Source organism: Ranitomeya variabilis, chromosome 2, assembly GCF_051348905.1.
Source record: "Ranitomeya variabilis isolate aRanVar5 chromosome 2, aRanVar5.hap1, whole genome shotgun sequence".
NCBI classification, from domain to species: domain Eukaryota; kingdom Metazoa; phylum Chordata; class Amphibia; order Anura; family Dendrobatidae; genus Ranitomeya; species Ranitomeya variabilis.
This window is the reverse complement of record NC_135233.1, coordinates 25,688,374-25,832,552: the sequence shown is the minus strand read 5'-3', so window position 1 is coordinate 25,832,552 and position 144,179 is coordinate 25,688,374. Positions and strand designations below refer to the sequence as shown.

General features: G+C 45.7%; 2 protein-coding genes across 5 annotated transcripts; one reads left to right on the top strand and one right to left on the bottom strand.

Annotated features, from left to right (window-relative positions):
* Window positions 1–23,950: 23,950 nt before the first annotated feature.
* XDH (xanthine dehydrogenase) lies at window positions 23,951–114,363 on the top strand. 3 transcript variants are annotated; one of them, XM_077282137.1, is made up of 37 exons: window positions 23,951–24,094; window positions 57,105–57,162; window positions 59,955–60,051; window positions 60,393–60,501; window positions 61,771–61,897; window positions 62,539–62,600; window positions 65,546–65,608; window positions 65,853–65,915; window positions 67,028–67,114; window positions 67,972–68,113; window positions 68,658–68,750; window positions 68,825–68,976; window positions 69,336–69,429; window positions 71,420–71,529; window positions 73,984–74,168; window positions 75,285–75,459; window positions 76,311–76,400; window positions 78,133–78,302; window positions 78,555–78,678; window positions 78,971–79,090; window positions 79,195–79,291; window positions 81,474–81,598; window positions 81,744–81,877; window positions 81,964–82,051; window positions 83,448–83,534; window positions 83,754–83,945; window positions 84,367–84,512; window positions 84,899–84,980; window positions 85,057–85,152; window positions 85,690–85,818; window positions 87,734–87,808; window positions 90,275–90,327; window positions 90,446–90,560; window positions 108,962–109,027; window positions 111,608–111,796; window positions 112,589–112,756; window positions 113,964–114,363. In XM_077282137.1, exons 1-37 carry the CDS (start codon window positions 24,020–24,022, stop codon window positions 114,012–114,014), a joined length of 4,089 nt encoding a protein of 1,362 aa, XP_077138252.1. In that variant the 5' UTR covers window positions 23,951–24,019; the 3' UTR covers window positions 114,015–114,363. The 3 variants fall into 3 exon arrangements, with proteins under 3 accessions (XP_077138252.1, XP_077138253.1, XP_077138254.1); XM_077282138.1 differs by lacking the exon at window positions 83,448–83,534 and having other exon boundaries at window positions 23,964–24,094; XM_077282139.1 differs by lacking the exons at window positions 90,446–90,560; window positions 108,962–109,027; window positions 111,608–111,796; window positions 112,589–112,756; window positions 113,964–114,363 and adding an exon at window positions 89,601–89,670 and having other exon boundaries at window positions 23,964–24,094.
* Window positions 114,364–119,060: 4,697 nt separating this feature from the next.
* Window positions 119,061–138,315, bottom strand: LOC143809040 (carbohydrate sulfotransferase 14-like). Of its 2 annotated transcripts, none has more exons than XM_077292206.1 (2): window positions 138,150–138,315; window positions 119,061–120,223 (listed from the first exon to the last, which is right to left on the bottom strand). In XM_077292206.1, exons 1-2 carry the CDS (start codon window positions 138,259–138,261, stop codon window positions 119,427–119,429), a joined length of 909 nt encoding a protein of 302 aa, XP_077148321.1. In that variant the 5' UTR covers window positions 138,262–138,315; the 3' UTR covers window positions 119,061–119,426. The 2 variants fall into 2 exon arrangements, with proteins under 2 accessions (XP_077148321.1, XP_077148320.1); XM_077292205.1 differs by having other exon boundaries at window positions 119,061–120,226; window positions 138,150–138,309.
* Window positions 138,316–144,179: the final 5,864 nt, after the last annotated feature.

Below are 144,179 nucleotides of genomic sequence, written 5' to 3'. Positions count from 1 at the left end.
TAAAAACGTCAGCTCGTCAATCAAAAAATAAACCCTAACCCAACCCGAGATCACGAAAAATGGAGACGCTACGAGTATTGGAAAATTGCACTTTTTTTTTTTTAACAAAGTTTGGAAGTTTGGACCTGGAGAATCATAATGACAGGTCAGTTTTAGCATTTAGTGAACCTAGTAAAAAAAAGCCAAGCGAAAAACAAGTGTTGGATTGCACTTTTTTTGCAATTTCACCCCACTTGGTATTTTTCTCCCGTTTTCTAGCACACGACATAGGAAAACCAATTGTGTCGTTCAAAAGTAAAACTCGTCCCGCAAAAAACAAGCCCTCACATGGCCATATTGACGGAAAAATTAAAAAGTTATGGCTCTGGGAAGAAGGGGAGCGAAAAGCGAAAACGTAAAACCGAAAAAAGCTTCAAGGGTTAAGGGGTTAAACATCATCCATCTTGAATATCCGAGTAGCAACCACCAAGACAGGGAACTCCTAGAAATTTCACAAAACTGCATAGGCGTCCCCATTTATGCAGGTATCACAACACTGTACACGGACGTATAAGTACAGGTACACAACTTCTGCTTCAGTCCTAGTCATGTTTCTCAGGCTTTATATAGTGATTTGCACTATGTGATAAGCCTGGTTCAGCCTCGTCCTCCAGTGGCCAGCCTTTGGAATAAGATGAATCAGAGATACAAGGCAAACATCAGACAGTGGGCAATAAACCCACACAATTCAAAAGCTCCCAAGAATCACATATATCCACAGCAGACAGAGGTTAAATAAACCTCCATGTTTTACAATAACAAACAATAAACATAGAACTATTTGGGAGGTAAAAATCTTCAGACAATTGGAGTAAACAGTTCTCAAGATTATGTCACTATGAGTAATGCTGCTCTGTCATATTTTTAATACATTCTGTATATTTCAATATGGACTCAAAATATCAATTTTTATGTTCACACTACACCTCCCCCTCACTTCATCATTTGCAGTCCCCTGTCCCCCCTCACTTCATCATTTGCAGTCCCCTGTCCCCCCTCACTTCATCATTTGCAGTCCCCCCTCACTTCATCATTTGCAGTCCCCTGCTCCACTCCCCATTTCATCATTCACAGTCCTCCCCCCTCACCCATTTTATTAACTTTATAAAGAAAAAAAAGGTTTTTCATAAAGGTTTTTCATACCTCATCAACAATCCCCTACAGGGGCAGCTCCGCTTCTGGTGTCCTGGCAATGGCCAGTGGCGCTAGTACATGCCGGCGAGTATGCGATGACAACATGGGATGGCATGGCATGCGCGCCATCACCAGACATCCAGAAAAGGTGGAAGGAGCTGCAGCTGCGCAGCTGTTCAGGTTTGCCAGGCCGTGAAGCTTCGGGAAAGCTCCCAGTGCTGAGGTGTGCTCTGCTGCGCACAGCACTTTATTACACCCTGGGGCCAGGTGAGCAGAAGCACAAGAGGGGGGCCCAGACTTGGACCAGGCCCCCTTTTTACTTCTGCTCTCCAGGCGCCATACAGAAGTAAGGGCAGTAGTACCCGATGGCGGCTCTGTAAAAGGTTGTCGATGTGAAGCCAGTGCTGCAGACAATAATAATCACCAGGTGGAGATTCAGTTATGGACCGAGGGAGGGCCAGTAAATCATGGTTTGTTTTTTTAAACTGTTGTACATGGCAGTCATAGTTTGCACTATTTTTTGGGGGTGGGTCTCCGATTCCTTCCTTTACCGTTGTGTTTAGTAACAGTTATATATAGTCTGTGGCATTTTTCAGTTCTTCACACTCTTCTAATATCCAAATCAGAGCAGAAAAATGTGATGAAAGTCCCGATAGTGGTCACAATGAGCCGACTAGATGCCAGGCAACAATTGAAAACATATTATATAAAGCTGGTGAATATTATGTGGCTTAGACAGACAGCAGACTTCGGTAAATCGCATACTAACTAGTAAAACAATGGCTGTATTAGTGGATAGTAAACTTATCTTTAGTGCCCAGTGCCAGGCAGCTGCTGCCAAGCCAACTAAAATGATGAGTGTCATAGAAAGAGGCAGATATAATAATGAAGGGTCCATACAAGTCACTAATGAGGTCACATGTAGACTACTGTGTACAGTGCTGTGTACCTGTATGTAAGAAGGACATGGCTGAACTGGAGCGGGTGCAGAGAACAGTGATCAAGGTTATTAAAGGAATGAGTGACTGCAGAAGACGGGTTATCAGACCGGGAGTTATTCAGTTTTGAAAATCGAAGGCTTAGGGGCAATTTTATTACGATGCACAAATCTATGAGGAGACAGTGCAGAGATCTGTATAATGAACTTTTTACGTTAAGGTCTGCAAGAGTGAGAAAGGAGCGTCCTCTATATCTACAGGAAAGGTCAATCGTAAGCACTGACGGTGATTCTTTACTGTAAGAGCAGTGACACTGTGCATTATTTACTGTAAGAGCAGTGAGATTATGGATTCTTTACTGTAAGAGCAGTGACACTGTGCATTATTTACTGTAAGAGCAGTGAGATTATGGATTCTTTACTGTAAGAGCAGTGACACTATGGAGCACTCTGTCACTCAATGTTGTAATAGTCAATTCATTACACAAGTTTCAGAAGTACATGGATGCCTTTTTAGAAAGATATAATATATGTTATTGGTTCTAGATTCTGTTATGGGAATTTGATCCATTGAACTCGTCTGATTGCCATGCATGAAGTCAGGGAGGAATGTTTACCCCAAAATTGGGCTCTTAGCATCTGCCTAATGGGGTTTTTTGTCTTCCTCTAGATCAACATGTCAGGATGCAGGTTGAACTTGATGGACTTTTGTCTCTTTTTAACCTTATAACTGGTGTAACTGGGTTGTGGAGACACAGGGGTCGGTGGGCGCCCAGGCCAACTAGCCGAAACCGCATTGACCAGGTATCGCCCGCTTTTTTTAACGTAGGCATAATGCTACTCAGACAACACAGGATGAGGGTAGCACAATGTGGCAATGCTTTATTGAACCACGAAACAGGCAGATAACACGTAGAACAGTCCCAGCAAAATACCCCAAGATGGCGCACATTACTGAGTCTCACCCTTCCGCTAACTCGCCAGGATAATGGCAGCTGTTACTTCCAGGGTTGGCTACTCCACCTGTGGTAGGCACAGAGAGGAGGTAACAAGAAGCTTCGAAAGATATCAGTCCATTGAGGTACAAGGCCAGTTGACCCAAGGGTCACAACCTGGCTTCTCCGAACATCTCCGAACATCTCCATGGAGCCAGGCGACCGGTAAGTCCCAATCCTGGCTTTCTCCAAACATATCCATGGTCCAGTGATGGTCAATCGAGCAGATCTGTATTCTTCCAACTGAGGCCAAGGTCCCCTAGGTTGTTTCCTGTAGAATGATAGATCCGTGTCCCTCGTGTCTCCTGGATGTTTGGATGTCTTGGCAGAATCTCTAGCTGTCTCTCTCTGTCTTAGTCAGACTATAAAAAGGCATGTAACCTATTTTTATACTTAACAAGTGTCCTTCATTTAGTATTGACATAAAGGGTAAGAATGGAGATGAGATCAAGTAGCATTACTTGATTATTTAATCTATTTGCATAGTTTTTCCTCCTCTGTTTTCAAAGTCAACAAACTATCTGGCCTGCACAATGCATAATTAGCATATCAGTATTCCTCAGTAGTCATCAAGGATAAGGGCACAATATGTTACATGAAATGTCAACTTACAAGACAATATTACAGTCTTAGGGTATGTGCACACGTCAGGATTTCTTGCAGAAAATTCCTGAAGAAAACCGGACATTTTCTGCAAGAAATCCGCATGCGTTTTTTTGTGTTTTCGACGGGTTTTTCTCGCGTTTTTGACTTGTTTTTTGTGCGTTTTTTTCGTGTTTTTTTCCGGAGCTTCCCAATGCATTAAATAGTGGGAAAAACGCAAAAAAATCCGCAAAATTAATGAACATGATGCGTTTTTTACCGCGATGCGGTTTTTTTTGCGGAAAAAAAACGCATCATGTGCACAAAAATTGCAGAATGCATTCTAATTGATGAGATGCATATGTATGCGTTTTTTAAGCATTTTATCGCGTTTTATAGTGAAAAAACGCAACGTGTGCACACAGCCTTACACAAACAAAAGTCTGTTTGCTTGACCAGCCAGAAAGAAATGCTTAAATTCAAAAGTCAACATATAGATCACAGTCTATTCTTTTTGGTTTGCTAAAATAGATGTCTGGTTAATTAAGATACAATGCTGTGTCTTCACATGGGTGTTAACTGTGGACCTGGAATTTTACTAATGCATCAATGTATATACACACTATATGAATAAAAAGTATTTGCCCCCTCCACATTCACCTTTAGGAGCTTTTCTGATCTCCCATTCTTCATCCATATACTTTAATATGGAGTAGGCAGATATTTTGGCTCCCCCTCTTCTGGGAAAGATTTCTATAAGACTTTGGAGACATCTGTGGGAATTTTGCCCCCTTCATCCAGAAGGGCATTTGTAGGGTCAGACCCTGATGTTGGGGGGAGGCCGGGCTCACTATTTCCATTATAGGTGTTGGATGGGGCTGAGGCCGCTCGCGTTCTTCCCTCCATGTCTGTCCAGTGATGGCAACTTTACACCACTCCATCCAAAGCTCAACATTGTGCTTGGTGATGTACAGCCATGAAGCTCCCTGTGGGGCGCAGTGTTTGTGCTGATAGTTGAGGAGGTCTGGACTCTGCAGTTATGGGGTCAGCGGTGCGGTGGTGACTTTTCTGCCCTCCGCTCCTCAGCACTCTGTATTGTTACTGTCACAATGAGATTTTGTCAAACATCGCCAGCTGTCATGGCGGCGACAGGGTCTGTGAATTCCACAGATTTAGATAATCCTCCTTTTGAATCCATAGATTGCTATGGCCAGCAAAGAGTGACTCAGACATCGACTTCTAGAGCTGCAGCTCCCAGCCAGGTTAGAAGGAATTAAATCTTTGCTGCACTCAGATTGTTGATTTCCTGTGGTCACTTGCTACTGGAGAACCAGTCATGTCCACTCTTTTCCTATGTAAGCTGACTCCACAGATCAGGGGATGCCAGCAATAGTTTTCCCTATACAGGTCTAGGAGAGGTGGACGTTCTGGTTATTAGTGGTTATTTCCATAGTTGTTGTGAGCCGTGTTTGCTTAATCATTTCCTTTTTCCTTAGTTGTCCTTATATTACTTTGTTGACACTCAAGCTTTACACTCTATGTTCTTTTGTGTGTGTTGTGTGATTGTGCTCCACTTCAGACTAGTGCTACTCAGGAGCATAGTAAGGAATGAGACTCAGGCATCTCCACCTTCAAGAGTACTCCCGGGTGCAGGGATAGCTAGGAACCCCTCGCCTGAGTCAACATAGGAGCACACTTACCATTTCGTGGTCACACCGTGACAGTTACGGGGTCTCCTCTTTGTGGCTGAGTTGCTGCGCTTCCTTCCACTCCTCAATAATATCACTCATAGCTGATAGGGGAGATTCAGATGGAAAAATGTCATGGACGGACTTGTCACCCCGGTGTGTTGTGAATTTGGATTCTGGGCTCCCCCGGTGGCTACTGGTGGAATTGAACTTGTGACATCATCTTCCCTGTTCACCTGTTCTGATTAGATCTGGGTGTCGCTATATAACCTGGCTTCTCTGTTAGATGCTTGCCGGTCAACAATGTTATCAGAAGCCTCTCTGTGCTTGTTCCTGCTCCCAGACATCTACTAGATAAGTTGGACATTCGTCCATGTTTTGTTTTTGTATTTTGGTTCCAGTTCACAGCTGCAGTTTCGTTACTGTGTCTGGAAAGCTCTTGTTGATCAGGAATTGCCACTCTGGTATTATGAGTTAATGCCAGAGTCCTAAAGTAATTTCTGGATGTGTTTTGTTAGGGTTTTCTACTGACCATGAAAGTATGCTTTCTGTCTTCTGCTATCTAGAAAGCGGACCTCAAATTTGCTAAAACTATTTTCCTGCTGCGTTTGTTATTTCTTCTAAAATCACCGCCAATATATGTGGGGGGCCTCTGTCTCCTTTTTGGGCATTTCTCTAGAGGTGAGTCAGGTCTTATATTTCCCTCTGCTAGCATTATTTAGTTCTCCGGCCGGCGCTGGGCATATAGGGATAAAAAGTAGGACATGCTACCTGGCTACTTCTAGATGATGCGGTAGGTTTAGTTCATGGTCAGTACAGTTACATCTTCCAAGAGCTTGTTCCTATAGAGGCTTATGCTAGTTCTCTGGCCATGGAGATCATGACAGTTTGACCGGCCCACTAAAGGGTTAAAATCCTTGGCTGAGAAAGGAGAGAAATAAGAAGTCTGCTGAGAGTTTTTTTTTTTTTTTTTTTTCTCTGTGCTCTTAATTGGATCACTTGCCAGTCTGTCTATGCTGCAGTCTTTCTTTTTTTTTTCTCTCTCCTTATAATCTTTGAATGGCTTTGTGTTCACCTGTTAATAATGGATCTTCAGAGTGTAACTGCAGGTTTGAATAATCTCACCACGAAAGTACAAAATTTGCAAGATTTTATTATTCATGCTCCGGTATCTGAGCCGAGAATTCCTTTGCCGGAATTCTTCTCAGGGAATAGATCTAGCTTTCAGAATTTTAGAAATAATTGTAAGCTATTTTTGTCCCTGAAATCTCGTTCTGCTGGAGACCCTGCACAGCAGGTTGGGATTGTGATTTCCTTGCTCCGCGGCGACCCTCAAGACTGGGCTTTTGCATTGGCACCAGGGGATCCTGCGTTGCGCAATGTGGATGCGTTTTTTTTGGCCTTGGGCTTGCTGTATGAGGAACCTCATTTGGAACTTCAGGCAGAAAAAACTTTGATGTCCCTATCGCAGGGGCAAGATGAAGCTGAAATTTACTGCCAAAGATTCCGTAAATGGTCTGTGCTTACTCAGTGGAATGAGTGTGCCTTGGCGGCTACTTTCAGAGAGGGTCTCTCTGATGCCATTAAGGATGTTATGGTGGGGTTCCCTGTGCCTGCGGGTCTGAATGAGTCCATGACAATGGCCATTCAGATCGATAGGCGTCTGCGGGAGCGCAAACCAGTGCACCATCTGGCGGTGTCCACTGAGAAGACGCCAGAAAGCATGCAGTGTGATAGAATTCTGTCCAGAAGCGAGCGGCAGAATTTTAGACGGAAAAATGGGTTGTGTTTCTATTGTGGGGATTCTACTCATGTTATATCAGCATGCTCTAAACGTACTAAAAAGCTTGATAAATCTGTTTCCATTGGCACTTTACAGTCTAAATTTATTTTGTCTGTGACCCTGATTTGCTCTTTGTCATCTATTACTACTGACGCCTATATCGACTCTGGCGCTGCTTTGAGTCTTATGGATTGGTCCTTTGCCAATCGTTGTGGGTATGATTTAGAGCCTTTGGAAACTCTTATTCCTCTGAAGGGGATTGACTCCACCCCATTGGCTAATAATAAACCACAATACTGGACACAAGTGACTATGTGTATTAATCCGGATCACCAGGAGATTATTCGTTTTCTAGTGCTGTATAACCTACATGAGGATTTGGTGCTGGGATTGCCATGGCTGCAGTCTCACAACCCAGTCCTTGACTGGAGAGCTATGTCTGTGTTGAGCTGGGGATGTAAGGGGACTCATGGGGACGTACCTTTGGTGTCCATTTCATCATCTATCCCCTCTGAAATCCCTGAGTTCCTGTCTGACTATCGTGACGTCTTTGAAGAACCCAAGCTTGGTTCACTACCTCCGCACCGTGAGTGCGATTGTGCTATAGATTTAATTCCGGGTAGTAAATACCCAAAGGGTCGTTTATTTAATCTGTCTGTGCCTGAACATACTGCTATGCGAGAATATATAAAGGAGTCCTTGGAAAAGGGACATATTCGTCCATCGTCATCTCCCTTAGGAGCCGGTTTTTTCTTTGTGTCAAAAAAAGACGGCTCTTTGAGACCATGTATTGATTATCGGCTTTTGAATAAAATCACGGTTAAATATCAATACCCATTGCCGTTGCTGACTGATTTGTTTGCTCGCATAAAGGGGGCCAAGTGGTTCTCTAAGATTGATCTCCGTGGGGCGTATAATTTGGTGCGGATCAGGCAGGGGGATGAGTGGAAAACCGCATTTAATACGCCCGAGGGCCACTTTGAGTATTTGGTGATGCCTTTTGGTCTTTCTAATGCCCCTTCAGTCTTCCAGTCCTTTATGCATGATATTTTCCGCGATTTTTTGGATAAATTTATGATAGTGTATCTGGATGATATTCTGATTTTTTCGGATGACTGGGACTCTCATGTCCGGCAAGTTAAGAGGGTTTTTCAGGTTTTGCGGTCTAATTCTCTGTGTGTCAAGGGTTCTAAGTGCGTTTTTGGGGTTCAGAGAATTTCCTTTTTGGGATATATTTTTTCTCCCTCTTCCATTGAGATGGATCCTGTCAAGGTTCAAGCTATTTGTGATTGGACGCAGCCCTCTTCTCTTAAAAGTCTTCAGAAATTTTTGGGCTTTGCCAACTTTTATCGTCGATTTATTTCTGGTTTTTCGGATGTCGTTAAGCCATTGACCGATTTGACTAGACAGTGTGCTGATGTTGCTAATTGGTCCCCTGATGCTGTGGAGGCCTTTCAGGAGCTTAAGCGCTGTTTTTCTTCTGCCCCTGTGTTGCGTCAGCCTGATGTGACTCTTCCTTTTCAGGTTGAGGTCGACGCTTCTGAGATCGGAGCTGGGGCAGTGTTGTCGCAGAAAAGTTCTGACTGCGCCGTGATGAGGCCTTGTGCCTTCTTTTCCCGTAAATTTTCGCCCGCTGAGCGGAATTATGATGTTGGGAATCGGGAGCTTTTGGCCATGAAGTGGGCGTTTGAGGAGTGGCGCCATTGGCTCGAGGGGGCCAGACATCAGGTGGTGGTATTGACTGACCACAAAAATTTGATTTATCTTGAGACCGCCAGGCGCCTGAATCCTAGACAGGCGCGCTGGTCATTATTTTTTTCTCGGTTTAATTTTGTGGTATCGTACCTACCAGGTTCTAAGAATGTTAAGGCGGATGCCCTTTCTAGGAGTTTTGAGCCTGATTCACCTGGCAACTCTGACCCCACAGGTATTCTTAAGGAGGGAGTTATCTTGTCAGCCGTTTCTCCAGACCTGCGGCGGGCCTTGCAGGAGTTTCAGGCGGATAGACCGGATCGTTGTCCGCCTGATAGGCTGTTTGTTCCTGATGATTGGACCAGTAAAGTCATCTCTGAGGTGCATTCTTCTGCGTTGGCAGGTCATCCTGGAATTTTTGGTACCAGGGATTTGGTGGCAAGATCCTTCTGGTGGCCTTCCCTGTCACGAGATGTGCGAGGCTTTGTGCAGTCTTGTGACGTTTGTGCTCGGGCCAAGCCTTGTTGTTCTCGGGCTAGTGGATTATTGTTGCCCTTGCCTATTCCTAAGAGGCCTTGGACACACATCTCGATGGATTTTATTTCAGATCTGCCTGTTTCTCAGAAGATGTCTGTCATCTGGGTGGTGTGTGACCGTTTTTCTAAGATGGTTCATTTGGTTCCCCTGCCCAAATTGCCTTCTTCTTCCGAGTTGGTGCCCCTGTTTTTTCAAAATGTTGTTCGTTTGCATGGTATTCCTGAGAATATCGTTTCTGACAGAGGAACCCAATTTGTGTCTAGATTTTGGCGGGCATTTTGTGCTAGGATGGGCATAGATTTGTCTTTTTCGTCTGCTTTTCACCCTCAGACTAATGGCCAGACCGAGCGGACTAATCAGACCCTGGAGACATATCTGAGGTGTTTTGTGTCTGCTGACCAGGATGATTGGGTTGCTTTTTTGCCATTGGCGGAGTTCGCCCTCAATAATCGGGCCAGCTCTGCCACCTTGGTTTCCCCGTTTTTCTGTAATTCGGGGTTCCATCCTCGATTTTCCTCCGGTCAGATGGAATCCTCGGATTGTCCTGGAGTGGATGCGGTGGTGGAGAGATTGCATCATATCTGGGGGCAGGTGATGGACAATTTAAAGTTGTCCCAGGAGAAGACTCAGCTTTTTGCCAACCGTCACCGTCGTGTTGGTCCTCGGCTTTGTGTTGGAGATTTGGTGTGGTTGTCTTCTCGTTTTGTCCCTATGAGGGTCTCATCTCCTAAGTTTAAGCCTCGGTTCATCGGTCCGTATAAAATATTGGAGATTCTTAACCCTGTTTCCTTCCGTTTGGACCTCCCTGCATCCTTTTCTATTCATAACGTTTTTCATCGGTCGTTATTGCGCAGGTATGAGGCACCGGTTGTGCCTTCCGTTGAGCCTCCTGCTCCGGTGTTGGTTGAGGGTGAGTTGGAGTACGTTGTGGAAAAAATCCTAGACTCCCGTGTTTCCAGACGGAGACTCCAGTATCTGGTCAAGTGGAAGGGATATGGCCAGGAGGATAATTCTTGGGTCACTGCATCTGATGTTCATGCCTCTGATCTGGTTCGTGCCTTTCATAGGGCCCATCCTGATCGCCCTGGTGGTTCTGGTGAGGGTTCGGTGCCCCCTCCTTGAGGGGGGGGTACTGTTGTGAATTTGGATTCTGGGCTCCCCCGGTGGCTACTGGTGGAATTGAACTTGTGACATCATCTTCCCTGTTCACCTGTTCTGATTAGATCTGGGTGTCGCTATATAACCTGGCTTCTCTGTTAGATGCTTGCCGGTCAACAATGTTATCAGAAGCCTCTCTGTGCTTGTTCCTGCTCCCAGACATCTACTAGATAAGTTGGACATTCGTCCATGTTTTGTTTTTGTATTTTGGTTCCAGTTCACAGCTGCAGTTTCGTTACTGTGTCTGGAAAGCTCTTGTTGATCAGGAATTGCCACTCTGGTATTATGAGTTAATGCCAGAGTCCTAAAGTAATTTCTGGATGTGTTTTGTTAGGGTTTTCTACTGACCATGAAAGTATGCTTTCTGTCTTCTGCTATCTAGAAAGCGGACCTCAAATTTGCTAAAACTATTTTCCTGCTGCGTTTGTTATTTCTTCTAAAATCACCGCCAATATATGTGGGGGGCCTCTGTCTCCTTTTTGGGCATTTCTCTAGAGGTGAGTCAGGTCTTATATTTCCCTCTGCTAGCATTATTTAGTTCTCCGGCCGGCGCTGGGCATATAGGGATAAAAAGTAGGACATGCTACCTGGCTACTTCTAGATGATGCGGTAGGTTTAGTTCATGGTCAGTACAGTTACATCTTCCAAGAGCTTGTTCCTATAGAGGCTTATGCTAGTTCTCTGGCCATGGAGATCATGACACCGGTGGCTCCTATTGCAGGACCACGCTGGTATCAGTGAGCTCTGCACCACCAGCTGCTGTGTCACATGGTTATAAAGGCAGATAGCATGGTGGGGACCAGAGATTATACACCGGGACCGGGGGGCTGCATATTATATACCAAGGGCAATGCCGCTGAAGGGAAAACCTGAAGTCAGTGATTAAGACATATGGCCCAATACTTTTCTCCATAAAATAAACATATTTTTGTAATAGCTATTTTAAATCACTGTTCATTCACTTTAGAGTTCCTAATTTAATGATGTCTGGTCCCATCTCTATGACTTGCCTTTTATCATCACTATCTATAAATCAGTGTGACATCCTGTGATACGAACTGATGCTGACAGGATGATGACTCCGTGAACACCACACATCAGCTTCTTCTTTAGATACAATGTGAATGATACACATCTTGCCATCACTGCAGAACAAACCATCCATTCATGATTATTCTAGTGCATTTATTCAACCTTTTATTACTTTCATTCTGCAGATATGTCTAAATATGCATGAAAATGGCTGAAATGTGCAAAACTCGTCACAGTTCAATGCAGAGGTGATATAAGGCTGTGCCCATAACACAGATCTAGAAAATGCTTCTTGAAAACATAAGATTCTGAACACTTACACAAATCTGTACAATAATGGAGTTAGCTACATTGTAAAAGTTTAGTGTCCTGCTTGGTACATTGATGATGTCCTAATGATACAGTGGGGAAATAATTATTTGATACACTGACGATTTTGTAATTTTTTCACCATCTACAAAGAATGGAGAGGTCTGTAATTTTTATGGTAGGTTCACTTCACCTGTGAGAGACAGAATCTAAAAAAAAAATCCAGAAAATCACATTGTAGGATGTTTACATAATTAATTTGTATTTTGTTGCATGAAATAAGTAATCACCGACCAACCAGCAAGAATTCTGGCTGTCACAGAGCTGCTAGTTTTTCTTTAAGAAGCCTCCTACTCTGCACTCAGTACATACAGTGGAGGAAATAAGTATTTGATCCCTTGGTGATGAACTTACAGGCACGTCTGGAGAAGCAAAATGGTAGAATTTTTTTCTTAATGTAAACTATGTGGAAAGTTTCACAACTTTTTATTTAGGAAGCAAATTGGCGAAACAATTTTTTTGTGAAGGTTTGCATATTTAGTCTTCAAAGTTACTTTTGTACCAAAGTCCAAGCTATATTCTAAAATGTGCACTTGTCATTCCTTCTTCCATTGTTATCCAGCAGACATTACTCGTCCAGGAGGGAGGCAACAATGAAGGACGCTTTTATGGAACTGTGTGAAAGGGAAAAGGAAAACGAAGTTGGCATAAAGTAAGAGGTATTGGATGGCCAAGGAAAAGCTGAGTTACTGAGTGATCAGTGTTTTCCACGCTTTGCGTCTCCTTCTGAGAATAATATGTTTTTTTGTTATTTAACGTGATTAATACTAACCTGTTCGGTTCATTGTGTCCTCCTCAGCTTTACTGTATCAAATTATTAACCTGCGGGTCAACGGTTCAAGGAGTCAAAGTGAATGAGATTTCTGAAATCTCTCCTGCTGCATATTTTATTCTTGCGGATTTGCATCATCAAAACGTTTTTGCATCACGTCAATTATTTTAGCTTTTTCCTACATTTTTTTCACCAATTCAAATGATTATGGAAAATAACGTATGCAAAACATTTCAAATAGACGCGTATTTTATGAAGCATTTTTCCTGCCAACACTTTGGTTTTTGTAGCTGAAAAATCTGCCACAAATACTCACTTTGTGCAAATAACCGGACTTGCTCCATACTGTATAACGGCCACACATGATGTTCCATACTGTATAATGGCCACACATGATGCTCCATACTGCAGAGGTGTCAAACTGCATTCCTCGAGGGCCGCCAACAGGTCATGTTTTCAGGATTTTCTTTAGCATTCCACTAGGTGCTGGAATCATTCTGTGCAGGTGATTAAATTATCACCTGTGCAATACAAGGAAATCCTGAAAACATGACCTGTTGGCGGCCCTCGAGGAATGCAGTTTGACACCTCTGCCATACTGTATAACGGCCACACATGATGCTCCATACTGTATAACGGCCACACATGATGCTCAATACTGTATAATGGCCACACACAGTTCTCCATACTGTATAATGATCCCACATGATGCTCAATACTGTATAATGACCCCCCTCCTGTATGCATGGCTCATCTCCCTCCCATCCCATATGCATGGCTCATATCCCCCCACTCCTGTATGCATGGCTCATATCCCCCCACTCCTGTATGCATGGCTCATATTCCCCCTCCTGTTTGCATGGCTCATATTCCCCCTCCTGTATGCATGGCTCATATCCCCCCCTGTATGCATGGCTCATATTCCCCCTCCTGTTTGCATGGCTCATATTCCCCCCTGTATGCATGGCTCATATTCCCCCACTGTATGCATGGCTCATATTCCCCCTCCTGTATGCATGGCTCATATGCCCCCCTGTATGCATGGCTCATATCCCCCCCCTGTATGCATGGCTCATATCCCCCCCTGTATGCATGGCTCATATTCCCCCCCTGTAAGAATGGCTCATATTCCACCCCCCCCCCCCTCCTGTATGCATGGCTCATATTCCCCCTTATGCATGGCTCATATTCCCACCCCTGTATGCATGGCTCATATTCCCCCCCTGCATGCATGGCTCATATTCCCCCCCCTGTATACATGGCTCATATTCCACCCCCCCTCCTGTATGCATGGCTCATATTCCCCCCCTATGCATGGCTCATATTACCCCCCTGTGTGCATGGCTCATCTCTCCACCCCCCTGCTCCCATCTTGCATGGTGCGGCTTACCGTCCTCCTTCATCCCCCCGTCCCCTGTCCCCCCGTCCCTCATACTTGCCTGTCCCATGCCGCCCGGCCACGCTGACATCCCTCTGGCTCTGTCCCGACTCCCGGCGCAGCACCTTCTTCCTGCGTGAGCGGTCATGTGATACCGCTCATTAAGGTCATGAATATGCACATATTTATGACCTTAATGAGTGGTACCACGTGACAGCTCATTCAGGACAAGCTGCAGACGCCGAGACCAGGCATCGCTGGAGCAGGGTGAGTATCGTCTTCAAGGAGGGTGGGTGGGAGGCGGGCGGCCGTGGGGGGCAGGGGGGCGGTTGGTCGGGAGGTGACCCAGGACTTATAAAAAAAACCTTGCTCAGGTGCCGCCCCCTGCATTGTCCCGCCCTAGGCACGTGCCCTCAAGTGCCTAGTGGCAAATACGGCCCTGTATATATGTATCCTTTATTTACTACAGCAGTTATGGAGTGGAGCCAGTAGATAGTGGTGTTGTCTGAGTGCATGCAGAGTTCGCAGAGCTGGGCTACATTAAAATGTGTGTGCAGGATCTGTGAGGCAGCAGTATGGACAGCGACAGGTGGTGAAATCTTTGCCTGCATTGTAAGCAGAGCTTCTAAGACACATCTACAGCCCTGACTGTCCACTGGCATCATCATGTGGGGCCATTATACAGTATGGAGCATCATGTGGGGCTGTTATACAGTATGGAGCACTGTGTGGCCATTATACAGTATTGAGCATCATGTGGGGCCATTATACAGTATGGAGCATCATGTGGGGCTATTATACAGTATGGAGCACTGTGTGGCCATTATACAGTATGGAGCCTCCTGTGTGGCCATTATACTGTATGCGGCATCATGTGGGGCCATTATACAGTATGGAGCACTGTGTGGCCATTATACAGCATGAAGCATCATGTAGGGCCATTATACAGTATGGAGCACTGTGTAGCCATTATACAGTATTGAGCATCATGTGTGGCAATTACACAGTATGGAGCACTGTGTGACCATTATGCAGTATTGAGCATCATCTGTGGCCATTATACAGTATGGAGCACTGTGTAGCCGTTATACAGTATTGAGCATCATGTGGGGCCATTATACAGTATGGAGCACTGTGTGGCCACTATACAGTATGGAGCATCATGTGTGGCCATTATACTGTACACAGCATCATGTGGGACCATTATACAGTATGGAGCACTGTATGGCCATTATACAGGATGGAGCACCATGCAGGGCCATTATACTGTACGCAGCATCATGTGTGGCCATTACACAGTATGGAGCACTGTGTGACCATTATGCAGTATTGAGCATCATCTGTGGCCTTTATACAGTATGGAGCATCATGTAGGGCCATTATACAGTATTGAGCATCATGTGGGGACATTATACAGTATGGAGCATCATGTGTGGCCATTATACAGTATAGAGCATCATGTGGGGCCATTATACAGTATGGAGCACTGTGTGGCTATTATACAGTATGGAGCACTGTGTGGCCATTATACAGTATTGAGCATCATGTGCGGCCATTATACTGTATGGAGCACTGTGTGGCCATTATACAGTATTGAGCATCATGTGGGGCCATTATACAGTATGGAGCACTGTGTGGCCCTTATACAGTATGGAGCACCATGTAGGGCCATTATACTGTACGCAGCATCATGTGTGGCCATTACACAGTATGGAGCACTGTTTGGCCATTATACAGTATTGAGCATCATGTGTGGCCATTATGCAGTATTGAGCATCATGTGGGGCCATTATACAGTATTGAGCATCATGTGTGGCCATTATACAGCATGGAACATCCTGTGGGGCCATTATACAGTATGGAGCACTGTGTTTGCCATTATACAGTATGGAGCACTGTGTAGCCATTATACAGTATTGAGCATCATGTGTGGCCATTATACTGTATGGAGCATCATGTGTAGCCATTATACAGTATGGAGCATAATGTAGGGCCATTATACTGTACGCAGCATCATGTGGGGCCATTATAACGTATGGAGCACTTTGTGGCCATTATACTGTATGGAGCACTGTGTGGCCATTATACAGTATTGAGCATCATGTGTGGCCATTATACAGTATGGAGCACTGTGTGGCCATATTTTTTTCTGTTTATAATTATTGTTTATGAAACAGTGTGATCAGCAGTGCTAAATGGGTGTGGTTGGGGCATGGATATGGGTGTGACCAGTTGTGAAATGGGTGTGGTCAGGGCATGGCCTAAAATTTGCCGCTGCGCGCACCGCTACCTTTGTCCCTCTTTGTCTTCTTCAAAAGTTGGGAGGTATGGGTAAAGCGCAAGTCCTCAGTGCGCTCTCAATCTACAAATAACACTGGGCAGAGCGGCATGTGGCAGGAGCATGCAGGAGAGAAGGGGCAGAGATGCATTTATCTCCCTGTGTCTTGTCGTGCTGCCAACCAGCACAACATACAGTCTGTGGGCCTCATGCAGCCTGCCAAAAGATGTCGTCTGGCCCGCAGAGAACCAAGAGACTCTGGTTCTCATCTTCCTGCACTCAGCTCTTTTCATGTCTTTCAGATGCGAATAGAGTTGGGCACTTTGGCGCCAGGACAGTAGCAGAGCAGAGGACGTCTTGTCAGTCTCCGTCCTGACGTGCAGCTGCACGATGTGGTCATCAAGCATTGATGCAACAGGAAACAGTAAGCACTCCAGGAGGAGCCGAAGATTAAATACGGGTGGAGGAGTCGGTGTTAGTGTTACTTTTAATTTGAGGGCATCGGGAGGAAGGGGGCACAGTATGCAGAGAGGCAAGGTGGGAGATATTTTGGAGAGGGATTATGTGTGGGAGACATTGTGGATAGGATCAGTTTTGGGGAGACATTATGGAAAGAGGTAGTGTGGGGGACATAATAGAGAGAGGCAGTGTGGGGGGCACATTTTGGAGAGCGGCACTGTGGAGAGATATTATGGAGAACAGCAGATTGAGGGGACATTCTGGAGAGAAGTAGTGTGGGGGCCATTGCTGGGAGACATGGCTAGTAACAGTGGGGGGGAGTTTATTGAGAGAAGCAGAGCAGGTGACATTAAGGATAGGGGCGGTGTGGAGGGATGTAGAGATGGAGAGAGGCAGCGTGATGGGGCATTAAGGAAAGACAGTGGGGAGGAGACATAATGGATTGGAGCAGTGGTGATGTATTAATGTACTGATGATGGTTCTGGACTGTATTCATGTAATTACCCCTTTAAATTTTTTTGTGGTCATTCGGATTGGTTCAGTATGCAAAACATGTTGTGTACTGTCCAGTACAGGCACAAGAAGCAGAGAGATAAGCACAGCACATCCACATTTTTGTAGCTACATTGTGGTGGCAAAGGTCAAGAGAGCAGCACTGCTCACCTCTCACCTCTGCTCTGTCTCTTCTGCTGTGTGGGAGCCAGCAACCCATATTGACAACCTTATATTTAAACTGTGTCCTGACAGCTGCTGATCAATGTCAGGACATAACGTACACAATATGTATCTATAGTTATCACACATGGCTATTTATTCCTTTGCATAGTTTAATACTGTCATCAGCAAAATGTTACTATTCTGCTGGGGCGTAACGATCGCAGTCGCAGAGGGTGCGACCGGGCCCATGCTGGAGTGGGGGCCTTGTAACACCAATGCCTACTTCAGCTGGATGTGCGTCAGAGGACCAACCCCCAGCTGTATGCTTTAGCTTAGCTGGATGTCGAAAATGGGGGGACACCAGGCTGTTTTTTAAATTATTTATTTAAATAATTAAAAGAAACAGCGTGGGGACCTTTCTATTCTTGGTGACCAGCCATGATAACTTGACAGCTAAGGGTTGCAGCCCTTGGCCGTCAGCTTTGCCTGTGCTGGTTATCAAAAATAGAACAGACCCCATGTCACTTTTTTTAACATTTATTTATAGTGCAGGCGCCGGCTTATGAACACTCCCATCAGCCGCACCTGCTCTCACTGTTATCAGCGACAGCAGGCATAGATTGATGGGAGTAGTACTCACATCAGCCAATTCCTCTGTGACCGGCTGTAAACTTTTTACTGCCAGTCACAGCTGCTGGCTTACACTGTCATCTGACAGCGTGGGAATTCCACCTCTCTGACCGGTGGTGATCTTACCGCTGATCAGAGGCAGTGTTTGCAGCATTGTCACACAGATAACAATGGATGTTCAGGCCTCGCATTCATCTGAACCTGTTCTCACATTTCCTAGCAGCTCAGTGTGTTATTAGGTTGATTCCTAAGTGAAAAGTCACCAGTTCAAATCAAGGAGCAGCCATGAAGAAAGTTTCCTAAGGAAAGAGAAACGGCATCATCCAGCTCATCGATAGTAATCTCTCAGCCAAGAAAATGGCCAAACTGCATCATGTGAGCGCAATGACAATTTGAAAAATATTAAATGAAGTCCATCCATTCAAGAGCCAAGAGGTGGATGTCTAGGCAAAATATCGGAGTCAACAAGTCATCACAAGATCCATCAGTTCTAGCGTGACAGTGGAGGAGGCTCGTATGCTTTGTAACAGTGAGATCATAGATGTCCATGCAAGCACAGTGCGATGCATGTTACAAAAGTCTGGAATGGTGGCCTGAAAAAAGTTGAAGAAGCCTCAACTTCAATATCGTCATAAGAAGCGTCGACTCGAGTTTGCAAAAAAGTATGAAAAGTGGACAGTAGATGATTAGAAATAAGTGATTTGGAGTGATGAGATGACAGTCAATAGACTAGGCTCTGATGGGTGCAAATGGGTCAGGAAGGAACAAGGGAAAAAGGGGCTAATGGATTGAGAAATTGAAGGAACTGTCAAGTTCGGAGGAAGAAGCCTGATGATATGGGGTTGTTTTACAGCCAAAGACGTTGGATACTTGACCAGAATCGATGGTGGTCTCAATGCTGAGCTATATGTGAGTATCGTACAAGATGAGTCACTCGAGTACTATCAGTATGAAAAGAACAACATTGTATTCCACCTGGACAACGACCCGAAGCATACGTCAAGATAGGCGAAGAAATGGTTTCATGACAATGAAGTAGAGGTGTTGGCACATAAACACTAGGATGGGGGACATCTGTACCAGGATGGAGAACATCTATACCAGTATTGGACAATCTATACCAGGATGAGGGACATGTATATCAAGATCGGGTACATGTATACCAGGTAGGGGCTCACATGGGGGACATATATAATAGGATGGGGCACATCTACAGTATACCAGGATGGGGGACATTTAAACGAGGATGGGGGACATCTATACCAGGATGGAGAGAATCTATACCAGGATGGGGCACATCTATACCAGGAAGGGAGATGTATGTGCGGCGCCCCAGTGTCCTGGTCATCGCAGTGATGTCATTATCCTTTCAGGGGAGAAGTGATGTCATGTCTGAAGGCAATGAAAGACAACCACATTCAGGTATTACACGCATGCAACATGTTCACACTCCAGACCAGAAGGGGGAGCTCTAAGCCTGTTTAGGGTGAACTCCCCTATTTACATCCTGATCTGGAGGAAAAGGAGTTCAGTTCCTGTCAGGCAGACAGAAGAAGTGGAGCTCTGCTGGCCTGAAGTGCTGCATCTCCTGGAAAAAGACACAAAAAGGTGGACATACTGCAGAGAGTGTGCAGGAAAGCAGAGCACAGGAGAGGAATATCAGAGGGAGATCAGCCAGGAACAAGCTGCTCCTTTCTGAGGCGCAGAAGCCGGTAGCCAGGAACACCGAGGGAGCATCTGTCTCTAAGCCTTGCTCCAGAGACCGGCAGGACAGTCAATTCCAAGTTGGCTGCCCGACCTTAATACCTAAGAAGACACGGTGGCAAATTGTGGGGGTCGGGGCGTCTCTAGGGTCCCTACAAACAAGCCCCAGGCTATCCCAGTCATACGGGTTGTCCTATCCATACCATCTGGGGGACAGAGAGGAAGAAATAACAACATCTAGAACATCTACAGGAGTTGTGAGGACCTTACCGAGAAGCTCAGCAGGGAGGTACTACAACACACAGGCGCTAGTAGGAAGGCTACTGATTTCCACCTGGATAGGGGGACTCTGGAATTCCCTTCAGACCGACCGGACTCTGCCTGCCCTGTCATCTAGCGCTCCGGGCTGAGGATACCATCTGAAGTCTTCAGTAAACAAGGTAAAAGACTGCAAACCTGTCTCCTCGTTCTTTATTGTACCTTGCCCATATATAAACTCTTTTACTGGACACCCCTGAGGGCCACGGACCGGGTCAGCCACCGTGACATCCCCCGATCCGCAGGACCCGGTACCGAGTACCCCATTGCCCTACACTGGGGGCGATCCATATTCAAAGATGGGGTACTTGTATACCAGGAAAGGGCTAAAAGTGGGGGACATATATATTTAGGTACCACAGTGGTATTGCCTTGCTGTACATGCAACATATTCTGACTCCAGGCCAGAAGGGGGGGCTCTAAACCCGGTTTAAGGGGAACTTCCCTATATACATTCTGGTCTGGAGGAGGAGTTAGTCTGGTGCAGACAAGGAACAGTGAAGGAGCACAGGAGAGCTAAAGAGCTGGAAGGGAGCCGTAACTGGGCTCCTTCCAGGCTGAGGTGCAGGAACCGGGCACCAGGAGCCTGAGGCTGTATGGAACTACAAGTCCCATGACTGAACCGGAGGGCAGGAAACTAAAAGGGACTTGCCCACATTACACCTGAGGTACAGCAACATCCAGAGCCCGGAGTCACCATGTATAGAGACCCCAAAGAAATGGATTGAGTTGCCTACCATGCAGGTACTGTCCCAGGACAGAGAGTAAAGAAGACCTTGTCAGGAAACCACTGGCAGCAGGGGACCATTAATCAGCGCATAGTGGAAGGCTCCCAATCTGACCTGGCAAAGGGAATCCCACTTGTCTTCAGGCTGCCTGGACCTCATTGACACCTGTTGCTGGTACCCTGGACTGTGGCTTGCATCAACCAGTAAACCAGGTAAACCCATTGCAACTCTGTGTCCTTCATTTATTCTGGCACCACACCACTCTGGCCAAACACAACGGGAGCCCTGGGGACCCAGCTTCACCTGTGGGAAGCGACACCAACTTGGCTGCCGTAACATCACCCCCAGAGGACCACTTTAAGCAGCGTCAGTCACCTCTGACCGAGTGCCACAGGTGGCATCATGAACTTTTATTATTTTCTTACAATCCCTTTAAAAACTATCCCTTTTACTTGGGCGCCAAGGGCCATGGACCGGGTCGCCACCACGTGACCACCCCTTTAACGACGACCGGACCCGGTACCGAGTATCCCCAGGCCCTGGCAGGTGTTTCACATCTATACCAGGATAGGACACATTTACTCCAGGATGTATATGTCCAACCCCCTGCTCAATGCAGGAGTCACTAAACCATCTGAGACAGATGTCTGTCAGTGACTGACACTGTCCCCCCTGTGTGCCCCCGCCCAGGCCATCATTGTGCTGTATGTCTACGGCCGCAGGAAGATGTCGGGCAACCGCAGACATTCAGCAATGTTTTATTCAAAGTGTGCCCCCATTGGGTAGGCAGGAGGTGGCACCCGAGGCAGATGCCTACCCTGCCTACACCTTGTCCCAGCCCTGATAATGTGGGTGAAGTACTTGGGGCCCCACTTATATTTTGTTGCCTAGGCCCCTACTTTATCTTGAACCAGCTCTGATCCTCAGGCCCACCTAGGCGCTGACGTTTCTCTGGTGGCGGTCGTCTTGAGCGTAAATACCTCTGACATGCACCTGCTTGTGTTGCTTGATCCCTAGCTGTTGATGGGAGTGAGCCACCCCAATCTGCATAGGCTCTTCAGTACAGAAAATAGGCACACAAGGCTTAGCTGGAGGTGCATCATCAGAAGTGCGTTCGTGCCTGCCTTCTCCAAGAGAGTCAGAAGAAGAGAACTGACTGATGTCCTTAATGTGGTCAGAGAGTCCAGAGCAAAACTGATGGTGAAGGGCCTGGTCATTCCACTGTGAGTCAGTGGCCCAATGATGAATCTCTGGACGTGAATTCTCGGCAGGATCGAGTGCAGTTAATTTACTTTCAGCGAAAGCTAGTCGGTTAGGGTTATCATATAGGAAACCTAAGGCCTCAAAAAACGAGCCTACAATGGAGAGTTCTGGATCATCTGGGGTAATGAGAAAGCCCAAGCCTGGGGGTCTCCCTGCAGCAGAGAAATGATGAGGCCTACACGCTGTAACTCAGAATTAGATATATGTGGGTAAAGCCTGAAATAAAGAGGACAGGTTTCCCTAAAGGGAAAAAAAAACATTATGATCATCTGAAAATCGGTCAGACAGGTTAATTTTGGGTTCAGAGTAGGTCAAAGGAGGTGATTCAGGGGTTTTGGCCTGAGCTGCTTCATGATGCAACTGCTCTGCAAGATCCTGGACCTACTGGGTCAGTCAGGTCTTGCATTCAATGCATCACTGATTGGAGGGGATCCATAACTTGTTTGGCCAGATACTGTATAATGTAATGTGGCTCTGTCAGTGGTCACCCTCTGGATAGGTGGTAAGTTTCCAATCACTGGTGATCCAACCTCTGTGACCACCCACAGTCCAGAGAACAGGAGCTCTAATGATCGGGTTCTGAAGCGCTCTCAACATCTGAAACTAAACTGAGAACGCAGAACTGCTATTATCAATATAGAATCTGCTGCAAAGTTGTGGCCCGTAGGGGAGAGGGTCCTTTGGCAATTGTCAAGTTTGTAGGCCCTGAACACTGGTAACGCCGCCTTTTATTTGAAATAAAATTTGTCGGCAGATTCTCATGCAGATCAGTGTCATGTCTATAGCCCTGAAAATCTCATTTACATGTAAGAAAAACATGGATATCTCTGGAATAAAACATTGGATCGCAGATATCCATGTATCATTTTATTCGATTCCCTGTGACCTACATGTCCATATAAGTGGCTTAGGAGATTTGACACTACTGATAGATTCCCCTTAAGAAACTGTGTTTTTGTTTGCCCTGTAGCACCCCCGCAGGATAAATGAAGCATTACAGAATTGCCATAGATATTAGAGTAATGCATAGACATGCTGAGTCCTCCAGATGAAAATTCACTTTTCTGACACTCTCTGCTCCAACTAATAGATGAGCGTCTTGAATTAGCCAAAAATTCTGTGGAAGTGATATATGTAGGACGCAAGTTAACAAGAAAGGAAGAGTCCTTGATGAATGGCTTTTCTGTAGAAGCCTTTGCTCATCTTAGACAGTATCAAAGATGCTTTCCATTTGCCAAAATTAACACTTCTATGTTTGGTTGCCAAGAAAATAACGATAGAGAACTTGGATTTGTGAGTGGCTATTTTTCATTTTTGGGAAGGTTATTGAGGAGGTTTTTTTTTAACTGCTTGCTCTCCAACTTTAGGGACAAGTCAGTTCTTGTCTATCCAGTTACAGAACTGAAATGTGTTAATGCACCATGATACAAAACTAAGAAGGTCGATCAGCTGATGGCTTGGCCATGACCAGACTTGAAAAATCAACAAATAATATATTTCCAGGGCCACTCTTTGATGTTATTTATACTTGCTTTCAGAAAAGATTATTGATTTGATGGTTCTTTATTTTAATCCGGATTTCACATTGGCCAGAAAACTGATCCACTCCGGTGGAGCTCCCAGGAAAATGAACTGTGCCGCCATAGCGAGGAGCCTCTCCAATCATATGAGCCAGTTGGTAGAACTAGGGCTCGCTCCTGCCAATGTACTTTGTCATGTATGTCTGATCATTGGTTGTCAGCATGGGCCGGTCGGCTCCTCCCGAGTAAAATCACATTCAGACACTATAAAGAGTAGTATCTGCTAGTTCACCTGTTATGCACTGTCTGTGCCTGAGGACTCGGGTGTACTGCTGATCTGTATGGGATTATACGTCTGCTGCAGTGATGGTAAAAAAGCAGGAAACACCAGGTCCAAACAATCTGCCAGATGAACTGATATTTTTTGTGAATGGGAAAAAGGTAAAAAAATATAACCCACATTTTTTTGTTTTGCTTTTTACTTTAATTAAGTTGGATTTTTAATAACTTTTTCATTAGTAATTAAAATATTCTCTTTGAACGTAAAGTTAAAAAGAAGGAATCGATTAAAAAAAAAAAAAAAAAAAAAAGCTTTTGATTTCTCTTTTTAGTTTAAATTCAATTGGTATTTTTTTTACTTTATTTTTTTTATGTAAGTTGATAACATGGTACTGCAATAAAACAATCAATATTCATTCCAACAGGGCATAAAATGCGACAGATTTTCTATCTGTACAGTAGCAGCGCTATGCACACACGATGCAAAAAAATATATTTGCAGGGTAAATTGATAAGTTCTGTGAATTTCGGATCCGCAGCTTGTTAGTTTATACTGTGATTACCAGAGTCCATAGTTTACCTTCTGCAATGCGCTGGGTGAATTGACAGCTGTTCTGCACAAATTTTCAAAGCAATATCTGCAGCATTTCAATTATAATCTACGTTTGCACAATGAGTTTTTGGTGAGTTTTTATGCTGCATATTTTTTTTTTTAAATGCCAGTAACCTATTTTACTTAATGCGTGCAGAAAATCTGTCACATCAAACGTTCAACATGGGAACATAGCCTGATAAACATTAACTGCAGGTCTGCAATGAAAATACATGTGTGAAGGTAATAATTATGAAGTGATACTTTTATCAATTGAAAAAATGTAAAAAAACACATTTTTCTAATTTTTTAATATTTAATTGCATTTCGAATTCTGAAACATTATTCTGCATGAAAAAAAGTTATTTTGATTGATATAAACTAAAATGTAATTGCATTTGATGGGAATATGATATTGCATTAAGCAGAGATTTATATTTTGTGATACAAATGGTCATACATTGAGAGATGTGATACTTTTATAAATTGTAAAAATGTAAAAAACACATTTTTCAAATTTTTTTTATATTTAATTGCATTTCGAAATATAATTTTAATATTTTCATATATTTTTTTTTATAATTTTAATATATTCATTCACTTTTATTGCAATTTTAATTAACCTGACATTGCAATAAATTATTTTGACACTGTCACAATTTTGAAACATTATTCTGCATGAAAAAAAGTTCTTTTGATTGTTATGAACTAAAATGTAATTGCATTTGATGGGAATATTATATTGCATTAACCCCTTCCCGACCTTTGACGCCACGTAGGCGTCATGAAAGTCGGTGCCAATCCGACCCATGACGCCTATGTGGCGTCATGGAATGATCGCGTCCCTGCAGATCGGGTGAAAGGGTTAACTCCTATTTCACCCGATCTGCAGGGAGAGGGGGAGTTGTACTTCAGCCCAGGGGGGGTGGCTTTGCCCCCACGTGGCTACGATCGCTCTGATTGGCTGTTGAAAGTGCAACAGCCAATCAGAGCAATTTGCAATATTTCACCTATGAAAATGGTGAAATATTGCAATCCAGCCATGGCCGATGCTGCAATAGCATCTGCCATGGCTGGAAATTATGTTCTGCCCCCCCCACCGCCACCGATCTCCTCCCCAGTCCTCCGTTCTGTCCGGTACCCCCTCCGTCCCCCTGTCCGCTCCCCCATGATCCTGTCCGCTCCCCCCGTCCTCCGATCCCCCCCCTGTGCTCCGATCCACCCCCTCATACTTACCGAGCCTCCCGAAGTCGGTCCGTCTTCTCCCTGGGCGCCGCCATCTTCCAAAATGGCGGGCGCATGCGCAGTGCGCCCGCCGAATCTGCCGGCCGGCAGATTCATTACAAAGTACATTTTGATCGCTGTGGTAGGTTCTATCACAGCGATCAAAATAAAAAAATAATAAATAACCCCCCCCCCCTTTATCACCCCCATAGGTAGAGACAATAATAAAATAAAGAAAATATTTTTTTTTCTTTTTCCACTAGGGTTAGGGTTAGAACTAGGGTTAGAACTAGGGGTAGGGTTAGGGTTAGGGGTAGGGTTAGGGTTATGGCATGTGCACACAGTGCGGATTTGGCCGCGGATCCGCAGCGGATTGGCCGCGGATCCGCAGCGGATTGGCCGCGGATCCGCAGCGGATTGGCCGCTGCAAATTCGTAGCAGTTTTCCATCAGGTTTACAGTACTATGTACACCTATGGAAAACCAAATCCGCTGTGCCCATGGTGCGGAAAATTCCGTGCAGAAATGATGCGTTGTATTTTCCGCAGCATGTCAATTCTTTGTGACGATTCCGCAGCGTTTTACACCTGTTCCTCAATAGGAATCCGCAGGTGAAATCCGCACAAAAAAACACTGGAAATCTGCTGTAAATCCGCAGGTAAAACGCAGTGCCTTTTACCTGTAGATTTTTCAAAAATCGTGCGGAAAAATCTCACACGAATCCGCAACATGGGCACATAGCCTTAGGGTTAGGGTTGGAATTAGAGTTAGGGTTGGAATTAGGGCTAGAGTTGGAAATAGGGTTAAGATTAGGCTTGTGGTTAGGGTTACGGATAGGGTTAGGGGTGTGTTGGGGTTACAGTTGTGGTTAGGGTTGGGATTAGGGTAAGGGTTGGGATTAGGGTTAGGATTAGGGTTAGGGTTGGAATTAGGGTTACGGGTGTGTTGGGGTTAGGGTTGTGGTTAGGGGTGTGTTGGGGTTAGGGTTGTGATTAGGGTTATGGCTACAGTTGGGATTAGGATTAGGGGTGTGTTGGGGTTAGTGCTGAAGTTAGAATTGAGGGGTTTCCACTGTTTAGGCACATCAGGGGTCTCCAAACGCAACATGGCGCCACCATTGATTCCAGCCAATCTTGCGTTCAAAAAGTCAAATGGTGCTCCCTCCCTTCCAAGCCCCGACGTGCGCCCAAACAGTGGTGTACCCCCACATTTGGGGTACCAGCGTACTCAGGACAAACTGGGCAACAACTGTTGGGGTCCAATTTCTCCTGTTACCCTTGCAAAAATAAAAAATTACTTACTAAAACATAATTTTTGAGGAAAGAACAATTATTTTTTATTTTCACGGCTCTGCGTTAACTTCTGTGAAGCACTTGGGGGTTGAAAGTGCTCACCACACATCTAGATAAGTTCCTTCGGGGGTCTAGTTTCCAAAATGGGGTCACTTGTGGGGTGTTTCTACTATTTAGGCACATCAGGGGCTCTGCAAATGCATCGTGATGCCCGCAGACCATTCCATCAAAGTCTGCATTTCAAATGTCACTACTTCCCTTCCGAGCCCTGACGTGCGCCCAAACAGTGGTTTACCCCCACATATGGGGTACTGTTGTGATTTTGCTTTTTGCTCCCTCTAGTGGTCATTAGTGATTTGACTCTGGAGCGTCTGTCTTTTCCTATATCCTCACCTGGGCCGTTAGTTCAGGGGCGTTGCTATATAAGCTCCCTGGACCTTCAGTTCAATGCCTGGCATCGTTGAAATCAGAGCTAATCTGTTGTGCTCTTGTCCTCTGATCCTGGTTCCTGTTTTTCAAGCTAAGTCTGCTTCCTTGCTTTTTGCTTTTGTTTTGTTTGGTATTTTTGTCCAGCTTGTTCCTATCTGTATCCTGACCTTTGCTGGAAGCTCTAGGGGGCTGGTGTTCTCCCCCCGGACCGTTAGACGGTTCGGGGGTTCTTGAATCTCCAGCGTGGATTTTTATAGGGTTTTTGTTGACCAGATAAGTTATCTTGCTATATTCTGCTATTAGTAAGCTGGCCTCTCTTTGCTGAACCTGGTTCATTTCTGTGTTTGTCATTTCCTCTTACCTCACCGTTATTATTTGTGGGGGGCTTGTATCTTGCTTTGGGGTCCCTTTCTCTGGAGGCAAGAGAGGTCTTTGTTTTCTTCTCCTAGGGGTAGTTAGATTCTCCGGCTGGCGCGAGTCATCTAGCGATCACCGTAGGCATGATCCCCGGCTACTTCTAGTGTTGGCGTTAGGAGTAGCTATTTGGTCAACCCAGTTACCACAGCCCTATGAGCTGGATTTTTGTATCTTGCAGACTTACACGTTCCTCTGAGACCCTGTCCACTGGGGTCATATCAGTATGCCAGGCCAGTATTAAATGTTTAATGCATTGCAGAAGTGGGATTATAAGAAAGAAAATTTTGAGTTTTTTTTTCCCTCTCTCATTTTTTTTTTTCTTTTCCCCTTTACCTCAGAGTGGCTTAAGCTTGCTGCAGACATGAATGTCCAGACCTTGATTACAAGTGTGGACCAGCTTGCCGCTCGTGTGCAGGGTATACAAGATTATGTTACCAGAAATCCTAGGTCTGAACCCAAGATTCCGATTCCTGAACTGTTTTCAGGAGACCGATTTAAGTTTAGGAATTTCAGGAATAATTGTAAATTATTTTTGTCCCTGAAACCTTGTTCGTCTGGAGACTCTGCTCAACAAGTAAAAATTGTTATTTCATTCTTACGGGGTGACCCTCAGGATTGGGCTTTTTCGTTGGCGCCAGGAGATCCGGCATTGGCTGATATTGATGCGTTTTTTCTGGCGCTCGGTTTACTTTATGAGGAACCCAATCTTGAGATTCAGGCAGAGAAAGCCTTGCTGGCTATGTCTCAGGGCCAGGACGAGGCTGAGGTGTATTGCCAAAAATGTCGGAAATGGTCCGTGCTGACACATTGGAACGAGTGTGCACTGGCCGCTAATTTTAGAAATGGCCTTTCTGAGGCCATTAAGAATGTTATGGTGGGTTTTCCCATTCCCACAGGTCTGAATGATACCATGTCCCTGGCTATTCAAATTGACCGGTGGTTGCGGGAGCGCAAAACCGCAAATTCCCTCATGTTGTTGTCTGAACAGACACCTGATGTGATGCAATGTGATAGAAAAACCGCAAATTCCCTCATGGTGTTGTCTGAACGGACACCTGATTTGATGCAATGTGATAGAATCCTGACTAGAAATGAGAGGAAAATTCATAGACGCCGGAATGGCTTGTGCTACTACTGTGGTGATTCTACACATGTTATCTCAGCATGCTCTAAACGTATATCTAAGGTTGTTAGTCCTGTCACCGTTGGTAATTTGCATCCTAAGTTTATTCTGTCTGTAACTTTGATTTGCTCACTGTCATCTTATCCTGTCATGGCGTTTGTAGATTCAGGTGCTGCCCTGGGTCTTATGGATCTCTCATTTGCTAAGCGCTGTGGTTTTATTCTTGAACCATTAGAAAATCCTATCCCTCTTACGGGTATTGATGCTACGCCATTGGCAGAAAATAAGCCGCAGTATTGGACACAGGTTACCATGTGCATGACTCCTGAACACCGCGAGGTGATACGTTTTCTCGTTCTACATAAAATGCATGATTTGGTTGTTTTGGGGCTGCCATGGTTACAGACCCATAATCCAGTCCTTGACTGGAAGGCTATGTCAGTGTCTAGTTGGGGCTGTCGTGGTATTCATGAGGATTCCCTGCCTGTGTCTATTGCTTCTTCTACGCCTTCGGAAGTTCCGGAGTACTTGTCTGATTATCAGGATGTCTTTAGCGAGTCCAGGTCCAGTGCACTGCCTCCTCATAGGGAATGTGACTGTGCAATAGATTTGATTCCAGGCAGTAAATTTCCTAAGGGAAGACTGTTTAATCTGTCGATACCTGAACATACCGCTATGCGTTCATATATCAAGGAGTCTCTGGAGAAAGGACACATCCGTCCGTCTTCTTCCCCTCTTGGTGCGGGATTCTTTTTTGTGGCTAAAAAGGACGGATCTTTGAGGCCTTGTATTGACTATCGGCTTTTAAATAAGATCACTGTCAAATTTCAGTATCCTTTGCCGCTGTTGTCTGACTTGTTTGCCCGGATTAAAGGTGCCAAGTGGTTTACCAAGATAGACCTTCGTGGTGCGTACAACCTTGTGCGCATTAAGCAAGGGGATGAATGGAAAACCGCATTCAATACGCCCGAAGGTCATTTTGAGTACTTGGTGATGCCTTTTGGGCTCTCTAATGCCCCTCCAGTTTTTCAGTCCTTTATGCATGACATTTTCCGGAACTATCTGGATAAATTTCTGATCGTTTATCTGGATGATATTCTGGTTTTTTCTGATAATTGGGACTCGCATGTGGAGCAGGTCAGGATGGTCTTTAAAATTTTGCGTGAAAATTCTTTGTTTGTCAAGGGCTCAAAGTGTCTTTTTGGTGTACAGAAGGTTCCCTTTTTGGGGTTCATTTTTTCCCCTTCTGCTGTGGAGATGGACCCAGTCAAGGTCCGAGCTATTCTTGATTGGACTCAGCCCTCGTCAGTTAAGAGTCTTCAGAAGTTCTTGGGTTTCGCTAACTTCTACCGTCGTTTTATCGCTAACTTTTCTAGCATTGTGAAACCTTTGACGGATATGACCAAGAAGGGCTCCGATGTGGTTAATTGGGCTCCTGCTGCCGTGGAGGCTTTCCAGGAGTTGAAACGTCGGTTTACTTCGGCGCCTGTTTTGAGCCAGCCTGATGTCTCGCTTCCCTTTCAAGTTGAGGTGGATGCTTCAGAGATTGGAGCAGGGGCCGTTTTGTCGCAGAGAGGCCCTGGTTGCTCTGTTATGAGACCTTGCGCCTTTTTCTCTAGGAAGTTTTCGCCTGCGGAGCGAAATTATGATGTGGGCAATCGGGAGTTGTTGGCCATGAAATGGGCATTTGAGGAGTGGCGTCATTGGCTCGAGGGTGCTAAGCATCGTGTGGTGGTCTTGACTGATCACAAAAATCTGATGTATCTCGAGTCTGCTAAACGCCTGAATCCTAGACAGGCCCGCTGGTCATTGTTTTTCTCCCGTTTTGACTTTGTTGTCTCGTATTTACCAGGTTCAAAGAATGTGAAGGCCGATGCTCTTTCCAGGAGCTTTGTGCCTGATGCTCCTGGAGTCGCTGAACCTGTTGGTATTCTTAAGGATGGTATTATCTTGTCAGCTATTTCTCCAGATCTGCGACGTGTGTTGCAGAGATTTCAGGCTGATAGGCCTGACTCTTGTCCACCTGACAGACTGTTTGTGCCTGATAAGTGGACCAGCAGAGTCATTTCCGAGGTTCATTCCTCGGTGTTGGCAGGTCACCCAGGAATTTTTGGCACCAGAGATCTGGTGGCCAGATCCTTTTGGTGGCCTTCCTTGTCTAGGGATGTGCGGTCATTTGTACAGTCCTGTGGGACTTGTGCTCGAGCTAAGCCTTGCTGTTCTCGTGCCAGCGGGTTGCTCTTGCCCTTGCCTGTCCCTAAGAGGCCTTGGACACACATCTCCATGGATTTCATTTCTGATCTTCCGGTGTCTCAGGGCATGTCTGTTATCTGGGTGATATGTGATCGCTTCTCCAAGATGGTCCATTTGGTTCCTTTGCCTAAACTGCCTTCCTCTTCCGATCTGGTTCCTGTATTTTTCCAGAACGTGGTTCGTTTGCACGGCATCCCTGAGAACAGGGGCGTAACGACCGCGGTCGCAGCGGTCGCCATTGCGACCGGGCCCCGCAGGTCAGGGGCCCCGGGCCGGCAGGTCAGGGCAGGGCCGGACATCGGGCACTTCTGGCAAATGCCAGAAGAGCCGATGCCAGTAGTGGGCCGCTGCACTGTTCCTCCCGCCGCCGCCGCCGCCGCCGCCGCCGCCGCCGCATTTAACTATACCGGCGTCTATGACACCGGTATAGTTCAATGCAATGATGGAGGAGAGCGTCACCTGACGCTCCCTCTCCCATCATTCCCCGCTCTGCCTCTGACAGTACACTGCGGGTGCGCGATGACGTCATATCATCGCGCACCTGCAGTGTCCTGGGCAGACTGCAGCCACCAGGAGCAGCGCGGGCAAAAGGAAAGGTGAGGAGAGGTTTTTTTTTTCTTTTTCACCGGACTGTGGGGCCATTATCGGGGGGGGGGGAGATGAGATGCGGGCTGTGCTCTATATACCCCTGTGCTGGCTGTGCTCTATATACCCCTGTGCTGGCTGTGCTGCATATACCCCTGTGCGGGCTCTGCTGTATATATCCCTGTGCGGGCTGTGCTGTATATATCCCTGTGCGGGCTGTGCTGTATATATCCCTGTGCTGGCTGTGCTCTATATACCCCTGTGCTGGCTGTGCTCTATATACCCCTGTGCTGGCTGTGCTCTATATACCCCTGTGCTGCATATACCCCTGTGCGGGCTCTGCTGTATATACCCCTGTGTGGGCTCTGCTGTATATATCCCTGTGCGGGCTGTGCTCTATATACCCCTGTGCTGGCTGTGCTGTATATACCCCTGTGCGGGCTCTGCTGTATATACCCCTGTGCGGGCTGTGCTCTATATACCCCTGTGCGGGCTGTGCTCTATATACCCCTGTGCGGGCTCTGCTGTATATACCCCTGTGCGGGCTCTGCTGTATATACCCCTGTGCGGGCTGTGCTGTATATACCCCTGTGCGGGCTCTGCTGTATATACCCCTGTGCGGGCTCTGCTGTATATATCCCTGTGCGGGCTGTGCTGTATATATCCCTGTGCGGGCTCTGCTGTATATACCCCTGTGCGGGCTGTGCTCTATATACCCCTGTGCGGGCTGTGCTCTATATACCCCTGTGCGGGCTGTGCTGTATATACCCCTGTGCGGGCTGTGCTCTATATACCCCTGTGCGGGCTGTGCTCTATATACCCCTGTGCCGGCTGTGCTCTATATACCCCTGTGCCGGCTGTGCTCTATATACCCCTGTGCTGGCTGTGCTCTATATACCCCTGTGCTGGCTGTGCTGCATATACCCCTGTGCGGGCTCTGCTGTATATACCCCTGTGTGGGCTCTGCTGTATATACCCCTGTGCGGGCTGTGCTGTATATACCCCTGTGCGGGCTGTGCTGTATATACCCCTGTGCGGGCTGTGCTGTATATACCCCTGTGCGGGCTGTGCTGTATATACCCCTGTGCGGGCTCTGCTGTATATACCCCTGTGCGGGCTCTGCTGTATATACCCCTGTGCGGGCTCTGCTGTATATACCCCTGTGCGGGCTGTGCTCTATATACCCCTGTGCGGGCTGTGCTCTATATACCCCTGTGCGGGCTGTGCTCTATATACCCCTGTGCGGGCTGTGCTCTATATACGGCTGTGCTCTATATACCCCTGTGCCGGCTGTGCTGTATATACCCCTGTGCTGGCTGTGCTGTATATACCCCTGTGCGGGCTTTGCTGTACATACCACTGTGCGGGCTGTGCTGTATATACCACTGTGCGGGCTGTGCTGGATATACCACTGTGCGGGCTGTGCTGGATATACCACTGTGCGGGCTGTGCTGGATATACCACTGTGCGGGCTGTGCTGGATATACCACTGTGCGGGCTGTGCTGGATATACCACTGTGCGGGCTGTGCTGGATATTCCACTGTGCGGGCTGTGCTGGATATACCACTGTGCGGGCTGTGCTGGATATACCACTGTGCGGGCTGTGCTGGCACCCAACACCATGTTGCAGTGCAGGAGATTCCTGCAACAGTCCGAGGCGTATCTAGGGGAAGGGGGTGGGGGGGCGTCACGGAGGTAGGGGGGGGGGCCCCATTTGGAAGTTCGCACCGGGGCCCATAACTTTGTAGTTACGCCACTGCCTGAGAATATTGTGTCAGACAGAGGATCCCAGTTCGTTTCCAGATTCTGGCGATCCTTTTGTAATAGGATGGGCATTGACTTGTCGTTTTCGTCTGCTTTCCATCCTCAGACTAATGGACAGACGGAGTGAACTAATCAGACTTTGGAGGCTTATTTGAGGTGTTTTGTCTCTGCTGATCAGGACGATTGGGTGACCTTCTTGCCGTTAGCTGAGTTTGCCCTTAATAATCGGGCTAGTTCCGCCACCTTGGTTTCGCCGTTTTTCTGCAACTCTGGTTTCCACCCTCGTTTTTCTTCGGGTCATGTGGAACCTTCTGACTGCCCTGGGGTGGATTCTGTGGTGGATAGGTTGCAGCGGATCTGGAATCTTGTGGTGGACAACTTGAAGTTGTCACAGGAGAGGGCTCAGCGCTTTGCCAACCGCCGCCGCGGTGTGGGTCCCCGACTACGTGTTGGGGATTTGGTGTGGCTTTCTTCCCGCTTTGTTCCTATGAAGGTTTCCTCTCCCAAATTTAAACCTCGTTTTATTGGTCCTTACAAGATATTGGAAATTCTTAATCCTGTATCCTTTCGCCTGGATCTTCCTGTGTCGTTTGCTATCCACAACGTGTTTCATAGGTCCTTGTTGCGGTGGTACGTTGTGCCTGTGGTTCCTTCTGCTGAGCCTCCTGCTCCGGTGTTGGTTGAGGGCGAGTTGGAGTACGTGGTGGAGAAGATCTTGGATTCTCGTCTCTCCAGGCGGAGGCTTCAGTACCTGAAAGTGGAAGGGCTATGGTCAGGAAGATAATTCCTGGGTGGTCGCCTCTGATGTTCATGCGGCCGATTTAGTTCGTGCCTTTCACGCCGCTCATCCTGATCGCCCTGGTGGTCGTGGTGAGGGTTCGGTGACCCCTCACTAAGGGGGGGGGTACTGTTGTGATTTTGCTTTTTGCTCCCTCTAGTGGTCATTAGTGATTTGACTCTGGAGCGTCTGTCTTTAGGGGTGTGTTGGGGTTAGGGTTGTGATTAGGGTTATGGCTACAGTTGGGATTAGGATTAGGGGTGTGTTGGGGTTAGTGCTGAAGTTAGAATTGAGGGGTTTCCACTGTTTAGGCACATCAGGGGTCTCCAAACGCAACATGGCGCCACCATTGATTCCAGCCAATCTTGCGTTCAAAAAGTCAAATGGTGCTCCCTCCCTTCCAAGCCCCGATGTGCGCCCAAACAGTGGTGTACCCCCACATTTGGGGTACCAGCGTACTCAGGACAAACTGGGCAACAACTGTTGGGGTCCAATTTCTCCTGTTACCCTTGCAAAAATAAAAAATTACTTACTAAAACATAATTTTTGAGGAAAGAACAATTATTTTTTATTTTCACGGCTCTGCGTTAACTTCTGTGAAGCACTTGGGGGTTGAAAGTGCTCACCACACATCTAGATAAGTTCCTTCGGGGGTCTAGTTTCCAAAATGGGGTCACTTGTGGGGTGTTTCTACTATTTAGGCACATCAGGGGCTCTGCAAATGCATCGTGATGCCCGCAGACCATTCCATCAAAGTCTGCATTTCAAATGTCACTACTTCCCTTCCGAGCCCTGACGTGCGCCCAAACAGTGGTTTACCCCCACATATGGGGTACTGTTGTGATTTTGCTTTTTGCTCCCTCTAGTGGTCATTAGTGATTTGACTCTGGAGCGTCTGTCTTTTCCTATATCCTCACCTGGGCCGTTAGTTCAGGGGCGTTGCTATATAAGCTCCCTGGACCTTCAGTTCAATGCCTGGCATCGTTGAAATCAGAGCTAATCTGTTGTGCTCTTGTCCTCTGATCCTGGTTCCTGTTTTTCAAGCTAAGTCTGCTTCCTTGCTTTTTGCTTTTGTTTTGTTTGGTATTTTTGTCCAGCTTGTTCCTATCTGTATCCTGACCTTTGCTGGAAGCTCTAGGGGGCTGGTGTTCTCCCCCCGGACCGTTAGACGGTTCGGGGGTTCTTGAATCTCCAGCGTGGATTTTTATAGGGTTTTTGTTGACCAGATAAGTTATCTTGCTATATTCTGCTATTAGTAAGCTGGCCTCTCTTTGCTGAACCTGGTTCATTTCTGTGTTTGTCATTTCCTCTTACCTCACCGTTATTATTTGTGGGGGGCTTGTATCTTGCTTTGGGGTCCCTTTCTCTGGAGGCAAGAGAGGTCTTTGTTTTCTTCTCCTAGGGGTAGTTAGATTCTCCGGCTGGCGCGAGTCATCTAGCGATCACCGTAGGCATGATCCCCGGCTACTTCTAGTGTTGGCGTTAGGAGTAGCTATTTGGTCAACCCAGTTACCACAGCCCTATGAGCTGGATTTTTGTATCTTGCAGACTTACACGTTCCTCTGAGACCCTGTCCACTGGGGTCATATCAGGGTACCAGCACACTCACAACAAACTGGGCAACAAATATTGGGGCCCAATTTCTCCTGTTACCCTTGTGAAAATAAAAAATTGCTTGCTAAAACATCTTTTTTGAGGAAAGAAAAATTTTTTTTTATTTTCACGGCCCTGCGTTGTAAACTTCTGTGAAGCTCTTGGGGGTTGAACGTGCTCAGCACACATCTAGATAAGTTCCTTGGGGGGTCTAGTTTCCAAAATGGGGTCACTTGTGGGGGGTTTCTACTGTTTAGGCATATCAGGGGCTCTGCAAACGTAACATGATGCCCGCAGACCATTCCATCAAAGTCTGCATTCCAAAACGTCACTACTTCCCTTCCGAGCCCCGGCATGTGCCCAAACAGTGGTTTACCCCCACATATGGGGTATCAGCGTACTCAGGAGAAACTGGACAACAACTTTTGGGGTCAAATTTCTCCTGTTACCCTTGCAAAAATAAAAAATTCTGGGCTAAAAAAATATTTTTGAGGAAAGGAAACACATTTATTATTTTCACGGCTCTGCGTTATAAACTTCTGTGAAGCACTTGGGGGTTCAAAGTGCTCACCACACATCTAGATAAGTTCCCTTGGGGGTCTAGTTTCCAAAATGGAGTCACTTGTGGGGAGTTCCTACTGTTTAGGCACATCAGGGGCTCTGCAAACGCAACCTGACGCCCGCAGAGCATTCCATCAAAGTCTGCATTTCAAAACGTCACTACTTCCCTTCCAAACCCCGACGTGTGCAAAAACAGTGGTTTACCCCCACATATGGGGTATCAGCGTACTCAGGAGAAACTGGACAACAACTTTTGGGGTCCAATTTCTCCTGTTACCCTTGGGAAAAAAAAAATTGTGGGCTAAAAAATCATTTTTGAGAAAAGAAAAATTATTTTTTATTTTCATGGCTCTGCGTTATAAACTCCTGTGAAGCACTTGGGGGTTCAAAGTGCTCACTATGCTCTAGATAAGTTCCTTGGGGGTTCTAGTTTCCAAAATGGGGTCACTTGTGCGGGAGCTCCAATGTTTAGGCACACAGGGGCTCTCCAAACGCGACATGGTGTCCGCTAATGATTGGAGCTAATTTTCCATTCAAAAAGCCAAATGGCGTGCCTTCCCTTCCGAGCCCTGCGGTGCGCCCAAACAGTGGTTTACCCCCACATATGGGGTATCATCGTACTCAGAACAAACTGGACAACAACATTTGGGGTCCAATTTCTCCTATTACCCTTGGGAAAATAAAAAATTCTGGGCTAAAAATCATTTTTGAGGAAAGAAAAATTATTTTTTATTTTGACGGCTCTGCGTTATAAACTTCTGTGAAGCACCTGGGGGTTATAAGTGCTCACTATGCATCTAGATAAGTTCCTTGGGGGGTCTAATTTCCAAAATGGGGTCACTTGTAGGGGAGCTCCAATGTTTAGGCACACAGGGGCTCTCCAAACGCGACATGGTGTCCGCTAACGATTGGAGCTAATTTTCCATTCAAAAAGTCAAATGGCACGCCTCCCCTTCCGAGCCTTGCCGTGCACCCAAACAGTGGTTTACCCCCACATATGAGGTATCGGCGTACTCAGGAGAAATTGCCCAACAAATTTTAGGATCCATTTTATCCTGCTGCCCATGTAAAAATGAAAAAACTGAGGCTAAAATAATTTTTTTGTGAAAAAAAAGTACTGTTTAATTTTTACGGATCAATTTGTGAAGCACCTGGGGGATTAAAGTGCTCAGTATGCTTCTAGATAAGTTCCTTGGGGGGTCTAGTTTCCAAAATGGGGTCACTTGTGGGGGAGCTCCAATGTTTAGGCACACGGGGGCTCTCCAAACGCGACATGGTGTCCGCTAAAGATTGGAGCCAATTTTTCATTGAAAAAGTCAAATGGCGCTCCTTCCCTTCCGAGCCCTGCCGTGCGCCCAAACAGTTGTTTACCCCCACATATGAGGTATCATCGTACTCAGGACAAATTGGACAACAACGTTCGTGGTCCAGTTTCTCCTTTTACCCTTGGGAAAATAAAAAAATTTCGCTAAAATTCATTTTTGTGACTAAAAAGTTAAATGTTCATTTTTTACTTCCATGTTGCTTCTGCTGCTGTGAAACACCTGAAGGGTTAATAAACTTCTTGAATGTGGTTTTGAGCACCTTGAGGGTTGCAGTTTTTAGAATGGTGTCACTTTTGGGTATTTTCATCCATATAGAACCCTCAAACTGACTTCAAATGTGATGTGGTCCCTAAAAAAAATGGTTTTGTAAAAATGAGAAATCACTGGTCAAATTTTAACCCTTATAACTTCCTAGCAAAAAAAAAATTTGTTTCCAAAATTGTGCTGATGTAAAGTAGACATGTGGGAAATGTTATTTATTAACTATTTTGTATCGCATAACTCTCTGGTTTAACAGAATAAAAATTCAAAATGTGAAAATTGCGAAATTTTCAAAATTTTTGCCAAATTTCCGTTTTTTTCACAAATAAACTCAGAAATTATCGACCTAAGTTTACCACTAACATGAAGCCCAATATGTCACGAAAAAACAATCTCAGAATCGCTAGGATCCGTTGAAGCGTTCCTGAGTTATTACCTCATAAAGGGACACTGGTCAGAATTGCAAAAAACGGCAAGGTCATTAAGGCCAAAATAGGCTGGGTCATGAAGGGGTTAAGCAGAGATTTATATGTTGTGATACATATGGTCATACATTGAGAGAAGTCTCTTACTTTTGACTCTGACTCCATTGGATCCCCGAGTAAAAATTGTTCAGAAAAAAAACATATATGCAGTAGCATGTAAAAGTTTGGGCACCCCTTGTGAAAATTACTGTTATTGTGAACAGTTAAGCAAGTTGAAGTTGCGCTCCAGATGTCCAAGAAATCCCAGGTTTCCAGCTTCATAAAAACCCAGCCTCCTCTAACCTTGTGCCAAAAACAGCAGCCATAGGATCTTCTAAGCAGCTGCCGAGCACTCTGAGAATTAAAATGATGTAGGCCACAAAGCAAACGAAGGCTATAAGAAGATGGCAAAGTGTTTTCAAGTTTCCCTTTCCTCAGTTCCAAATATAATTAAGAAATGGCAGTTACCAGGAACAGTGGAGATCAAGATATGGTCTGGAAGACCAAGCAAAATTTCAATGAGGGCTGCTTGTAAGATTGTTAGAGAGGCAAATCAGAAGCCCCGCTTGACTGCCAAAGACCTTCAGAAAGATATAGCAGACTCTGGAGTTGTGGTACATTATTCTAGTGTTCAGAGACACTTGTACAAATATGGCCTTCATGGAAGAGTCATCAGAAGAAAACTTCTCCTGCGTCCTCAACATAAAATTCAGCATCAGAAGTCTGCAGAAGTACATCTAAACAAGCCTGGTGCATTCTGGAAACAAGTGCTGTGGACTGATGAGGCTAAAACAGAAATCTTTGGTAACAATCCTTAAAGGTATGTGTGGAGAAAAATAGGGCACAGAATTTCACAAAAAACAACATCTTGCCAACCATTAAGCATGGGGGTGGATCAATGATGCTTTGTGGTTGTGTTGCAGCCAATGGCACAGGGAACATTTCACGGGTAGAGGGAAGAATGGATTCAATGAAATTTCAACACATTCTTGATGCAAACATAATACCATCTGTAAAAAAGCTGAAGGTGAAAAGAGGAAGAGGATGGCTTCTACAAATGGATAATGATCGTAAACACACAGCAAAATCCACAATAGACGACCTCAAAAGCTGCAAGCTGAAGGTTTTACAATGGCCCTCACAGTCCCCTGATCTGAACATCATTGAAAATCTGTGTCTAGACCTCAAAATAGCAGAGGAAGCAAGACGCCTCAGGAATCTCACAGAACTGGAAGAATTCTCCAAGGAAGAATGGAGGAAAATCCCTCAACAAGAAGTGAAAGACTCTTGTCTGGGTACAAAAAGCGTTTACAAGCTGTGATACCTACTAGGTACTAACCATGCAGAGTTCCCAAGCTTTTGCATTGGCCAATTTTCCTTTTTGTAATTTTTAAAATGTAAAAGATTACACTGTATCAGAAAAAAAAAAAATACTCTTTTTTTGCCTAAAATAGAAAGGAAATGTGTCGTCTTTAACTTTAGCCCATTTATAGATTATTTAATCTTCAACTTGCTGAACTGTTCACAATAAGGGTACATTTCCACTGGCGAGGAAAACGGACGAGTGCAATCCGATAAAAAATCGGATTGCACTCGGACCAATGTTATTCAATAGGTGTCTTTTCATTTGCGATTTTTTTCTCGGCCGAAATCGGACTGAGAAAAAAATCGCAGCTTGCTGCGATTTGCTGCGAGTCTCGGACGAGACTCGCCAATGCCAGTCAATGGGTGCGAGAAAAAAATCGCACAGCACTCGCACCATGCGAGTTCTGTCCGATTTTTACGCACCGGTGTCCTTTGAAAAGCCGGCAATTCAGCGCGGTGTACAGTAAAATCACACTGACAGGTTAGAATAGACTAGATATATACACATAGAATGTGTATATATACATATATATATGTCAGTGAGACACCTATATATGTATATTTATATTTAATGCAGCGCTAGATAGCATAAAAGCCGCTAATTCAATTGCCGGCTTTTTCCTTCTCCTTCACAAACCCGACATGATATGAGACATGATTACATACAGTAAACCATCTCATATCCCCTTTTTTTTTTGCATATTCCACACTACTAATGTTAGTAGTGTGTATGTGCAAAATTTGGCCGCTGTAGCTGCTCAAATAAAGGGTTAAATGGCGGAAAAAATTGGCGTGGGCTCCCGCGCAATTTTCTCCGCCAGAGTGGTAAAGCCAGTGACTGAGGGCAGATATTAATAGCCTAGAGAGGGTCCATGGTTATTGGCCCCCCCCTGGCTACAAACATCTGCCCCCAGCCACCCCAGAAAAGGCACATCTGGAAGATGCGCCTATTCTGGCACTTGGCCACTCTCTTCCCACTCCCTGTAGCGGTGGGATATGGGGTAATGAAGGGTTAATGCCACCTTGCTATTGTAAGGTGACATTAAGCCAGATTACTAATGGAGAGGCGTCAATTATGACACCTATCCATTATTAATCCAATTGTTTGAAAGGGTTAAAACACACACACACACACATGATTTAAAAGTATTTTAATGAAATAAACACAGCGGTTGTTTTAATATTTTATTGCTCTCTCAATCCATTTGCAGACCCTCGCTTGGCAAAACAATAAACACACAATATACATACCTTCTGCTGACCCGTCACGTCCCACGAAGTAATCCATCTGAAGGGGTTAAAATAATTTACAAGCAGGAGCCCTGCAAATGCAGCTGTGTGCTCGTGCTTGTAATTCCCCGGCGAATGAAGGAAATGTAGGTCATTGACCTACATTTCCTTCAGTCGCGGTGATGCGCCCCCTGGTGGATGTCCTCATATGACCTGGAGCGTGGGAAAAAGTTCCCAGGCTGCAGTTCATGAGAACATCCACCAGAGGGCGCCTCACCGCGACTCAATGTAAGTACAGATCCAGCTTTCCTTTCAGCACCCGGGGATTACAGGCACGAGCGAGTGGTTTATCGCAGCTCGTGCCTGTAATATTAGTTAACCCCTTCAGATGGATTACCTCGTGGGACGTGACAGTTCATCAGAGAGGGTATGTATATTGTGTGTTTATTGTTTTGCCAAGCGAGGGTGTTCCTGATGGATTGAGAGAGCAATAAAATACTAAAACAACCTGTTTGTTTCTTTCATTAAAATACTTTTAAATCGTGTGTGTGTGTTTTTTAACCCTTTCATACAATTGGATTAATAATGGATAAGTGTCATAATTGACGCCTCTCCATTATTAATCTGGCTTAATGTCACCTTACAATAGCAAGGTGGCATTAACCCTTCATTACCCCATATCCCACTGCTACAGGGAGTGGGAAGAGAGTGGCCAAGTGCCAGAATTGGCGCATCTTCCAGATGTGCCTTTTCTGGGGTGGCTGGGGGCAGATGTTTTTAGCCACGGGGGGGGGGGGGGGGGGGGCCAATAACCATGGACCCTCTCCTGGCTATTAATATCTGCCCTCAGTCACTGGCTTTACCACTCTGGCGGAGAAAATTGCGCGGGAGCCCACGCCAATTTTTCCCACCATTTAACCCTTTATTTGAGCAGCTACAGCGGCCAAATTTTGCACATACACACTACTAACATTAGTAGTGTGGAATATGCAAAAAAAAAGGGGATATGAGATGGTTTACTGTATGTAAACCATGTCTCATATCATGTCGGGTTTGTGAAGGAGAAATGAAAAGCCGGCAATTGAATTAGCGGCTTTTATGCTATCTAGCGCTGCATTAATTATAAATATACATATATAGGTGTCTCACTGACATATATATATATATATATGTATATACACACATTCTATGTGCATATATCTACTCTATTCTAACCTGTCAGTGTGATTTTACTGTACACGGCGCTGATTTGCCGGCTTTTCAAAGGACACTGGTGCGTAAAAATCGGACAGCAATACGGATGTCATACTGATGTCATACGGATGATGCGATTAAAAATCGCATTGCACTCGCATGACACTCGCATACGTTACATCCGTTTTTTCGGTCCAGATTACGGACCGATTTGTCTCTCGGCAGTGGAAATGTACCCTAACAATAATTTTTACCAGGGTGCCCAAACTTTTACATACCACTGTAAACACATACTGGGCCAGGCATGTGCCACAGGGACTCTCTGTTGAGCCCATTGGGTCAGTGAGATTCTATGTATGCACTTTCTAGATACAAGTGCTGAGCAAACCTCTGTAAACAGATTGCACTGAATGTGAAACTATTTTATGTGGTTGCAATTCTTTATTCCCTGTAAGTTTATAGAAGTTTTTGCAATTTGTTTTAAAGGGGTTGTCCACCTCTGCAAACATTTTTTTTACTTTAATGCGTGTATTTGGGGATGAAACACATTATTATTAATTGGATTTCATCAACAATTTGTACCATTTGTTTTTCTAGCCTCAGTGTTTGATTACTGCAGAATAGTATTTTAGAGTATGTGCATGAGGTTGTTCTGAAGGTTTGATGGGAGAGTTTGTAACTCTGTCTTTTTCTGACCAGTTCAAAGCTAATGTGACCACAAACCACATGAAAGTTAAAAGTGCACAGAAAACTAATCAGAGCACCACATGAAGACCCCCCACAGGCCACCCCAGAGCACGAGCATATCATTAACTCAAAACTGAAAATAAAGATAAATATAGATTATTAAGTTATATTACACCACTAAATGGTGTCAATAACATTTTTTTTTTTAAAGTTATCCAGCAAAAAACAAAAGCCCAACCAAAATGCCAAGAACAATGGTGCAGTTTGTGGCTGTTCCCAAACCCCCAGTAAACAAAACAAAATGTATACAAATTTTGCAATACATTATAATGTTTACCCCATAGACACTGCGTCCCATAAAAAAAATTGCCCAAATATGTCAAAGTAGACATTAAATAAGAAAACAGAATAGACTTTCTAAATATGGAGATGAAAATTGAATGAAATGACTGTGTCCTTAAGGGCTAATATTCTAATTTCTGAATTGTAGAATAGGAAAATGTTGTTACTTTATGTAACGTTTGAGTTTAGAGGGAATCTAGGGACCAATTCTTGGAAATCCCTACATTCAGCACCAGTGATGTATCTCGGTACAATGTAGATAAACAGAGGAACAGTACAAATGTGTCCCGTCCTGCACTGGCTCCAGAAATGAGTAGTTTTAGGTTTATCCAGGTCTTCAGCCTCTAATGTCAATATTACATGTTCCAAATTCACTGAAAGCAAACAGAGACCTTGGCCAGGGAGGGATCGATAGAGAAAGTACACTAGAAAGTTATCACAAATACCATGGGTAGGCGTAGTATTAAGAAATCTCTTCTGTGTTTGGAAAGGGCAGTTGCAGGAAGGGCTCTTATATCTGATGGATAGGGCTCAGGCAAACGGCTGTCGGACCACGGTGCTCTCCCGACCCGAGCGTGACAACTGCATAGAAACACATGGAGCTGTCGCGCTTGGGTCGGCCGGTCAGCCAGTCCGATCTCAGTCCAATTTATATGGTCATCTGACTGCGTCCTTAGACTGTGCAGAACCCTCTTGATCCTCAGGAGTGGCTACAAACAGAAAAGGGTCACCATGTAAGAACAAGGTTTGGACCCCTTGCAGTCCACTAGAGCATCATAATGCACAATATCACCTGTTTTGGAGCAGAAGTGGGCCCCCTTACCTTTGGGGCCCTTGTGCGGCTGCCCGGGTTGCACATATGGCATGTCTGTCTATGTTGAACCATTGAGGATGGGAGGTGGTAGTGTCACTCTGCTAGAATACAAGTAGCTTTTTTGGGGGCCAGTAGATGACTTCAGGTAACAGATGCCACTATGTCTCAAGGAAGCTACAAAAATAAATACATCTATGTTTTGACGAGACAGTTTGCCATTTGACTTCAGAAAGATATTTTGCACTGACAAGTTCTATTTTAATTGTGCACTTAATGAAAGTGTTTGTCCAGTACCTATATACTATGGGTCTTCAGTATCAGTTTGGTGGGACTTGATCCCCCACCGATCGGCTTTTATCTGGTCTTGCTGCAGCCAGATGTACACAGATCAGCACAGCGCCATTCTCTGGGTAGTGGCTGTTCTCAGTACTGCAGCTTAGCCCCTATAGAAGTGAATGTGATCTGAGCTGCAGTGTATACAGTGTCGGGAGCTGCTCTTTTTCTGGCTTTGTACAGTGTGACTGTATGGCTGCAGTGGGAACGGTAAACTCCAATCTGAGGATAGACCATCAATGTATAACACCTCTGAAATTCAGAATTTATTGATTTTACATAGATGTTACTGAAATTTGCAGTTAAAAAGGGTGGAACAAGAACAACATTCTGCGGGCAATGAAACCTGGGCCAAGCGTGTTTACCGATGTCAAGTTTAATACGTGCATCTTCTTGAGGTCGTTATTTAATATGTTACACATTGTACAATTCCTCTTACAAAACATCTTTTAAGTTTGTTTTTTTAAGAATTTCACCTTGAATGCCTTCTGCTCTAGTCACATCCAGAGCTGCATTTAGTGTTCTGCGGTCGTATCTTAGTGATGCACCTTGCTGGTTCAGTATCTGGTGGATTGTGGGAGTTGTAGTGCTTGCGCTATTTTCTATACATGAATCACGGCCGGCTGGACAGAGTTTCTTTTCCATGTGGCAACCTTTGCTTTGCTGGAGGGTTTATCTCAATGTCATGTCCAGTGTCTAATGGACTTGTATATATTTACTTGATCGATTTGAACCATGAGTCTTTTTTTCTGTCAATCAGCAACAACTATGTACTGTACATATAATCCGTGCAAAAGAATTTAACCCTTTTTGAGTTAGTGCAATATTTGTAATATTAATATTGCTTTATTTAATGAATTTATTTGGAATCTCTTAGAAACTTTTCCATTATGTGTTAAAACTGGTGTATTATAGTACAAAAAATGTTATTATGACGGTGATAATTTCTTTTTCTCTTCTTAGGGAATCTGTCAGTATATTGTAGCATGTCAAAAACTGTATAGTGACAAACCATTATACCAGTTAGATTCTGCAAACTGGTCCTATATGTATCACAAATCCATATAACCTGTTATGATCCTTAGTGGCTGAGGATCACAGATAGGACTAGCTAAGTTACTGAACATAGAACAAGCTCTAGGGAGGTGGTAACTGGACTGACCGCAAAACCTGATCCTAACCAAACACACTAAAGGTAGCCGGTGAACGTGCCTAAATTCCTGGACGTCTCGACGCAGCCTGAGAAACTTGCTACCCCTATAGAGAAAGTAAGACCTCACTTGCCTCAGAGAAATGACCCCAAAGATATAGGAAGCCCCCAACAAATAATAACGGTGAGGTAAGGGGAAAATACAAAACGTAGAAATGAAAACAGATTCAGCAAATGAGGCCCACTAATACTAGATAGCAAAAGACAGGCAGGAACTGTGCGGTCAGTAAAAAACCCTATACAAAATATCCATGCTGAGAGTTCAAGAACCCCCACACCAACTAACGGTGTGAGGGGAGAAACTCAGCCCCCTAGAGCTACCAGCAAGCAAGGAAATCACATATTAGCAAGCTGGACAAGAACAAATAAATAACCAAGAAACATATTGAACACTGATGAGCAAAAAATAACCAAACAGAAACTGAGCTTCTCTTGGCGAGACTGATAACGAAGGAATTCAGGACAGATCAAAATAGCACTAAATACATCGACAGCAGGCAACAACTGATAGTCCAGGTGAGCTAAATAGGAAACCAGCTACATAACGAGACAGCTGATCCAGCCTCAGACCTGCAGAATGACACAAAGAGCTACCAGAGGGAGCCCAAAGCCAGCACTCACACAGTACCACTTGTGACCACAAGAGGGAGCCCCAAAACAGAGTTCACAACAGTACCCCCCCCTTGAGGAGGGGTCACCGAACCCTCAACAAAAACCCCAGGGCGATCAGGATGAGCCACATGGAAGGCATGAACCAAATCGGCCGCATGAACATCAGAGGCGACAACCCAGGAATTATCCTCCTGACCATAGCCCTTCCACTTAACCAAATACTGAAGCCTCCGTCTAGAAATACAAGAATCCAAGATCTTCTCCACCACGTACTCCAATTCGCCCTCAACCAGCACCGGGGCAGGGGGCTCAACAGAAGGAACCACAGTAAAAGCACAACCCATTTTGACGTCTATGATTTTGTCAATTCTGGTCAGAATTCGGTCACATTGCATAGACTCAGGTCTGTGTTCAGAAAACACCGCCAGATGGTGTGCAGATTTGCGCTCCCGCAAACGCCGATCAATCTGAATGGCCAAAGCCATTGAGTCATTCAGACTTGCAGGCGTGGGGAACCTGTTATGATCCCAAGTGGCGGAGGATCACAAATAGATCAGCAAGTGATAAAACTAAGGACGAGCTCTAGGGAGATGGTAACTGGACTGATCGCAAATCTGAACCTATCCAAAACAACTAGAGGTAGCCGGTGAACGTGCCTAAAAAATTCATAGACGTCTCGAGCCAGCCTGAGGAACTAGCTACCCCTAAAGAGAAAGAAAGACCTCGCTTGCCTCCAGAGAAATAATCCCCAAAGATATAGAAGCCCCCAACAAATATTAACGGTGAAGTAAGAAGAAGGCACATACATAGGGATGAAATCAGATTCAGCAAAAGAGGCCCACTAGTACTAGAAAGCAGAAAATAGAGCAGGGGTCTATGCGATCAATAAAAAACCCTTACAAAATATCCATCCTGAGATTTCAAGAACCCACACACCAACTAACGGTGTGTGGGGAGAAACTCAGCCCACTAGAGCAACCAGCAAGCGAGGGAATTACATTTTAGCAAGCTGGAACAGAAAAGATGATAAACACTGCTGATCAAAAAATGAGCAAACAAAACTTAGCTTATCCTGGATGGACTGGGAGCAAGGTAGTCAGAAGGAATCTGAGTAGCACTGATTACATCGACAGCCGGCAACAAGTGAAAGTAAAACAGAGCTATATAGGAACCTCCCAGAGGATAATGAACCAGCTGATAGCCAGAGACCAGCAGGATAACAAACAAAGCCACCAGGGGGAGCCCAAAGCAAAAGTCACACCATACCACCAGTGACCACAAGAGGGAGCCCGAAAACAGAGTTCACAACAGTACCCCCCCCTTAAGGAGGGGTCACCGAACCCTCATGAAAACCCCCAGGGCGATCAGGATGAGCCACATGGAAGGCACGAACCAAATCGGCCGCATGAACATCAGAGGCGACAACCTAAGAATTATCCTCCTGACCATAGCCCTTCCACTTGACCAAATACTGGAGCCTCCGCCTAGAAACACGAGAATCCAAGATCTTCTCCACCACGTATTCCAATTCTCCCTCAACCAGCACCGGGGCAGGAGGCTCAACCGGAGGAACCACAGGTACCACATACCTCCGCAACAACGAGCGATGGAACACATTATGAATAGCAAATGATGCCGGGAGGTCCAGACGGAATGACACAGGACCAAGGACTTCCAGAATCTTATAAGGACCGATAAACCGAGGCTTGAACTTAGGAGAGGAGACCTTCATAGGAACGAAGCGAGAAGACAACCACACCAAGTCCCCAACGCGAAGTCGGGGACCCACACAGCGACGGCGGTTGGCAAAGAGCTGAGCCTTCTCTTGTGACAACTTCAAATTGTCCACCACATGATTCCAAATCTGATGCAACCTATCCACCACAACATCCACTCCAGGACAGTCAGAAGTCTCCACCTGACCCGAGGAAAAACGAGGATGAAACCCCGAATTACAAAAAAAAGGAGAAACCAAAGTAGCAGAACTAGCCCGATTATTAAGAGCAAACTCGGCCAACGGTAAAAAAGTAACCCAGTCGTCCTGGTCAGCAGAAACAAAACATCTTAAATAAGTCTCCAAGGTATGATTAGTTCGCTCAGTTTGGCCATTCGTCTGAGGATGGAAGGCCGACGAAAAAGACAATTCAATGCCCAACTTAGCACAAAAGGTCCGCCAAAATCTAGACACAAACTGGGATCCTCTGTCAGAAACAATGTTCTCAGGAATCCCGTGCAAACGAACCACATTTTGAAAAAACAGTGGAACCAACTCGGAGGAGGAAGGCAACTTAGGCAAGGGCACCAAATGGACCATCTTAGAAAAACGATCACACACCACCCAGATGACAGACATTCTCTGAGAGACAGGGAGATCTGAAATAAAATCCATGGAAATGTGCCTCCAAGGCCTCTTCGGGACAGGCAAAGGTAACAGCAAACCACTGGCACGAGAGCAGCAAGGCTTCGCCCGAGCACAAATTCCACAAGACTGCACAAAGGAACGCACATCCCGCGACAAGGAAGGCCACCAAAAAGACCTGGCCACCAAGTCTCTGGTACCAAATATTCCAGGATGGCCCGCCAACACCGAAGAATGAACCTCGGAGATGACTCTGTTGGTCCATCTATCCGGCACAAACAGTCTCTCCGGTGGACAGCGGTCAGGTCTATCCGCCTGAAACTCTTGCAGCACACGTCGCAAATCTGGGGAGATGGCAGACAAAATCACCCCTTCTCTAAGGATACCAGCTGGCTCTGAATCTCCAGGAGAGTCAGGCACAAAACTCCTAGAAAGAGCATCAGCTTTCACATTCTTCGAACCCGGCAGGTACGAGACCATGAAATCAAAACGAGAGAAAAACAACGACCAACGAGCCTTTCTGGGATTCAGCCGCTTGGCCGACTCGAGATAAATCAAATTCTTGTGGTCAGTCAAGACCACCACACGATGTTTAGCTCCCTCGAGCCAATGTCGCCACTCCTCAAATGCCCACTTCATAGCCAACAGCTCCCGATTACCGACATCATAATTCCGCTCGGCAGGCGAAAACTTTCTTGAAAAGAAAGCACATGGCTTCATCACAGAGCCATCGGGGCTTTTCTGCGACAAAACAGCCCCCGCTCCAATCTCGGAAGCATCAACCTCCACCTGGAAGGGAAGTGAGACATCTGGCTGACATAAGACCGGAGCCGAAGAAAACCGACGCTTCAGCTCCCGAAAGGCCTCCACAGCCGCAGAAGACCAATTAGTCACATCAGAACCCTTCTTGGTCAAATCCGTCAAAGGCTTAACAACGCCAGAATAATTAGCTATGAAGCGACGGTAAAAATTAGCAAAACCCAAGAACTTCTGAAGACTCTTAACAGATGTAGGCTGCGTCCAGTTATGAATAGCCTGAACCTTGACTGGGTCCATCTCAATAGAAGGAGAAAAAATGAAACCCAAAAAAGAAATCTTCTGGACTCCAAAAAGACATTTTGAGCCCTTCACAAATAAAGCATTGTCACGTAGGACCTGAAAGACCATCCTGACCTGCTTAACATGAGACTCCCAATCATCCGAAAAAAACAGAATATCATCCAGATATACAATCATAAACTTATCCAGATATTCACGGAAGATATCATGCATAAAGGACTGAAAGATTGAAGGAGCATTAGAAAGTCCAAAAGGCATCACCAAGTACTCAAAATGGCCTTCAGGCGTATTAAATGCAGTTTTCCATTCATCACCCTGTTTTATACGCACAAGGTTATACGCACCACGAAGATCTATCTTGGTGAACCAACTAGACCCCCTAATGCGAGCAAACAAATCAGTTAACAATGGCAAAGGATACTGAAATTTGACCGTGATTTTATTCAAAAGGCGATAATCAATACAGGGTCTCAGGGAACCATCCTTTTTAGCCACAAAAAAGAATCCTGCACCAAGAGGGGATGAGGACGGGCGAATATGTCCCTTCTCTAAAGACTCCTTTATATAACTCCGCATGGCAGCATGCTCCGGCACAGATAAATTGAAAAGTCGTCCCTTAGGAAACTTACTACCAGGAATCAAATTTATAGCACAATAACAGTCCCTATGAGGAGGTAGAGAATTGAGTTTGGGCTCCTCAAATACATCCTGGTAGTCTGACAAAAACGTAGGGACTTCAGAAGGAGTGGACGAAGCAATTGACACCACAGGAGCGTCACCATGAATTCCCTGACAACCCCAACTTGACACCGACATAGCTTTCCAATCCAGGACTGGATTATGAGTCTGCAACCATGGTAGACCCAACACGACATCATGCAAATTATGCAGTACAAGAAAGCGAATCACCTCCCGATGAACAGGAGTCATGCACATGGTCACTTGTGTCCAGTACTGAGGTCTATTCGTAGCCAATGGTGTAGAATAAATTCCCCTTAGTGGAATAGGGAATTTTAAAGGCTCCAAATCAAAACCACAGCGCCTGGCAAATGACCAATCCATAAGACTCAGGGCGGCACCTGAATCTACAAAAGCATTAACCGGGTAAGATGACAGGGAACAAATCAGGGTAACAGACAAAATGAACTTAGGCTGTAAAGTACCAATGGTGACAGATTTATCAACCTTTTTTTTGCGCTTAGAGCATGCTGAGATAACATGAGCTGAGTCACCACAGTAAAAGCACAACCCATTTTGCCGTCTATAATTTTGCCGTTCACTTCTGGTCAGAATTCTGTCACATTGCATAGATTCAGGTGTCTGTTCAGAAAACACCGCCAAATGGTGCACAGGTTTGCGCTCCCACAAACGCCGATCAATCTGAATGGCCAGAGTCATTGACTCATTCAGACCTGCAGGCGTAGGGAACCCCACCATGACATTCTTAATGGCTTCAGAAAGACCTTCTCTGAAATTTGCAGCCAGGGCACACTCATTCCACTGAGTAAGCACCGACCATTTCCGAAATTTCTGGCAGTACACCTCTGCTTCATCTTGCCCCTGCGAGAGGGCCAATAACGTTTTTTCAGCCTGGTTCTCAAGATTAGGTTCCTCATAGAGCAATCCAAGGGCTAAAAAAACCGCATCTACACTAAGCAATGCAGGATCCCCTGGCGCCAATGCGAAGGCCCAATTTTGGGGGTCACCACGCAAAAAGGAAATGATAATCTTAACTTGCTGAACGGCATCACCAGAGGAACGAGGTTTCAAAGAAAGAAACAACTTACAATTGTTCCTAAAATTCAGGAACCTAGATCTATCTCCAGAAAACAACTCCGGAATAGGTATTCTAGGCTCTGACATAGGACTGTGAACAACAAAATCCTGAATACTTTGAACCCTAGCAGCAAGATGATCCAGACTGGAAGCCAAGCTCTGGACATCCATGTCAGCAGCTGAACTCAGAGCCACACCAAGATTAAGAGGAGGAGAGAAGCTAGCCACAGCAGCTAGACACACGGCAACAACAAAAAAAAAAAATTTCTCAAGGCTTCTTTTCTCCTGCTTCTGCCATGCAATTAACACTTTACTGGCCGGCTGTACTGTTATGATCCCAAGTGGCGGAGGATCACAAATAGATCAGCAAGTGATAAAACTAAGGACGAGCTCTAGGGAGATGGTAACTGGACTGATCGCAAATCTGAACCTATCCAAAACAACTAGAGGTAGCCGGTGAACGTGCCTAAAAAATTCTTAGACGTCTCGAGCCAGCCTGAGGAACTAGCTACCCCTAAAGAGAAAGAAAGACCTCGCTTGCCTCCAGAGAAATAATCCCCAAAGATATAGAAGCCCCCAACAAATATTAACGGTGAAGTAAGAAGAAGGCACATACATAGGGATGAAATCAGATTCAGCAAAAGAGGCCCACTAGTACTAGAAAGCAGAAAATAGAGCAGGGGTCTATGCGATCAATAAAAAACCCTTACAAAATATCCATCCTGAGATTTCAAGAACCCACACACCAACTAACGGTGTGTGGGGAGAAACTCAGCCCACTAGAGCAACCAGCAAGCGAGGGAATTACATTTTAGCAAGCTGGAACAGAAAACATGATAAACAATGCTGATCAAAAAATGAGCAAACAAAACTTAGCTTATCCTGGATGGACTGGGAGCAAGGTAGTCAGAAGGAATCTGAGTAGCACTGATTACATCGACAGCCGGCAACAAGTGAAAGTAAAACAGAGCTATATAGGAACCTCCCAGAGGATAACGAACCAGCTGATAGCCAGAGACCAGCAGGATAACAAACAAAGCCACCAGGGGGAGCCCAAAGCAAAAGTCACACCATACCACCAGTGACCACAAGAGGGAGCCCGAAAACAGAGTTCACAACAGGAACCCCACCATAACATTCTTAATGGCTTCAGAAAGACCTTCTCTGAAATTTGCAGCCAGGGCACACTCATTCCATTGAGTAAGCACCGACCATTTCCGAAATTTTTGACAATACACCTCAGCTTCATCCTGGCCCTGAGAGAGAGCCTGGTTCTCAAGATTAGGTTCCTCATAAAGCAAACCAAGCGCCAGAAAAAACGCATCCACATTCAGCAATGCAGGATCTCCTGGCGCCAGGGAGAAAGCCCAATCTTGAGGGTCGCCACGTAACAGGGAGATAACAATTCTAACTTGCTGAGCGGAATCACCAGAGGAACGAGGTCTCAAAGAAAGAAATAATTTACAATTATTCTTAAAATTCAGAAACCTAGATCTATCTCCAGAAAACAACTCAGGAATAGGTACTTTTGGCTCAGACATAGGACTGCGAACAACAAAATCCTGAATGCTTTGCACCCTTGCAGCAAGATGATCCACACTAGAAGTCAGACTCTGAATATCCATGTCTGCAGTTGAACTCAAAGCCACCCAGAGATTAAGGGGATGAGAGAAGCTGAACAGACTGCAGCAAAGGGAGAGGAAAAAAATAATAAAAAATTGTACTCAGGACTTCTCTTATCCCACTTCTGCGATGCATTAAACACTTTTTGGCCTGCTGTACTGTTATGATCCTTAGTGGCTGAGGATCACAGATAGGACTAGCTAAGTTACTGAACATAGAACAAGCTCTAGGGAGGTGGTAACTGGACTGACCGCAAAACCTGATCCTAACCAAACACACTAAAGGTAGCCGGTGAACGTGCCTAAATTCCTGGACGTCTCGACGCAGCCTGAGAAACTTGCTACCCCTATAGAGAAAGTAAGACCTCACTTGCCTCAGAGAAATGACCCCAAAGATATAGGAAGCCCCCAACAAATAATAACGGTGAGGTAAGGGGAAAATACAAAACGTAGAAATGAAAACAGATTCAGCAAATGAGGCCCACTAATACTAGATAGCAGAAGACAGATAGGGAACTGTGCGGTCAGTAAAAAACCCTATACAAAATATCCACGCTGAGAGTTCAAGAACCCCCACACCAACTAACGGTGTGAGGGGAGAAACTCAGCCCCCTAGAGCTACCAGCAAGCAAGGAAATCACATATTAGCAAGCTGGACAAGAACAAATAAATAACCAAGAAACATATTGAACACTGATGAGCAAAAAATAACCAAACAGAAACTTAGCTTCTCTTGGCGAGACTGATAACGAAGGAATTCAGGACAGATCAAAATAGCACTGAATACATCGACAGCAGGCAACAACTGATAGTCCAGGTGAGCTAAATAGGAAACCAGCTACATAACGAGACAGCTGATCCAGCCTCAGACCTGCAGAATGACACAAAGAGCCACCAGAGGGAGCCCAAAGCCAGCACTCACACAGTACCACTTGTGACCACAAGAGGGAGCCCAAAAACAGAGTTCACAACAATAACCCCTGTGTCCTATACTAATAATGATTGTCCACCTCTGACGGATAGCTTAGAGCTATAGAAATAGTCCACTCAGTGTATTTCTGCCATATCCTATGACTAAGGGCACTGGGACGCCAGAGATGCGTCAGGTTTTGAGATATACATTTTGGATTCCATGTTTTTAATGAATTTTTAATAAAGCATGAACTAATTTTTACACATTGTGGATGGATACACCGCTCATTTCCCTATCCTTCAATATTTTTTATATACAGGGTGGGCCATTTATATGGATACACCTGGGTGCATTTATAAAGTTGGATCCAAAATGACCGACTTCAAAATGGCCGCCATGGTGACCACCCATCTTGAAAAGTTTTCCCCCCTCCCATATACTAATGTGCCACAAACAGGAAGTTGATATCTCCAACCATTCCCACTTTATTTCGGTGTATCCATATACATGGCCCACCTAGGTCTATCTGGAGCGGCCCCCAAACGCAGGGCAGCGGGGTACTCGGTACCGGGTCCCTCGGTCCCGGTTCTAAGGGTGTCACGGTGGCCCGACCTTGTCCGTGGGCCCTGCTAAGGGGCGCCCAATTAAAGGTGTAGGTGAGAGTTTGTCAAGTGTTCGTGACGCCACCTGTGGTATTCGGTCAGGGTGACCGACGCTGCTAGGGGTCCGCTGGGGTGATGGAATGGCAGCTAGATGGTATACCTTCCCACAGGTGAAGTATGTCCCCAGGGCTTCCCTTGATGAGTAGATGGTAATGGTGTAGGTCGCAGTAAATGACGAGGACACAGAGTTGCAGTCTCTTTACCTCTTTACTGAAGGCTTCGGCATCCACAATCCAGAGCACTGCTAACAGGGCTGGCTGAGACCGGCCGGTCCGAAGGCACATCCAGAGTTCCCTTTACAGGTGGAAATCAGTAGCCTTCCTACTAGCGCCTGTGTGTTGTAGTACTTCCCTGCTGAGCACCACGGGATAGTCCTCACGACTGTCGTGTATATTTCTGTTCTTTCTCTCCGTCCCCCAGATGGTTTGGATAGGACGCACCCGTATGACGGGGTAGGCCTGGAGTTATTTTATAGGGACCCTAGAGACGCCCCTCTCCCACAATTGCCTCCGTTGTCTTCATTAGGTGTAGTGGTGAGACAGCCAACCTAGAGTTAACTGCCCTGCCGTAGTTCAAAGTAATGCGTAGAGTCTATTACTTCCTCGGCGTTCCGGCCGCCGGCTACGCGCCTCAGAAGGATGTTGCCGATCTCGGGGCACGACTCCTCCTGGTTCTATCTCCTTTGTGCTGTGATCTCGTTTCTCACTTCTCCACAATACACTTCGCTTCGTGTCCTTTCTTAAGATGCCGCCGCAATGAGGTGCAGGCACGGCTCCGTAACGATCTGTCTCATGCTAGGCCAATGCCAGGATCCCACCCCTGACAGGGACCCCCCTGAGTCTTCCCAAGCAACCTCTTCTCTCACTAGATGTTACCTGGGCAAAACCCAGTCAGCTTCTCTCTAACTTCCTATCCAGCCCCCAGTTTTACCAGAGTGTGAGGAGTGGCCTAATACATAGAATTCTTTGCTCCCCCTGGTGGCCGGAGTGTGAAGTGTAGTGTGTGACTGTGATACCTGGTCAGGTGAACTCCTTTAGTGCCATCAGACATACCATTACTCCCCTTAGCGGCAGAGCGACGTTACTGCAACGACCAGGACTCTGGGGCGCTGCATATCCATATACATGGCCCACCCTGTACTAAACCTCCATTAACCCCTTCGAACTTCAGCCACTTTTCATTTTTGCACTTTTGTTTTTGCTCTCTTTCTTCCATAGAGATCCATAAGTTTTTTTTTATTTTTCCACCAAAGAGTGTGACTCCGGCCATACACAATTCGTTTTATCAAATAATGTACTGAAAAAATGGTAAAAAAAAGTTCCAAGCGCAGTAAAATGGTGAAAAGAAAAACAATGCAATTCCACCATTGTTTTTTTTTTTTATGGCATTTATTGTACAGTAAAAATGACCTGACAATAGGATTCTACAGATCAGGACAATTACGGAGATACAAAATCTGTGTTGTTTATTTTTAAGTGGGGAACTAAAATGTCAACATTTCTAAAAATAATTTTTTTTTTGTCATGTTGTGATTTTAATTTTTCTGTTGATGGAGCTCTGTAAAGTTTTATTTTCGTTGTGGGGAGTTGATTTTTAATAAATACCACTTTGTGACGCATGCGATAGTTTGATCGCTTTTTATTGCAATTTTTAGGGAGGAAAAACTGCATTTCAATTTGTTTTTCTCTTGACGGTTCTGCAGGTTAATTGATTTTCTATTTTGATACATGAGACATTTACAAATGCAGCAATACAGTATATGATTTTTTTAATTTAAAGGGGTAATTTAAATTTTTAGATTATTTTTGTATATTTTTACAAACTTATTTTACTTTAATGTTTTACAAGTAACTAATGCAAGGTAGCTAATTTCAGCTCTTTTTTAAGGACATTGGTGTCTTCTTTCTTCTTAATCTTAACTGATTTATGACCAGAGAACACTTCAGAGTTCAGGTTGATGTTGTCATAAATGAACTAAGAGAAGTTCAAAAAGACAAATAAAGCGCACTATTTAAATAACCTCGCCGACGGATTCTCAGTTGACTCATTCAGAAGGAAATCAAAGAGCCTGTAAAAGCCAAACTGCAATTTTTTTTATGAGTTTCAGAGGAGGAAATTATTTGTAGCCCAAATTACGTGGACTTAAGTTAGGGAAAAAAAAAAACCCCCCCATGCCATCATGTGTATGACCAGCAGGTGGCATATATCTATCCCTTTTATCCCATGTATATCTCTTACGAAACTTTCACTGTTTTCTGCAAGTTTTCAGTCTTGAATTTTTACCTGTTGAAATATTGCCTTTTGTACATTTCTTATTTTAATTATTTTTGTAGGTTATCGAGAAAAATGCGGATCCTAAGATGACATTACTGACTTATCTTCGAAGGAAATGTATCCACATTGCATGTATATTTGGGATTTTACATATATATGGAACAAATAAGAGGGAATTATGAAATTTCCAGTGCCCATGTGTGATAGCTAGTGTTGAGCGATACCGTCCGATACTTGAAAGTATCGGTATCGGAAAGTATCGGCCGATACCGGCAAAGTATCGGATCCAATCCGATACCGATACCCGATACCAATACAAGTCAATGGGACTCAAGTATCGGACGGTATTCCTGATGGTTCCCAGGGTCTGAAGGAGAGGAAACTCTCCTTCAGGCCCTGGGAACCATATTAATGTGTAAAAGAAAGAATTAAAATAAAAAATATTGCTATACTCACCTCTCCGAGGGAACCGGCAGCGTTGTTTGCTTAAAATTCGCGCTTTTCTTTCCTTACGTGAAGTCCCGGCTTTGTGATTGGTTGCGTCGCAGTCACATGGGCGACGCAACCAATCACAGCAAGCCGTGACGTAATTTCAGGCCCTTAAGGATTTTAAAATTACGTCCCGGCTTTGTGATTGGTTGCGTCGCAGTCACATGGGCGACGCAACCAATCACAAGCCGTGACGTCACGGGAGGCTGGACACGCGCGCATTTTAAAATGCACGCTTGTCCAGCCTCCCGTGACGTCCCGGCTTGTGATTGGTTGCATCGCGGTCAACCAATCACAAGCCGGGAGGCTGGACACGCGCGCATTTTAAAACGGCTTGTGATTGGTTGCGTCGCCCATGTGACTGCGACGCAACCAATCACAAAGCCGGGACGTAATTTTAAAATCCTTAAGGACCTGAAATTACGTCACGGCTTGCTGTGATTGGTTGCGTCGCCCATGTGACTGCGACGCAACCAATCACAAGCCGGGACTTCACGTAAAGGAAAGAAAAGCGCGAATTTTAAACAAAGAACGCTGCCGCTTCCCTCGGTAAGGTGCAGGCTGCGTCGGAGAGGTGAGTATAGCAATATTTTTTATTTTAATTCTCTCTTTTACACATTTTTTTATTAATGTTGTTTCGATACCGATACCCGATACCACAAAAGTATCGGATCTCGGTATCGGAATTCCGATACCCGCAAGTATCGGCCGATACCCGATACTTGCAGTATCGGAATGCTCAACACTAGTGATAGCCCCTAAACAGTTTTGCTACAGAGAGCGTCTCTTGTTCTGGAGATGGACCCCAAAATCTGTGGCCCCGATTCATCATCATCTTTGTGCCTTTTTTTCTAGATTAAAAATGGTTATAATAGTGACTTTATGTTTGCACCTTATTTATTATTTAATTTGCGCCTTATTTTAATTTACTTTTATTTGTTTTCCTTTTTTTTTGCCATCATGTGGGTTTCCTTATCCAAATGTTTTAGCTTAATTCATCATTTGCAACTTTTTGAAATATTTCTAAATTTTTGCGCTATTGTTCTGTGGCAAAGAACAAAATCCATTCAACATTTTAAAGTATAATAGGACTTTTTTTTCTAAAAGGGTGTAAAAGAGGTAAAAGACAAAAAAAAAAAGCATATTTGATTTTGCGCAAAAATTCATCAACCTGCACGTGCTCCATTATGAAGAATTTGGAGCAAAGAATGACAGTGAATGACAGAAGACAAAAAAGTAATAAGCAATTGATGAATCGAGGCTGTTGATTTCAGTGGGTACCATGTAATACATAATTTGTCCTGTGGGGGTGCTGTGGGGATGTGAAACACAAATTCTCCTAGAGATCACAGGTGATTTCCTGGGGCTTTACCCCTCTCTGACAGTGTCCAATTTACATTTTTTCTTCCAAGAGCCATAGCTTTTTTTTTTTTTTTTTGACTCCACATAGCCATATAGGGGCTTGTTGTTTTTTTGTGGGACAAGTTTAGGTTTTGAATGACCCCATTCATTTTACCACGTAATGTATTAAAAATCAAGGAAAAAAATTCCAATTGCGGTGAAATGGTTAAAAAAAATTCCTCCATTGTTTGGGGGTTTTATTTTTATGGCCAGTGCGATTGCAGCGCTACTAAACGTGTCTAGTATTTTTATTATTTAAATCTTTTAAAATTTCGAGGGAAATAAAATATACATATTTTTTGTCGGTGGGTTTGTTTTTTTTGTGCCGTTCAGCTGTCATTTTTACATGTGCCATTTAGTAGTAAATACTGTTTCATCGCTTTATTACCTTTCTTTGGGGAGGGGAGGCGACGGAAAAACACAAATTCTGGCATTTTTTTTTTTTTTTTTTTACAGGATCTACTTTATGGGTTAAAAAAATTATAATGTGATAATTTGGACTTTTACAGAAGCGGCGATATCAAATATGTTTATTTTTATTTATTTATTTAAATAGGGGGAAAAGCGGGATGCTTTGAATGGCACCAGCGCAGCTCCTGAGCCCCTCCACATAGTGATGGCACACTACTGCTGCACATGTATAACAGGCATCACCGAGGGGTTAAATGGACTATGTTTGGTTATAGAGTACTGATAGGACATATTAGTATCAGATCTGTGGGGGTCTGACAACCAGCACCCCCCATAGTCAACTGTTTTAGCGCTGAGGATGCTCAGATGTAAACATTGGACAGACTGCATATGTTACCCATAGCAACCAATCATAGCGCAGCTTTCATTTCACCAGAGCAGCTTAAGAAATGAAAGCTGAGCTCTGATTGGTTGCTAGGGGCAACAAAGGCCTACTTTATTTTAGGCAGCTTTGATAAAGGTAGCTAAATATTTCCAGAATGAAAGGCACCATTACTTTTACATGAGTCTGATTCATCTTATTACCACCTTAACATCGCCGTCCCCAGTGGGGTTAACCGGGACGAAGCTGGGCTGCGGGGAAGGAGGCTGCGGAGCCTGCACCGTGATGATCTCCAGGTTCTGTGTATTCCAGCAGAAGATCCTGTATCCTTTCACATAAGATCCTAATATGGAGGCAGAGCTCTCTTTATTGATTATATTTTAATTACATGGCAAAAAAATGGTCCATGTAGGTTTGAGGCAAATTTCCTTAGAGCTGCTCCCTGTGCGCAGCCGTTCCTTCCTAATAATCCCCCGGGTCCATGTTGTAGCGATGGTTAAGTCGCAATGCGCTGTCCCCCCATGCTTGTGTGTATTCTTAAGTGGAGCTGCAGTGTAAAGCATGGGGGAAAGTCCTAAAAACAGTGTTACAATAATAAAAATAGTCATCCTTGTTTGAAAAATATTCTGTTTAACGGTGACATCCTATACCCCGTCCATCATAGACACTACGCTGTGAACGCCTGCCTGGCTCCCATCTGTTCTCTGAACTGTGCAGCGGTCACCACGGTGGAAGGGATCGGCAGCACGAAAACAAGGCTGCACCCCATTCAGGTGAGTAGAACGCCTGCAATCATTGGAAAGATTTGTCCGCGACATATTCCCAATCTATGTCCTCATTTTAGGATCGAGCATACAGGGAAGAGGGTGCGGTGCTGGAGTACGCCATCACGGCCCTCCAAAATAAGGAAAATCAGCATTACACCATGATCGGGATAAAGTGACCGTACGATAAAGATAGCCATAGTGACCCCAAAATAATGACATCTCCATAATATCAGTTATGATGATCCAATAATAATGACAGTGACCCCATGATAAAGAAAAATAGAGTGACCCTATAATAATGGCATTTGCAGTGATCGTGTAATAAAGACTCCATATTAGTGACAGCCACAGTGACCGTATAATACTAGCAGTGACGGTGACCCCACAAGTCACATAATAAAGTCACCGCAGTGACCCCATAAGAGGCAGCTTGTAGTCTGAGGAGGAGCTTTAGACACTGTTTTCAGCTTCTCTTTATGGTTCCTCCACAAGTGTCACCATCAGCCCCCCAGAGTCCCCCAAACACGGCATTTAACCCCTTCTCCACTGTAGCCAGCAGCCGCAGCCTCACACTGTCAGGTTCACATGGCTTCAGACTGAGTCCACAGTGATTTTAAGGCTGCTTTCACACATCAGTTTTTTGCCATCAGTCACAATCCATCGAATTTTGAAAAAAAAAAACGGATCCGGCAAAAGTTACCATCGGATCCGTTTTTTTCTCATAGACTTATATTAGCAATGGATTGCGAGGGATGGCCTCACGTTTCATCCGTTTTTCACCGGATCCGTCGAAAATTGTTTATCCGGCGGACAGAGAAAACGGACATAGTAACATTTTTGTGTACGTCGAAAAAAAAAACGGATCCGTTGCTTGTTTGCTAGAATGGAAGCCTATGGCGCCGGATCCGTCAAATGACGGAATCCGGCGACGAATTCCGTTTTTTTAACATTTTTTTAGGATTCAATTAGCTGGATCAGCTAGTCGGATCCGGCAAAAAAATGGATCCGTCCCATCAGTTTTTCACAATCTGCAACGGATCCGTTTTTTTCAAAATTCGACGGATTGTGACTGATGGCAAAAACTATTGTGTGAAAGCAGCCTTGGTCGCACAATTATGGTAAAATTGCCAAAATCCGGGAAGTAATTCTTGTGACTATGACATGGATGAGGTCGGCTGCAATAATTGCGACTGTCACACCATAGAAGTCGCTGCAGCCATTCGGAAGACTTATTGGCCGCGGTCATAATTTTCTGACTTATTTTTCCAACTGCAGGAAAGAATAGCGAAGAGTCACGGTTCACAATGCGGGTTCTGCACGCCCGGGATTGTCATGTCTCTGTACGCGTTACTGCGAAATACTCCGCAGCCCGACATGGAGGAGATAGAAGACGCTTTCCAAGGTGACATGATACCAGGATACTGTGAGACTTGCAATAGCTCCTAGCAGCACAGAGTATTTCAGGAGACATGTGCTGATCTGGTAGGGGGACAGTCCCCTGTCCATTTACGTGATGTTAATGAGGACGGGGCAGTGTCATGATGTGAAGAAACGGGGTGGTGGAGGGGTAGAAACAAGGGGGAGGTCAATGACGAAAAAGATGGAGCAGTGTTCCCAGCAGCACAGAGTATTTCAGAAGAAGCGTGATGATCTTGTGTGGGGGCATGTCTCATGATGTAGCATAGATCTTGAAAAGATGAGGAATTGAAACATTATACAATAAGTAGGTTTTATGTGCATAAGATCGGATAACTTCTTAAAGGGGGTGTCTAGGATTACAAAATCAGGACAGCTTTCTTGCAAAGCAAATAGCGCCACTTGTGTCTACAGGTTGCGTGTGGTATTGCAGTTCTGCTTTGTTTATTTCACTGGAACCAAGCTGTAGTTTCAATCTGCAATCTGTGGTCAGGTGTGACACTGTTTCTGGAAGGAAGCAAACAGGATTTTTTTTTTTAACCCTGGACAACCCCTTTAACATGGATACAAACTGATTCACATTCATAAAAAAGAACAGCATCTAATGTCTGACCGTCCCCACAACAGGGAATCTGTGCCGTTGTACAGGATATCGACCTATTCTGCAGGGATTCAGGACATTTGCCAAAGTGAGTACCCCAGTCAATGTCTGGAGGAAATGACTGGTAACGTATTTCTGACTACTCTCATCATATTTCTGACTACTCTCATCATCCTTGATGCGACTTTGATTAAAATGGCAATAAAACAATCCCTAAAAAATACTACTTTTTCTCAGAAACTTTAATTTTACCTTCTCTTCTTTGAGGCTACCCTCTTGAGCAATAGATTTGGGGAAGGGGGCAAAGTTTAGGATGTTTGTCATTTGCTGGTAGGAAATAGAAACCTCCCCCCTTTCTGACACTTCATCCTTTTAATTAAAGGATATAGACACTTTGTAATTTTTATTTACGGAATTTATTTATTTATTTACTTTAATGCTTGTATTTTTGGATAAAAATCGTGTTTGCAATTGGTCTTTATTAAAAATGTTACACCATTTGGCTTCTAGTTCTTTGCTTTACTGTCATATTACTCACCCATCTCATAGGAAACCCAACATTTCATCAGCTGAGTACATAAATTCACAGAGTGAACCATCAGAATATATTAGAAGAGGTATACATAGAATTAAAAAAAATGGCGTGTGGTCTACCATATTATTTTTAACCAGCTGAGGGAAAGCAAACAGCTGGGGGCTGATATTTACAGTCTGGGAAGGGGGGAATAAACATGGAGCTTACTAGGCTATTAATATCAGTTCCCAGCTGTTTACTTAGCCTTTACTGGTTATTTAAAAGGGGTGACCCCCAAAAAATATGATGTGGGGTCCCCTCTATAATAACCAGCAAAGGCTAGGCAAACCGCTGCGGCCTGAAATTAATAGCCTAGGAAAGGGCCATGGGTATTGGCCCCCTCCCAGACTAAGATCATCAGCGCTTAGCCGCCCCACAAATGGAGCATCCATTAGGCCAGTCTCACACGTCCAGATAATTCCGGTACCGGAAAAATCGATACCGGAATTATCCGTGTCCGTGTGCCCGTGCGTTTCTATGGCACATCAGTGTGGCACACGTGCGGCACATGTGTGCCGCCGTGTGCCGACTGGGTACCACACGCACCGTGCAGGAGACAGCACTAGAGATAAGCGCTGTCCCCCCCACGTGGTGCTGAAGCCGCCATTCATATCTTCTCTGCAGCAGCGTTTGCTGTAGAGAAGATATGAATATTCCTTTTTTTTTTTGTTTCTCGTGTTTAACATAAAGATCCATGTCCCCACCCCCCTCCCACCCCCTGTGCGACCGCCCGCTGTTATTAAAATACTCACCCGGCTCCCTCGCATTGTCCTGTCCTGGCCGCAGCTTCTACTGTATGAGCGGTCACGTGGGGCCGCCGATTACAGTCAGGAATATGCGGCTCCACCTCCCATAGGGGTGGAGCCGCATATTCATTTCTGTAATGGGCGGCCCCACGTGACCGCATACAGGAGAAGCTGCACACGGACCCCAGACGGAGAATGTCCGTGTTTTACACGGACCCATTGACTCTATTGGGTCCGTGTAATACGTGCGCTCCCACGAACACTGACATGTCTCCGTGTTTGGCACACGGAGACACGGTCCGCAAAAAATCAATGACATCTGCACAGATGCATTGATTTTTATGGGTCTACGTGTGTCAGTGTCTCCGGTACGTGAGGAAACTGTCACCTCACGTACTGGAGCCACTGACGTGTGAAACCGGCCTTAGGTGCACCAATTCTGGCCCTTAGCCTCCGCTCTTCCCACTTGCCTGGGGCAGTGGCAAGTAGGGTAATAGTATTGAGGTTGATGTCAGCTTTGTTTTGGCAGCCAACGCCTCCATTACTAACCTCATAGTCAAATGTAATAAAGACAGAGACAAAGTACAGTCTTTTATTTGAGCTAAAAACTCCCTGACCCTCTTTTACCCATTTATTAATATCCAAAGAAAAATAAAAAACAAAGACATGTTTACCTTTGTGCCGATAATCCATTTGTCCTACGATGAGCTCAGCTACATCTGGATGCTGTGCTGAACGGCTGCATAAAATGCGACCGCTCAGCCTGGCATCCAGGAGACACTGAGCTGCGCATGCGAACACAGCTTCAGTGCTGAATGCTGACATCAGTGAGATGACTGGAGTTCATAGATGAACTCTGGTCACCTCACTGACTTGTGTGAGAATTTCTCAGGCAGCTCAATGTCTCCTGGATGCCAGGCTGAGCGGTCACAATTTATGTGACTGCTCAGCAAAGCACCCAGATGTAGCTGAGTTTTGCTCATCGTGGGAAAAATGGATTATAGGTGGACAGACGAGGATTCCTCTGTCTTTATTACATTTGACTATGGGGTTAGTAATGGGGGTGTCTTACCGACATCTCTCCTACTAACCTCTGGGATTGATGTCAGCTGACATTCCAAAGCTGACAACAACCCCAATACTATTACCCCACTTGCCAACGCACCAGGACAAGTGGGAAAAGCGGAGGCAAAGCGCCAGAATTGGCGCATCTAATGGATGTGCCATTTCAGGGGCTGCTGAGGGCTGATGTTCTCAGTCTGGGAGGGTGCAAATATCCATGGCCCCTTCCTAGGCTATTAACATCAGCCCGCAGCTGTCTGCGTAGCCTTCGCTGATTATTAATTATAATGGGGACTCCACGTAATTTTACGCATGTGCATGTCATATAGATGTCATACGGATGCCAGGTGAGAAAAATCGCATTGTACTTGCACGACACTCGTCCTACTTTTCATAAGCAACATCGGACTGATTTTATTTACGCTGATGAGTGTGAGCCCTAAAAAGGAGGAAAAATGTATTCATGCCCCTGCTGCAGTTAGGCCAACTCATTCCTGCCCCTTCTCTATTTACCTTTTTGGTCCAAACAATTTCTGGTATTTTGGGGGATATTGGGACATTTATATCACCTGCGACATCACCGCTTGTATCTGCCACAGTGAATTATCTTATGTTCGTCCGCAGTTTTATAACGGAGTTTTATATTCTCAGGACGGATGTTGTGGCAGAAAGACAGAAAATGGCTGCTGTATGGATAAAAAAGAGGAACAAAAGGTAAGAATATTGTATTACCAATTGCTATAGGAAAAAAATAAAAGTGCCGTGAGGCATCCAAATGAACTACCCATATAACGGTAGCATGCAATGCCCAGGTAGTAGCGCCATATAGTGCACAAATATCATCCCAATAAGGTGTCCAAGTATCAGTGCTGAAATAACAGTGCAGTGCCCAAAAACCGTGTTATAAAATATTACCATGCAGTGCTCAAATACCAGTGCCACACCATTATATTCTCAGGACGGATGTTGTGGCAGAAAATCAGAGAATGGCTGCTGTGTGGATGGAAAAGAGGAAAACAAGGTAAGACGCAGTCACTGTGTTACATTATGTCCTAGGAAACAGATAACAGTGCCATAAGCTGCCCATATAACTGGCGTGCAATGCCCAAAAAGTAGTGCCACATCGTGACAGGTGTAAATGCCATGCACTCTCCAAATATCAGTGCTAAAATACTAAATCAATACAGTGCCCCACAAACAGTAGCACATACACGCCATAAATAATAATGCTATACAGTGCTCAAAAACTAGTTACATGCAATGCCATACACTGCACATAGAGTAATACCATATATTGTACAATTATTAGCAACATACACTGCTAAAAAATCGAAATAACTGTGCCATACTGGGCCCAAAAAACAACACCATACAGTTCCCAAAGGAAATTTCTAACAGTGCACAAATAAAAGTGCCATACATCACCAACATAGCAATGTCATATACTTCTGAAATAACATTGTCATGCAGTTCACAAATCATTGTTCCATACTGTGGCCAAATAGCAATACTATGCACTCCGCAAATACCAGTGCAACCTGGAGCCAAATAGTACCGTTTATAACACCAAAATACCATTTATGAGCACAGAAAAAAAAATGTCAGCAATTCTTCCTTTGATCCTATTCTGTTTTATATTAAACTTTAGACTGAGAAATATAAAAAAATAAAACTAATCTGTGTCCCAGAATATCATCTATGTCCCCTTCCCTCATCTGCCCTATCCCCTGTCTGGCTATTACAAAGCTAGCTGCAGCAGGAGCCTCTCCCCTCTTTTCTATATCCCACCCCTAGTCCTGCAGACTGACATATAGATCCAGTGAGATTAGTCGTGACTCGAGTGCCTCTACTGTCTTTTGTGAACCAGACAAATCTGTTGACTTGAACTTGGGTTTGAATACTTTTGCAAGATAAATATATTTATAAAACTAATTAGGAAATAACTCCAAAAATTAAAATGATGGTCCTCTCTACTGTCAACCTCCGATGTTGTAGTCCACTGCTTGACCCCAGGGGCACTATTGGCCCTCACCCCACTGTCATGCCAATGCTTAGGGGACATGAGCGCCCTCTAGTGGGCAGAGAATGTATTGTAGAGATGGGATCTACAGCTGCTTCTTGTATTTCTTATAGACACCGTCATCTTCTGCTTTGATTGACCCATCCGACTTCCGACCCTTGGATCCAACACAAGAACCGATCTTCCCTCCAGAGCTACTGGCAGGTTCACCAGCTGTGCTACAAGTTTCTTACTTTTTGTATAGATTTATACATAGTGACATATTAAATATCATAGCATAATTATGTACTCACCTTGGAGATACTTGCCTTTCATGCTTCCTTCCTCGGCTTTGCAGCAGCTTACTGACACTAGATGCTTAGAGTAAATTTGTGGTCTGCTGCTGTCCCTTATCCTATTCCTTCCGTCACAATTTGATCTGCTCAATCTGAGGTTTGATAGTCTATAAATTGTACCACAAATCATCTGCTAATCTGCTACCATTACACATGAGCGTATTCCAGCCATGGGCCTCCACCGTGCATAATATGGCCCCGATTCATCATTTACAATTTCTTGAAGTCACTTTTCATTTTTATACTCCCTGATGGTTTTTGTGCCAAATTTTTCATCATTGATTTTTCATCAATTTAGCACAATATCAAAATTGCTTTTTTTGTTTTTATCTTTAACCAATTTTTGTGACTTTTCAGCAGCAAAAGTTAAAAAAACTTTTATAAAGTCTCTTACTTGTCTAAAAATGTGTCAAATTGAAAACTTATCTGGAAGGGGTGAGAAAGTAAAGAGTGAAATATGTAAAAAAAAAAATGCAACATTTAGTAATAGTCGCATTTCATAAAGCTTCTAAAACATCCGGATAAGCAAAGTAAAATAAAAAAAAAAGAGACTTAAAAAAAGAAAGACAACTTAAAAATACTTCACAAATACTGAAGCCCCTAAAAAAAGAGCAAATTACGCCAGAAAAGTGAAGGAAAAGCAGTGATGAATCGGGGCCTATGTGCCTAATAAGCTGCACCGCTGCAATGATGAGCTGCTCTCGTATATGTTCTCTTTACAGATATATGGGGGCGCATCTCCAAAGCAGATTGTATTTAAAGGGGAGGATGTCACCTGGTATCAGCCCTCCACCCTCAAAGAGCTACTGGATCTAAAGGCTCAGTATCCTAATGCTAAACTTGTGGTGGGGAACACAGAAGTAGGTGAGGAGTGAGAGGATGTGCCCAATATAGTTATATAAGTAACCGCTGCAAATCAGTCTGAGATTGGAAGAAATGTTATCTTCTCAGAGAAGTTGTTAAAGTCATTATTTATATTAAATAATAATAATAGATTAAATTATATTTAATCTGAAAGTGCTACTGGATCTAAAGGCTCAGTATCCTAATGCTAAACTTGTGGTGGGGAACACAGAAGTAGGTGAGGAGTGAGAGAATGTGCCCAATATAGTTATATAAGGGAACCGCTGCAAATCAGTCTGAGATAGGAAGAAATGTTATGTTCTCAGAGAAGTTGTCAAAGTCATCATTTATATTGGGGACTAAAATGAACGCAAAAAATACTCCTCCTAGGCTAAAATTGTGTCATTAGTATATTCATTACATTACTGATCCTGTACTGATCCTGAGTAACTGTGAATCCTAGAGACTGTCAGCAGGTCGGCTTTTGTCTTGCATAATTATATCATTGATGTAGACTTTGTTTTTTTTTTTTTAAGATTCCTTATTCCTCATTGTCATTTCCTAGGTATTGAAATGAAATTTAAGAACATGTTGTACCCGGTCATCATCGCCCCCAGTTCGGTTGCAGAATTGAATGCAGTTGAGCAGACTGAAGAAGGTGAGGTGCGGAAATCAGCGATCGGCTGATCCTATGGTTGTGTCTGTATCATTCCGTCAATCATCCATTCATAGGGATCCGATTTGGCGCTGCCTGCAGTTTGACCACCCTTGGTGACGTCCTCCGCAAGGCGGTATCAGACCATCCCCCGTATAAGACAGAAGTGTTCCGGGCGGTGCTGGAGCAGCTGAGGTGGTTTGCAGGACAACAGATCCGTAATGTGGCTGTAAGGACGACCCCCTGTATGTGTATCCCCCAATATCATTTTATTGGACTTTCAAAAACTTAGACCAGTCAGATATTCTCCATTCACAACCAGAACTGCATTCAGAAATCCCAATGCAATTTTCCCTATAGTATTCGGTTGCCATTTTTCATACATGGGCCCTTGGACCCTCTCAGTGACCGTGATTTAGGAGAAACTACGACCTATACATATGGCGTAAAGCCACTGTATCTATATGAGTGTATATGCTAATACCGTGTCTATAAACGCTACTCTAAAATAATTCTCAAACTGCAACCATAGAGGAACGGACTTTGAGGTCCGAGGCTGTAATTACCTGCTATCTCCTACTCTTCCAGGCCATTGGTGGAAATATCATGACGGCCAGTCCCATATCTGACCTGAATCCAGTCTTTATGGCAAGTGGCAGCAAACTGCATATCATCTCCGAAGGTAAGAAAAAGATCCCTTATTTATGGTGTCAGTGCAGCGTGGATAACAGTATGGCTACATAACTATTTACATTGTACTGTTCTAATGTGACACAGGTGGGCTTAGGGGTCCGACTAGAATTGAAGCCCCCTACAATCCCAAGATGATGAAATTTAGTGTAATCTACAAGAACTCTGTTTGCAGCCACCACCAGGGGGAGCTCCCAGTATACAGAGATACATGATAAGATTCTGTCTGCAGCCACCACTAGGGGGAGCTCCCTGTATACAGAGATACATGATAAGATCCTGCCTGCTGTCACCACTAGGGGGAGCTACCTGTATATAGAGATACATGATAAGATCCTGTCTGCAGCCACCACTAGGGGGAGCTCCCTGTATACAGAGATACATAATAAGATCCTGTCTGCAGTCACCACTAGGGGGAGCTCCCTGTATACAGAGATACATGATAAGATTCTGTCTGCAGACACCACTAGGGGGAGCTCCCTGTATACAGAGATACATGATAAGATTCTGTCTGCAGCCACCACTAGGGGGAGCTCCCTGTATACAGAGATACATGATAAGATCCTGTCTACAGCCACCACTAGGGGGAGCTCCCTGTATATAGAGATACATGATAAGATTCTGTCTGCAGCCACCACTAGGGGGAGCTCCCTGTATACAGAGATACATGATAAGATCCTGTCTGCAGCCACCACTAGGGGGAGCTCCCTGTATACAGAGATACATGATAAGATCCTGTCTGCAGCCACCACTAGGGGGAGCTCCCTGTATACAGAGATACATGATAAGATCCTGTCTGTAGCCACCACTAGGGGGAGCTCCCTGTATACAGAGATACATGATAACATCCTGTCTGCAGCCACCACTAGGGAGAGCTCCCTGTATACAGAGATACATGATAAGATTCTGTCTGCAGCCACCACTAGGGGGAGCTCCCTGTATACAGAGATACATGATAAGATCCTGTCTGCAGCCACCACTAGGGGGAGCTCCCTGTATACAGAGATACATGATAAGATCCTGTCTGCAGCCACCACTAGGGGGAGCTCCCTGTATACAGAGATACATGATAATGTTCTGTCTGCAGCCACCACTAGGGGGAGCTCCCTGTATACAGAGATACATGATAAGATTCTGTCTGCAGCCACCACTAGAGGGAGCTCCCTGTATACAGAGATACATGATAAGATCCTGTCTGCAGCCACCACTAGAGGGAGCTCACTTCATATTATCTTATTATAGAGATCATTGGATGCACCTGTTAATGAAGCAATATGTAAAACACGAGTCTGATCGCTATCAGCCCCATTAGGTAACGTTTGGTAATTGCATCATTTGGGACGGAGCAGTGGTGCCTATGCCTGACCGTCCATTCATTCCCTATGTGGCTACCAAGTGCTGCTCTCGGCTTTTTTCAGCAGCCCTTGTCAGGAATATGCCCTCAGTGCTGCTCTGTACATAACAGGATAAGGCTACTTTCACATTAGCGTCGTGCACTGCACGTCGCAATGCGACGTTGCAGCGCACCGACGCATACCGTGCAAGCGCCGCACAACGGGGGCAGTGGATGCTGTTTTTCAACGCATCCGCTGCCCCATTGTGAGGTGCGGGGAGGCGGGGGCGGAGTTCCGGCCGTGCATGCGCGGTCGGAAATGCTGGACACGACGCACCAAAAAACGTTACATGCAGCGTTTTTTGGTGGCGACGGTCCGACGCAACACGACGCAACTGTCGCACTGCGTCGCTAATGCAAGTCTATGGAGAAAAAACGCATCCTGCAAGCACTTTTGCAGGATGCGTTTTTTCTACAAAACGACGCATAGCGACGTGCAGTGCACAACGCTAGTGTGAAAGTAGCCTAAGAGGAGACATGTTCCCTTCTGCCGATCAGGGGGGGTCCCGGCGGTCGGACCCTGCAGACAGGGGATAACTTATCTTTATTACCTCCAGCATTACCTGACCGTCCACAAATCATTTTACAGGAAAGGCTCGGACCGTGCAGATGGACGAGAATTTCTTCACCGGATACAGGAAAACTATATTAAAGCCACAAGAAATTCTCCTGTCCGTCGAGATTCCCTTCTCCAAAAAGGTGATTAGTGTCAATTTAGCCTTTATGAAGAAACGACTGTAAAGAGGATCTGTCCGTGTTTGCTTCAGTAAATCCATGTATCCGCCAAACTATTGTGTGATCCTCTGTTATTCCTACTGGAAATGTAGCAGTGAATGGACACCGGGGCGGCGCTGTTCTATAGCTTCTATACAGAGGCAGTAGTGATTGGATCGGATCAGGACTGATTAATGTGATTTATACATTTCCAGGAGGAATAACAAAGGAACAACATAATTAGGTATTATAAAAACAAATACTACGAAATTGTTATTTTAAGGTCAATAGAAATATTCACTAAAAAGTCCGAACCCCTGATCCTTCCTCACAGGAACGCCCCGGTAATCAGTGTGGGGGGCGCAGACAGCTCCTCATATCTCAGCTTCCCCCCCTGATAATTGTTACATCAGACTGATTGTATCACTGAGGATCCTCAGACTGGATACAATTGTAGCAAACCTCCCTGTGTAGAGTGGGCTGCGGAAGTATTTTACGCCTCTGACCTGTGGACCGATGGTGCTACCTAAGTTGCTTCCACCAGGCCAGTATTGAACCCTTCTCCTCCAAGCACATGTAGTAATATAGATTATTACAGATGGTCCTTTGGATTCTCGTTTTGTTTCAGTTTTTTTGGCTGAAATACAAAATAAATTAAAAATAAATAAAAAGTTATTCACTGTTATAGAATTCTTTCTTAGGTTTTTAATCCTAGCAGTAAAACTTTTCTTACCCCTATTTCTAACCCTAAAAAGGCTTGTAACAAAGTATGTAAGGCCTGTCCCACACGTCTAGATAATTCCGGTACCGAAAAAATCAGCACCGGAGTTATCCGTGTCCATGAGCTCACGTGGCACATCAGTGTGGCACACATGCGGCAGCCGTGTGCCGCCCGTGTGCCGACTGGGTACCACACGGACTGTGCAGGAGACAGCGCTACAGTAAGCGCTGTCCCCTGCTTTGGGTGCTGAAGCCGCCATTCATTTCTTCTCTCCAGCAGCGTTCGCTGGAGAGAAGAAATTAAAAATCATTGTATTTTGTTTTTTTGCGGTAGAAATAAAGATCTTTGTTTCCCCCCCCTCCCACCCCCTGTGCGCCCGACCGCTGGAAAGAAAATACTCACCCGGCTCCCTCGAAGCTTCCTCTCCGCGCTGCAGCTTCTCCTGTATGAGCGGTCACGTGGTGCCGCTCATTACAGTGAGGAATATGCGGCTCCACCTCCCATAGGGGTGGAGCCGCATATTCATGACTGTAATGGGCGGCACCACGTGACCGCTCATACAGGAGAAGCTGCGGCACGGAGAGGATGCTTCGAGGGAGCCGGGTGAGTATTTTCTTTCCAGCGAGCGGGCGGGCGCACAGGGGGTGGGAAAGGGGGGGAAACAAAGATCTTTATTTCTACCGCAAAAAAACAAAATACAATGATTTTTCATTTCTTCTCTCCAGCGAACGCTGCAGGAGAGAAGAAATGAATGGGGGCTTCAGCACCACGCTGGGGGGACAGCGCTTACTGTAGCGCTGTCTCCAGCACGGCACACGAACTGCACACGGACGGCATCCGTGTGCGGTACGTGTTTTACACGGACCCATTGACTTTAATGGGTCCGTGTGATCCGTGCGCTCCCACGAACACTGACATGTCTCCGTGCTTTGCACGCGGACACACAGTCCGCGAAAACACGCTGACATGTGCAGAGACACATTGATTTTAATGTGTCTACGTGTGTCAGTGTCTCTGGTACGTGAGAAAACTGACACCACACGTACCGGAGCCACTGACGTGTGAAACCGGCCTAACAATGTAATTTTTGCAAAGTATATATATATATGTATATATATATATATATATATATATATATATATATATATATATATATATATATATATATATATATATATATACGTGGCACGGCACCTCCAGCTTGTCCATGTCCCAAAACTCCATGAGAGAGGTGAGGCGGGGAGCTGCAGTGCAGGACACATACATGGTTCAATACTCTTGCTGCCTATGCAGACTGTGCAGTGGGTGAGATGAGTTTGTCATCCTCTGCTGCGCTCTGCATAGACAGTGACTGACATTTCAAAGCTCACTTAGTCACACAGAGCTTTGTATTCTCAGTTATTGCCCATGCACAGTGCAGTGGGTGAGATGAGTTTGTCATCCTCTGCTGCGCTCTGCATAGGCAGTGACTGACATAACAATGCTCACTTAGTCACACAGAGCTTTGTATTCTGTTATTGCCCATTCACAACGCAGTGGGTGAGATGAGTTTGTTATCCTCTGCTACTCTCTGTGACTAACATATTAGTCGCACAGAGCTTTGTAATCTCAGTTGTTGCCTATGCAGAGCGCAGCAGCCAATGAAGAATTCTTGATTGTGGAACTGAGATACTTTATTGATACAGAATCAGGGACAGTTAACTTTCTTCTTGTGACAGTGGGAATATTTCTCTGCCTACAAACAAGCGTCACGACGGGAGGACGATATCGCCATCGTCACCAGCGGGATGAAGGTTGTTTTCCAGCCTGAAAGTCACCGGGTGGAGAAAATCCAGCTGAGCTATGGAGGAATGGCCCCCATCACCATCATGGCAAAAGACACATGTTCATCGTTAGCTGGGAGGTAACCCACGGTGATCTGATCCAGTTGTTCTTATGTGACTTTGCTTATCCTCTAATCACACCCAAAGCTGCATTTAAAATCTGGCAACTAAAACGCAATGCATTTTGGAAACCCAGATAACGGCCTATGTACATGCAGAAAATCCCTCCAATCAATATAAAAAAAAGTAAAGAGAAAAATTTCTGATTGCTGCTCTGGATGTAACTGGAGTATGAGACAGGAGTAAGTTCCAATTATTACTAGATGATTAAAAGACACTGGAAAAGTTACTCAAGATTCAATGTAAGAATGTTTTTCATTGCAGACATATCTTATGGAGGCGCTGTATCTTTACGTGCTCATACATAACTTGGCTTATCTTCTACTCTAGTCAGACCCAAAGCTGCATTGAAAATCTGGTAATCAGAAAGTGATGTATTCTGGTAACTTATATGATGTTCCTGGATGCCATTTGCATGTATTTACATGGCCACCAAGAGCAAAATTTGATTGCAGCTCTGGACGTAACTAGAGTATAAGACATACTCGTAAAGTAACCTATCCCAGCATTATTTCTAGAAAACATAAAGTCCCTGGTAAAGTTATTCAAGATGTAAAATTTTAATTCACTGTGGAAATCTTTAAGTGGAAAATGGCATATAGTTTCTTAAAAATCTTTTAGCTTATCTTCTACTCTAGTCACAGCTAAAGCTGCAAAAAATAAAAGATCGTATAAATAAAATCTGATTGCAGCTCTGGATGTAACTGCAATGAAAGACATAACATGACCCCAATTTTAACCAGATAACTTGATAATTCTTGGAAAAGCTACTCATTTTTTTTTATTTCAAAATGTTCTTAAATGTGGATATATGTTATAGGGATCCTGTAGCTTTAAATGGATTATTAAAATCATACCTTTAAAAACATCAGAAAAATTGGCAGTAGAGAAATTGTCAAAGACTGTAAAATGTTCAATTTTTTTTAAAGAACTTTCTAATTTCGGCTCAGAAATGCTTGTTTTTACATTAGGAGCTGTAGTTTTCAGGTTTGCCACTAGGTGTCAGCACACTACTAGTGTATAGGTGCCTTGTGATGTCTGTACCCCATTGTTCCCCATTTTTTGTCGCCACACAGAGAATGGGACGACCACTTACTACAAGACGCCTGCAGGCTTCTAGCCACAGAGATGTCACTGTCACCCAGCGCTCCTGGGGGGATGGTCGAATTTCGGCAGATCCTGACTACCAGCTTCTTCTTTAAGTTTTATCTCACGGTTCTTAAGAAACTGGCAACGGATTTAGGTGATAATGTAAGAACTTCCTCTTGGGATCTTCTTGGATCTTGTTTTGGTGTATAATGTTTTATTTTTTATTAAGAAATTCTTCATCTAGGTATTATCCACCAAATTAAGAATTTAAAGGGAAACTATGTAACCATATAAATTCTTGTTAAGTAATAGCATGAATAATTCAGAATAATTTTTCTGATATACTTGGTGAGATTCTAGTGATTTTTTGTATTTTTTACAGAGCACAGTTCCCTTATTCTCTACTTAAATTTGCTTGTAAAAATCTGAAATGCCCGATGCTGCCTCCAGGGGGCGATATGTATACAATACTGTATACTCCTATTGAAATGAATGGAAGCATAGACAGATTGCCCCCTAGTGGTGGCAACAGGAAGCTGTAAATTTTGCAAAAACAAGACTATGAAATCCAGATTATATTATGGAATGATTAATATTCTAAAATAACAATCCCAGTTAATTTCTCTAAATTTTCAACATCTCTTCATGCTAACAGTAGAAGAAACATTCTTTTTTTTTTAGGATTTGAGGTTAATATTCCCTCAAGACTTGGTCCTGCTTACTCAGCTGCATTTTGTTACAATGTATCGCTGAGGTAAGAGCCACAACCTCCTTGGTCCTTGGAGCAATTTGACCCAGAGCTCTGTTCGGGTTAATTTAAGACTCCCTATTCCGATACATTGTAACAAACCTTCTGCTGTGTGAGAAGCACCAAGTCAGGTCAGGATAATAATAATATGTATTCATCGGCAGCAAGCAGAGAGGTCTATAAATTGTAATAATAAATGTATTACAAAGTTACAGAGTTATATGTCATTCTCAATTATTATTTTTTTTTATTACCATTCCTTAAGAATAATTTCCGTGAGACTGTCGTCCCAGAATACGAGAGCGCCACCGAACTGTTTCACAAGCCTCCGATCTCCGGTGTACAGCTGTTTCAGGTATTTAGTTCCTTACTCAACTTGGCAAAAAAAAAAATTCCTTTAAAAAAATAAATAAATAAAATAAAAGAAACAACGTTTTAATATAAATAAGAGACTGTGGATAATTGCATTTACAGAAAAAAAAGAAAATGCTATTACTAATCTGTCCACTTGGTGGCAGCATTGCAATAATCTCTACAATGCACAAGATAATGGATCGGAATCTGCCTCATTTCTTACCTTACTGAGGGATTATTAGTCTGGTCTCCTCCTCTGGAGCGATGGCTGTTCTCCTTTTTGCACTTTCATTTATAACTTTTTTTTTTATGCCAACATATGTTTTTATGAGAAATTGTGTTTTTATGGGACGAATATAGATTTTTCTTAAATTTAGTGAAAAAAACAATATGTTTATAAAGGGGAAAAAAAATCGGTTTGTGACGTAATTTTCTGAAACTGATGACTTTTTATTTTTTCGCTGATGTTTGTTTCTTTTTGATAGCTTTTTAATGCATTTTTTTTTAAAGAGGTCTGGCAATGGAAAATCAGCTACGGTATTTTGGCTATTAGAATTTTTTTTTCCTTTTCATGGCATTTGCTTTATGGGATAATTAATTTTATATCTTGATAGAGCAGACTCTTATGGACTCATTGATGCCAAATATCTGTATTTATTTATTTTCTTCAATGTTTTATTTTTAAACTTAGAAAATACAAATATTTATGTTTACAAACTTTTTTTTACATTTTTTACTTTAAGGGGACTTGAACTAATTTGGTCCAATCTGCCAGTATTTCAGTATATAGTGTAATTGACATTCTCCTATGTAAGGCCAAGATGGCAGAAATGGGGGTCCCCAGAACACCCTGGTTGTAATATTTTATTGGGCCCCTATTATCATGTCCGGCGGGGGGCAATTGGAGCCAGTGGCTGCGCACTTCGGCAACCAGTCCATTTAAATGCCGCTGTCAGTGATGATTAACAGCAGCATTTAAATGGTTAAACAGCAGCAATCAATGCTGGCTCCAGTCGCTGCTACTTTCACACTAGCATCGGGCCCGGCTCGTCACAGTGCGTCGGGCCGAGGTTACCGACGCTAGCGTTCTCTACGCCGCACAACGGGGGCAGCGGATGCATTTTTCCAGCGCATCCGCTGCCCCATTGTGAGGTGCGGGGAGGTGGGGGTGGAGTTCTGGCCGCGCATGCGCGGTCGGAAAAAGCGGACCGTCGGCGGCAAAAAACGTTACATGTAGCGTTTTTTTGTGCCGACGGTCCGCCACAACACAGCGCAACCGTCGCACGACGGTTGCAACGTGTGTCAATCCGTCGCAATTCGTCGCTTAATGTTAGTCTATGGGGAAAAAACGCATCCTGCAAGCACTTTTACAGGATGCGTTTTTTCTGCAAAACGACGCATTGTGACGGATTGCAAAAAACGCTAGTGTGAATGTAGCCTTACAGGCAGATGTCGGCTGTATAACACAGCTCCAGAGCTCGATCAGGATGGTGCTGGAAAATCTGGGATTGTTTGCACGTACGATTGCAGGTCTGCACTGGATGCTACAGAGAAGTGAGAAGCATAAGTCGATTAAGGCAAAGCTTTGGGGGTGGACGCCCCAAAAATAGAGAGCGATCAGCAGAATATAAATGGTAGATGGCAGGGTGAACGTTGATGTATGACATTGCACCGAGATGTTCGATGTATTACATTGCACCGAGACAGGAGACTTCTTTATATTTGCTTCACAGGAAGTTCCGGCCGGTCAGGACCCCGAAGACTTTGTTGGCCGTCCCATAATGCACTTGTCTGCCATAAAGCAAGCTACAGGAGAAGCCATATACTGCGATGATATCCCCCATTATGAAAATGAGCTGTATTTAGGGTTAATAACCAGCACCAAGGCTCACGCCAAGATCATGTAAGCGGATGGGTTTTGGGGGAGCAGATCATTGGGTAAAGAGTTAGGCCCCCCGTTTATACCGGCCCTCTCTGCTCCTGTTGAAGACCCCAGGGACCTGTCCATAGTCAGATCTAACCTTTACCACTCATTATCCCCATTTGTAGAAAATTTACGTGAGACAGTCCTAAGAAATCAGGATTGCCAAAAAATGTATGCAGTGAGGGTCCTATTTTGATGTGACCCTTTGGTTTTGCCTTTGCTTCTCTGCAGATCGATTGATAAATCCGGGGCGGAGGCTTCACCAGGATTCGTTTGTTTCCTTTCTGCAAAAGATATCCCAGGGAGCAACATTACCGGGATCGGATGTGACGAGCAGACATTTGCAGAGGAGACGGTAAGTCAGGAATCCCTATGGCAGTTACTATTGTAGGTAGAAAAATTGGCTGATAACAGAGGACAATGCTGTGAATTCAGATGCACGATGAATGGAGGAAAGCTCTGGTGCTCCTTTATGATTTGTCCTTTTTATGGACTTGCCCCATGCATCTATGACCAATAACCCAATGATGCTTTTGACGACGATAGTGATGGGCTCTACAGGTTCAGTGCACCCCTGGCATATGCCCCTGAATGCCGGGCGCTGACATCAGCCTTGGATGTGAATGTTTCTTGTCTGTACCTCGCAGGTGACTTGTGTTGGACAAATTATTGGAGCCATCGTTGCAGACACTCAGGAACATGCCCAACGTGCCGCCAAGGCTGTGCAGATCCTGTACGAGGAGTTGGAGCCCATTATTACCATCCAGGTACATGGACCTGAAGTCCATCACACCGGACCTCGGAGGACCCGACCTGCCTGGTTCTGCGTGTGACTCCGTCCTAGTTACAGTCTCTTTGTGCTTGTTCCCAGGATGCCATCAACCATCAGTCATTTTTCCTGCCCATTAACAAGATAGAAAATGGGAACATAGAGAAAGGTTTCCAGGAGGCCGATCACACCGTGGAGGGTGAGGGTCGCGTGTTCAACATTAGTGTAGACCGTGGTCACCATATCCACCATTGCTCCATAGTGCACACATATAGCAGTGTGAAGGATGGCACCAGAGAGATCACACAGAATCCCACCACTGTCACCACATGCGATGAGCTTGCCCCTTGCCACTCCACCTGGTGTCACTAAGACGTCAGAGGGATCACGTGGTAAGGTCTTCGCACTTGCACCAACGTGATATTTCGCACCACCTGGGGACACGTAACGTCAGCTTGGCACAGTCTTACACAGACAACCCCCTGTGCACACGAGCTCAGGGAGGCACGGGGAGTGAGAGGATGTGGCCCACACAGTCACTGACATGGCACCACACTCGCTCACACCCTGAGAGGCCTCGTTCACTAGCACCAGTGAAATAGCGGCTGGTCAGCCTGGTAGGACTGCCACCAGTTCCTTGTCAGATATAAGCCCGGTCAGTTAAAAGGGATTATATTGGGCCAAAAACCAGCCCCGGTAGCAGGGAAAGTTAAACCGAGAACAAGGATGTGTGAATTTGTGGATCGAGATAAAAGAGCAGCCCAAAGGTTAAATTGCATATTTAATCGCCTTAAGGGCACACTAGACAATACACTACATACACAATGGTTATACATATACAATGGTCAGATATGCAAATACAGATAGTGATAGGACAAAGTGTGCAGAAGATAAGTCAGTTATCAGTCAGATAAAAGGCATGTGGGGGAGAAGCTGCCACATGGGAGGCTGGTGGTCCCCTCTGTTTCTTGACTTCTCCCCACATGATATATCATCGTGACCTCCCTGGAAAACTGTAATAGGCCATGCTTCACATGAGCATTTAACCCCTTGGTGTCACTCCCCTCCTTCTACCTGGGCTAGACCTATATCCCTGCCCCTTGCATCTAGCAGCTAAAAACTCCAAAACCTAAGATGGGTCATTATTCCATAATGGATAGTCTTAGGGAGGTGCTTTTGGCGCCATCGGATCTAGCTGGGCCCCTGCTCTACGTTGAGACCAAACATGGCTTTGCTATCTGGCTTCTATTAGCCATTCCATGTTTTCCTTGGGTGCTAGAACCGATCGAGACCCTGCAAGGCATTCAGCCCTTTGTGGTAATGTAACCAGTAACCAGTGTGTGGCTAGGAGGTACGATAAATCCATATTCTCCTTATGAAATCTTAGCTGCCTGAACAAAGCAGTTACACTCCATGGGCTCCACAGGAGGTCTTCCTGTAGGAGGTTGGATACTAGCTAGTGTGGCTGGACCCCCTGCCTAACCAGGTGTCCTGTTACACCTGCACATGCTTTCAGTAGGATTGTAAGCTGCCATTAAATCCCCCATCCTTCACAAGTAGCCCTGCATTGCACATAGTGCACACATACAGCATACATAGTCCACATGTACAATACAAATACAGCACACAGTGCACACATATAGCAGCCTTACAGCACACATGGTACACACATACAGCATACATGAGCCTTACAGAACACAGTGCACATATTAAATACTCATACAGCACAAACAGCGCACACATATAGAAGCCTTACTGCACACATACAAGATATATAGTGCACACATACAACACACATAGGCTGCTGTATGTGTGCACTTACAGCAATCGTACAACACATGTAGTGCACACAAATAACAGACATATAGCACTCATACAGCACACACTGTGCACAAATATAGCAACCATACAGCATGCATGGTGCAAAAACATAGGGCAAACATACTGTACACCTAGAACACATACAGCACACGCAAAGGATACGTGGTGCATGAATAGAGCCGAAATGTAGCACATATAGTGCACACATATAGTGGACGCATGCAACACAATACTTCAACAATATAGCACACATAGTGCACAAAAGTGACACAAATAGTGCAGCCATATAGCACACATAGTGCAGCCATATAGCACAAATGTGACACACATAGCGCAGCCACATAGCACACATAGCGCAGCCATATAGGACACATAGTGCAGCCATATAGCACACATAGTGCAGCCATATAGCACACGTATATATAGTCCTTAATTTTTCATGCTGGATTCTGGATTCAGAAATTGTTGCCGAGGTAGGGCTCCTCTTTACGTGAGCCGCCTCTTGGGGTCATGTTATCTTTTAATGTGGCTTGGAGAAAATTTGTGTCGTTGTTCCTCAGGGGAGCTTTACATTGGAGGGCAAGAACATTTCTATCTGGAGACCAATTGTTGCATTGCGGTGCCAAAGGGCGAGGACGGAGAGCTGGAAATATTCGCTTCCACCCAGAATACGACGGAGACACAGGTAAGACCACTAGGAGTTATAATGGCACCAATCAGAATCCAGCACTGGGTGGATCACATGGTTGGTTGTGAGTGGAAAACACCGCCATCAGTAGATATGAAAGTAATACACTGATGCCCGCCCTGCTGTCCCTTCTCCACCTTAGCAATTCGCGGCTCATGCTATCGGGGTCCCCGCTAATCGCATACTGGTCCGCGTGAAGAGAATAGGGGGAGGCTTTGGTGGAAAGGAATCCAGGTTTGCGGTCCTGTCTACAGTCGTGGCGGTGGCGGCATACAAGTAATGACCATTTTATCTTCATGCATTTATATCATATGAGTCCACCTTATGTGGAGACGGTAATTGTGGGCACCTGTTTTATGTAGACTGGGCCGTCCAGTGAGGTGCATGCTGGACAGAGACGAGGACATGCTCATAACCGGAGGCAGACATCCCTATCTGAGCCGTTATAAGGTAGATTCTTTTACTTCAAAGAATTGACTTCAAATTTAGAAAATTGGTGAGAAATGTTCAAAAATCCATATGTGAGGTCTGTGTGCGGCCTCTCCAAAATACCACTATACTATAATAATACCGCTATATAGCTTACAACTATACCAGAGCACAGTACTGCAAAAATAGCACCATATACTGCTCCAGTGATACTGTCATATACATTACAAATAATAGTATCACAAAGTGCAAAAATATCACATCACAATAAGAAAATAATAGTGCCATACAGTGCTCCAGTAATACTGCCATATACATTACAAATAATAGTATCACAAAGTGCAAAAATATCACATCAGAGTAAGCAAATAATAATGCCATACAGTGCTCAAGTAATGATGTCATATTCAGCTCAAATAAGTGTCACATAGCGCAAAAATATCACATCCCAAGAATGAATATATTACAACACTGTATTCAAATAATAGTGTCATACAGTGCAAAAAATTATCACATCAGAATATACAAGTAATATTGTTATACAGTGCTAAAGTAAGACAGATCCTGTATAATAGCACAATACAGATTAATATCGTCTCACAATGCATCAATAAGTGTACCATAAAGTGCAAAATATCACATCACAATATGAAAATATTAATGTCGTAGAGAGCTCAAGTAATAGCGTTATACAGTGACCAAATGATAACACTAAACAATGCTCAAGTAATAGAATCATACAGCGGCCAAACTAAAAATCACAATGGCCCATTAATACTGTAGTGCCATGCAGTATGTACAGTGAGTAGAATGTCTGTGTCATACAGTGCACAAGTAATACCAATATCATATAGTGACAGAATAATACCTCAACATGATGCTTTAATATTAGTCCTATACAGTGTAGGTGTTCAAATAGTGACACTAGGCAGTGCCAAATTTACACCACAACACAATGCACCAATAGTGTTATATGCTCAAGGTTTACTATTCTGTATTGCCTAAATAAAAGCACTATATAGTGCCAAAATAATACCTCCACACTGTGCTAATTAATGCTGCCAAAATAAGTGTAAAATAATCATACAGTGACAACTACAGCACAATACTTTAATGACTGCTCTAGTAATAGTGCCGTAGTACTGCTACAACCAGAGCCCAAATACTCCCACCATACACTGTCCCAATGAGTGCTGCAGTACTAGTTCCTACATAATGCCATACAGTGCACACGTAATACCGTTATTCAGCACCACACTGAGCTGAAAAACTGCTGTACTAACAACAATTAAACCTTAAAATTAAGGTTTGGGCTCAATCTCTTCATTACCCCGAAGCCCAGGGACACAGACGCCCCCTCCTTGCACCCCTCCCCATCCTTTACTGACTGACGCATGATAGCGGTATATTTTCCCAGATCGGCTTCAAGAAAACAGGACAGATAACGGCGCTGGAAGTTTCATATTACTCAAATGCCGGTATGTCAATGGACCTGTCCCATGCGGTAAGTATTGCCTCTCGCTGACGGGTGCACGTCTATAGTGCATGTGTCCCCCCCTGCATCCCCTGCTGGTTCAGTGTCTGCACGGGGCATATTCTGGGACCCGCCATCTTTACATCGGGCACGGTGCCTTTATATTACACCCGGCATTATTGGAGCTCAGCTCACACTTGCTGACTGTTTCCAATACATTTCAGTGCTGATTTCTCTTCTTTTTGGCAGGTAATGGACAGGGCGTTATTCAGCATGGATAATGCTTACAAGATCCCCAATATTAAAGGCACAGGGTACGTGTGCAAGACCAACTTACCCTCTAATACAGCCTTTCGCGGTTTTGGTGCTCCCCAAGGAATGATGGTGGCGGAAGCCTGGATGAGTGACATATCCGAGGTGTGCGGACTGCCGCCGGAACAAGTGAGTGCTGCCCACAGACAAAAATATCCTTCAGGTGAATTCAAGGGCGTTGGTGGAGGTTCCTGATCTCAGATTGGGCAGATACGATCTCCTTCTGACCAGACTCTGCCACGTCCCAGAAGGTCCCCGACAGAGAGAGAGAAAATCTGACATTCACGTTGCATCAGATTAGAAAAACATGTCAGATTCCTTACAGAAACAGCGCCACCCTTATCCATAGGCCACTGCCGGTATTGCACTTCTGCAATTCTCTAGAATAGGGCTCACCTGCAATAAATACCACCCAACGTACAGGACGGCAGAAAGCAGAAATGTTCTTAGAATCTTATACACACGGCGTTAAGATCTGCGCTCCGACTATTAGAAGGACAGACGTGTCCGGATATTCTGATATCACAGAGCGGCTCCTCTCCACCCGCAGGTCCGGAAGCTGAACATGTACCAGGAGGGAGACCTCACTCACTTCAATCAGAAGCTGGAGGCGTTCAATGTCCACCGCTGCTGGGACGAGTGTATCCAGAGCGCCCGCTACCAGGAGCGGAAAGCCGCCATCGCAAGGTTCAACAAGTGAGGACAAAGTATCTAGTATCTCTCTATTGTCTATCATCTATCTATCATCTATGTATCTATCTATCTATTATCTATCATCTATTATCTATCTATATCTATTTATCTATCTATTATCTATCTATCAACTATCTATCTATCTATCATCTATCTATCTATCTATCTATCTATCTATCTATCTATCTGTTATCTATCTATCATCTATCATCAATCTATCTATCTATTTATCTATCTATCTATCTATCATCTATCTATTATCTATCTATTATCTATCTATCTATTATCTATCTATTATCTATCTATCTATCTATTATCTATCTAACTATCCATCCATCCATCCATCCATCATGATTTCTGTCATGTCCATATTTTGTGCCCTCTCACAGGCAGCATCGTTGGAAGAAGAGGGGCATCGCCATCATCCCCACCAAGTTTGGCATCAGCTTCACGTTATCATTTCTCAATCAGGTTCTTCGCCGTCTTTCCTGCTGTTCTACGTCCCGTCGTCTCCTTCCTGCCATAACCATCATTATATGTCTTACAGGCCGGGGCCCTGGTCCACGTATACACAGACGGGTCCGTCCTCTTGACTCACGGAGGGATAGAAATGGGTCAAGGACTTCACACCAAGATGATTCAGGTGATGTTACGGGATCATAGGTATTGGGTGAATTTACGAGAACACAAACGTCTTATCGCTTTGGTGCATTTATAGTGAGTGAAAAATGAAGCAATATAATCAGCACCAATGCAGATAATCATAATATAGTGTTAATTTATATAGCGCCAACATATTCCGCAGCGCTTTACACGTTGCACACATTATCATCACTGTCCCCATTGGGGCTCACAATCTAAACTTCCTATCATTCTTTGGAATGTGGGAGGAAAACGGAGAACCTGGAGGAAACCCACCGAACACAGGGAGAACATACAAACTCCCTGCAGATATTGTCCTTGGTGGGATTTGAACCCAGGACCCCAGTGCTGCAAAGCAACAGTGCTAACCACTGAGTCACCGTGCTGCCCTAGATCTACTGTATACATCTCCATGGTAACAGACTACAAACAAGAAGTGTAGTCGGATTCTGCAGTCACATTGCTGCTACATAGTAAGAAGTAGGTGTCACGGGACTGGACCTTTTTGATTTTCTTATTTTTTTTTTCCATTTTGTAGGTTGCCAGTAAAGCACTGGGAGTACCCACCTCAAAAATCCATATTAGCGAAACCAGCACCAACACCGTCCCCAACACATCTCCGACCGCTGCATCAGTGAGCTCGGACCTCAACGGCATGGCCATATATGTAAGAGCCTCCGCGGGGGCACACGGAAGCCACAGGACCCCAACTCAGAACAAGCCCCCGATGTACTACTCCTCCATCATTGCCCACTACTGAGATCCCAACCTCGGTCCTCAGTAAATTAACCCTTAAGAGCACTTCTTGGTTTAAGTCCTAAAGGACACAACTATAGTTATCTGCAGGTTGATTTCATTACGGCAGAACCAAATTTACATTTTTTTTTTAGTTTCAGCAATTTCACACAATAATTATATATATATATATTTTTTTAGTAAATCACTTGTTTTTTTGCACCCATTTCAACACCGATAACATTTTCACTTTTCAGATAATGGAGCTCATTCTGTGTTTGGCACAAATTTGATTATTTTTTTTTTCTACATCATATTTTATTCAGTTATTTCGTGAGGCAGAATGAAAAAAAAAATGCATCAGTGGCATATCTAAAATGTATTTAATGGCATTTACTGGGCAGGATAAAGTAATTATTGTGTATAGTACACGTCACTATGGCAACTGCAATACTAATTTTTAAAGGTGTTTTTTCCGATTTTTTTTATATATTCTCCATTGCAAAGCATTTTGTAAGGCTAAAGCATTTGTCTTTGAACTTGAGATTTATGTTTATTTTTCCAGAATACTCTATTAAACTTATTTTTACATTTATGACCCTGTGAAAAGTAGAGACAATGTTATCTCTGTATAGAGGAGCTCTTCTTCATGACTTTATAAATTATACGTTTCTTACTGACTGTTGTCACCACCAGGGGGAGCTCACAAATAATAAATGTATACTGATAGTGTTGAAGGCAGTGAGCTGAATGATTCCATTAAGCTTGAGCTCCCCCTATTGGTGGCGTTTATGATCACTTTTGCTAAAATCAACAAATCAATTCCTTATAGTCATGTAATAAATGATGAGGGAGAGGCCGATATATATGTGAAACACATTATACTGCAAATTATATCATTTGTATCCAACACATCATTTATTTGAAGTGAACCAACTATCACAAGATTCCAACATAGTAATAAAGTTTTTTCTTTATTTACATAATATGAGTTCTTTAATATAAATCATTTTCCCCATCCCTACACTGCTATCAGTTGCCACCACTAAGGAGTGATCTGTTTACAATTGTCTTTGGCTTTTATTGCCCAGAATTAGACCTGATTACAGATTCCCCCTAAGTGGTGTCAACAGAAAACCAGACTTTTGCAATTAAGAACTGAGGATTCTGCTGTATAGAATAAATACTGAGGACTGGAGAATTATCAAATTCAGCAGTGCCTATATAAATAGGTATACATTTGAGCTCCCCCTAGTGGTGGCCGTATAAATCTGTATGCAGTGCGCTCCCTCTAGTGATGGCTGAATAAATCTGTAGTGAGCTCCCCCTAGTGGTGGCAGTATAAATCTGTATGTAGTGAGCTCTCTCTAGTGGTGGCGGTATGTCTGTATGTAGTGAGCTCCTCCTAGTGGTGGCTGTGTAAATCTGTATGTAGTGAGCTCCTCCTAGTGGTGGCTGTGTAAATCTGTATGTAGTGAGCTCCTCCTAGTGGTGGCTGTGTAAATCTGTATGTAGAGAGCTCCTCCTAGTGGTGGCTGTGTAAATCTGTATGCAGTCAGCTCCATCTAGTGGTGGCTGTATAAATCTGTATGTAGAGAGCTCCCCCTAGTGGTGGCTGTATAAATGTATACGTAGTGAGCTCCCCCTAGTGGTGGCTGTATAAATCTGTATGTAAATATAATAGTTAGCCCTCCAAAGAAGCTGTGGTGCAGTTTTTGGTAGAGGCTGATTGGCCCCTGAGTGCTCACAACCATCACTCCTCTGTCTGAATTTCTCATATACTTATCGGCTGTTTGATGGAGATTGATTTCCTTTGTCCATGATCGTCTCATCCTTTATAATTCCAGAATGCGTGTCAGACATTACTGCAGAGGCTGGAGCCGTACAAAACAGCCAACCCCAGTGGGACATGGGAAAGCTGGGTGGGTATCTCTTATAATTAGTATACATTTATAATGCACCAGTGTATTACACGAACATTCACCAATCAGGGGTTCTGCGTGTCGCCCCGCCATATTGAATCACACGTCACGCCTTCAAATGAATGATCAAACATGCAGTATAGGGGGATCTGACGCTGATACATAACACGGGGTCCCAAGTGACAGTTCTGTAAATGATACCCATGTGCCCTAGACCATACGTATAATGGTTGCTTAGTTTCCTCAACCCTTAATATAAAGGTGTGAATTCTGAAAAAAAAGATGTAAAAGTAAATTAAAGTTTGCAAAAAAAAATTAACTGATCGTTTTATGTTGAGGCGTTGTCGATTGCAGTTATTGGTGTCATTTTGCAAAAATCATGGAAGTAATCTTTTTGCCAAAATCAATGGACTTTTTGCAGCAGCTGTAAACTGAGTTGTTCCACCTTTAGTTATTAAAGAAGTGGTCATCTGACACCTAGTGGACAATATTAATAATAATAAATAATAATTTTATTTATATAGCGCCAACATATTCCGCAGCGCTTTACAACTTATAGAGGGGACTTGTACAGACAATAGACATTACAGCATAACAGAAATCACAGTTCAAAACAGATACCAGGAGGAATGAGGGCCCTGCTGCTCGCAAGCTTACAATCTATGAGGAAAAGGGGAGACACAAGAGGTGGATGGTAACAATTGCTTTAGCTATTTGGACCAGCCATAGTGTAAGGCTCGGGTGTTCATATAAAGCTGCATGAATCGGTTAACAGCCTAAGTATGTAGCAGTACAGACACAGAGGCTATTAACTGCATAAAGTGTATGAGAACACGATGAGAAGAACCTGATTATGTGTTTTTTGATTTTTTTAATGGGCCACACAGGGATAGTTAGGTTAATGCATTGAGGCGGTAGGCCAGTCTGAACAAATGAGTTTTTAGGGCACGCTTAAAACTGTGGGGATTGGGGATTAATCGTATTAACCTGGGTAGTACATTCCAAAGAATCGGCGCAGCACGTGTAAAGTCTTGGAGACGGGAGTGGGAGGTTCTGATTATTGAGGATGCTAACCTGAGGTCATTAGCGGAGCGGAGGGCACGGGTAGGGTGGTAGACTGAGACCAGAGAGGAGATGTAGGGTGGTGCTGAGCCATGGAGTGCTTTGTGGATGAGGGTAGTAGTTTTGTACTGGATTCTGGAGTGGATGGGTAGCCAGTGTAATGACTGGCACAAGGTAGAGGCATCGGTGTAATGGTTGGTGAGGAATATGATCCTGGCAGCAGCATTCAGCACAGATTGGAGCGGGGAGAGTTTGGTAAGAGGGAGGACGATTAGTAGAGAGTTACAATAGTCCAGACGGGAATGAATAAGTGAAACAGTAAGAGTTTTTGCAGAGTCGAAAGTAAGAAAAGGGCGAATTCTAGAAATGTTTTTGAGATGCAGATAAGAAGAGCGAGCCAGTGATCGGATGTGGGGGGTGAATGAAAGCTCAGAATCAAGGATGACCCCAAGGCAGCGGGCATGTTGCTTTGGAGTAATGGTGGAACCGCACACGGAGATGGCAATGTCAGGCAAAGGTAGGTTAGTAGAGGGAGAAAACACGAGGAGTTCAGTTTTTGACAGGTTCAGTTTCAGATAGAGGGAGGACATGATGCTAGAGACAGCGGTAAGACAATCACTGGTGTTTTCTAAGAAGGTCGGCGTGATAACAGGAGAAGAGGTATATAATTGGGTGTCGTCAGCATAGAGATGGTACTGGAAACCAAATCTACTGATTGTTTGTCCAATAGGGGCGGTATACAAAGAGAAGAGGAGGGGGTCTAGGACTGATCCTTGAGGAACCCCAACAGTAAGGGGAAGGTGAGAGGAGGAGGAACCAGCAAAACATACAGTGAAGGATCGGTCAGAGAGATAGGAGGAGAACCAAGAGAGAACGGTGTCCTTGATGCCGATGGAGCGGAGCATAGTGAGGAGGAGCTGATGATCCACAGTGTCGAATGCTGCGGAAAGATCCAAGAGAATTAGCAGGGAGTAGTGACCATTAGATTTAGCTGTTAGTAGGTCATTAGAGACTTTAGTGAGGGCAGTTTCAGTAGAGTGTAAAGAGCGGAAGCCAGATTGAAGAGGGTCGAGAAGAGAGTGATCTGAGAGATAGCGGGTAAGACGGGAGTGGACCAGGCGTTCCAGGAGTTTAGAGATGAAGGGAAGATTAGAGACAGGTCTATAATTAGCGGCACAATTTTGGTCGAGGGAGGGTTTTTTAAGTAAAGGATGTATGATGGCATGCTTAAATGAGGAGGGAAAAATACCGGAAGTGAGAGAAAGGTTGAATATTTTTGTTAGGTGAGAGGTGACAGCCGGGGAAAGGGACTGGAGGAGATGTTATCATTACTGCAAATTAAAAACATGATAAAAATAAAATCTGGTAAAACTTTCTTCTTTTTTTTTTTTTTTTACCCCATAGATCAAATCTGCTTACGAAGACAGTGTCAGCCTATCGGCCACCGGATTCTACAAGTATTCCTACATCTGCTATTGTCTGCCTGTCCTTACAGTGATAACGCTGTAATCCAGCATTTCCCATCTGTGAACATGTATCCACCATTTTCATTGAGCCTTTTTCTTTTCACTTAAGGATTGATGGGATTTATTATGACCCTGTGAAGAATCAGGGACAACCGAGCAACTACTTCAGCTATGGGGTCGCTTGTTCTGAAGTTGAAATTGATTGTTTAACTGGTGACCACAAGGTAAGATATAACATAACACATAAAATAGTTGATGCTATAATGTAATATAATATAATGGCATGTAGTCTCCATACACTTTAATGTGCATCAGCTATTAGCAAAGCATTTAGAAAAGTCCGCCTGCAGTCACCACTTGGGGGGGGGGTCACATTACATAGTGATTTATGCAGCCACCGCTAGAGGGAGCTCACTATATACAGATTTATACAGTCACCACTAGGAGGAGCTCACTACATACAGATTTATACAGCCAACACTAGGAGCTTGTAGTCTGTGGAGGAAGGTGCTGGTTTGTTTGCTCCAGGAGAGTCACCGTTTTTTTTTCCACCCAGTAATTCCCCCCCCTCTCTGATCTAGGAAAGAGAGGGGTGTAGTGGATGGACTGTGGGGCTGAGTCCCCGTCTCCCACCCCTCGGTCTAAGCCGGCGAGGGGTGGGAGCTCATTGCTACCGGCAAAGAGGGTCACCAGATCTGGCAAGGCCCAGAGCATGGAGGAGCCCAGGAAGACCCAGGAGGGCTGCAAAGCCCCTAAGGCTGAGGCGAGGGCCACTGTGGTGTCTCCTTCCGGAGGTGAGTGGAGCACTCGCAGAGGTGCAGCGGCGGCGGTGCCGAAGGATTGGGGCACTAGGGCCGCACGGGAGCCGGTTACCAGCTATGGCTCCCGCGTCCATGTGTACCTCAGCGAGTACGATGAGGCTGGGAAGACCATCAGGAGACTCCGGGAGGAGCTGAAGGAGGTGAGGCAAGCTGCAAGCAGAGCCTCCCGCACAGAGAAGTCTGCCCTGACAGCCAGGATATCCAGCCTGGGGATATGCATTGAGGGCATGGAAGCCCGGAGAGCGGCAATATTGAACAACAGCGGGCCCTTCCGGGAAAAACTGGAAAATGAGGACCGATTCCACAACATGGCTGCTGTGAAGGAGCCAGAGGGGTCTCGGCGTCCGACCCAGGTGGAGGAGGTGGACCATGAGGAGATGGAGGAGGCACCGTACCCACCTGGTGGCTTGGTAAGTGATCTCCAGGCCACACACAGCGGGATAGATCCAGTGCAGGTCCCACTCCCATCAGACAATAGTATTTCAGAGGATGATGGGGGTGATGCGGATGATAGCAGCAGCGATAACAGCAGTAGTGGGGGTTGCCTCGTCTTGCAGCAGATCCGTCAGCTGGAGTCCCCAGTAAATTATGCCCACCTGAAGTTTGGGGATGAGGTCTGTGGGGACGAGGCAACCAGGAGGGGGAAAAAGAAAAGCAAAAAAAGGAAGAAAACATCGGAGGAGAGGTTGGTGTTTGTCCCCCTTCCTGGGACCCCCCGGTCCCGCTGTGTGGAGCCCGCTACCCACCCCGGCCCGGGACCTGCAGTGGGTCCGGTGCGAGGGAGCGGGGAGAGTACAAGTCGTATGGCGCAGGTCGCCGTCTCTGCTGGCGGTAGCAGAGGGGGCGAGAGTGGGCATGCGGCTGCAGAGCCGGACAGTGTGCATGGTCTGGAGTGTGGCCCTGTGGCGGGCAGTAATAAGATCTGTGGAGGTGTCCAGGCCCGATCCTCTGTGGAAACGGGGGACGGCCTGGTGCCTGCTGCACCCGCTGACGCTCAGGGGGTGGAAGCTGTGGGTACCTTACCGGTGGTCACCGCTCCCCGCAGTGTTGGCGGTGCGCTGTCAGCCGGGGCCGCATCATCGGCGGCGTGTGCTGTGGTGTCGGGGTCTCCCACATGCAGATCCGATGCTGGGTCAAAATCCGGGACCCCGGCACCGGTTATCATCTCGGGTGCAGCTGTAATGGCTGCGGTAATGCCGGCCCGGATCGCACCCTCGCCGGAGGGGGTCGCACTGCCGGGGTCCTCTGCATGTGTGTCACCTGTATCTGTGGGGGACCCGGCGGTGAAGTGCACACAGCGTGGAGATGGTCTGCAGGAGAGGCTGGAGCAACAGTCTGCAGCTGCCAGCACATGCTCTGCTGAAAAGCAGGGTGTGGTAATCAAACCCTGCAGTATGGATCTTAAAGGGGCAGCTGCACTGCAAATAGCAACAACCCCAGCAGAAAGCAGAAAAAAAAATGCAAACAAAAATGTAAATAAGAATGGAAGTGGTGCAAATGGTGTGAATAGTGTCTGTGATAATGGTGACGGGTCAGGGGTGGTTTCTGCTGGAGGTATGGTTGGTGTGAATGGTGCCAGTGCGGTGATTTCTACCAGTGAAAATGGTGAGGCTGAGGTAAGTGAGGTGGAGATGGTTGACTGTGAGGTTGAGGGTTCAGGGAATATAGGGGCTGGTCCATCGTCCCCCTCACCTGCAGCCGCCATTAGTTATGCGGCTGCTGCCGCTGGGATTCCACAGGGGTCTTCCTCATCTCCGGACCCAGGGAATGAGGCTTTTCGCCGCCGTTTCCTGGAGGCCCTCAAAAAAGGGGAGCGGACGATCAATGTAGAGGGAAGAGAGGTGGCGTTGTCCTACTGGCTAGATAAGTTTGGTCTAGCTGCCTTCCAAGAGAAAAGGGGGGGGGGAGACCGTGTGGTCCCTCCCGACAGCCGGGCAGGGGGTCTCCAGGAGAAATGTGGTTCGTCTTCGCTGGAGGGGCGATGAGGCGTGTCCAACCAGGACAAATGTGGTGAAGCTCCTCATGAAGATGGACTTCAGGGCTATTGACATCTTTGCTCTGATACATCCTTTTGGGACCTCCACCTTTGATATCAGCTTTGTTCGGCCGGAGGGCTTGGAGCTCTTTTGGTCGAATTATGAGCTGGTAAAAGAGGAGCCCGGCTGGCGAGGGTTCGCCGTGGAAGCAATTTCTCGCCAAAGTGGGCCGAAGAAAGTGACCGTTTTAACATGTAATGAGTCTCTTTCTGGCGTTGACATAATGACCTGGTTGAGCCGCTATGGCGAGGTTGTGGACGTCCCTAAGAAGAACCGGGACGATTTTGGTATCTGGTCAGGAGGCTGGACCTTCATGGTAAAGTTGAAGCGTTCAGGTGGCACTGTCACCCACATCCCTTCCTCGGCTTTCCTGGGAAGGGATCGGATTCTGGTCTTCTACCAGGGGCAGCCGAAGGTATGCCACAGGTGCGGTGATCCTCGCCACTTCAGCGCAGGCTGCAAGGTGCAGAAATGTTCCTTGTGTGGCGAGGTGGGTCACCTCGCCGCATCCTGTGGTGTCATTCGATGCCACCTGTGTGGTGATCTAGGTCACCCGTTCAGCCGCTGCCCTCGTTCCTTCTCTAATGCCATGGCCGGCCGGGCGGAGGGGAGCCGCGAGGAAGTTCCTGGCGGTGCAACTTCTGCAGAGGTTGGAGGTGGCAGCGGGGGAGGAGCTGAGGGGCCGATGAGGAATGGCAGGGCGAGGGGCCCCTCTTACCAGCGGAGGCAGGCAAGGCGTCAGGAGGGCAGGGGGCAGGAGGAGCCTCGGGAAACTGGGGTAATGGCTGCCCCCTCCTCCGAGGCGACAGCTCATGTCACTGAGGCACCGGGGGAGGAAGCGGTGAATGAGGAGATCAGACGGATGGAGAATGAGGAAGTGGCTGATCTCTCAGATGCCTCTCAATATGAAAGTTTTGATGAGGATGGAGGGGAACAGCCAAAAGAAATGGGTGACAAGGGTACCAAGAGTGCCAAGAGTGCCAAAAGTAAAAAAAAGAAGAAAAAAGGTGGAAAATCTTCTTCCCTGACCAAGGTGCCTAAGGAAGGTCCCACCGACTCCCCTCTGATCCCCCTCTCCAACCGGTTCCAAGCCCTTGACGATCCTGCTGAGACGGGAGTCGGGGGTGAGGTTCCGGAGGTAACATCGGGAGGGCCTTTGGGAGGCGGGGGAGTCCCTTCTCCAGGGGGTGTGTCTTCCTCGGGAGGTGGGGACGACCCTGGGTCCGGAGATGAGAAAGAGGTGGGAGGGATGGATACCTCAGTCTCTCTGAAAAGAAGAGGGGGGGCTTCATCGTCCGGAGATGAGCGGGCTAAGAAAAAGGGTGGGGGGAAGAAAAAGGCCATCTAACTTGATCACTCATGATGGCGGCACCCACCCCGTTGACTCTAGCGACCATTAATGTCGCTAGTATAAAGTCTGATGCGGCTAGATTTGCGGCCTTTGATTTTCTCACCCGATTTGAGGCTGAAATCTTGTTTTTGCAGGAGACCAGGCTTACGGATATGGGGGCCATACGCAAGGCGGAGAGCGAGTGGAGGTGCGGGTCTTCGTACTGGTCTCTTGCGGCCGAGCCGTGTAGCGGGGTGGCAGTCCTTTTTAAGACTGCATCGGTTGAATGCCGGAGAGTTATCGAGGTAGAAATGGGGAGGTGCCTGGTCTTAGACATCTTCATGAGGGGACAGGAGCTTCGGCTCATTAACATCTATGGTCCGCAGTCAAAGTGGGACCGTAAATGTCTCTTCCTGAAGATTAAGCCCTATCTTTTTACGAGTCGGCAAGTGGTCTTTGGAGGTGACTTTAACACTGTCACAAGGCTTCGTGATAGGGGAGGCTCCATTGACCGGCTGGCTTATGATAGTAATACTCTTAATAGCATAGCTAGTGACGCTCGCCTGGTGGATGTCCACATCCGGCACACCCCAGGTCACTGTGGTTTCACCTTTTATAGAGGTAATTGTAGGTCTAGGATAGACAGGTTTTTTTTAAAGGAGGAAGCCATCTCTTCAGCAGTGTCCGTTGTTGAGGTGGAGTTCTCCGATCACTGTCTGATTTCTTTTTCTCTGAATGTTTCAGAAACCCCTCGGATGGGAAGGGGACTATGGAAGCTGAATTCGTCCCTCTTGGAAGAAGCAGAGATAAGACAATCCTTTGAGGACTTTCTTCAGAGCCAGGTACCGCTTTTGGATCTCTGTAGCGATAAGTCAGAGTGGTGGGAGATGTTCAAGGATCGGGTTGCGAGTTTCTTCCACCAGCTCTCGAGCCTCAGGAGCCTGAGCAGGTACCGCCTGTATCAGGAACTGAGGAGGAAACTCGAACATCTCGTCTCGGCTGGAGGTGACCGTGAGGAGATCTCCAGAGTGAAGTCTTTACTCAAGAGGTGTCAGTACGATAGGCACACATCTTTGGTTTTTGAGAGGGATTTCGGGAGGTACCGCTCGCCTGACCCCTACAGAAACTGTAAGATGTCAGTGAGTTGTAAGGTGGTGACAGGTTTGGTCGACGATACGGGTTCCCTGAACAGATCCAAATCAGGGATCCTGGAGGTGATCAGATCTTTCTACTCACACCTCTTGGGGAAGAGGGATCTGGATCGGAACGTGATGTCGGCTTTCCTGGCCGAAGCCATCCCTGAGCCAGGAGATGACCCCTTGCTTCACGTTTTGACAGAACCAATCAGGGAAGAGGAAGTGCGACTGGCCATTGATGGGCTTCGGCCTAAGAAATCGCCAGGTCCGGATGGCTTAACATCCGAGTTTTATAAGACCTTTAGGGACTCCTTGGTCCCTCTCTTGACTGAGGTGTTTAACGAGTGTCTCTCCTCGGGCGCTCTTTCCCAGTCAATGAGGCAGTCTGCCCTGATTATCCTGTCAAAGGGTAAGGACCCGTCCCGTATTGAGAATTGGCGTCCCATAGCGCTTCTCAATACGGACCGGAAGGTTCTGGCAAAGGTGCTGTTCAAACGGCTGGTGAAGTTTGCACCCCGGCTCCTTTCGGAGGCCCAGCACTGCTCTGTTCCAGGCCGCAGTACGTTTAGTGCTGTGCTCGGTGTCCGAGAGGCAGTGGAGCAGGGCAGGGCAGGTCACTGGAAGGGGTACTTGCTGTCCTTAGACCAGGCGAAGGCTTTTGATCGGGTTAACCATGAGTACCTCTGGTCCGTCCTTCTGAGGTATGGTCTGCCTGGGGGGTTTGTAAATTGGCTAAAGATCTTGTACGCGGGGGCAGAGACTTTCCCGCTCGTGAATGGTTGGTCTGGCCGCCCTTTTGAGGTTGGGTCTGGGGTCCGCCAGGGCTGTCCATTGAGCCCGCTGTTATACGTGTTCGCGATAGATCCCCTTTTAAGGAGGATTGAGCGTGGACCGTTGGTGGGAGTCAGGATGGACCAGGTGGCCCCGGAAGCCACTCTGAGGGTGGTAGCGTATGCCGATGACGTCTCCCTTTTCGTGTCCTCGGGTGAGGAGGCGGAGTGGGTCATGTCTGAGGTTGATCGCTACTCGGAGGCTTCTGGGTCCAGAATTAATCAGGAAAAGTGTGAGAGTCTCTGGCTGGGAGGGGGAGACCCTAGTTTTGGTCTCCCGGACACTCTTCCAGAGCCCCAGGCATCGGCAAAAATCCTAGGCATCGAATTTGGCCCTGGGGACTACCCCCAGCAAAATTGGGAGGGCAGACTTAAGATCGCCGCCCAGAAGGTGGACCAATGGAAGGGTTGGTCTTTGACCCTGAGGGAAAGGGTTAGCCTGGTTAAGGGTTTTTTGCTACCCTTGTTAATATACCTGGGCAGTGTCTGCATGTTGCCAGAGCCGCTCTGGACACGGGTCTACAGCCTGTTTTTCCAGATGTTATGGGGAAATAGGCTGAACCTAGTCAAGCGGGAGGTCACATACCGCACAAGGAGACTAGGAGGGTTGGGTATGGTCAACCCAGTGGTGTTTCTAATAAACACTTTTGTCAAGACTAACATCGCCAACCTCTGGTCAGAGAGGGCTCCTCCGTGGGTATTCTCCTGCAAGAGGTGGCTTCGACCCTTCTTCCAGGAATGGGAGACAGGAGGGCAAGTGAAGGACCTGCGCACACCGCACGGGCATCTCCCGGCTTACGCTACCCCGGTTCTGAAGGTGATCCGCCGGTGGGGTCTGGGAATGTGGGAGATCAGGACCATGTCGAGGAAATTCCTTGACAGGAGGGTCCTGTTGACCCATTTCCAGAACCCTCTGGTGCTCAAAGATTGCCCAAGTCGGGATCTGGAGGGTGGGCTGAGGTTATTGAATTCTACACGGGTCCCCTTGAAGTTTTGGGACTTGGCTTGGCGTTGCTTCCATGGGAAATTGTATGTAAGGGACAACCTGAAGTGTAGGAACTCCGATGATCGGGGTTGTCCCCGTGAGGGGTGTTGCGACACGCTGGAAAGCATGGAGCACTTCCTCCTTCAGTGTCCTTTTAATACAGGGGTCTACAACAGGGTGGGTGCTTCCATAGGCTGGCCTCGGCTGGCACACCTTTCCTATGCGGAGTGGGCGTATGGGGCCTTCGGATCCCTGGGTGGCCGAGATCGGGGCACTTTATTTCTAGTCAGTTTAGTGGTCAGGTTTTACACGTGGAACGCACGGTGCTTAGTGTCAACTCAGCAGAAAATCCTCCCCCGGGACGAGGTTGTTAGGAACATTCTGGGTGGCCTGGTGAAGGTGCGCTCTCTGGAGTATGACAGGCTGGGTGCAGCGAGGGCCTCTCTTCTCTGGAGAGGGTTCTCATTTAATGTACCTAGGGCTTAGATAAGCAGGTAAATGATAGGGACAGGTAGACAGCTTCAGTAGGGACAGGTAGATAGGTAGGGACAGGATAGGGACAGCCCAGGGACAGTTAGATAGGCACGCGGTGAGTTAGGTAGGGTAGTAGGGTCAGGCAGGGAGAGACAGGGAAAGGTAGGTAGATAAATAGGGGCAGATGTCTAGACAGGCAGGGACGGCTGGTAGGGTAAGGATTGTTAGGGTAGAAGCCTGTCATCTCCGGTTTCCCGGTGGCGGGCTGGGGCTTTTCACTATCAGATTTTTGTTTTGCAGAAGTGAATTATTGATATAGGGCTTACAGGCACCAATCCTGGCTCTGGGTAAGTGTTGTAATATAGAGTTATGTAGCATTGTATTGTAAGGTGATGATCCTGTGGCTTACAGGGTTAATGCACCTGTAAGCAAGAGGTTATGAGTTACTCGGTGAGCTTATTTTTGTATTGTGTGGGTTTGGTGGTAGGTTGTTTATAGTTGTGTTTGCTGTGTAAAAAAAAAAAAAAAAAAAAATTTAAAAAAATGAAATAATAATAAAAAAAATATATAAATTAAAAAAAAAAAAAAAAAAATTTTGTGTGATTTAGATAGATGTGTTTAAGCCAGGTGGCTATAATGTTTCTTTTTGGGCGATGGACCAGAGTTTTCTTTGTCAGGTTTGGTATGAAGTGTGTATGTGCGTGTGTATTAATAAAATGTTTCTTCTCTCCTTGGGTGAGGTAACCTGGGGAGGAGGAATCAAAAAGTGAAAAGAAGAGTAAAGGACAGAAAACAACATAAAGAAAGAAAGGAAAGATGGATGAAGCTTCTCTGAGAAAGAAGAAGGCAGTTTGTTTTCTTTTGCAGGGTTGCTTTGACTGGGGGCAGTTATGCTGGACTCGGACTTTGCTTTGGACTGGGGGGTAATGTTGGACTCGGACAGTTGCTTTTGCTGGGGTTTTGATTTTTGCTATTTATTGATTGTAAGTTTTGTATTTTTATAATAAAAGAGTTCACATTACATAGTGATTTATGCAGCCACCGCTAGAGGGAGCTCACTATATACAGATTTATACAGTCACCACTAGGAGGAACTCACTACATACAGATTTATACAGCCAACACTAGGGGGAGCTGACTGCATGCAGATTTATACAGCCAACACTAGGAGCCTGTAGTCTGTGGAGGAAGGTGCTGGTTTGTTTGCTCCAGGAGAGTAACCCATTTTTTCCACCCAGTAATTCTCCCCCTCTCTGACCTAGGAAAGAGAGGGGTGTAGTGAATGGACTGTGGGGCTGAGTCCCCGTCTCCCACCCCTCGGTCTAAGCCGGCGAGGGGTGGGAGCTCATTGCTACCGGCAAAGAGGGTCACCAGATCCGGCAAGGCCCAGAGCATGGAGGAGCCCAGGAAGACCCAGGAGGGCTGCAAAGCCCCTAAGGCTGAGGCGAGGGCCACTGCGGTGTCTCCTCCCGGAGGTGAGCGGAGTACTCGCAGAGGTGCAGCGGCGGCGGTGCAGAAGGATTGGGGCACTAGGGCCGCACGGGAGCCGGTTACCAGCTATGGCTCCCGCGTCCATGCGTACCTCAGCGAGTATGATGAGGCTGGGAAGACCATCAGGAGACTCCGGGAGGAGCTGAAGGAGGTGAGGCAAGCTGCAAGCAGAGCCTCCCGCACAGAGAAGTCTGCCCTGACAGCCAGGATATCCAGCCTGGGGATCTGCATTGAGGGCATGGAAGCCCAGAGAGCGGCTATATTGAACAATAGCGGGCCCTTCCGGGAAAAACTGGAAAACGAGGACCGATTTCACAACATGGCTGCTGCAAAGGAGTCAGAGGGGTCTCGGCGTCCGACCCAGGTGGAGGAGGTGGACCATGAGGAGATGGAGGAGGCACCGTACCCACCTGGGGGCTTGGTAAGTGATCTCCAGGCCACACACAGCGGGATAGATCCAGTGCAGGTCCCACTCCCATCAGACAATAGCATTTCAGAGGATGATGGGGGTGATGCGGATGATAGCAGCAGCGATAACAGCAGTAGTGGGGGTTGCCTCGTCTTGCAGCAGATCCGTCAGCTGGAGTCCCCAGTAAATTATGCCCACCTGAAGTTTGGGGATAAGGTCTGTGGGGACGAGGCAACCAGGAGGGGGAAAAAGAAAAGCAAAAAAAGGAAGAAAACATCGGAGGAGAGGTTGGTGTTTGTCCCCCTTCCTGGGACCCCCCGGTCCCGCTGTGTGGAGCCCGCTACCCACCCCGGCCCGGGACCTGCAGTGGGTCCGGTGCGAGGGAGCGGGGAGAGTACAAGTCGTATGGCGCAGGTCGCCATCTCTGCTGGCGGTAGCAGAGGGGGCGAGAGTGGGCATGCGGCTGCAGAGCCGGACAGTGTGCATGGTCTGGAGTGTGGCCCTGTGGCGGGCAGTAATAAGATCTGTGGAGGTGTCCAGGCCCGATCCTCTGTGGAAACGGGGGACGGCCTGGTGCCTGCTGCACCCGCTGACGCTCGGGGGGTGGAGGCTGTGGGTACCTTGCCGGTGGTCACCGCTCCCCGCAGTGTTGGCGGTGCGCTGTCAGCCGGGGCCGCATCATCGGCGGCGTGTGCTGTGGTGTCGGGGTCCCCCACATGCAGATCCGATGCTGGGTCAAAATCCGGGACCCCGGCACCGCTTATCATCTCAGGTGCAGCTGTAATGGCTGCGGTAATACCGGACCGGATCGCACCCTCACCGGAGGGGGTCGCACCGCTGGGGTCCTCTGCATGTGTGTCACCTGTATCTGTGGGGGACCCGGCGGTGAAGTGCACACGGGAGTGTGGAGATGGTCTGCAGGAGAGGCTGGAGCAACAGTCTGCAGCTGCCAGCACATGCTCTGCTGCAAAGCAGGGTGTGGTAATCAAACCCTGCAGTATGGATCTTAAAGGGGCAGCTGCACTGCAAATAACAATCCCAGCAGAAAGCAGAAAAAAAAATGCAAACAAAAATGTAAATGTAAATAAAATTGGAATTGGTGCAAGTGGTGTGAATAGTGTCTGTGATAATGGTGACGGGTCAGGGGCGGTTTCTGCTGGAGGTATGGTTGGTGTGAATGGTGCCAGTGCGGGGATTTCTACCAGTGAAAATGGTGAGGCTGAGGTAAGTGAGGTGGAGATGGTTGACTGTGAGGTTGAGGGTTCAGGGAATATAGGGGCTGGTCCATCGTCCCCCTCACCTGCAGCCGCCATTAGTTATGCGGCTGCTGCCGCTGGGGTTCCACAGGGGTCTTCCTCATCTCCGAACCAAGGGAATGAAGCTTTTCGCCGCTGTTTCCTGGAGGCCCTCAAAAAAGGTGAGCGGACGATCAATGTAGAGGGAAGAGAGGTGGCGTTGTCCTACTGGCTAGATAAGTTTGGTCTAGCTGCCTTCCAAGAGAAAAGGGGGGGGGGGAGACCGTGTGGTCCCTCCCGACAGCCGGGCAGGGGGTCTCCAGGAGAAATGTGGTTCGTCTTCGCTGGAGGGGCGATGAGGCGTGTCCATCCAGGACAAATGTGGTGAAGCTCCTCATGAAGATGGACTTCAGGGCTATTGACATCTTTGCTCTGATACATCCTTTTGGGACCTCCACCTTTGATATCAGCTTTGTTCGGCCAGAGGGCTTGGAGCTCTTTTGGTCGAATTATGAGCTGGTAAAAGAGGAGCCCGGCTGGCGAGGGTTCGCCGTGGAAGCAATTTCTCGCCAAAGTGGGCCAAAGAAAGTGACCGTTTTAACATGTAATGAGTCTCTTTCTGGCGTTGACATAATGACCTGGTTGAGCCGGTACGGCGAGGTTGTGGAGGTCCCTAAGAAGAACCGGGACGATTTTGGTATCTGGTCAGGTGGCTGGACCTTCATGGTAAAGTTGAAGCGTTCAGGTGGCACTGTCACCCACATCCCTTCCTCGGCTTTCCTGGGAAGGGATCGAATTCTGGTCTTCTACCAGGGGCAGCCGAAGGTATGCCACAGGTGCGGTGATCCTCGCCACTTCAGCGCAGGCTGCAAGGTGCAGAAATGTTCCTTGTGTGGCGAGGTGGGTCACCTCGCCGCATCCTGTGGTGTCATTCGATGTCACCTGTGTGGTGATCTAGGTCACCCGTTCAGCCGCTGCCCTCGTTCCTTCTCTAATGCCATGGCCGGCCGGGCGGAGGGGAGCCGTGAGGAAGTTCCTGGCGGTGCAACTTCTGCAGAGGTTGGAGGTGGCAGCGGGGGAGGAGCTGAGGGGCCGATGAGGAATGGCAGGGCTAGGGGCCCCTCTTACCAGCGGAGGCAGGCAAGGCGTCAGGAGGGCAGGGGGCAGGAGGAGCCTCGGGAAACTGGGGTAATGGCTGCCCCCTCCTCCGAGGCGACAGCTCATGTCACTGAGGCCCCGGGGGAGGAAGCGGTGAATGAGGAGATCAGACGGATGGAGAATGAGGAAGTGGCTGATCTCTCAGATGCCTCTCAATATGAAAGTTTTGATGAGGATGGAGGGGAACAGCCAAAAGAAATGGGTGACAAGGGTACCAAGAGTGCCAAGAGTGCCAAAAGTAAAAAAAAGAAGAAAAAAGGTGGAAAATCTTCTTCCCTGACCAAGGTGCCTAAGGAAGGTCCCACCGACTCCCCTCTGATCCCCCTCTCCAACCGGTTCCAAGCCCTTGACGATCCTGCTGAGACGGGAGTCGGGGGTGAGGTTCCGGAGGCAACATCGGGAGGGCCTTTGGGAGGCGGGGGAGTCCCTTCTCCAGGGGGTGTGTCTTCCTCGGGAGGTGGGGACGACCCTGGGTCCGGAGATGAGAAAGAGGTGGGAGGGATGGATACCTCTGTCTCTCTGAAAAGAAGAGGGGGGGCTTCATCGTCCGGAGATGAGCGGGCTAAGAAAAAGGGTGGGGGGAAGAAAAAGGCCATCTAACTCGATCACTCATGATGGCGGCACCCACCCCGTTGACTCTAGCGACCATTAATGTTGCTAGTATAAAGTCTGATGCGGCTAGATTTGCGGCCTTTGATTTTCTCACCCGATTTGAGGCTGAAATTTTGTTTTTGCAGGAGACCAGGCTTACGGATATGGGGGCCATACGCAAGGCGGAGAGCGAGTGGAGGTGCGGGTCTTCGTACTGGTCTCTTGCGGCCGAGCCGTGTAGCGGGGTGGCAGTCCTTTTTAAGACTGCATCGGTTGAATGCCGGAGAGTTATCGAGGTAGAAATGGGGAGGTGCCTGGTCTTAGACGTCTTCATGAGGGGACAGGAGCTTCGGCTCATTAACATCTATGGTCCGCAGTCAAAGTGGGACCGTAAATGTCTCTTCCTGAAGATTAAGCCCTATCTTTTTACGAGTCGGCAGGTGGTCTTTGGAGGTGACTTTAACACTGTCACAAGGCTTCGTGATAGGGGAGGCTCCATTGACCGGCTGGCTTATGATAGTAATACTCTTAATAGCATAGCTAGTGACGCTCGCCTGGTGGATGTCCACATCCGGCACACCCCAGGTCACTGTGGTTTCACCTGTCATAGAGGTAATTGTAGGTCTAGGATAGACAGGTTTTTTTTAAAGGAGGATGCCATCTCTTCAGCAGTGTCCGTTGTTGAGGTGGAGTTCTCCGATCACTGTCTGATTTCTTTTTCTCTGAATGTTTCAGAAACCCCTCGGATGGGAAGGGGACTATGGAAGCTGAATTCGTCCCTCTTGGAAGAAGCAGAGATAAGACAATCCTTTGAGGACTTTCTTCAGAGCCAGGTACCGCTTTTGGATCTCTGTAGCGATAAGTCAGAGTGGTGGGAGATGTTCAAGGATCGGGTTGCGAGTTTCTTCCGCCGGCTCTCGAGCCTCAGGAGCCTGAGCAGGTACCGCCTGTATCAGGAACTGAGGAGGAAACTCGAACATCTCGTCTCGGCTGGAGGTGACCGTGAGGAGATCTCCAGAGTGAAGTCTTTACTCAAGAGGTGTCAGTACGATAGGCACACATCTTTGGTTTTTGAGAGGGATTTCGGGAGGTACCGCTCGCCTGACCCCTACAGAAACTGTAAGATGTCAGTGAGTTGTAAGGTGGTGACAGGTTTGGTCGACGATACGGGTTCCCTGAACAGATCCAAATCAGGGATCCTGGAGGTGATCAGATCTTTCTACTCACACCTCTTGGGGAAGAGGGATCTGGATCGGAACGTGATGTCGGCTTTCCTGGCCGAAGTCATCCCTGAGCCAGGAGATGACCCCTCGCTTCACGTTTTGACAGAACCAATCAGGGAAGAGGAAGTGCGACTGGCCATTGATGGGCTTCGGCCTAAGAAATCGCCAGGTCCGGATGGCTTAACATCCGAGTTTTATAAGACATTTAGGGACTCCTTGGTCCCCCTCTTGACCGAGGTGTTTAACGAGTGTCTCTCCTCGGGCGCTCTCTCCCGGTCAATGAGGCAGTCGGCCCTGATTATCCTGTCAAAGGGTAAGGACCCGTCCCGTATTGAGAATTGGCGTCCCATAGCGCTTCTCAATACGGACCGGAAGGTTCTGGCAAAGGTGCTGTTCAAACGGCTGGTGAAGTTTGCACCCCGGCTCCTTTCGGGGGCCCAGCACTGCTCTGTTCCAGGCCGCAGTACGTTTAGTGCTGTGCTCGGTGTCCGAGAGGCAGTGGAGCAGGGCAGGGCAGGTCACTGGAAGGGGTACTTGCTGTCCTTAGACCAGGCGAAGGCTTTTGATCGGGTTAACCATGAGTACCTCTGGTCCGTCCTTCTGAGGTACGGTCTGCCTGGGGGGTTTGTAAATTGGCTAAAGATCTTGTACGCGGGGGCAGAGACTTTCCCGCTCGTGAATGGTTGGTCTGGCCGCCCTTTTGAGGTTGGGTCTGGGGTCTGCCAGGGCTGTCCATTGAGCCCGCTGTTATACGTGTTCGCGATAGATCCCCTTTTAAGGAGGATTGAGCGTGGGCCGTTGGCGGGAGTCAGGATGGACCAGGTGGCCCCGGAAGACACTCTGAGGGTGGTAGCGTATGCCGATGACGTCTCCCTTTTCGTGTCCTCGGGTGAGGAGGCGGAGTGGGTCATGTCTGAGGTTGATCGCTACTCGGAGGCTTCTGGGTCCAGAATTAATCAGGAAAAGTGTGAGAGTCTCTGGCTGGGAGGGGGTGACCCTAGTTTTGGTCTCCCGGACACTCTTCCAGAGCCCCAGGCATCGGCAAAAATCCTAGGCATCGAATTTGGCCCTGGGGACTACCCCCAGCAAAATTGGGAGGGCAGACTTAAGATTGCCGCCCAGAAGGTGGACCAATGGAAGGGTTGGTCTTTGACCCTGAGGGAAAGGGTTAGCCTGGTTAAGGGTTTTTTGCTACCCTTGTTAATATACCTGGGCAGTGTCTGCATGTTGCCAGAGCCGCTCTGGACACGGGTCTACAGCCTGTTTTTCCAGATGTTATGGGGAAATAGGCTGAACCTAGTCAAGCGGGAGGTCACGTACCGCACGAGGAGACTAGGAGGGTTGGGTATGGTCAACCCAGTGGTGTTTCTAATAAACACTTTTGTCAAGACTAACATCGCCAACCTCTGGTCAGAGAGGGCTCCTCCGTGGGTATTCTCCTGCAGGGGATGGCTTCGACCCTTCTTCCAGGAATGGGAGACAGGAGGGCAAGTGAAGGACCTGCGCACACCGCACGGGCATCTCCCGGCTTACGCTACCCCGGTTCTGAAGGTGATCCGCCGGTGGGGTCTGGGAATGTGGGAGATCAGGACCATGTCGAGGAAATTCCTTGACAGGAGGGTCCTGTTGACCCATTTCCAGAAGCCTCTGGTGCTCAAAGATTGCCCAAGTCGGGATCTGGAGGGTGGGCTGAGGTTATTGAATTCTACACGGGTCCCCTTGAAGTTTTGGGACTTGGCTTGGCGCTGCTTCCATGGGAAACTGTATGTAAGGGACAACCTGAAGTGTAGGAACTCCGATGATCGGGGTTGTCCCGGTGAGGGGTGTTGCGACACGCTGGAAAGCATGGAGCACTTCCTCCTTCAGTGTCCTTTTAATACAGGGGTCTACAACAGGGTGGGTGCTTCCATAGGCTGGCCTCGGCTGGCACACCTTTCCTATGCGGAGTGGGCGTATGGGGCCTTCGGATCCCTGGGTGGCCGAGATCGGGGCACTTTATTTCTAGTCAGTTTAGTGGTCAGGTTTTACACGTGGAACGCACGGTGCTTAGTGTCAACTCAGCAGAAAATCCTCCCCCGGGATGAGGTTGTTAGGAACATTCTGGGTGGCCTGGTGAAGGTGCGCTCTCTGGAGTATGACAGGCTAGGTGCAGCGAGGGCCTCTCTTCTCTGGAGAGGGTTCTCATTTAATGTACCTAGGGCTTAGATAAGCAGGTAAATGATAGGGACAGGTAGATAGCTTCAGTAGGGACAGGTAGATAGGTAGGGACAGGATAGGGACAGCCCAGGGACAGTTAGGTAGGCACGCGGTGAGTTAGGTAGGGTAGTAGGGTCAGGCAGGGAGAGACAGGGAAAGGTAGGTAGATAAATAGGGGCAGATGTCTAGATAGGTAGGGACGGCTGGTAGGGTAAGGATTGCTAGGGTAGAAGCCTGTCATCTCCGGTTTCCCGGTGGCGGGCTGGGGCTTTTCACTATCAGATTTTTGTTTTGCAGAAGTGAATTATTGATATAGGGCTTACAGGCACCAATCCTGGCTCTGGGTAAGTGTTGTATATAGAGTTATGTAGCATTGTATTGTAAGGTGATGATCCTGTCTTGTAGGCAAGAGGATATAAGTTCCTCGGTGAGCTAATTTTTGTATTGTGTGGGTTTGGTGGTAGGTTGTTTATAGTTGTGTTTGCTGTGTAAAAAAAAAAAAAATATATATATATATATATATATATATATATATATATATATATATATATATATATATATATATATATATATTAAAAAAAATAAATTATAAAATAGATAAAAAGGAAAAAAAAATGTGTTTTGTGTGATTTAGATAGATGTGTTTAAGCCAGGTGGCTATAATGTTTCTTTTTGGGCGATGGACCAGAGTTTTCTTTGTCAGGTTTGGTATGAAGTGTGTATGTGCGTGTGTATTAATAAAATGTTTCTTCTCTCCTTGGGTGATGTAACCTGGGGAGGAGGAGATCTGGATGGATAAAAAGTGAAAAGACGAGTAAAGGACGGAAAACAACATAAGAAAGAAAGATGGAGGAAGCTTCTCTGAGAAAGAAGAAGGCAGTTTTGTTTTCTTTTGCGGGGTTGCTTTGACTGGGGGCAGTTATGCTGGACTCGGACTTTGCTTTGGACTGGGGGGGTGGTAATGTTGGACTCGGACAGTTGCTTTTGCTGGGGTTTTGATTTGTGCTATTTATTGATTGTAAGTTTTGTATTTTTATAATAAAAGAGTTCACTACATACAGATTTATACAGCCACCACTAGGGGGAGCTCACTACATACAGATTTATACAGTTACCAGTAGAAGGACCTCACTACATATAGATTTATCCAGCCACCACTAGGGGGAGCTCACTATATACAGATTTATACAGCCACCACTAAGTGGAGTTCATTACATACACATTTATACAGCCACCACTAGGAGGAGCTCACTACATATAGATTTATCCAGCCACCACTAGGGGGAGCTCACTACATACACATTTATACCGTTACCAATAGGAGGAGCTCACTACATACAGATTTATTGTTACGTTGTGACTGTATGTAAATAGGGAAAGAGGCCCTGCACTGTCCCTAGGGCTGGGACCCTAACTACCCCTACTCCCAAAGATACCGCTGAGGGCTCATTTCCACTTGCGAGAAACACGTCCGTGTCTCGTATGTGAAAACCAAGCTGTGGCGCCGGCACTCCAGAGCGGAGCGTGCGGCCGCATAGGAACACATGGAGCTGCACGCTCCGCTCTAAAGTGCCGGCGCCAGAGCTTGGTTTCCACATGCGAGACACGGACGTGTTTCTCCCAAGTGGAAATGAGCCCTCAAGGCGAGTATATTTGGGTCACCAGCCTTACTGTTCTCCTGTTATACCTTAAACTGTCCCCTCCCTCATTAGGCCTGGGACATAAATGCTAGTTAAACAAGGAAAAAGGCAAACAGCACTAGTGTAATGTATAAATCACACCTTGAGATGATGAATCCTATATTCTGAGCTTTGGCAATGCGCGTGCTCCGCACAGAAGTGCATCATGTGTTTGTGAAGTATATAGAAAAATGCAGCACTCACCACATTGAAAAGATTCTTCATAAGTCCTTTATTCCACAACACGGGACATGGACAACATGCTTGACGTGCAGGTTGTGGAGGCGCATGCGCATGCCTCCATATATTTTTCTATATACTTCGCAAACACATAAATGCTAATGTATCAACATGTAACACAAACTGGGTTAACAAAAAGCAACTTACATACAAAACCTTCACCAAAGGTAGAGAAGAATTTAGGGAAGGATAGAAATGTGCAAAACCAAATGGGAATAGGACAATGAGGAAAGCATACACCCCAAAACAGCATACAGTAATCTCCAGCATCAACAATGATCTCCAAATCAGCACAGCGACTCTAAGGAGCTAGGAAGTAAAACTTTCACTGGCAAGGAAGAGAAGGTCTGGCCAGATTTTATAGCGAGAGGAAATGACCAGGTCAGGAACAGCTGTGAGATGGAGCTGCATGTTTCTAACCAGCATGGAAAGGGTCGTTAACCTCTTCAGCGTCAAAGGAAACAAAATCCATTTAGCATGAAACACAAACGCACAGGATAAATGTAAGATCTGGAACTCACAATACGTAGTGATCTTCTAACCCCAGATCTCCCAGGAGGCCGTAATCTACTCATGAGATTTATACAGCCACCACTAGGAGGAGCTCACCGTATAGGAGAAATAATTGAATAGGGTCTGTATAAAAAATAATTATGTGAGCTCCCTCTAGTGGTGACTGCAGGCAACTAGACTTTAATCATTTATCTCTATGGTTTTGCAGGAGGATTGAACATGAAATGACTGGTGCGCAATACATGTGATATTCAGTCTTCTTTTATGATTTTTTTCAGAACTTGCGTACAGATATAGTGATGGATGTTGGTATCAGTCTTAACCCGGCAATTGATATAGGGCAGGTGGGTGACAATGTTCTTACAATTCATTTATCCGCCATGTTATATGTGGATCACACCAGTACTAAAGCGTGGAAATTTGACATTTCTTACTATGAGAGTTTGACTTCTCTCCTTTATCTCCTCGCTGTTGCAGTCATGGAGCTATTGTGCTTGTTCTGGGGTTGCTACACTATCATTGACTAGTTATGGCTTCTTGGCTTCTTTACGTGGGTTTCTTCTATACTCATGAATGAGTTCTTGTCACATGATAGAAAGTCCATGCCCTAAAGCGTTAGTCTGCTTAGGTTACTATGGCAACCCCCAGCGCAATATTTCCATTAAGGGCTCATATTCATTTGAGAGGAAAACAGACCAGTGCAATCCAATAAAAAAAAAAATAGGATTGCACTCTGACTAATGTTGTTCTATGTTTCCCGGCTCATTTGCAGTTTTTTTCTCAGCTCATATCCGACTGAGAGCAAAAAAAATCACAGTATGCTGAGTGTCCTCGTACATCAGATGAGAGTCACCAATGGAAGTCAATGGTTGTGATTAAAAAAAAATAATTGCACAGCACATGTAGCATGTGAGACATTTCATCAGCCGTGTACAGTAAAATCAGTGTGACAATAGAGTAGATATATAAAGATGTCAGTGACATATCATTAGTGCAGTGTATTTGTAGCGTGGGATCCCCCAGAATTTTGTTAACCAGCAGAGGGAGAGCGGACAGCTAGGGGCTGATGTTTATAGCCTGGGAAGGGGTAATAAACATGAAGCTTCCCAGTCTATTAATATCAGCTCACAGCTGTATACTGAGCCTTTACTGGTTATTAGAATGGGGGACCATGCCAAAAAAATGACGGTGGGTCCCACTATAACTAATAACCAGCAAAGGCTATGCAGACAGATGCAAGCTGATATTAATAGGCTAGGAATGGGCCATCAAGCCCAGGGGATAGTAATGGGGAGGCTTCTATAAAGCGCCCTGTTACTAACCCCATATTCATATTGTAAATAAAAAACACCCAGAATAAAGTCCTTTAATTGAAATAAAGACACTGACACCTTCATTTTAATAAAAAAATAAAAAAGTAAAGTTATACTCACCTTTACGCCTAATCCACAGAAGACCATGTCCCCTGTAAAAGACCAAAAATAATAAACAACCATATTCGTCACCTATTCAACATGAACATGATCCTCAGATGCCCATGTCCCCTGTAAAAGAAAAAAGCTACCATATTCCTTACATCTCTGGCGATAAGAGAATTAATTTGTCCCTTGACAAGTCTAGCTCTGCTACATCTAGATACCTTGCTTAACAGGATGTGAGCGTTCAGCCTGGCATCCAACAGAGACACTGAGCTGCACATGATATCGCATCATCAGTGCCTTGTAGTATCGTGAGAAAGGTGAGCGGAATTCATAGCCAATGATCTCCATTCACCTCAATAATGTAACTGCTAGCATGAAAACTTTCTTATGCCCTAGCGGTGACGTCAGTAAGGTGAACAGAGTTAATCGGCTAAGAACTCCGCTCACCTTATTGATGTTACTGCAAGATACTGATGCTGGTCTTTTACAAGGAACATGGACATTAAAATAAATGTCAGTGCCTTTATTTCAATTAAAGGACTTTATTCTGGGTGTTTTTTATTTACAATATGACTATGGGGTTAGTAATGGGGGTGACATCAACCCCAATACTATTACCCCACTTGCCAGCGCACCAGGTCCCCCATTTTAATTAACAGTAAAGGCTAAGTATACAGCTGTGAGCTGATATTAACCAATATCCATGGCCCCTTCCTAGCCTATTAATATTACCTCACAGCTGTCTGCTTAGCCTTTGCTGGGACCCTATGTCATTTTTTGGGGGATGTCCCCCATTTTAGTAACCAGTAAAGGCTAAGTATACAGCTGTGAGCTGATATTAACCAATATCCATGGCCCCTTCCTAGCCTATTAATATTACCTCACAGCTGTCTGCCTAGCCTTTGCTGGGACCCTATGTCATTTTTTGGGGGATGTCCCCCATTTTAGTAACCAGTAAAGGCTAAGTATACAGCTGTGAGCAGATATTCACAGCCTAGGAAGGTCCATGTGCATTACCCCCTTACTACGCTATAAACATCAGCCACCAACTGTCCGCTTTCCCTCTGCTGGTTAACAAAATTTCGAGGGATCTCACAACATTTTTTTCTGCAATTTATTGATTCATAAAATTCAAGTCCAGTAAGCTGCACACACACTCTACTAATTATATATATCACTCATATGTATCTATATATGTATTGAAGAAAATTTACTTTGAAAATGATCTTTGAATGACAGAGAATTACTCTATGTAAAAGCTGATGTTAAAATCGCATTGCATATGGATGCTAGGTGAGACAAAACACATTGCACACTTGCCACGTGCATAACACTCATCTGACTTTTCAGGGTGAACATTGGACCGATTTTATTCACGCTGATGGGTATGAGCCCTAAGGAATAAGAGAAATTATACCATTAAATACTTTGTCGATCTGAGACATAAACAGTTGATTCCTTCATTAGTAGACGATCCGTATAATTATTGTTTCACATTCTCAGATTGAAGGGGCTTTTGTCCAAGGACTCGGCCTTTTTACATTGGAAGAGTTAAAATATTCCCCAGACGGTAACCTGTACACACGAGGCCCCGGGATGTACAAGATCCCAGCGTTCGGTGATATCCCAGACGAATTTAACGTGTCGCTTCTTAGGGACTGTCCAAACAGCAAAGCGATCTACTCATCGAAGGTACGACCATCGTGCTAGAATAAAAAACTCACAAATAGAAGTTCATGATTCATTCTTTTCTGTCTATAAATTGTATTTAACTGAAACTTGTTATCTGTGTATGGGAAAGCTGAGGAATGATATCGCTTCCATCATGGCTCTTAAAAGTTGCACATTTGTCACACATGTATCAAACTTTATAGAATGCCAAAATACCTGCAGCCACCAACAGGGGGAGCTCACTATACACAGATTTATACAGCCACCACTAGGGGGAGCTCACTACATACAGATTTATACAGTCACCGCTAGAAGGAGCTCACTACATACAGATTTATACAGCCACCACTAGGGGGAGCTCACTACATACAGATTTATACAGTCACCGCTAGAAGGAGCTCACTCCATACAGATTTATTCAGCCACCACTAGGGGGAGCTCACTACATACAGATTTATACAGTCACCGCTAGAAGGAGCTCACTACAGACAGATTTATATAGCCACCACTAGAAGGAGCTCAGTTCATATGAAATTATTCAGAGAGTGTTAACTCAATAGGAGCTGTAAAAACATCCATATATTTAGCTTCTCTTAGTGGTGAGTTGCAGGAAACATGATGACTGTGTTGGGAAGCAAGGGAAGTCTTGCAGTGTCTTTCCTGTCTCTCGGGATCTTTTGAATTTTCAAGGTGAATTATGACCAATAAGACCAGCTGTACAACTCCCACAGTGGAGGTCACATGACATGAGTGATACATTGCTGCATTCTCTTATTTATATTGATACATTGTATCATTGCATTTCCTATCTAGGCGATCGGGGAGCCTCCACTCTTCTTATCAGCTTCCATATTTTATGCCATTAAAGACGCCATTATGTCGGCCAGAGCGGAGTCTGGTATCACTGGGATGTTTAGACTGGACAGTCCGGCCACTCCGGAGAGGATCCGTAACGCCTGCGTGGATCAATTCACCAAACTGGTAGGAGCATATGAGGAGATACCGTACGGTTTAAAGGGAATCTGTCACCTAATTTTGGGCCTAAAAACTGCGGCAACCGCCATCAGGGTCTTATGTACAGCATTCTGTAATGCTGTAGATAAGCCCCCGAGGTAACCTGAAAGATAAGAAAAACAAGTTAGATTATACTCACCCAGGGGCGGTCCCGGTGCGGTCCGGTCCAGCGCCTCCCATCTTCATATGATGTCGTCCTCTTCTTTGGTTCCTGTCGTGGCTCCTGCACAGGCATACTTTATCTGCCCTGTTGAGGCTCCTTACCTATGCCTAAAGCTAGGGATGCCCTAGCTATCCCTGCTCCGCGGCTTACTTCTGATGTGAAGAGGCCAGGGCCACGTGCCTTGCTGAGCTCCTTAATCAGCCCTTATCGGTCCCCTCCAACACCCACGAAAGTGGGAAGCCATAGTGTATAAGAATACCCAAACCAGACTGACAAGGAACAAGGGAAGGTGTACAGGGATAAATGAAAATACCTACCATACAAATATTCACTGAAAACAGAGTGAAACACCAGGAAGTAAAGGAAGGAAAAAAGAAACAGAAGAGGATGAGGATATGTACACAGACAAGTCACCAAACAGTCTTCAGAATAAACACTCCAAAACGCCTCCTCAAACAATCAACACCTCCAACTCCAGAACGAGGCAGTATCAAACTAACACCGGCAATCCCTGATTGCCAGAGGCCAGTGTGTGTGTATGTATGTGTGTATATATATATATATATATATATATATATATATATATATATATATATATATATACAGTATATATATACAGTATATAGCAGAGGGGAGTGCCCAACACTGAACAGCTGAGACCAACAAAGCAGTAAAGCTCTAGCAGATTTCAACTTAGCAGATTAACCCTTGCACTACTAGCACAAATTTGCACGGCTTAATATGATGGTGATTAATCAGTGCAGGAGTACGAGAAATCAGAAACCGCGGTCTTCTAGACCCTCTTTGTCTCAGGTGTACAGTAGATGAATCAGCCCCAAAGTTTTTACTGATTGCACAGATTTCAAAAGGGAAGCGCATCACCTGCCTGCTGATTGTTTCTAAGCAATAAAGCAATTAGAATAGAAGGGAAAGTAGAAAAAAAAATATATATGACTGTGAGCTGTAAATTGATATCCAGTAATAAAGCTTCCCTTTTTTGTTTTCCTGCAGTGTCCCGTCCCTGAACCTGGAACATTTAAGCCATGGTCGATAAGAGTCTAAATAAGAGGAACATCCACGCTCTTATAAGCAGAATATAGCGCTAACCTTTCTCCAGCGCCAATTGTGCTACTGGATCAGCGGAGGACTGAAGAATGGCAAATTGTTCACTGAAGTGGACTGTCCATGACATCTCAATCTGGAGTGACAGCCATTAGACCACCTGATATGGAGAACATCGATACATTGTAGTCATGAGTCATGTTTGTATTTCAGATGTTTATGTATCAATGTCGCCCAGCCGCGCCCTGATCTGACACCTACAGAAGGGCGAAACAAGCCCACACTGATCACTACCCATGCACTGTACCTCACACTACGCAAACTCCAAAATTAAAGTGTATCTTCAACTAATCTCCAAGATTCAGTGCTCAGTATTATTCTAATATATCTTTATAGAGTATTTCTGAAACAAAACTACAAATCCTCAGCTTCTACAGCCAAAAAACTAAACAATATAATTCTGCCTATCAGCAGTCACCACTAGGGGGAGCTCACTGCATATGGATTTATTATTGAGCTTGACATTACACTGGGAATAATAATAATAATAATTAATAATAATATAAAGTGAAACAATTCTGCAAATAGTATATATTAGTAATTATTTGTATCGTTTTGTCTATACAGCTCCTATAAAACACACGTGTGTGTTTCAGTGGTCACAAGACGGTATAATACATACACACATATACACTCACCGGCCACTTTATTAGGTACACCATGCTAGTAACGGGTTGGACCCCCTTTTGCCTTCAGAACTGCCTCAATTCTTCGTGGCATAGATTCAACAAGGTGCTGGAAGCATTCCTCAGAGATTTTGGTCCATATTGACATGATGGCATCACACAGTTGCCGCAGATTTGTCGGCTGCACATCCCAAAGATGCTCCATACAAGGCAGGATGGATCCATGCTTTCATGTTGTTTACGCCAAATTCTGACCCTACCATCCGAATGTCGCAGCAGAAATCGAGACTCATCAGACCAAGCAACGTTTTTCCAATCTTCTACTGTCCAATTTCGATGAGCTTGTACAAATTGTAGCCTCAGTTTCCTGTTCTTAGCTGAAAGGAGTGGTACCCGGTGTGGTCTTCTGCTGCTGTAGCCCATCTGCCTCAAAGTTCGACGCACTGTGCGTTCAGAGATGCTCTTAGGCCTACCTTGGTTGTAACGGGTGGCGATTTGAGTCACTGTTGCCTTTCTATCAGCTCGAACCAGTCTGCCCATTCTCCTCTGACCTCTGGCACCAACAAGGCATTTCCGCCCACAGAACTGCCGCTCACTGGATTTTTTTTCTTTTTCGGACCATTCTCTGTAAACCCTAGAGATGGTTGTGCGTGAAAATCCCAGTAGATCAGCAGTTTCTGAAATACTCAGACCAGCCCTTCTGGCACCAACAACCATGCCAGTTCAAAGGCACTCAAATCACCTTTCTTCCCCATACTGATGCTCGGTTTGAACTGCAGGAGATTGTCTTGACCATGTCTACATGCCTAAATGCACTGAGTTGCCGCCATGTGATTGGCTGATTAGAAATTAAGTGTTAACAAGAAGTTGGACAGGTGTACCTAATACGGTGGCCGGTGAGTGTATATATATATATATATATATATATATATATATATATATATATATATATATATATATATATATGCACACATAGATACATACACTGCCGTTCCAAAGTTTAGGGTCACTGAGAAACTTCCTTATTTTTGAAAGAAAAGCACAGTTTTTTTCCAAAGAAGCTAACATTAAATGATTCAGAATTACACTCTATACGTTGTTAATGTGGTAAATGACTATTCTAGCTGCAGACGTCTGGTTTGTAATGCAATATCTTCATAGGTGTATAGAGGCCCATTTCCAACAACCATCATTCCAGTACTTTGGTACTTTGTATTTGCTAACTGTGTAAGAAGGCTAATGGATGGTTAGAATACCCTTGAAAACACTTGTGCAAGTATGTTAGCACAGCTGAAAACAGTTTGGCTGATTAGAGAACCTATAAACCTGACCTTCCTTTGAGCTAGTTGAGAATCTGGAGCATTACATTTGTTGGTTCCATTAAACTCTCAAAATGGCCAGAAAAAAAGAACTTTCATGTGAAGCTCGACAGTCTATTCTTGTTCTTAGAAATGAAGGCTTTTCCATGCGAGAAATTGCCAAGAAACTGAAGATTTCCTACAACGGTGTGTCCTACTCCCTTCAGAGGAGAGCACAAACAGGCTCTAACCAGAGTAGAAAGAGAAGTGTGAGGCCCCGCTGCACAACTGAGCAAGAAGACAAGTACATTAGAGTCTGTAGTTTGAGAAATCGATGCCTCACAGGTCCTCAACTGGCAGCTTTATTAAATAGTACACGCAAAACGCCAGTGTCAACGTCTACAGTGAAGAGGCGACTCCGGGATGCTGGCCTTCAGGGCAGAGTGGCAGAGAAAAATCCATATCTGAGACTGGCTAATAAAAGGAAAAGATTAATATGGGCAAAAGACCACAGACATTGGACAGAGGAAAATTGGAAAAAAGTGTTATGGACAGACGAATCCAAGTTTGAGGTGTTTGGATCTCACAGAAGAATCTTTGTGAGACGCAGAACAACTGAAAAGATGCTGGAAGACTGTGACGCCATCTGTCAAGCATGGTGGAGGTAATGTGATGGTCTGGGGTTGCTTTGGTGCTGGTAAAGTGGGAGATTTGTACAAGATAAAAGTGATATTGAATAAGGAAGGCTACCACTCCATTTTGCAACGCCATGCCATACCCTGTGGATAGAACTTGATTGGAGCCAATTTCATCCTACAACAGGACAATGACCCAAAGCCACCTCCAAATTATGCAAGAACTATTTAGGGAAGAAGCCGGCAGCTGGTATTATTTGTAATGGAGCGGCCAGCGCAGTCACCAGATCTCAGCCCCATTGTGGGAGCAGCTTGACCATATGGTGCAAAAAGTGTCCAGCAAGCCAAACCAACTTGTGGAGGGGCTTCTCTAAGCATGGGGGGAAATTTCTCCAGATTACCTCCGCAAATTAACTGCTAGAATGCCAAAGGTCTGCAATGCTGGAATTGCTGCAAAGGGAGCAAAGATTGAAGGAGAAAATTATTATTTCAAATAATTTTTTTTTTTTTTTTAACATTGTCAATGTCTGGACTAGATTTTCAATAAATTTGGCGACTAATTTGATTAATAAAAGTATGAGTTATCATGGAAAACACAAAATTGTTTGGGTGACCCTAAACTTTGGAACCCTAATGTGTGTGTGTGTGTGTGTGTGTGTGTGTGTGTGTGTGTGTGTGTGTATGTATATATATATATATATATTGTGTGTGTAAATATAATGCTCAGAAACATAAAGGGAATACTTAAACACTTAAACAGCACAATATAACTCCAAGTAAATCAAACTTCTGTGAAATCAAACTGTCCACTTAGGAGGCAACACTGATTGACAATCAATCTCACATGCTCTTTTGCAAATGGAATAGAAAACAGATGGAAATTATTGGCAATTATCAAGACACCCTCAATAAAGGAGTGGTTCTGCAGGTGGGGACCACAGACCACAGCTCAGTACCAATGCTTTCTGGCTGATGTTTTGGTCACTTTTGAATTTTGGTTGTGCTTTCACACTCGTGGTAGCATGAGACGGACTCTACTACCCACACAAGTGGCTCAGGTAGTGCAGCTCATCCAGGATGGCACATCAATGCGAGCTGTGGCAAGAAGGTTTGCTGTGTCTGTCAGCGTAGTGTCCAGAGGCTGGAGGCGCTACCAGGAGACAGGCCAGTGCACCAGGATACGTGGAGGGGGCTGTAGGAGGGCAACAACCCAGCAGCAGGACCGCTACCTCAGCCTTTGTGTAAGGAGGAACAGGAGGAGCACTGCCAGTGCAAAATGACCTCCAGCAGGCCACAAATGTACATGTGTCTGCACAAACGGTTAGAAACCGACTTCATAAGGATGGTCTGAGTGCCCGACATCCACAGATGGGGGTTGTGCTCACAGCCCAACACCGTGCAGGATGCTTGACATTTGCCACAGAACACAAGGATTGGCAAATTCGCCAGTGGCGCCCTGTGCTCTTCACAGATGAAAGCAGCTTCACACTGAGCACATGTGACAGACGTGACAGAGTCTGGAGACACGTTGGAGAACGTTCTGCTGCCTGCAACATCCTTCAGCATGACCGGTTTGGCAGTGGGTCAGTAATGGTGTGGGGTGGCATTTCTTTGGAGAGCCGCACAGCCCTCCATGTGCTCGCCAGAGGTAGCCTGACTGCCATTAGGTACCGAGATGAGATCCTCAGACCCTTGTGAGACCATATGCTGGTGTGTTTGGCCCTGGGTTCCTCCTAATGCAAGGACAATGCCAGATGTCATGTGGCTGGAGTGTGTCAGCAGTTCCTGCAAGATGAAGGCATTGAAGCTATGGACTGGCCCGCCTGTTCCCCAGACCTGAATCTGATTGAACACATCTGGGACATCATGTCTCACTCCATCCATCAATGTCACTTTCACCACAGACTGTCCAGGAGTTGGCGGATGCTTTAGTCCTGGTCTGGGAGGAGATCCCTCAGGAGACCATCCGCCGCCTCATCAGGAGCATGCCCAGGCGTTGTAGGGAGGTCATACAGGCACGTGGAGGCCACACACACTACTGAGCATCATTTCCTTGTCTTGAGGCATTTCCACTGAAGTTGGATCAGCCTGTAACTTCATTTTCCACTTTGATTTTGAGCATCATTCCAACCCCAGACCACTGTGGGATATTAGTTGTGATTTACGGTGATAATTTTTAGGTTTTATTGTTCTCAACACATTCCACTGTGTAATGAATAAAGATTTACAACTGGAATATTTTATTCAGTGATATCTAGGATGCGGGATTTTAGTGTTCCCTTTATTTTTTTGAGCAGTGTATATAATTTATATAAATTTTTTCAGATCGTGACTAGTTTGCAAGATGTGGTCACTTTTCATTTGAAATGCATTGGGGCAATAAATATGGGTTGTTAAAATATAGACCCCCACCCTCCTTCCTCAGTTATATCATTATCTATTAAAAACTTGTGTGGTTGTTTTCTTTGGAAGTCAATGAAAGATTTTAGATGGTTGAGTTAGAAATTGGTCGAAATAGTCTAAAGGTCATTAAAGGGATTGTCCAAGATTGGAAAAACATGGCTGGTTTAATTGAGAAACAGTGCCAGCCCTAACCTCGTGTTGAGCCTGGTATTGCAGCTCACTTCAAATGGGGCTGAGTTGCAATACCAGACACAACCCATAGTCAGGGATGGCGCTGTTTTTGAAAAAAGAAACAGCTGGGTTTTTCAAATCCAGATTTTTATAATCTCTATAAAGAAAAAAAAATGGTTAAAAATGGCAATTTATTTGAGAAAATAATCCAGATTATGATCAGGACACATTTTCGTCCATAGTCCTATTCCCAATTAAACTGTTGCGTAATGGGAAAGCGGTAAAGTCCCATGAGTAGAGATTAGAAAGCTGCCGAAATAGTTTCTGGCCGAGCCGACGGAACAAGTTATCGGAGAGCCACCGTGATGTCACCTTGATCTTCCGATCTATGAATGGCGGTAGCACCACCGACTCTGGTAAACCGATTCTTCTTAGCAGATGAGGGAGTTCGGCTGGAAGGAAGTCGACCATCACTATGTAGTCATAATGGACAAAACATGGATAGCACAAACTGATGACGGAGCTGGATGAGACGCCCCCCTCTCCGGTCTCCATCAGGAGGATGTCCTCAATGAACTCTTCGAAGGAGACCTCCCCGGCGTTGCCCTGCATGTACATGGACACCAACCTTTCAAATGGATCCACAACAAAGAGAACCTTGGCGTAAGTCCGAAGCACTTGGGCCAACATGGTTGGGTTGAACTTTGCCAAAATGTCAGGAACAGAGTGATCTACAGGTAGAGGGTTCCTTAGTGTAACATCAGCTCTTCGCTCCAAGGCTTGTACCAGCTCTTCCCAACCATCAATAGTCACATCTGCTGGTTTGCAGTAAAGCGTCATGAACTTGTGGCTTATGGTCATGCTGGACAGAAGATGTTCTGCAGAGCCTGATGAGTTCATACTGTGAAATTGTGGAAATCTGTTACAAAAATGTCTTAGTTGCTTCTTCCGAAGTTGTTGGACGTGAAAGAAGGAGTCTAAGGTGATGGATGTCCTCCTCGGTTCTTCTCCAGTTCCTGCTGAAAGCAAAGCATGGAGGTGATGAGGATAAAACCCAGACAGATAAACATTAGAGATACAATGTATCAGATGCCTTTGTTCTCCTGAATCCGGCATTGTTTCGCCTTTCCGGTCCTGAGTTATGGTCCCCTTCCCTGTTTGCAAATCAAGTCACAGCCAAGTAGGCATGATCCTCAACGCTTTGTGAGTTTCTTTTTAAGGTCAGCGCCACCTTGGATAACAAGACTAGATTTATATAAAGTGAAGATGGGACCATATTTCAAGGAAGGAGAGGAGCAGGAAAAAGAGAAAAACATCATCAGAATCAGGAGAACAGCGGCGTTTACACCAGGTAATTACAGATTTATCAGTGTCGGCCTCTCCGTGACGACAATTACTGACAGTAAATAGAAGGAACTTATCAGAACGATAAATGGGCATTTACTTATTACTAATGATCTTAAGGAAGTCGAACTTTCTAGAAAATCCAGGTCACTGTCAAGAAATGAGTGTCTGATTTCTCGGCAGTGTTGTAACTTTCTAGGTGTGTTAATTTCAGTATTTCCCGCTTTCAGTTCATCCCGCAGAGCGACAGTGAAATCAGCACAGAGTCCTGACGTGTGACATCATCATGAGTCATGATGTCAGTGTCTGCGCGTCCTACTGTACATCCATTATGTAGGGAGTGTATAAACGAGACGTTGCAGCCTCCAGTGTTCCACTACATGCCACTCACTCTGCGGAGTGGGAAGCCGTGGCTAAAGGAGTAACAAGCCAATGTAGGCATTTACAGTTTCCAAAAAACCAAATGATCAATGGGTATTCAGATGTAGCAGTTGTGTCATGGTTCTTGCTCTGGTTTTGTAACCTGTTCTTGTCAAAATGTCCCACCACCCCTAGGAATTTATGCCCAATTGCTAACCCCGACGAGATTTGGGATTGTGCAATGATTAATACGGTTGGCTAGTTCAGGAAATACACAATAAAGCGCTACGTATTGCCACCACTAGGAGGCGCTCAAAGCATAGGACATTGTACAGCTGCCTCGTGCTCCCCCTAGTGGTGGCTGAAATCTATTTATTATTCACCTACTGCTCATCAGGGTTCAGATATTAGGAAAAACTCCAAACAAATAGCGCAGGGTACGGGCCGTCCGATCTGTCTGCGGGTATCTACAGAATGACTCCTCTCGTGTCTGTGTGTGATGTGTCGCCATCATGTGCTGGAAGTTGCCGAAATATGTCACCACCATACTGTGAAAAAAGCGCTCTGATTACATCTGTCCTTCACAGGTGTCAGAACATGACCCAGAACACCAAGGATCAGACTCAGGAGTAAGGTCATAGGGGATTAGTAATGAGGGCATGGATGGGTGTCATGGTTCCCAATGGCAAGGGAACATAAGAAACACATAAGTAACGAACGAGCTCTCGGGTGATGGAAACTCGAGTTGACCGTGAGCTAAATCTACCACACAACTAACAGTAGCCAGGGAGCATACCTACGGCTTCCTAAATGCCACGCGCCAGCCGGAGGACTAACTAGGCCTGGTAGAGGAAGAAACAGACCTGGCTTACCTCTAGGGAAATACCCCAAAAGATGATAGCAGCCCCCCACATGTAATAACGGTGAATTAAGAGGAAAAGACATACACAGTATGAAAGTAGATTTAGCAAAGAGAGGTCCACTTACTAGATAGCAGAAGGATACAAAAGAGGACTTCACGGTCAACTGAAAACCCTTTCAAAAACCATCCTGAAATTACTTTAAGACTCCTGTGTCAACTCATGACACAGGAGTGGCAATTTCAGCCCGCAAGAGCTTCCAGCTACAGAGAATTACAAAAACTGCAAACTGGACAAAAGGTACAAAACAAAAGGACAAAGTCCACTTAGCTGATCAGCAGACTAGTAGCAGGAACATGCAACCGAAGGCTCTGGTTACAATGATGACCGGCAAGGAAATGACTGGAGAGCAAGGCTAAATAGGAAACTCCCAAACACTGATGGAAGCAGGTGAACAGAAGCAGCAAAGTGCAAACAAGTCACCAGTACCACCAGCAACCACCAGGGGAGCCCAAAAAGCGGATACACAACAGTACCCTCCCCTTAAGGAGGGGGCACCGAACCCTCACAAGAACCGCCAGGGCGATCTGGATGAGCCCTATGAAAGGCACGAACCAAATCCGAGGCATGAACATCAGAGGCAGTTACCCAAGAATTATCTTCCTGACCATAGCCTTTCCATTTAACCAGATATTGAAGTCTCCGTCTGGAAATACGGGAGTCCAAGATCTTCTCCACGACGTACTCCAATTCACCCTCCACCAGCACAGGAGCAGGAGGTTCAGTAGAAGGAACCACCGGTACCTCATATCTCCGCAACAACGACCGATGGAACACATTATGGATAGCGAAAGATGCCGGGAGGTCCAAACGAAAGGAAACAGGGTTAAGAATCTCCAAAATCCTATAAGGGCCGATGAACCGAGGCTTAAATTTGGGAGAAGAAACCCTCATAGGGACAAAACGGGAAGACAACCACACCAAGTCCCCAACACGAAGGTGGGGGCCAACACGACGACGGCGGTTAGCAAACTGCTGAGTCCTCTCCTGGGACAATTCCAAATTATCCACCACTTGTCCCCAAATCCGATGCAACCGATCCACCACCGCATCCACTCCAGGACAATCCGAAGATTCAACCTGACCAGATGAAAACCGCGGATGAAACCCTGAATTGCAAAAGACAGGAGAAACCAAAGTGGCAGAACTAGCCCGATTATTAAGAGCAAACTCTGCCAACGGCAAAAAGGCAACCCAGTCATCCTGATCCGCAGACACAAAACACCTCAAATAAGTCTCCAAAGTTTGATTAGTTCGCTCCGTCTGGCCATTGGTCTGAGGATGGAATGCAGACGAAAAGGACAAATCAATGCCCAACCTGGCACAGACTGCCCGCCAAAATCTAGACACGAACTGGGTACCCCTGTCAGAAACGATGTTTTCCGGAATACCATGCAAGCGAACCACATTTTGAAAAAACAGAGGGACCAACTCAGATGAGGAAGGCAACTTAGGCAATGGCACCAAATGAACCATTTTAGAAAAACGGTCACACACCACCCAGATGACAGACATCTTCTGAGAAACAGGGAGATCCGAGATAAAGTCCATAGAGATGTGCGTCCAAGGCCTCTTAGGAATAGGCAAGGGCAACAACAACCCACTAGCCCTAGAACAACAAGGCTTGGCCCGAGCACACACATCGCAAGACTGCACAAAAACACGCACATCTCGAGACAGGGACGGCCACCAGAAGGATCTAGCCACCAAATCTCTGGTGCCAAAAATTCCCAGATGACCTGCCAGAGTAGAAGAATGAACTTCCGAGATGACTCTAGTGGTCCAATCGTCAGGAACAAACAGTCTACCAGACGGACAACGATCAGGTCTCTCCGCCTGAAATTCTTGCAAAGCACGTCGCAGATCTGGAGAGACAGCAGACAAAACCACCCCATCCTTAAGAACACCAGCAGGTTCAGAATTCCCAGGAGAGTCAGGCTCAAAACTCCTAGAAAGAGCATCTGCCTTCACATTCCTAGAACCCGGTAAGTACGAGACCACAAAATTAAACCGGGAAAAGAACAACGACCAACGTGCCTGTCTAGGATTCAGGCGCCTGGCAGACTCCAAATAAATTAAATTCTTGTGATCAGTCAAAACTACCACCTGATGTCTGGCACCCTCAAGCCAATGACGCCACTCCTCAAATGCCCACTTCATGGCCAAAAGCTCCTGATTACCAACATCATAGTTTCGCTCGGCGGCCGAAAATGTTCGCGAAAAGAACGCACAAGGTCTCATCACTGAGCAGTCGGAACTTCTCTGCGACAAAACCGCCCCCGCTCCGATCTCGGAAGCATCGACCTCAACCTGAAAGGGAAGAGAAACATCAGGCTGGCGCAACACAGGGGCAGACAAAAAGCGGCGCTTAAGCTCCCGAAAGGCCTCCACAGCAGCAGGGGACCAATTGGCAACATCAGCACCCTTTTTAGTCAAATCCATCAGAGGTTTAGCAACGCCAGAAAAACCAGCTATAAATCGACGATAAAAATTAGCAAAGCCCAAGAATTTCTGAAGACTCTTCAGAGAAGTAGGCTGCGTCCAGTCGTAAATAGCCCGAACCTTGACAGGGTCCATCTCAATAGAAGAAGGGGAAAAAATGTACCCCAAAAAGGAAATTTTTTGAACCCCAAAAACACACTTTGAACCCTTTACACACAAAGAATTCTCCCGCAAAACCTGAAAAACCCTCCTGACCTGCTGAACATGAGACTCCCAGTCATCAGAAAAAATCAAAATATCATCCAAGTACACAATCATAAATTTATCCAAATATTCACGGAAAATATCATGCATTAAGGACTGAAAGACAGAAGGTGCATTAGAAAGGCCGAAAGGCATTACCAAATACTCAAAATGGCCCTCAGGCGTATTAAATGCGGTTTTCCACTCATCCCCCTGCTTAATTCGCACCAAATTATACGCCCCACAAAGATCAATCTTAGAGAACCACTTAGCCCCCCTTATGCGAGCAAACAAATCAGTCGGCAAAGGCAACGGATACTGATATTTGACTGTAATTTTATTCAGGAGTCGATAATCAATACAAGGCCTCAAAGAGCCATCCTTTTTAGAGACAAAGAAAAAACCGGCTCCTAAAGGTGATGAAGAAGGACGAATATGTCCCTTTTCCAGGGACTCCTTAATATACTCGCGCATAGCAGCATGTTCAGGTACAGATAGGTTAAACAAACGACCCTTTGGAAATTTACTGCCAGGAATCAGATCTATGGCGCAATCACAATCCCTGTGAGGAGGGAGTGAACCAATTTTAGGCTCTTCAAAAATATCACGATAATCAGACAAAAATGCCGGAATCTCAGATGGAATAGATGACGAAATGGACACCAAAGGAGTGTCCCCATGAGCCCCCCGACATCCCCAGCTTACCACAGACATAGCTTTCCAGTCAAGGACTGGGTTATGAGACTGTAACCATGGTAATCCAAGCACCAAAACATCATGTAAATTGTACAACACAAGGAAGCGAATCACCTCCTGATGGTCTGGAGTCATACGCATAGTCACTTGCGTCCAGAACTGTGGTTTATTACAAGCCAAAGGTGTAGAATCAATACCCTTCAGAGGTATAGGGACTTCCAGAGGCTCTAAATCAAACCCACAGCGCCTGGCAAAGGACCAGTCCATAAGACTCAGAGCGGCGCCAGAGTCCACATAGGCATCCACGGTAATAACTGATAATGAACAAATCAAGGTTACAGACAAAATAAATTTGGACTGTAAAGTGCCAATTGAAATGGACTTGTCAACCTTCCTAGTACGCTTAGAGCATGCCGATATAACATGAGCAGAATCACCACAATAGAAGCATAACCCATTTTTACGCCTATAATTCTGTCGCTCGCTTCTGGACATAACTCTGTCACATTGCATTTTCTCTGGCGTCTCTTCAGAAGATACCGCCAAATGGTGCACGGGTTTGCGCTCCCGCAAACGCCGATCAATCTGAATTGCCATTGTCATGGACTCATTCAGACCTGTAGGTGCAGGGAACCCGACCATAACATCTTTAACGGCATCAGAAAGGCCCTCTCTGAAATTTGCCGCTAAGGCGCACTCATTCCACTGAGTAAGCACAGACCATTTACAAAATTTTTGGCAGTATATCTCAGCTTCATCTTGCCCTTGAGATAGGGCTATCAAAGCTTTTTCAGCTTGAATCTCCAAATTAGGTTCCTCATAAATAGGGTTGAGCGATACCGTCCGATACTTGAAAGTATCGGTATCGGAAAGTATCGGCCGATACCGGCAAAGTATCGGATCTAATCCGATACCGATACCCGATACCAATACAAGTGAATGGGACTCAAGTATCGGACGGTAAATCAGCCCTTTCTGTCCTTCTATATGGGGTTCTGGAGGGGGGGGAGAGTGTGGGCGGTGCGTGGGCGGAGACTGCGTGTCTCTGTGCGGGCGGGGTCTGTGCGGGCCTGCCAGGGATCTCATTCTATGCGGCCGGCGCTGTATGCCCAGGCTTGATGCGGCGTGCCGGGGCTTGATGCGGCGTGGGAGGGAGGGCTCTGCGGCGTGCTGGGGGGGTCTATGCGGCGTGAGGGGGTCTAAGCGGCGTGCTGGGGGGTCTATGCGGCGTGAGGGGCTCTCTGCGGCGTTCTGGGGCGTCTATGCGGCGTGCTGGGGGATCTATGCGGCGTGAGGGGCTCTCTGCGGCGTTCTGGGGCGTCTATGCGGCGTGCTGGGGGGTCTATGCGGCGTGCTGGGGGGTCTATGCGGCGTGCTGGGGGGTCTATGCGGCGTGCGGGGGGGTCTATGCGGCGTGCGGGGGGTCTATGCGGCGTGCGGGGGTCTCAGCGGCGTGCGGGGGTCTCTGCGGCGTGCTGGGGGGTCTCTGCGGCGTGGGGGGGTCTCTGTGGCGTGGGGGGGGGTGTCTCTGCGGCGTGGGGGGGGGTCTCTGCGGGCATCGTCCGATGGGACTACAAGTCCCATCGGGCTATGCCTGCTACACTGACAGTGATTGACACATTAGCCAATGATGGGACAGTAGTAGTCCCATCATCCGGCTAATGTGTTGAATGAAAAAAAAAAAAATACTCCATACATACATTCTACATACATACATACATATAGACATACAGTACATTCATACATTACATACATGACATACATTACATTAAACATAGATTACATACTCACCATTACTTGTCATTTTGATCCCCGAAGCCAGTGTCATCTATAAAAAATGTGAAAAAAACAAACAACCAATATACTCCCTGTCCGCAGAAATCCACGAGTGTCCCACGACGATCTCCCGTGGAGAGCAGCAGCATCAAATAATGCGACCGCTCTCTAGGGGCTCAGAAACACAATGACGGGAGGAAGGTATCCTTCCGCCACTGTATTCCTCCGCCGCTGTAAAAAAAAAAGTCCCTAGTCTCACTTTATGGCATTGCTGTATGAGACATTTTCCCATGCAGCAATTATATAAAGTGACACTTTGAACTCAGGTAACCTCAGTGATGCACTGCAGGAGCCATTGTCTCCTGTCAGTGTGTCACTGAGGGTCCTATAGAGCAGTGACGTCACCCGATGTCACTGTTCTATAGGGGAGATCGTCGTGGGACACTCGTTATTAATTGGACTACGGCGGACAGGTAGTATGCGGTTTATTATTTTACGTTTTTTGCAGGCGCTGAAGTATGGTAAGTATGGTGAAATGAAGAATATTAAAATACTTTTTCCTAATGTGTGCGTGTTTTATTAACCCTTTTCTTACTATTGGATTAATAACGGATAGGCGTCTTATTGACGCCTCTCCGTTATTAACCCGGCTTAATGTCACCTTACGATAGCAAGGTGACATTAACCCCTTATTACCCCATATCCCACCGCTACACGGGAGTGGGAAGAGAGGGGCTAAGTGCCGGAATTGGCGCATCTTACGGATGCGCCATTTTCGGGGCGGCTGCGGACTGGTATTTGTAGCCGGGGGGGGGGGCCAATATCCATGGCCCCTCTCTAGGCTATGAATATCAGCCCGCAGCTGTCTGCGTAGCCTTTCTGGCTATAAAATATAGGGGGACCCCACGTCATTTTTTTGGGGGGTCCCCCTATTTTAATAGCCAGTAAAGGCTACGCAGACAGCTGCGAGCTGATATTCATAGCAGGCTACAAATATTGGCCCCCGGCCGTCGGCTTTCCCCCTCTGGCGCAGAAAATTGCGCGGGAGCCCACGCCGTTTTTTTCCATTTTTTTTTTTTTTTAAATTCAAGGCTCATAAAGGCCTCTTTCACCCTTGCGTCAGTACGGGTCCGTCGCTATGTGTCGAGCCGACGTACCGACGCACGTTGTGAAATTTGTACACGACGTGGGCAGCGGATGCAGTTTTTCAACGCATCCACTGCCCATTCTGAAGTGCGGGAAGGAGGGGGCAGAGTTTCTGCTGCGCATGCGCAGTAGAAAATGGCAGACGCGACGGACAAAAAAACGTTCACTTGAACGTTTTTTCGTGCCGACGGTCCGCCAAAACTCGACGGATCCGTTGCAGAACGGACGCGACGTGTGGCCATTCGTCGCGATCCGTCGCTAATACAAGTCTATGGGGAAAAAAAATGCATCCTGCGAGCACATTTGCAGGATCCGTTTTTTTCCGCCAGATCCGTTTTTTCAGTCGGATCCGTTGTTTTCCGCCAGATCGGTTTTTTTCCACCGGATCCGTTTTTTTTCCGCCAGATCCGTTTTTTTTACATTGGATCCGTTTTTTTCTGCCAGATCTGTTTTTTTCCACCGGATCCGTTTTTTTCCACCAGATCCGTTTTTTTCCCGCCAGATCCGTTTTTTCCTGCCGGATCCATTTTTTTCCGCCAGATCCGTTTTTTCTCATAGAGTTGTAATAGCGCCGGATTGCGCCTGATGGCCACACATTTCATCCGTTTTTTGCAGGATTCGTTAAAAAAAACTGTTTCCGCCGGACGGAAAACTCATAGGAACGTTTTTTGTCCGTTATTTTTCATGCATGTTTCCATTCAAATCATGCACATTTTCCGTTTATTTATTTTCCAAAAACCTCATCAAAACCTGCATCAAAACTGCATGAAAAACCGCACCAAAAACCTGCATCAAAAACAGCATCAAAAACCGCACCAAAAACCTGCATCAAAAACCGCACCAAAAACTGCATAAAAAAAGCACCAAAAACCGCACCAAAAACCTGCCGCAAAAAAGCACCAAAAACTGCATCAAAAACTGCATCAAAAACCGCACCAAAAAACTGCAGCAAAAAACTGCAGCAAAAAAGCACCAAAAACTGCATCAAAAACCGCATCAAAAAGCTACATCAAAAACAGCACCAAAAACTGCGCCAAAAACTGCATCAAAAACAGCACCAAAAAACTGCAGCAAAAAAAGCACCAAAAACTGCATCAAAAACCGCATCAAAAAGCTACATCAAAAACAGCACCAAAAACTGCATCAAAAACCGCACCAAAAACCTGCAGCAAAAAAGCACCAAAAACTGCATCAAAAACCGCATCAAAAACTTCACCAAAAACTGCATCAAAAACCGCATCAAAAAGCTGGAGCAAAAAAAGCACCAAAAACTGCATCAAATACTGCACCAAAAACTGCATCAAAAACCGCACCAAAAACCTGCAGCAAAAACTGCATCAAAAACCGCATCAAAACTGCACCAGTTTTTTATGCAGGTTTTGATGCAGTTTTTGGTGCAGTTTTTGATGCGGTTTTTGATGCAGGTTTTGGTGCTGTTTTTGATGTAGCTTTTTGATGCGGTTTTTGATGCAGTTTTTGGTGCTTTTTTTGCTGCAGGTTTTTGATGCCGTTTTTGATGCAGTTTTTGGTGCTTTTTTGCTGCAGGTTTTTGATGCAGTTTTTGGTGCAGTATTTGATGCAGTTTTTGGTGTTTTTTGCTGCAGGTTTTTGGTGCAGCAAAAAAGCACCAAAAACTGCATCAAAAACCGCATCAAAAACTGCACCAAAAACTGCATCAAAAACCGCACCAAAAACCTGCAGCAAAAAGCACCAAAAACTGCATAAAAAACGCATCAAAAACTGCACCAAAAACTGCATCAAAAACCGCACCAAAAACCTGCAGCAAAAAAAGCACCAAAAACTGCATCAAAAACCGCATCAAAAACCGCACCAAAAACATGCAGCAAAAAAGCACCAAAAACTGCATCAAAAACCGCATGTTTTTGGTGCGGTTTTTGATGTAGTTTTTGGTTCAGTTTTTGATGCAGTTTTTGGTGCTTTTTTGATGCAGGTTTTTGGTGCGGTTTTTGATGCAGTTTTTGGTGCAGTTTTTGATGCGGTTTTTGATGCAGTTTTTGGTGCTTTTTGCTGCAGGTTTTTGGTGCGGTTTTTGGTGCAGTTTTTGATGCGGTTTTTGGTGCTTTTTTGCTGCATGTTTTTGGTGCGGTTTTTGATGTAGTTTTTGGTTCAGTTTTTGATGCAGTTTTTGGTGCTTTTTTTGCTGCAGGTTTTTGGTGCGGTTTTTGATGCTGTTTTTGATGCAGGTTTTTGGTGCGGTTTTTCATGCAGTTTAGTTTTGATGCAGGTTTTGATGAGGTTTTTGGAAAATAAATAAACGGAAAATGTGCATGATTTGAATGGAAACATGCATGAAAAATAACGGACAAAAAACGTTCCTATGAGTTTTCCGTCCGGCGGAAAGTTTTTTTTAACGAATCCTGCAAAAAACGGATGAAATGTGTGGCCATCAGGCGCAATCCGGCGCTATTACAACTCTATGAGAAAAAACGGATCTGGCGGAAAAAAATGGATCCGGCAGGAAAAAACGGATCCGGCGGAAAAAAAACGGATCTAGCGGAAAAAAAACGGATCCGGTGGAAAAAAAACGATCTGGCGGAAAACAACGGATCCGACTGAAAAAACGGATCTGGCGGAAAAAAACGGATCCTGCAAATGTGCTCGCAGGATGCATTTTTTTTCCCCATAGACTTGTATTAGCGACGGATCGCGACGAATGGCCACACGTCGCGTCCGTTCTGCAACGGATCCGTCGAGTTTTGGCGGACCGTCGGCACGAAAAAACGTTCAAGTGAACGTTTTTTTGTCCGTCGCGTCTGCCATTTTCTACTGCGCATGCGCAGCAGAAACTCTGCCCCCTCCTCCCCGCACTTCAGAATGGGCAGTGGATGCGTTGAAAAACTGCATCCGCTGCCCACGTCGTGTACAAATTTCACAACGTGCGTCGGTACGTCGGCTCGACGCATAGCGACGGACCCGTACTGACGCAAGGGTGAAAGAGGCCTTTATGAGCGTTGAATTTAAAAAAAAAAAAAAAATGGAAAAAAACGGCGTGGGCTCCCGCGCAATTTTCTGCGCCAGAGGGGGAAAGCCGACGGCCGGGGGCCAATATTTGTAGCCTGCTATGAATATCAGCTCGCAGCTGTCTGCGTAGCCTTTACTGGCTATTAAAATAGGGGGACCCCCCAAAAAAATGACGTGGGGTCCCCCTATATTTTATAGCCAGAAAGGCTACGCAGACAGCTGCGGGCTGATATTCATAGCCTAGAGAGGGGCCATGGATATTGGCCCCCTCCCCGGCTACAAATACCAGTCCGCAGCCGCCCCGAAAATGGCGCATCCGTAAGATGCGCCAATTCCGGCACTTAGCCCCTCTCTTCCCACTCCCGTGTAGCGGTGGGATATGGGGTAATAAGGGGTTAATGTCACCTTGCTATCGTAAGGTGACATTAAGCCGGGTTAATAACGGAGAGGCGTCAATAAGACGCCTATCCGTTATTAATCCAATAGTAAGAAAAGGGTTAATAAAACACGCACACATTAGGAAAAAGTATTTTAATATTCTTCATTTCACCATACTTACCATACTTCAGCGCCTGCAAAAAACGTAAAATAATAAACCGCATACTACCTGTCCGCCGTAGTCCAATTAATAACGAGTGTCCCACGACGATCTCCCCTATAGAACAGTGACATCGGGTGACGTCACTGCTCTATAGGACCCTCAGTGACACACTGACAGGAGACAATGGCTCCTGCAGTGCATCACTGAGGTTACCTGAGTTCAAAGTGTCACTTTATATAATTGCTGCATGGGAAAATGTCTCATACAGCAATGCCATAAAGTGAGACTAGGGACTTTTTTTTTTACAGCGGCGGAGGAATACAGTGGCGGAAGGATACCTTCCTCCCGTCATTGTGTTTCTGAGCCCCTAGAGAGCGGTCGCATTATTTGATGCTGCTGCTCTCCACGGGAGATCGTCGTGGGACACTCGTGGATTTCTGCGGACAGGGAGTATATTGGTTGTTTATTTTTTTCACATTTTTTATAGATGACACTGGCTTCGGGGATCAAAATGACAAGTAATGGTGAGTATGTAATCTATGTTTAATGTAATGTATGTCATGTATGTAATGTATGAATGTACTGTATGTCTATATGTATGTATGTATGTAGAATGTATGTATGGAGTATTTTTTTTTTTTTTCATTCAACACATTAGCCGGATGATGGGACTACTACTGTCCCATCATTGGCTAATGTGTCAATCACTGTCAGTGTAGCAGGCAGAGCCCGATGGGACTTGTAGTCCCATCGGACGATGCCCGCACTGAGACCCCCGCACGCCGCAGAGACCCCCCCCACGCCGCAGAGACCCCCCCACGCCGCAGAGACCCCCCCACGCCGCAGAGACCCCCCAGCACGCCGCAGAGACCCCCGCACGCCGCTGAGACCCCCGCACGCCGCATAGACCCCCCAGCACGCCGCATAGACCCCCCAGCACGCCGCATAGACCCCCCAGCACGCCGCATAGACCCCCCAGCACGCCGCATAGACGCCCCAGAACGCCGCAGAGAGACCCTCACGCCGCATAGATCCCCCAGCACGCCGCATAGACGCCCCAGAACGCCGCAGAGAGCCCCTCACGCCGCATAGACCCCCCCAGCACGCCGCATAGACCCCCCCAGCACGCCGCAGAGCCCTCCCACGCCGCATCAAGCCCCGGCACGCCGCATCAAGCCTGGGCATACAGCGCCGGCCGCATAGAATGAGATCCCTGGCAGGCCCGCACAGACCCCGCCCGCACAGAGACACGCAGTCTCCGCCCACGCACCGCCCACTTTACATTATAGTGATTTTAGCACTGTGGGGACTTCCGATTCCGATACCCGATACCACAAAAATATCGGATCTCGGTATCGGAATTCCGATACCGCAAGGATCGGCCGATACCCGATACTTGCGGTATCGGAATGCTCAACACTACTCATAAAGCAACCCTAAAGCCAGGAAAAACGCATCCACATTGAGCAACGCAGGATCCCCTGGTGCCAATGAAAATGCCCAATTTTGAGGGTCACCTCGCAGCAAAGAAATTACAATCTTAACCTGCTGGACAGGATCTCCTGAGGAGTGAGGTCTGAGAGAAAGGAATAATTTACAATTATATTTGAAATTCAGAAACCGAGATCTATCTCCGGAAAACACCTCTGGTGTAGGGATTTTAGGTTCAGAAATAGGAGTATGCATAACAAAATCTTGTAAATTTTGAACCTTCGTAGCAAGATTATTTAAACCTGCAGCCAAAGTCTGAGGATCCATCTTTAAACAGGTGAGCTCAGAGCCATTCAAGGATTAAAAGGAGAGAAAGGCAAAGGCAGTAATTAGAGCTGAAATACAACTGATCCAACTATGGAGCAAGCATAGGGGAAACGAAAAAAAAAAAAAAATTTACAGACTTCTTTTTTCTCTCCTTTCTTCTGCCAATAAGTTTAACACTGGCCGGTCATACTGTCATGGTTCCCAATGGCAAGGGAACGTAAGAAACATATAAATAACGAACGAGCTCTCGGGTGATGGAAACTCGAGTTGACCGTGAGCTAAATCTACCACACAACAGTAGCCAGGGAGCATACCTACGGCTTCCTATATGCCACGCGCCAGCCGGAGGACTAACTACGCCTGGTAGAGGAAGAAACAGACCTGGCTTACCTCTAGGGAAATACCCCAAAAGATGATAGCAGCCCCCCACATGTAATAACGGTGAATTAAGAGGAAAAGACATACACAGTATGAAAGTAGATTTAGCAAAGAGAGGTCCACTTACTAGATAGCAGAAGGATACAAAAGAGGACTTCACGGTCAGCTGAAAACCCTTTCAAAAACCATCCTGAAATTACTTTAAGACTCCTGTGTCAACTCATGACACAGGAGTGGCAATTTCAGCCCGCAAGAGCTTCCAGCTACAGAGAATTACAAAAACTGCAAACTGGACAAAAGGTACAAAACAAAAGGACAAAGTCCACTTAGCTGATCAGCAGACTAGTAGCAGGAACATGCAACCGAAGGCTCTGGTTACAATGATGACCGGCAAGGAAATGACTGGAGAGCAAGGCTAAATAGGAAACTCCCAAATGCTGATGGAAGCAGGTGAACAGAAGCAGCAAAGTGCAAACAAGTCACCAGTACCACCAGCAACAACCAGGGGAGCCCAAAAAGCGGATACACAACAGATGGGGCACCATGAACCTGGATCATATATGGTGCCCAATATAAGGTGGAGGGATCATCCCCTCCAGGGGGCAGTTATAGGGGTGTAGAGGTATCAGAGACCCTCTGCCACATACCAGTATTAGAAACACTGCATGATCAGTGGGGGTCTGCAGCGGAAGTATTCTGCGCTGGGTCAAGCACGGCTGCGGCATCTCAGTGATTAGTAATAGGGTGCGGACCCCTTCTGTCCTCCCATTAGACCAGAGGTCTCAAACACATGGCATGTGGGCAGCATGCGGACCCTGAGGCACCGTAGACCCCCTGACGATCGTGGCCCTGTGCAGGGGTCCGCCGATGGCAGCGCTTTAAAGGGGACAAACCGTCATATGTGCCCCAAAACACTACAAACAAAAACTATGACTCATCCTACATGCGACTAGCCTCAATCTATCTGTGTCACATGCAGTGGCGTCCTGCCAATGGCGGCTTGCACCGGACCCCCTGCCTCTCACTGCAAGTTCAACTGTATCGGCATCCTGGATTCCAGTACAGTTTAAAGCAATGATGGATGAGGGAGCGTCAGACGTCATCTCCTCCTCGGTGTCTAACGTGTCAGCACAATGGGTGCGATGACATCACTACATGACGCCCGCTGTGCTGAGATGTGCGGCACTTCACAATGCTCACTGCAGAGACTGGAACAGCGGGAATGAGGAGGAGAGGTGACTATTGTATTTCTTTTTTTTAAATCAGCGAGTACACTGTGGTGGCAAGAATACTATATGGAGGGCTATGGGGAGTGCAGCATACTATATGGAAGACTATGGGGAGTACAGTATACTATATGGAGGACTATGGGTAGTGCAGTATAATATATGGAAGACAATGGGGAGTGCAGTACACTATATGGATGACTATGGGGAGTGCAGTATACTGTATGGAGGACTAGGACTATGGGGAGTGCAGTATACTGTTTAGAGGACTAGGACTATGGGGAGTGCAGTATACTGTTTAGAGGACTATGGGGAGTGCAGTATACTGTATGGAGGACTATGGGGAGGACAGCATACTGTATGGATGACTAGGACTATGGGGAGTGCAGTATACTGTATGGAGGGCTATGGGGAGTGCAGTATACTGTATGGAGGACTATGGGGAGTGCAGTATACTGTATGGAGAACTATGTGGAGTGCAGTATACTGTATAGAGGACTATGGGGAGCACAGTATACTGTATGGAGGACTAGGACTATGAAGAGTGCAGTATACTGTTTAGAGGACTATTGGGACTGCAGTATACTGTATGGAGGACTAGGACTATGGGGAGTGCAGTATACTGCATGGAGGACTAGGACTATGGGGAGTGCAGTATACTTTATGGAGGACTACAGGGAGTGCAGTATACTGTATGGAGGACTATGGGGAGGACAGTATATTGTATGGATGACTAGGACTATGGGGAGTGCAGTATACTGTATGGAGAACTATGTGGAGTGCAGTATACTGTATAGAGGACTATGGGGAGCACAGTATACTGTATGGAGGACTATGGGGAGCACAGTATACTGTATGGAGGACTAGGACTATGAAGAGTGCAGTATACTGTTTAGAGGACTATTGGGATTGCAGTATACTGTATGGAGGACTATGGGGAGTGCAGTATACTATATGGAGGACTAGAACTATGGGGAGTGCAGTATACTTTATGGAGGACTACAGGGAGTGCAGTATACTATATGAAGGACTATGGGGAGTGCAGTATACTGTATGGAGGGCTATGGGGAGTGCAGTATACTGTATGGAGGACTATGGGGAGTGCAGTATACTGTATGGAGGACTATGGGGAGTGCAGTATACTGTATGGAGGACTAGGACTATGGGGAGTGCAGTATGGAGGACTATGGGGAGTGCAGTATACTGTATAGAGGACTATGGGGGGCACAGTATACTGTATGGAGGACTATGGGGAGTGCAGTATACTGTATGGAGGACTAGGACTATGGGGAGTGCAGTATACTGTATGGAGGACTACAGGGAATGCAGTATATTGTATGGAGGACTATGGGGAGGACAGTATACTGTATGTAAGACTAGGACTATGAGGAGTGAAGTATACTGTTTAGAGGACTATTGGGATTGCAGTATACTGTATGGAGGACTATGGGGAGTGCAGTATACTTTGTGGAGGACTACAGGGAGTGCAGTATACTGTATGGAGGACTAGGACTATGGGGAGTGCAGTATACTGTATGGAGGACTACAGGGAATGCAGTATATTGTATGGAGGACTATGGGGAGGACAGTATACTGTATGTAAGACTAGGACTATGAGGAGTGAAGTATACTGTTTAGAGGACTATTGGGATTGCAGTATACTGTATGGAGGACTATGGGGAGTGCAGTATACTTTATGGAGGACTACAGGGAATGCAGTATATTGTATGGAGGACTATGGGGAGGACAGTATACTGTATGTAAGACTAGGACTATGAGGAGTGAAGTATACTGTTTAGAGGACTATTGGGATTGCAGTATACTGTATGGAGGACTATGGGGAGTGCAGTATACTGTATGGAGGACTATGGGGAGTGCAGTATACTGTATGGAGGACTAGGACTATGGGGAGTGCAGTATACTGTATGGAGGACTACAGGGAATGCAGTATATTGTATGGAGGACTATGGGGAGGACAGTATACTGTATGTAAGACTAGGACTATGAGGAGTGAAGTATACTGTTTAGAGGACTATTGGGATTGCAGTATACTGTATGGAGGACTATGGGGAGTACAGTATACTTTATGGAGGACTACAGGGAGTGCAGTATACTGTATGGAGGACTATGGGGAGTGCAGTATACTGTATGGAGGGCTATGGGGAGTGCAGTATACTGTATGGAGGACTATGGGGAGTGCAGTATACTGTATGGAGGACTATGGGGAGTGCAATATACTGTATGGAGGACTATGGGGAGTGCAGTATACTATATGGAGGACTCTGCAGCCAATTATACTACATAGATGGCTATATGGGAGCTATTATACTATATGGATGGCTATTTGGGGCTATTATACTATATGGAGGGCTATGTGGGAGCTATTATAATATATGGAGGGCTATATGGGGGTTATTATAATATATGTAGTGCTATATCCGGGTTATTATGTTTGGAGGACTATATGGGAGCCTTTATAATACTTGGAGGGCTATGTGGGAGCCTTTACACTTAACGGAGGGCTATGTGGGGCCATTATACTATATCTAAGCATTTATACAGTGTGAAGGTTTGTGTGGGGTCCATCATACTGTGTGGGAGCCACTATACAGTGTGGGGGCTATTATACTGTATGTAGGCCCATTATTTCTGCATGGAGGGCTGTGTCGGGGATCATCCTATATTGGGGTCACCATACTTTTCCGGTGGAGTTGAGGGGTACAGTAGGATCATCATACAGTGCGTGTGGAGGGTACTGTGGAGGAATTCACTGTGGCGGTATCATACTGTGTTTGGGGGGCACTTTTACTGGCATCATACCTTATGGGTGCAATGAAAAGGGAATGTAGGACTTCAGTAGGAGGAAAATTACTTTGTAAAGGCTGAAAAGTTGGGAGATATCCTCTTTTGTGACCCAACGAATATTAAGATTTTATTGTTGTTGTTGCGGGAGGGGCCAATTAGAACTTCTGTTTTGGGGCCCCATGATTTCTCTGTACGCCCCTGGTCACATGTGATGTCATCTGTCTCATGTTGTGATTGAGCCCAGCCGATGATGTCACCGAGTGCAGTGATGTCACCGATACAGATCTGTTATATGTAGCGATGCACAGAGCCCTATAATCCTCACCTGCCTGCTCGGTCCTCCCCTGCCGGCGCTGCACCATCGTCACCATCTTCAGCCACCAGTAAAGAATTCCCAGCACAACCAGTAAGATTAAGAATCTGATCCCAAACTTCATTTTCCAATTCTGGAAGGGAAGAATCTTTTAGTTGCAGATGTCTCTCCCTTCCCCCATCCTGTGCCCGTCAGACCTGGGGGTAAAGTACAGTTTACTGACACGTATCCGGCACAGATACATTGTACACTGCCAGCCTGTAACATGGCCCTGAGGGTCTGCAGGGTCCGCCATGTAACAGTGCAACTGCACCTTTGGGATTTCTGCACATGGAGCAAGGTTCTCAGCAGCACAGAGGATTTCAGGAGAGGATCTTGTTTTGTCATACGAGGACATGAGTGAGGTCAGGATTGAATGTGACAGGTGCGGCGCCATGAAATCAGAGGGAAGTGATCACCCTAAAACTAAGAATCTTGAAACAGTCAAGAAATGAAATATAAAATATATTTGAATGTTGCATTTGAGCTGCGTACACAAAACGGCAGGGGATTTTCAATCCAGACTCCATTGAGCGTTTTTCTTCTAAGCACTGGAGCAAGTGCACAAATCCTTTAGTCAATATCAGATACCATTTTCTGCCACTTTCTAAAACAAAATATCTCTGTTTTAGTTTTTCCCCCATTTTCAAGATCTCGGCATGCTGCCAGTGAATAGACACATCCTTACATCCATTCCTGACCTAACACTTCTCACAGCTGAGGGTTTGCTACAGTTATATACACTCCAACCAGTCTTCTGCCACCTAACCAGCTTGGACTCTAGACTGATCCATTTCACCTGCACTGATACATTGTAACAAACCATCAGAAACAGATTTATGCTGCAGATTTAGCTTCCTCACAATCACATAAAATTGTAACAACCTCTCATCAGGAAGAAAAAGTGACGCCGCTTTTAACCTTTAGACGTAAACATGAATGTTCCTTTTCACTGACAGCAAGCAAAGATCTAAAAAATGGGGAAGAACTGAAACTCAAATTAACTTAGAAAGTTGCTAAACTTTTTTTTATACAAGATTTAATCTTTATTTATATAAAGGTCACATTTAAAGGGTTTCTCCAATTTCATCAATCCAGTCCTCGCTAGGTTGAGAACCCCTTTATTTAGTCGTGTAATAGTGAGTCTGACCAGCAGATGGCGCTGCACAGCAAGGCTTTCCTATGGCTGACATGTGACACAGTGACCTAGAAATGACACATTATTACACTGCTCTCTTGGCAGAATCTGCAGGTCAAAATCTGCACTTTTTTTTGCGGATTTTGTGCGTTTTTTCTGCGGATTCTGTGCGGATTTCATCCGTTTTTACCCTTGCGGATTTCTATTATGGAATGGGTGCAGAAACGCTGCAGAACCGCAGAAAGAAGTGACATGGTCCTTAAAATAATCTGCTGCATTTTCCAGCACCCTGTGCCCCTGATTTTAAAAAAAATGCCCCCACTGTGCGACATGAATAAAGGTATCCCCCAAACAACACTCGACTCCCTGTATACAAATATGCCCCCTGATTAAAAAATGCCAAGATGCCCAAACTAAGCCCCCTGATAACAAGTATACTGCACACTGCGCCCCCCGAAAATAATTATGCCCCATCATTAAAAAATAACAAACTGTGGACTCTGACTTGTAGTTTGCCCCCTGTTACGGCTGTGACACATTTCTTGCATTTTGCCATTCAGGAGTTTAGAAAAGCTTGGTGGCAGCCCCTGGACATAATAATAATATTTTTTTATTTTTCGGGGTCTTGACTCTGAGCCCCCCATGGACTCCTGAGACCCCCTTTATCCTGTTTTCTCATGATTAAGTCTTTTATTATTGAATTTCTCATCCCGGCAGGAAAATAATATTACGCTTTACGGGGGCATCAGGATGTGCAGCTTCATACACAAAGAATCCAGGCCAAGTCCAAGATGACATCCCGCTGCCAAAAATATCCTCACACTCCTGTTCTATTTCTTATTAAGTCAGTGACCATGTGCTCGGCTAATTCTGGACGACTGACCCCAAAATCGGATCACTTCCACGTTCACACTCAGGACGCAGGATCCGTCTTGTTCCTCATCTCAGGTCTGTGCCTTATCTCACAGGCGATACATTTATTTCCTACAGAAATCCCAATTTCTGCGCAGTCGCAGAATAAAATTAAATGCTGTCTGTAGTCACCACTAGGGGGAGCTCACAGTAGATTGATATTACAAGGAGTCTATCACCCCCCAAAATGGCATTTAAATTGCCTAAACATTCATAAAGGGGTCTATCCCCTATTAGTATCATATCAGACAAGTGCAGCTTCACTTTATAGCTAAGCAAAAATAAATCCGTTATAAATATTGACAGAACTTCTGCTTTAAAGAGGTTTTCCGGATCCTTAATATTGATGACCTCTCCTTAGGATGGGTCATCAATATTAGATAAATGGGGGGGGGAGGTCTGACACCTGGCCCCACCCCATTGGTATTAGGACAGCGCCACACATTGTGTTGTGGCCATGAGTGGTACTGCAGCTCTCTCTCTTGTATTGACTTCTCCCATCAGCTGGTTGGAAACAAAAGATCAGAAATAATATTGGGACTTTCCTTTATGGCAACTTTTTGCCACTTTTCTATAATCTGAGATTAGGCTGGGGCAGAGTGGTAAAAGCTAACATTACTTCCTTAAATGTCAGGGTTGAAGAGCATTCATTGCATCAAGGAAGTGCTCAGACCTTAATATTTAAGGGGACATGTGTTATAATCAGTTTGCTATTTTGTGACAATGGTATTTTTGAATTAATATTTATTTAGAAGTGTCTGAACCAGCAGATGAGAGTATGGAGGCAAATAACCCCAGAAATAACCCACAAAGAGCCCACCACACAAGCACTGCCTGTAATCTAGGCACGTGACATGTTGATCCAGAGGAAGGCAAAACCCCCATGAGGCAGATGCTATTTGCCCCATGTTAGGGGATACATTCCTTCCTGACTCCATTTCCCTGGATCATCACAAAATCTAGTGACCATAGCCTGTAATATCTAATGTATAAGGCCGGCGTCACACTGGCGAGTTTTACGGACGTATGAGTGCAGGAAATACATCCGTAAAATACGCATAACACACGGCCCAATGATTCTCTATGGCCCAGCTCCTATCAGCCGTATTTTACTGATCCGTATTATACGGTCTTGTACGGCCGTAGAAAATCACAGCATGCTGCGTTTGTCACCGTATTGCGCAAAAAATACGCCAATGAAAGTCTATGGGGGCGAGAAAAATACGGATTCCACACGGACCAGCAGTGTGACTTGCGAGAAATACGCACCGGTGTTAGAGAAAAGCCGGTAATTCAATTGCCGGCTTTTCATTTCTCCTTCCCAAACCCGACAGGATATGAGACATGGTTACATACAGTAAACCATCTCATATCCCCTTTTTTTTTGCATATTCCACACTACTAATGTTAGTAGTGTGTATGTGCAAAATTTGGGCGCTGTAACTTGTAAAATAAAGGGTTAAATTGCGGAAAAAATTGGCGTGGGCTCCCGCGCAATTTTCTCCGCCAGAGTGGGAAAGCCAGTGACTGAGGGCAGATATTAATAGCCTGGAGAGGGTCCATGTTTATTGGCCCCCCCGGCTACAAACATCTGCCCCCAGCCACCCCAGAAAAGGCACATCTGGAAGATGCGCCTATTCTGGCACTTGGCCACTCTCTTCCCACTCCCTGTAGCGGTGGGATATGGGGTAATGAAGGGTTAATGCCACCTTGCTATTGTAAGCCAGATTAATAATGGAGAGGCGTCAATTATGACACCTATCCATTATTAATCCAATAGTACTAAATGGTTAATAAAACAAACACATATTATTTAAAAGTATTTTAATGAAATAAAGACACATGTTGTTGGAATATTTTATTATATTGGTAATCCACCTGAAGACCCTCGTTCTGTAACAAAGGAAAAATAAAAAAACAACATCTCATACCTTCCGTCGCTCAGATCAAGTCCCACGAAGTAAATCCATCTGAAGGGGTTAAATCATTTTACAGCCAGGAGCTGTGCTAAGGCCGGTTTCACACGTCAGTGGCTCCGGTACGTGAGGTGACAGTTTCCTCACGTACCGGAGACACTGACACACGTAGACCCATAAAAATCAATGCATCTGTTCAGATGTCATTGATTTTTTGCGGACCGTGTCTCCATGTGCCAAACACGGAGACATGTCAGTGTTCGTGGGAGCGCACGTATTACACGGACCCAATAGAGTCAATGGGTCCGTGTAAAACACGGACCTCACACGGACATTCTCCATCTGGGGTCCGTGTGCGTGCAGGAGACAGCGCTACAGTAAGCGCTGTCCCCCCCACATGGTGCTGAAGCCGCAATTCATATGTTCCCTGCAGCAGCGTTTGCTGCAGAGAAAATATGAATAATAGTGTTTAAAATAAAGATCTATGTGTCCGCCGCCCTCCCACCCCCTGTGCGCCCCCCCGCTGGTCAGAAAATACTTACCCGGGTCCCCCGTCGGCTGTCGCTCCTTCGGCCCCACGTGACCGCATACAGTAAGCCGCGGCCAGACCAGGAAGAAGCGACAGCCGACGGGGGACCCGGGTAAGTATTTTCTGACCAGCGGGGGGGCGCACAGGGGGTGGGAGGGCGGCGGACACATAGATCTTTATTTTAAACACTATTATTCATATTTTCTCTGCAGCAAACGCTGCTGCAGGGAACATATGAATCGCGGCTTCAGCACCAGATGCAGGGGACCACACGCGTGGGTACCACACGCTCCATGTGGTACCCACTCGCCATACAGGCGGCACACGTGTGCCGCACGTATGGCCTCCGTGAGTTCCCAGGCACACGGACACGGATAACTCCGGTACCGATTTATTCCGGTACCGGAATTATCTGGACGTGTGGGACAGCCCTAATGCAGTGCTCATGCCTGTAAAACCCCCGGGAATGAATGGATTGCAGGGGAATGACCTGTAGTTACCTTGAGTTGCAGTGATGCGCCCTCTGCTGGATGTCGTCATGAACTGGAGCCTTGGAAAAGTTCCCATGCTCGAGTTCATATGAGGACATCCAGCAGAGGGCGCCTCACCGCAACTCAAGGTAACTACAGGTCAACCTGCTTTCCATTCATTCCCTGGGGGTTTTATAGGCAGGAACACTGCTTTAGCAGAGCTCCTGGCTGTAAAATGATTTAACCCCTTCAGATGGATTTACTTAGTGGGACTTGACCTGAGCGACGGAAGGTATGAGATACTGTTTTTATATTTTTCCTTTGTTACAGAACGAGAGTCTTCATGTGGATTACCAGTATAATAAAATATTACAACACCCTGTGTCTTTATTTCATTAAAATACTTTTAAATAATGTGTGTGTGTGTTTTATTAACCATTTCGTACTATTGCATTAATAATGGATAGTGTTGTGAATTCTGCTCTTGGGTTCCCTCCGGTGGTTGTTGGTGGTATTGCAGTTGTCCCTGGCTTGCAATCCTGGTCAGGTGTTCCTGCTGATTGCAGGCCTGACTGGGGTATTTAGGGTTGCAGGATTCATTAGTCCGTGCCAGTTGTCCATTGTTCTGGGAGGTTTAAGATCTCTTTCTGGTCTTCCTGCCCTGCTGCCAAATCAGCAAAGATAAGTGTCTGGTTTTTGTTTCTGCTGCACACATGCTGTGTGCTTACTATTTAGTGCTATTCATTTGTCTTTTCTTGTTCAGCTTGGACTGTGTCAGGATTTTTACAGTCAAGTTGGATTCTCAGGAGATGCAGATATACACTCCATGTCTTTAGTTAGATGGTGGAATTCTTGTATTTTCTGCTGCGGATATTTTTAGGGTAAGTTCACACAGGACTTTTTTGCTGCGTATTTTTGCTGCGTTTTTTTATGCTAATTTAGGTGCGTTTTTTTGGTGCGTATTTGGTGGGTTTTTTGGGTAAGTTCACACAGGACTTTTTTGCTGCGTATTTTTGCTGCGTTTTTTATGCCAATTTT

Coding starts and splice junctions, on each gene's coding strand:
- LOC143809040 (XM_077292205.1), bottom strand. CDS start 138,261: ATGAAGTTTGGGATCAGATTCTTAATCTTACTGGTTGTGCTGGGAATT. Junction 120,227..138,149: donor GGGGAGGACCGAGCAGGCAG/GTGAGGATTATA, acceptor CTTTGCTTTCAG/CAGGAACTGGAGAAGAACCG.
- XDH (XM_077282137.1), top strand. CDS start 24,020: ATGGTAAAAAAGCAGGAAACACCAGGTCCAAACAATCTGCCAGATGAA. Junction 75,460..76,310: donor CAACGGATTTAGGTGATAAT/GTAAGAACTTCC, acceptor CCATTCCTTAAG/AATAATTTCCGTGAGACTGT. Junction 84,981..85,056: donor CGTTATCATTTCTCAATCAG/GTTCTTCGCCGT, acceptor TATGTCTTACAG/GCCGGGGCCCTGGTCCACGT.